The sequence below is a fragment of the Bactrocera dorsalis genome, chromosome 4 (assembly GCF_023373825.1).
Source record: "Bactrocera dorsalis isolate Fly_Bdor chromosome 4, ASM2337382v1, whole genome shotgun sequence".
Classification (NCBI taxonomy): Eukaryota; Metazoa; Arthropoda; class Insecta; order Diptera; family Tephritidae; genus Bactrocera; species Bactrocera dorsalis.
Genome location: NC_064306.1, coordinates 41051356 through 41192776, shown reverse-complemented (window position 1 = coordinate 41192776; position 141421 = coordinate 41051356). Strand labels below are relative to the sequence as shown.

Here is a 141421-nt window from a genome sequence, read left to right as displayed (position 1 = left end):
GATATATGTGTTATTCTACTGTTATTTGCATACAATTTTTATGCACACATATGTATGTATACATATATGTATTGTTATTTGTATATTTTTGCTATTGTCTGTTTGTTTTTGTTTTAATTCGTTTAAGTGCTGCTCGCTCCAAAAATATCTGAATTCACTTTGTGGTTGCTATTTTACTTGTATTTCCATATTCGTATACCCTTGCTAGCCACTCATATGGTTTACTTACGTGTACTCCTCTTCATCGGACATGGTTATGGTTTGGGATTAAGAAACCTGCAAAGCAAAGAGAATTTCAGTTAAAGTGTGTTTAGCACTGAGTGTAAGGATTAAATTGCATTAAATTGAGTTGAATGCAGCTTTATTAATATTTTAACAGTTTGCTTGCTTGAAAATAAATTTCGATATTTCATATTCAATAGAGATTTTGGTGTTTCAAGTTGCTTTTTAAGTGGCATTTTCAAGGAATTGTGGTTGTAGAATTAAAAAAAAAACTACAGAATAAAAAAAAATATTTTAAAGTATAAAAAATTTTTATAATAAACAAAAATTACAGGATCAAATAAAAAAAAATCGTTTGTGAATTTGCACAAAAATAAGTTTTTTATTTCTTTTAAAGAATCTATAAAAATGAAGTAAAATCCTTTAAAAAAAAAAAATTTTTGTCGTTTGCTTCATATTTCAGTTTTTTTACTTTCACAATTGGCTAGTTCAGCACTTATTTCGTATATATACAACAGAAAGCAGAATATTTAATACTAAGAACAAAGAAAGATAACTCTGCTTCAAACGTGCATACGCTCTGATTTCAAGCAATTCAACAGCTTTAAACAAAGATACACGCTTTAAAAATTGTCTAAATATAACTAGAACCTCAATTAGACAACACAAAAATAAGCCATATATACTTTTCCGACTACTGGGCTGGGTCAACAATGATAGTTCATTTAATGAATTATTTCAAATCATAATTCAAAACATAATAAACAATTTTCCGCAAACAAAATAGATTTACATAGCGAAAAACTCGTCGACAGCAGAAATAAAAACAGAAACAGAATCCAATATACTAACTACAGAAACCGCGTTTTAAAAAATCAGTTACCTTTTGTCATATACATTATCTTTTCTGTAATGTACATGTGACCATATTTCAGTTTTATATATCATGTCATCATATGAAATTCTAATTTTCTTCACAAATCTGTTTCTGTAGTTGAAAAACTGAATATATGTGTTTCAACTACAGAAACATAATTATGAAGCAAATTATTTTTTCATATGCAATTATGATACTAATTGCCTTTCGGAATCATATTTTTCCCCTCCCTGATTAGTGCCGAAATTTCGTGATTTTAGTTTGATAATCCCGAAACTGTTTGAAAGCAGAATAAATATGTGCATTTACTACAGAAACAGCATTATGCAGAAAAACTTTGTTTAAATGAAAATAAATTATTTCTGAAACATATTTTTGCTGACCTTCTGATTATTACCGAAATTTCGGGATTTGAATTCAACAATCCCGTAAATTTTCGGGATTATGAAGGAATAATTTTTGTTCTACATTTTTTTGACTAAACCTCAACTTTTCTAAAAAACCGAAAATTCGGGATTTGAATTTAACGATCCCGAAAATTTGCGGGACTTTGAGGGATTTATTGCTTGTACATATTTTGGACTAAACCTTTTAAAAAAACGAAAATTCGGGACTTTGGAGAATTATTTTTGCTTGTACATATTTTTGACTTAATAAGTGCTTATCAGTTATTTTTCAGATTTTATACTGATTTTAGCATTAATTTCTTTTCTTTTTCAGACATCATATTGAATTAAAATAATAAAAAAACATATGATAGTTAACCTTATAATGTCCAAAAGTTACTATGACAATCTTCACATGAAAAAAACTAAGAAATCGTAAAAAGCAATAACCTAAAAAACCGGATATAAAAAGGTATGTACATTCTATCTTCGAAACAAAAATTATAGTAATTTGGCTAAGAAAAACACTGGTGATTATTGCTGCAATATATTGTTGATAGAACAGTGACTTCCTCTTGGATTAGTTTGCTTTAAGGCGCACTTGCCATATAACTGCTATAATCAGTTTTCAATATACAGTTGAATTTCCATAACTTGAATTTCTCCATAACTCGAACTCTGGAGTTGACTATAGAAGTCAAATTTCATACAAATTTTCAGCTATAACTCGAAGTCTCTTTAAAGAAGTTCTTATGTGGATTTCGGTGATTCGAGTTAGGTAAGTTCAACTGCATATATCAATGGGGAAGAAGCAGAAATTTCCAATAATTCCCTTCTACCAGAAGTCTGAAAAATCCAATAGGAAACTTCCATTCCGTCTATTGAAGCACGAAACTCTCTAAAAATTATTTTCCATAATTTATATTGAGTCTTTTAAGCATAGCCATAATGACCTGTGGCACATAAAAGCAAATTCAGTTTTGTTAACCACCATTTTGCTTACCTAAAGTACACGCACACACCCACAAACATATATTTCTAGATTCTCATAAATGAAAGCAATCATATAAAGTGCATATTTCGCACATAAAAGTCAAGCCAAAAACGACCGAACGCTTGCTACCTGTTCGAGGCGAGAAATTCACATACTTTCAGTAGCAACTTGTATGCGTACACTCATACATACATATGTATGTGCATGCATGATACATATGAATATTTGCATATGCTCGCAGTTTGCTCAGCGAAATGGTTGGCGAAATTCGTTTGAATGCATTTTTAATTTGTTTTATTTACGCCGGCGGCAACAGACAAGCAAAGTAAACAAATTTCACAAATTTTCTAAAATATTTGCTATCAAAAGTTTTGTGCTAACGCGTCACATTTGAAAATAAACGGTAAACCAGGCATACCTGCGCACATACGCATACAAGCAAATACACATACAACTACAACTACAAAAAGGAAATCCAACCACGAAGCTACAACAGTGTTGTTTGTTCGTGTTGTTGCTGTTGTTGGCGCTGCTGCTGCTCATTATCAAATATTCCCCAGATCCACAAATGTGTTTGCATGCCAGCATTTATGCATATATGTGTGTGTTTGTGTGAGTGTCTGCATGTGTTGGCAGAAAATCACAGCACATGAATATTTACAAATACACACAAATATACATTTATAAATATTTTAAACATATTTTCACGTATTCTCTATAAAATTATATGAGTTCGTTTACGTATGCATGTATGTATGTGTGTGTCTCTGGATGGCTGCGTGTGCGTGCCTGTGCTCGTTTCAATCCCTTGAGTGTGTGCATAAATGAGATTTTATATATGATTTTGTATAACTTGTCGCTGTTTATTCGGCGCCAAAGCATAATACTTATGCAAATAACACAGCTACCAACCAAAACACATCCATATATGACATACACACACACGGAAACACAAGCAAATGCTTGAATATTCATTGCTGAGGAAAATATGTTTTTTTTTTTTATATATTTGGTGTATATTTAAAAATAGATCGTATTGAATTTCCACAAGTTGAAAAGCTTCACGAAAGAGCGCAAAAGTATGTGCATAAAATGAGAGAGGGAGGGCGAGTGGGTGAGTTGGAGGCGAGAGCCAGCAGCAGGAAGCACAGTGCTCAGTGTTATTGGGTAATAACAAATTAAATGCGCATAGCAAAGCACTCAGCGCTTGATAAGTTGATCTTTTCACAGGTGATATATCACGCATACCTGTTTATGTTCGTGTGCGTGTTTATGAGTGTGTCTGTGTGCGTGTGGGTGTATAAACTTTTGGGTTCTGTGTTAATTGGCGCAAATGTGTGCTGTGTGCTTACACTTTTGCCGGGTGATTCGACATTGAGCGGCGAAAATAACTCATTGCGTGGGTGTGAAAAATTCTTGTGGTGGGGTGTTTTCTGAAATGTTTTTTGGGTTTATTCGAAAAATAGCATATAAATGTGAACATATTTAATTACTGACCTCTTGTTTGTTAGAAAAATATATTTTCTGATTTTTGTTTTTTTAATGCTATTATTGCTTGAAGGCAGCGCTTATGAAAGATGATCTTATTTAAACAGTATTACTGGCATCAAGAGTGTTTGTTACATTATAGAGTACTATGCTTCGATAAAACAGAAGAAGAATTCAACATCTTATTTAAAGATACCCTAAATATGCTTTCAATATCAATAAGATACGTATGTTAACTGAAATATATATGTTAACTGAAATATATATAAAGCTAATTATTTGAATTTTTGTAGTAATAATCGTCAAGCAAAAATATGGAAATAATAGAGGACTTCATATTCGAGTCAATAGATTTATTGGTAACATATTTTCAGATTTTTTCAAAAAAAAATTAAAAAATCAAAAAAAGTTTTCCTGATTTTTAAAAAAAATCTAACAAACTTTTTACTTATTTTTGCAATTTTTCATAATTTTTTTTTGTTTTTCAAAAATAAATATTTAAAAGCGAAATAGTTTCTTTGATTTCTTTACTTTTTTTTTGTTAAAAAAAAATTATTTAGACACTTAATAAATTATTAAATTAATTATTAAAATTATTAATTTTTTTTTTTTGTAATTTTCAAACAAACCTATTTAGTTTTTAATAATATTTTCTTTGATTTTTTTACGAATTCTTTGTTGCATTTTTTTTCCACATATATTTAGGCCAAAAAAGTTATTTAGACAAAAAATAAATATTTTTTTCGTTAATTTTCAAAAAAAAAATTAATTTTAATTTTATTTAAATTTTAATTCTAAATTTTTTTGGTTATGTTTTAAACAAAAAAAGATAATTCATACACAGGAATTTCTATGATTTTTAACATTTTTTTTTAATTATCCAGACAAAAAAAATATTTTTTTTTGCTTAAAAGAAATAATAATTTCAGACGCAGGAATTTCTTCGATTTTTTTTACTCTTTGTTAAAAAAATATTTTTTTCATTTCATTTTCCACAAATATTTAGGCCAATGGAATTTCTTCGCCTCTTTAATATGTTTTACAATAACTCTTAGCTCTAAAAGCTCTACACATTGGAATTATACACATGTGTACATACTTATATTCATGTATAACATAAAATATATGCACGTATGCTTGTCTGTAGATGTGTGTCACTAAATTTAATAACACACAAGTATCAAATGGCAGAATTCCAAATTTAATAAAAATGACAACGGCAAATACCTGCTGTCTAAACGCGTTTGTATATGTGTATGTGTGTGAATTTGTGTAGTAAAACCCAATAACAAGAAATAATAATAAAAATAGCTGATTGCGTAGGCGAAACGCATTGATCGACACACATATGTATATATGTACATACGACATTCGCTAAATCCATCTGCAAGGGCTTGCGCTAGCATAATTTAGACCCGAACTAGCCCACGAAAAGCTGCAAGCACTTCGTGTGTTCAGTTTCATGCGCAAAAGAGCGAATATTTATGCGATCTCTAGCCTTCTATTTCCTATAACTAAATTTTTTTCTACTTTCTTTATCTTTGGATGTGTGTGTGTGCATGTGTGGGTGTTTCGTGACTGTTTTTATATACCAGATATATGTGTGTGTGTGTTACTCCAGTTTATGATTTCCAATTTTCAGTTTGTTTATCGCTTCGAAATTTCCGTATTTAGCGCGTCTTAACCGCTGCTCTCATTTTTTCGCTTTTTCTGTTTTTTTTTTGTGTGCACATACGCACATACAATATTTAACACTTATCCATGCAGCAATTTTGCTTTTTTCATTAGTTTTTATGGCTGCCTCGTAGTGCTTATTGTTTTTCTTATTTTTTTCGATTTTTTCCATATTTTTCTTTTATAGTTTTCTTGCTGTCCTTTCATCGCAATTCATTTTGCCAAGGTGGCAACTGCATATATCGTGCATACATATGTATATATACAATATATGCATGTGTTTGTGTGTATAACATGAAATTTATTTTTAAATTCACTCACACATATTTTTATTTTACGTTTTTTGTTGTTGCGCCATTGCGTGCTTTCGTACGCCGCATATGCATAAATACATATACATATGTATGGGTGTTTATCTCTATAGTGACAGCAGCAGCTGCAGCCAAAGCGCTCTGGTGATGTTACCTCACTTTTGAATATGGATATGTTTTTATGTATATGTGTATGTATGTGTGCTTATGTATACACATAATTTTGTTGTTGCTCGCCTTGGCTGTTGGCTCTCCTTGGCACTTAGTTTTTCTTCTACATTCAATTGAGTTTTCATTTCGCCGCTGATGTCGCTTTTGAATGTATTTTCGTTTAATTTTTGTTGTTGTTTTCTGTGGTTTCTCTTTCTGTTTCGTTTGGTGTGTACGCTATTGGTCCACTGATCGCCTCGGTATATCATGTAACATACTGAGCTGAGGCCCCGATGTCTATTTTTGGCCATATGTAGATCTCAGGCGCCTGACGTGCCACCAAATGTATGCGCAGCATCGCATACCGTTGCGATAGCGTTGTAGTGCGTGGCAGGAGCATAGAGCATACAGTGTTGCGGTGTATTATTTTTTATGAGGAGACTTTTCTAAGAAGTGGTTCATTGAATTTTTATTAGTATTTATAAATTATAGTAAAATTTATATTTTTCTTTTAATTCATGAAAAAATTGTTAAACTTTCTATCAAAAATTTATATTAATTAATTAACAACATTATACTTTTTATTCAATTAAAATAAATCAATTTAATATTTTTTTAAATTAATTTAATTATAAAAAAACTTTTAAAATTTTTTTTTATTAAGAAGAGTTGACAGAAATGTTCAAAAAATGCAGCAAAATTTCCAAATATTTTTAATTAATTATTTTAAAGTGAACATAAATAGAAAAAAACTATTAAAAATTATATTTCTTACTTTTTTACTAATTTTTTCTGCAATTGCAGTTTTTTTTGGAAATATTACGAATATTCTCAATAAAAAATATTTTATTTACCAAATTTACAAATATTTTGGCTTTCATTTCTTTCATATTTTATTATTTTTAATAGTTACCGTTAGCTTTAGAATTTTTTTTTGTCGCCACTACAATTTTTTCAAATTTTAATATTTTTACTTTCCAATATGTTATGATTTAAATGATGAAAAAATTATTATTTTATAGTTTTAATATTTTTATTTTAATTTTTTTTTATTTTTGACTTTTTTTTATAATATTTTGTTTTATTTTTATTTATTTTTTACTTTTTTATATAATTTACAATTCATAAAACTTCAATTTTATTTTAATTTTTTTATTTTTTTTACATAATTTAACAATCATAAAAGTTCAATTTTTTTGAATTTTCCAATTTTTTATGAGTTTTTATATAATATTTTTCAAGTAAATTTTTAATATTATTTTTTTCAATTATTATACATTTTTAATATAATTTTTTTAATTATTTTTTCTTCAATTTTATTTTCATCAGCTCCATATTTTCTTTTTTCTTTCGTTATCCTTTGCTGCTTCAATTTTTTCAGCTCAACAGCAGTTGTAAACTCCACAAATGCACACACACACGCACTTTCTTCGTAGGAAAAGTAAAATATTCACATAATTCAGTTTAATAGGTCACTAGTATGCGAAAACCGTGCGTTCAGAATATTTCTAAATTTACAAATTTCTTTGTCAAATCGAAAATTTCTAAGCACAAATTCAGCAAATACGCAGAAATGTCCAGTGTCGTTATATAATATTTTCAGTTCGTGTGCAAATCCTTTGCGCATTTATACAAAGTCCTCACTGCGAGCGCTTTGCACTCACTCTTACGCTCGTCCAATTCCACCACAAAGCCTTGAAATGCTCACAAGGATAATACAAATTTATTGGACATAATTTTTTTTTTACTTTTCAAAACTTCGTCTTCGAAAATTTTTACGCTATTTTTATATGCTTCGCAGCTAGTAGTACTTAGGATCTGTGTATATTATAGATTTTTGGTTTTATGAATTTTTGCCTCAAATTTAGCTAAGTACTGTAGACTTACTTAGGGAAAAGAAACAAAATTAAACTCTCTACGATAGTCCGAGCAGCTGGCGACGTTGGGAGCGAATGCTGCGGTTCGACTAAACAGACTGACGATCAAGCAAGAAACCAGTGCGTTATGTTGAGGAAATTTTTCGGAAAATTACATTTTACCCAACGCACACATATGCAATAAGTTGCGCAAAGCAACAACAACAGCGTCAGCTGCTGTCCGGCAGCTAGCCGTGCGATCGTGTGCAAGCATTTTTCGCGAGAGAGCGTATGTGAGCGAGCGGCAGAGCTGTATGTGACATAGTATGCGCCAAGCGTGTGGGTGAGTGGGACAACAGCAGCCCCCATTAGGCATGCAGGTGGGTAGCGGTGTGAGCTTTTGGTTGGTGCTAAGCAGGCGAACGCTGTGGTCAGGTGGGTGGTGGGCGGTTGATTGGTGCGATGATCGGTGACACGGGTAGAGAGCGCGGTTGTGTAAGTGTATGTGGGCGCTGTCTTGATAAAGAACATTGTTTTTGTTGTTGCAATTGTTGTTGCTGTGAGCTATCATAAACATATCTAATTTGAAATCTAAACTTTTTATTTGAGACATTCTTGTTTTTCACATGCATGCACCAATCCACATGCACACACTCGCATACAGCGCCAGCAGTCCACCTACGTGTTGCAGCAGCGATAGTCAAAAGTGGCAACAGGCCATAAAACAACAACGCACAACCACCAAGCAGGCGTTGCGTGCTTGTTTGTGTGTTATGTGCGTTTCAGTGCCGGTGGTTGATTTTTTTATTGTTGTTGTTTTTTCATTTTGTTTTTTCTTTCTGTTGTTGTACGGGTGGTGTTGCCAAAGCCGCTGGCGTTGACTGTGATTCATTTCGGCGTCGCCGGGTGCGGCCGCTATTTCGCGAGGTGCTGCTAGCCACCGAAGGCTATGCCACTGCCTCGCGTTGTTGTTGGCCTCTTGGTGTAGGCGAGCAGTTGTTGTTTGGTCAAAAAAAAAAAATGAAATAAGAAAAAATAACAAGTTATAAAAACAAAAATGTGTGTGCGGTCGCTTGATTTTTTGAAAATGCCTACATTGTATACATATGATATTGGTTGGTGGTATTTTTTCCGATTTCTTTTTATTTTTAAAGCGAATTTGTGCTTTTCAATTTCTCAAATATTTCGCGCATATTTTCACTCGCTTTATAGAATGTATGCGCCGGTGCACACAGTTCAGTTTCGGCGACGGTTGATTGCTTAATATGCGATATTGCGGCTGTTGGTGCGCACGGGGCGTATACGTAACCTGAGGGTGCTATATGAAAACTGAAGAATAATTGCCTGTAGAACGAAATACATGCAATAAATGCATAGCTGCCATTCATATACATACATATATACATATACATATATCAACATTGTACATATACATATATACACATATATACACACATGTAAATTTGGTATTCTATATATAATATTATATGTAAACAAACACACGTCAGCTCCAAATTGCACTTATGAGTTTCTATACCTCGTTATTTTAAGTTTGCCACGAAGTTTGTAACATGCAGCAGAAAACATCAGGCACCCTATAAAGCAGCGTTATGAGCTGAGTTAATTTAGCCATATCCGTCACTCTATCCATTTCGCTGTATAAACGCGAATTAGTGCCTGAGTGTTTGAGTTATCGTTCCTAAATTTTGCACACGTCCTTTTCTTCCTCAGAAGCTGCTTATTTGTCAGAACTGCTTATATCGGATCACTGTAACATATAGCTGCCATACAAACTGACTAATCAAAATCAAGTTCTTGTATGAAAAAGTTTCTTATTTGACGTGATATCTTCACACAATTTTGTGTAAATTATTGCCGAAGACACCACTATATTCTGTATAGAAGTTATGCAGATCGGATCACTGTAGCATATGGCTGCCATACAAACTAAGCGATCAAAATCAAATTCCTGTCTAAAAACTTTTTTATTTGTCAACTTAGCTTCACGAAATCTGTCATAAATAACTGTCCAAGACAGTGCTACATTCTCCTAAAAAAATTTTCAAATCGGATCACTATAGCATATAGGTGCCATACAACCTAACCTATCAAAATACAATACTTGTATGAAAAACTTTTTTATTTGGCAACTTATTTTCACGAAATCTGTCATAAATAATTGTCCAAGACAGTGCTACTTTCTTCTAAGAAATTGTCCAGATCGGAATACTATAACATATAGCTTCCATACAAACTGAACGATCAAAATCAAGTTCCTGTATGGAAAACTTTTTTATTTGGCAAATTATCTTCACTAAATTTATCATAAATGATTGTCCAAGCCATATCTATATTCTCCTAAGATTTTATGCAGATCGGAACTATATAGCATATAGCTGTCATACAAACTTACCGATTAAAATGAAGATGAAGATATTGTATACCCTTTTATCACATAAAAAAAAGTATCTGTGAAGGGTATTTTGGTTTCTGTGCGGCCGAAGTTACAATTTAGTTTGTTTCTTTCTGTAGTTGTCATAAATTTTTTGGCATGCAGCTCTGTCAAATGCTGCTTGCGCAAAATTTCGAACGCAAATGTCCCCAAAAGTGCACACTCCAACATATTTATATTGGCATTGCTGCTTGTAAGACACCGTGCATTTCTACAACCGCCTATGTATTTTTCCTGCTAACCTCCTAAATTTAAGTCGATCTTTGTGCGGCCATTCAGCAGTTTGACAATTTGTTTGCGTTAAAGATACACGTATACACACGCACATACAAATATATATAAATATATGTATATAAGTATGCATTGATTGTGCGGCCCATTGCATTTCCTTACAATTCCTGTTTGGCTGCGTTGCAAACCGACCGGCTACACACAGCTGTTGCTACTCTAACATTGTTGTTGTTGTTGCTTTTGCTGTTCTTATTATTGCTATAATGGGCAGTGGGCCAAGTGATGCTCAGTGCTCCTACTCAGCACTGCAGCAACGAACAGACACTAGTCAAAAGTGAATACCAAAAATAATAAAAAAATGCACACCAATGCATCGCCACAAAATAACAACAACAACAACCTGCATTCATGCTGTCAGCACTTATACACATGAATACTGTATATTTATATGTGTATGTATGCAAATATGCCTTCATGCATGCATACGACTGCACTGTTATGAGCATAAGCATTGAATACAATTTATTTCAAGTTAATAAATATGCTTATTTACATACATACGCTTGTGTATCGTACGTTGTGCATAGCTTAAATTTTGATTTCATATTAAATAGCAAATGTCCGCTGTCTGCCCGACTGGCCGGTCGGCGGGCTGGTATTCGTGAAATGCGCATTTGCCTGATTTTATCCCGACCACCGGGAATTGTGTTGAAATTTCACATATTTGGCAAGTGCTGTTGCCTTTGCATATATTGCATTAGCATGCACATACTCACATAATATTCAAATCATATATAATATAATGAGTGTTGAATTCTTGTTTTTATTAAAAGCTTAGTGGCGCTCGAAAATATTTATTTTTCAGCAATTACTTAATAATTATTGCCAAATATCACAATGAGTTCATAATTAAATTCCACAAACAGCATGTTGTTTGATAAATATCGATGAAATATTGAAGTATTCACATTTTTCAAATTTATTCACCGTAATTGGTAAGCGGGTTTGTATTTATGAAGTTAAATGACCTACTATATATAAACATTAATTATAGAATTTTTTGTGGAACTCTGTGGCTATTTGCATAAATATTTAACTCAAGGCCTCTGACTGAAAAATCATATACAAAAATTTAAAAATTTTTATAGTCTACTCTAGTCTTTGCTCTGTTCTTAAAAACAACTCTAATTAATAACTTAGATACTACCCATTCAGGGTTGATCAAAGACCTCGCTATACATAGCATCGAGTGCTTTTGTGATAAGACTGGTATGGGCGCCAGGCCAAAGCGGAATCGCAGGAAATTGTAAAGCTGATGAGCTAGCAAGGAGAGGCACCCTAGAACCGCCATCAGTAGAATGGGAGCAGGGACTACTATTCAGCTGGGCTTCACTAGAGCTTGGCCAGTGCTGTTGCAAAATCCTTTTGACCCAATATCGATCGCAAGAAATCTAGTGATCTCTTTGCCCTCTGTAAGGCTAGCCTCTCTCTACTTGTGGGGATTTTTACAGGCCATTGCCTTATTGGCGTCCATGTTATAAGACTGGGAATCTTATCAGTTGTTGTTTGCAGAAGCTTTATGGAAAAAGACGAGGTGGAAACAACTCAACACTTCCTTCTTGAGTGTTCCGCGTTTGGGCCACACATTTTTATTGGCTACTAAGCGTTTTGCTAATTTATAAGTTCGAACACAGGTGTTCATCTCTTCTATGGCTTCTCAAAGAACTAAGTATTTATAGCACGTCAAGTGCGATCTCTTTACATCAGCCATCTCAGCTAAACTAACCTAAGGGATATATCTGTTCGTATTAAACTGGGTTAAAATATTAAAATTGTCAATTTTTGAATACATAATATCTCAAGTATAGTGAGTGTTCAATTCATAGAAGTATGAAAAAATTCGGCATTCAGTTGTGTCTATGTACCTATGAAACTCTCGCAAGTTTTAAGTTTCTAAAATTAAAATTACAAGTCGATTTGAGCGAAATTGTCGGAAGTTATGAATATTATTATACCTGTCTTATAAGCGTTTCACATCAGATTTTCTAGGTTAGGTAGGTTAGGTAGGTTAACTGATAGGCTAATGAGCCACGTAAATACCAGCTACGTACTTCTTAAAAAGTATTCAACCGCCAGGGAGCCAGTGCTTTATGCTAATTTTAATAAGTACTGTGGTCTCAATATTGTCACCACTTCTATTGTCTCATACTGTGGTGCCCCAAATGCTTAAAGAGTTGCCCTCCTAATACAAGGACAAGTGCACAAAAGCTCCAAGTCCTTCATTGTTCCTTTAGTGTCTTGTTCTTGACATTTCCTGCACTTACATATCTCGATCTTTTAACTCCATTTTGCAGACATGTGCCGCTACCATATTCTGATCACTGCTTATTTCAAACATGTTGACAGTCCCTTCTATCCAAAGTGAGTAAGAACTTTATGTATTTCTGTACATGCTTTTTGTAGTATTGCATTCCGGTAGATCATACTACCACGCCTTTATACTTCTATCTAACGGGTGATTTTTTTGAGGTTAGGATTTTCATGCATTAGTATTTGACAGATCACGTGGGATTTCAGACATGGTGTCAAAGAGAAAGATGCTCAGTATGCTTTGACATTTCATCATGAATAGACTTACTAACGAGCAACGCTTGCAAATCATTGAATTTTATTACCAAAATCAGTGTTCGGTTCGGTTCGGTTTTTATCGACAAATTTTGTTCAGCGATGAGGCTCATTTCTGGTTGAATGGCTACGTAAATAAGCAAAATTGCCGCATTTGGGGTGAAGAGCAACCAGAAGCCGTTCAAGAACTGCCCATGCATCCCGAAAAATGCACTGTTTGGTGTGGTTTGTACGCTGGTGGAATCATTGGACCGTATTTTTTCAAAGATGCTGTTGGACGCAACGTTACGGTGAATGGCGATCGCTATCGTTCGATGCTAACAAACTTTTTGTTGCCAAAAATGGAAGAACTGAACTTGGTTGACATGTGGTTTCAACAAGATGGCGCTACATGCCACACAGCTCGCGATTCTATGGCCATTTTGAGGGAAAACTTCGGACAACAATTCATCTCAAGAAATGGACCCGTAAGTTGGCCACCAAGATCATGCGATTTAACGCCTTTAGACTATTTTTTGTGGGGCTACGTCAAGTCTAAAGTCTACAGAAATAAGCCAGCAACTATTCCAGCTTTGGAAGACAACATTTCCGAAGAAATTCGGGCTATTCCGGCCGAAATGCTCGAAAAAGTTTCCCAAAATTGGACTTTCCGAATGGACCACCTAAGACGCAGCCGCGGTCAACATTTAAATGAAATTATCTTCAAAAAGTAAATGTCATGAACCAATCTAACGTTTCAAATAAAGAACCGATGAGATTTTGCAAATTTTATGCGTTTTTTTTTTAAAAAGTTATCAAGCTCTTAAAAAATCACCCTTTAGATCATCATAAAGGCAATCCGTTTTTGGATGACAGTCGTATGTCTCAAGAGCTATTGAAGTTGCCTACTGACACATTGGAGGCTAGATCCGCGGCTTTCGCAATAGCAAAATTATCTGCTTGAAATATACTAAAATGATCCGAAATATCACAAGGCAGCTTTATGCCTAATTTCTAATTCAAAATATTAATGTTTTTTCACCGCAACTCACGTTTTCAAAGTCCACTCATAACTTCGATACTTTTGAAATTTGGAAAATTATTACGACATAACGTCCCAAATTTGTTAATTGACGATTTTCATTAAAAATTGCGTTTTGATTCACTACCAAGTCATGGGGTCACCGCAATTCTATTTTCTTCCAATTTGTTTACAGTGTGTTACGATTTTTACAACGGATAAAAATAATGAACAAAGAATTTGTCTTAAATTTTGTATTTCTAATCAAATTTCGTGTGCGGAATCGGTGAGAATGTTGGAAAAGTTTCAGTTTTATCAAAAATACAAGCTTATGGGTGGTAACATGGTTTAGCAATGTTTAGGGTATACAACAGAATCTTAATCTACATAAGACTTATTAGTAATGATCACACGTTGCGGCGCATTTTTAAAAAAGAACAAATATTTTTCCCAAAAAAATTTTTACGTGACTTATTATATACGCCTTAAGTTACTTGCTGGAGCAATAATTCTTTTCTGACCTAATCCCTTAAGTGTTGAACAACCAGAAGAATTGGACCTCAACCAACTGCAATAAGCTAATTTGGAATAATTTTTGTATAAAAATAATTAAACTCTCCATTGCTATTCGGTGTTTTAATGTTTTACGCTTTACTAACTGTTTAGCCTTATTTTAAAATTGTATAATTACGTATACGTCATGTAAACATTCTCACATATTGGATCTGAAACTGGTATTTTAAGTCTAACAAAGAAGTCATTTACATAATTTTTAAAGTCAGAGGGTCATTAAATAAAAAACGGGGTTCAATTTGCATCTGACCTAATGGGATATTCTAGTCTAGAATCCCGATTTTCGAGCGTTTTTTGGCAACTGATAAAAAAATCGTTTGCTTTTTTTCTATAAATGGCGGCTACTCTAAAGTAGCGAATAAATAGCATACCACATATTTGTGGAAAAAATATTTTAGCTCTAGAGAAATGTCTTCAAATAAGATCAACATGTTTTTTCGAAAACGGTCGACTGTGATCACCAGACATTAGCAATCCCACAAACTTCGTTCACCAAAACTTCTGAAATAATAAAATTTGAGTAAAATGAAAGCATTAACTGTGAGTGGGGAACAGTAGATGAACAAACGATATAGTGGAAAATGGATTATTATGTATGTATGTAAGTTTTTATTGTAGTTATTTCACTCTCCAGTAGTGGTGTTATATTGTGTGAATGACGATTTATATACATTGTGAAGTCCCGTGTTTTTTTTTTTACTTCGTCTCGTTTTTTCCCTTCATTCCGATGACTGTTGACTTGTTTGCGTGTCAGCTTTATCGGCATGAGTCGAGCAAGAATACCCAAAATATCCACCAAAGTCATTCGAACGAGCTCGCGATTTTCAAGCACCATATCCTTCACTTTTTTAATATTTTCCATCAATTGAAGAGGTCGACGGTTATCCAGAACGAGGCATGTCTTCAACGATTTATCGTAGGCTTGTATTTGACTTGACTTTGACTTGGCTTGATTTAATCACCGTAAGCCTTTTCTAACATTCGCAACGATTCCCCACACCAAATTTGATTAGAAATAGAAAATTTGAGGAAAATTTTTTGTACCATATTTTATCCATTGTAAAAATCACAACGCATTACCGAGGTATAGCAACTTAAGCAGCTGCTGTAAACAAACTGGTTGACAGATCGCGCTCATATTTGGCATCGTAATTAAGAAAGTATCATTTACCCAGGGAATTTAATTACAAATTTCCAATTGCTTTTTTGTCACAACGTATAATTACGTTTTTTGTTAGGTTTTAAATAATTACCTTCTCGAACAATTGATAAGATTGATCGCCAAATATTGATTTGTTGTTAAAAAAATTTTCAGGTTTCCGAAAATAGTTTGTTTATTAGCTTATGTTATGGCTAATTGTGATTGACTGCACTGACATAATTTGAACAAATTGCTTCCACGTAAGTTTTTCATAAATATACATACATATATATATATAGATTTTTATCTACCTATATCAACAAATGTAAACAGGTGGTCGTGACTACTTATATGTATTGAACGCAAATAGATATAAAACTTTTCCACACAGTTGTATATAAACGATATACAATACAAATATAGTTAGGAGATTGAGTATATGAAATATTCTAGAAATACTTATGAAATATGGGTAATTCGTTCAAAGCCAACTAAAAATGTGGCGAGCTTCCTTTATAGTTCATATAAGCAAGTAAACCGCAAATGGAAATATACAAATGTCATCTTCTGCCTCAATATATGAGCTTATTAAAATTGCGGCCAAAATGATTTTGTAATCCGTCTTATATAGGCCATATAATTTTTATTATATTTATATACTACATGTAACATACATATATATTGTGTATAGTTCACATATAAAATGGCAATTTTACAATTTCCCAATTATATTTATTTACACAAAAATATTTAATGTCTGCCTTTCGTGTCTCTTCACTAAGTGGTTATTTTTACCCACTAAGCAAACCAACACACACACATATAGTTTATTAATACGGTAGAAAAATATTTTTTTTTTTATTTTCTAAACGAGAAATTCTTGCTTTCGCTGAATAATCGAGAATAAATTTGTTTTCAAATCACTGCATAAAATGGTATTAAGTAATAAATATAATAATATACGGCGCTTACAGCTTTACTAAATGTTTGACCGATCGCCTCTTTAATTCAAATAAATATTAGCCAAATTATTAAGAAAAAAACTATATACTCAAGTATTTACTTATTGACAAATAAGCATCTATCACTTAAATCTTACTAGAGATACATACTTGTATACACTTGTACTAGAAAATAGGGACTACATAACATTCATATACTACATAATTAAGTATACATATAGTATATATAACAGTATATATATATATATACTCATATTTTTGACATTTAAAATTAGACAATTTACGTGTTGAGAATTACTTTTATGTTCTAAATGTTTTTTATATAACTATAGGGTGATTTTTTAAGAGCTTGATAACTTTTTTTTTTAAAAAAAAAACGCATAAAATTTGCAAAATCTCATCGGTTCTTTATTTGAAACGTTAGATTGGTTCATGACATTTACTTTTTGAAGATAATTTCATTTAAATGTTGACCGCGGCTGCGTCTTAGGTGGTCCATTCGGAAAGTCCAATTTTGGGCAACTTTTTCGAGCATTTCGGCCGGAATAGCCCGAATTTCTTCGGAAATGTTGTCTTCCAAAGCTGGAATAGTTGCTGGCTTATTTCTGTAGACTTTAGACTTGACGTAGCCCCACAAAAAATAGTCTAAAGGCGTTAAATCGCATGATCTTGGTGGCCAACTTACGGGTCCATTTCTTGAGATGAATTGTTGTCCGAAGTTTTCCCTCAAAATGGCCATAGAATCGCGAGCTGTGTGGCATGTAGCGCCATCTTGTTGAAACCACATGTCAACCAAGTTCAGTTCTTCCATTTTTGGCAACAAAAAGTTTGTTAGCATCGAACGATAGCGATCGCCATTCACCGTAACGTTGCGTCCAACAGCATCTTTGAAAAAATACGGTCCAATGATTCCACCAGCGTACAAACCACACCAAACAGTGCATTTTTCGGGATGCATGGGCAGTTCTTGAACGGCTTCTGGTTGCTCTTCACCCCAAATGCGGCAATTTTGCTTATTTACGTAGCCATTCAACCAGAAATGAGCCTCATCGCTGAACAAAACACGCGCGCGAAACACATTTCGAACCGAACACTGATTTTGGTAATAAAATTCAATGATTTGCAAGCGTTGCTCGTTAGTAAGTCTATTCATGATGAAATGTCAAAGCATACTGAGCATCTTTCTCTTTGACACCATGTCTGAAATCCCACGTGATCTGTCAAATACTAATGCATGAAAATCCTAACCTCAAAAAAATCACCCGTTACTTGCTGAGGACATTTCATTTATAGAAATACCTTAATGTTTACGTTTACTAAAACTACTACTACACAAGTCTCGATTTTTGTACTATTTATAAATATAATAAGTAAATATTTTCCTCTTCATTCAATAACAATTTTTGTCAAAATTTAAAAGTCACCTGCTTCTCAATATACGATCGAACATAGGGGCTCACTAAGTATAGTTGCACAGAGTAGAATAGCTATTATAATTAATAAGTAAATATAATTATAATGACACCGAAGCTAAATACCCTTCACAGGTGCATTTCTGTTAGTAACTATCTGTTCAGTTTGTATGGCAGCTATATGCTATAGTAATCCGCTCTGAACAATTTCTGCGGATATTACATTGTTGCTCTAGAAAATAATCTATACCAAATTTCGTGAATATATCTTGTCAAATGTGAAAGTTTTCCATACAAGAACTTGATTCCGATCGTTCAGTTTATATGTCGGCTATATGTTATAGTGGTCCGATATCGGCCGTTCCGACAAAAGAGCAGCTTCTTGAAGAGAAAAGACGTTTGCAAAATTTCAAAAGGATATCTTAAAAACTGAGGGACTAGTTCGTATATATACAGACAGACAGACGGACGGACGGACGGACAGACAGATGGACATGGCTAAATCGACTCAGCTCAACATACTGATCATTTATATATATACTTTATAGGGTCTCCGACGCTTCCTTCTGGGTGTTACAAACATCGTGACAAACTTAATATACCCTATTCAGGGTATAAAAATTATCTGTTCAGGTACCCAATGACTTTTTAAAAAAATATTCTTCACTTCAGCAATTCATTGCACAGTTTTTGCATTTTCTTTCCAAAAGAAAGAAATTTTAAATGTATTTTGAATCCAATAATGGCAAGCAAACAAATCTCTCGCTTAAATCAATGTGATTTCCAGTTCAAACTATGAAAAATATAGTATACAGGGCGTATACGTGATATTTTTTTTACTCCTGATTTCAAAAAACCCCAAAAAATTTTAACTTCAAATGAAAGAGTTTTCCATACAAGCATTTTATTTCGTTCAATCTGTATATATGGCAGTTGTATGCTATACATATGCAATATCTCAAAAACTAAGATACTTCAATTTTTTTATTGGCGTAGAAACCGCTTACGCCGCTTATAGCCGCCTTTCACTATTTGGTGCCAATTAGAGATTCCAAGTATAGCCAGGTGCTTCTCTACTTGATCTTTCCTACGGAATATCCTCATTCTCTGCTTCCCCGGGCAGATACTGTGTCGAATACTCTCAGAGCTCCTTTTCGTACTGTCAAAGGCAGCTTTGAAATCGACGAAGGGGTGGTGAGTGTCGATTCGCATTTCACGGGTCTTTTCCAATATTTGGCGCATGGTGAATATCTGGTCAGTTGTTGATTTTCCAGGCCGAAAGCCACACAATAAGGTCTTTAATCTTTCACACAGTACACTCGAAAAAAGTCATCTTTTGCTGCATCATAAGTCTTTTTCACTTCTCGAACTAGAAGAATGAAATTGAAATTGTTTATTTATTATGAAAGTATTCAATTCAGTATTTTATTTTTACAAATTGCATCAACCTTATGTGATTGTCGATCATTTTGGCACTGTTGCAACAAGCAGCGGAAATTATCGTTGACGTCTGGACAGGTGTTTTGTGTAATGTGCTGAATTTCCTCATTGATGAAAAATCGAAGAAAAAAATTATTAGAGATAGACCTGACTAGTCTTTGTCTCAAAATTTCATATTGAATGGCAACACTTTATTTAATTCATCCACGCTGTTGGAAAATTTACTTTTAATGTTTCCTTGAAGGAAAAATTCATTGACGGAAATTCTGGGCAAGGCTTTTTTTGGTATTAAACGCAACCACTGAAGGACTAAAGAACTACCCTATTCATGACCAAATGATCTCTTAATGCCAGAAAACGACTTTGCAGAGTAGGCCTTAATGCTAATACTTCTTTGTATTTACTTCGGAAGTACCTAATTCTATGGTTAACAGAAACTTGAAAGCTATAGTTTGTCAAAAGATTTTTAGAACTGAAGAGAAAGGAGAGTCAATTACCATTTTACTAACTGTAATACTATCTCTCGAATTGTTGCTAAGAACTACTATTATAACAAATATTGGGTAGTCGAAAAAGCCTTTTCGTATTTTTAATCAAACTTCAACAAATGTATTTATATTTATATGCCAAAAGAAAATTTTAAGAAGAAGATTATATGCGATAGAGAATTCTAATATTTCTTCACAAACATACTTAACTACTTTCAAGATCCATCCGCGTATCAATTAATATATTGTAAAGAATCTGAATAGCCTTCTAAAGCTTGGCCGAAAAATTATTGAATCACTGTTAAACGAAAGATGCTTTTTCTGTAACGGGTGTTTTTTTTTTGTCGTGTGGTTTTCAATTAGACAATACTTGTTTCGGAGTTGGTATTTTTTGATAGCTGTTACTTCATCTATACCCAGTTTTTGTACGGTTTTATAATAATCAGACTTACGTTTGAGAATCGCAGAAATTTATTGCTTAAATAATGGTTCGTCGGCATAATCGCCTAGCAGAGTCGGTAATTCGAGCAACCACAGATCGTGTTCGCATCACGATATTCTAGTCGATATTCCGCATCCTCAAAGAAGCCGTACTGGGCAAAACGCTATTGCTGCTCTGGAGCAGAATATCGAAAAAGATCTTAATGAGTTCATCCGCCAAAGGCGGGCCACAACTGTTGTTGTGCTCATCCACTTTAATAAAGATTTTTCAGAAAGATCTTGATTTTCGGGCTTACAAAATCCAACTCGAGGAAAGATTGAAGCCAAACAACCGTCAAGCGTTCGGGAATGTACCCAAAACGAGATGGCCACCGATTCCGATTCTCAAAAAAATTTTGTTCCCAATGAAGCTCACTTTTGATTAAATGTATATGTTAATAAACAAAATTGCCGCATTTATGTGGAGTTCACAAGCCATTATTGAGACGTCTCTATATTCTCAAAAAGTCTCTGTTTAGTGCACTCTGTGGGTAGAAGGACTCATAAGTCAATACTTTTTTACAAATGAAGCTGCCAATGTAACAGTCATTGGGAAAAAGAGCTATTTAACGTCTTTTTCGTACCTGAATTAGAGGAAGTTGATGTGGACGATCTTTAGTTCCAACAAGAATGTGCGATAGTGCGATTTAGCATCGCTAGACTATTTTTTGTAGGTTATGTGAAATGGTTTGCCTACGCAGATAATCTCGAGACGACTGTCGCCTTGGAAGAGAATATTCGGTGTATTGTTGCTGACATACAGCCCCTATTGCAGCAAAAGGTTGTCGAAAATTAACTCTCTTAGCTTGAATTTATTCGAACCAGCCGCGAAACTTGCCGGAAATTAAACCATAACAGCAAAACCTTATCTTTATATTAAAGCTATATTCGTGCCAATATAATTAAATTATAAGCATTTTATTTCTTCTTGTCTCCAAAAACTCACCCTTTTTATTTACAGTGCTCCATATAATAAACTAACTCCTTTCTAACCGCCAGCATTTTGTCACCTTTAAATTTTTTTCTACTGTAGGTCATTGTATGGACAATGTCTTCTGGTGGAGATTTTTTTTTTTTGGTTTTATTAAAGAAGAAGGTCGGATTCACTGACGCATTGGATAGCATTTTTTAAAAAGAACTGAGTTCGCGTGTTAGGTTAGGTTAGGTTAGATGGCTGATCGGAGATCACACGCTGAGTGCTATATGTAGTCCTTTGTGAGGCCAAAGAAAAGAAGACCTCCTGTGTTCAAACCTATAGATTAGCAAAAAACTTGGTAGAAATTTGCAGAGGCGTTTAATTTCCATTATTAAGTCAAAGTGAGTGAAGATCTCTGAGCCTCAGATATTTCGCTGTCTCTCATTCGCGGCAGCGGTGCCTCCGGGATATTGTAGCTTTTAGTGAATAAAACTATCTCGGTTTTATTTGGGTTGATGGAGGGACCGTTTACAACTGCCGGTTCACGTGTTACTGAAAAAATATTTAATTTTTTGCTTCAAAATGCTTTTCTATGTATATTAGAAGTACCCCTTTATTACTAAAAAAAAAAATCAAATTATCATTTTTAAATGTTTTACTAAAAAAAATTAAACTCTTTGTCAACTTCATTCATTTAAATATCTCAAATTGCTATTTTCGACATCAAATGCATTAAATCGATAATAATTTAATAAAGTTTCCCATTTAATTCATGTCACCGCTTTTGTTTTTATGAAACCTCAGCAGCCAGGAAGACATACAAAGGAAAGCTTGTTTTTGTGCGAAACTAATTTGATCAACTTTTCACCTTTCAACAAATGAAATCTCGACAAAATGACTAATAACCCACACACATAACGGTTAACACATGCATATAACGTTATTTGTTTTACTCGCCTGTCTTTTAAATATTTTCACACTGCAAGGAAAGGCACACACACATACATGGATATGAAAAATATAAAATGAATATATGTATTTAAAAGCTTACTTATATGTGAATGAGCTTGTATGTGTGTAAGCTTGCATGTGGCTATGTGCTTTTGAAGACAGTTTCAGTGGAAAAGTTTTTTCTAAAGCCACACATCAGTTTTGAAAATGACTATGCCGCAAAACAAGTCGGATGAAAGGTCAAAGCAGATGAGTTTCTCTCAAATTCATTCAACATATAAATTCTTACTTGATATGTTCGAGTGTGTGTGCATTTGTGGCACTGACTTCGACAGTAACTTCAAACAAAAGGGTTATGTGTGCAAACTGAGCCCGCCCTCAAGGCAAATGCACAAATTTTATTTACCTACAAAATTCGAGTGAACGCCTACACAAATAAAGCAGACAACAACAACAACAACAACAACAATGTACATGTGTTTAAGTTAACACGCATACAAAATTTCCACAATAATATTCACAAAATTTTCTTGCTCGGAATTCATTTCGAATTTTTCGAAAGCAACACAAGTCGAAATTTAATGAAACAACAAAAATAAAAATTTAAAATAAATAAAAGGCGTTTTACAAATGTATGTATGTATGTGTGTTTACGCGTTGCTATGAAAAAATAGCCAAGCTGCCAAAATACAAAATGTTTAACATAGAAAAACTATTTTTGGAAATGTTGTATGTATGTATGTATGTATGTAGGCAAGTAGCTGTTTTTGTGAATATTTATTTTCAAAAATAAAATGAAATGCTCTCGTTTAGACTTTCGGTTGGTTGCCTTTACAGTTAGTTGGCCATTGCTTTTAGCCAGCGTCCGCTGCTGCAGGCGGCGATTTTTCATGGCGCTTTACCGCTCCTTGCTTACAGTGGCATTCACTTCTCTGTGTGTGTGTGTGTACTTGCATGTGTGTGTGTAGGTGTTCAGTTTTCCGTGTGTTGGTGTATGCTTGTCTATGACCCGCAGGCGTTGTGTGAATTTTTAGTCATTTGCAAGTGTTCGTCAACACAAAGAAAAATCTACTCACACACATGCACTACCATAAGCGTATGTGTATTTAGTGCGGGCGTAGTTAGTAGCTGGAATTTGAATACATTTATCTGTTGGTATAAATATGTAAATGCACAGCTATTCACACAAACTCATATATATATAAATATGTATATATGCTCAGTGCCCTCATCTGGCATCTGTTCATTTTATATCAAGTCGAAAAATAGCCCTACTTCGAGTGGAAAATGTATACAAAAATTCATAAACAATATAAGTCGAACATGCAGCACGTATGTATATATTTAAATATATACATATGTATATATATGTACCTATTTGTGGTAATGTGCGAACATGCATTGGAGTCCATATACTATTCACTAAATAGCCACTGCCAGCTACATATAAATATTACTTTCCAAAAAACATTTTTAAAAGTACATTTTTAGATGTACATATGCAGTACATACATACATATGTATGTATATGTACTTGTGTACCACATACAGGGTTACAATTAATGCACCATTGAATTAACATTAAAATTAATTTTTGTTATATTTTGAAATACTGAAAATCTTAATTCAATATATTTTCTAAATTTGTAATCTCGAAAATCGGATTAAAAACATGTAAGGAAGGGCTAAGTTCGGGTGTAACCGAACGTTTTATACTCTTACAACTTGCAAGAATCATAGCCAGAGAAATAATATAAGGCGTAAAACCAATCATATGGAGTAAAGTCAGCCAGCTGTTCAAAAATCTTGGTAATAGTTATAGTGGGGCTAGGTCAAATTTTTGGGCCAATTGTATCTATTATAGGCACAAAAATACACTGTTATGAGAAAAACACGATCTCTCAGTTTCACTGAGGTAACTGACCTGGAAGTTAAAAATTTTTTGTATTAAGAATTTGAGGGCTCAGGGAACCGATTTAACGTATTTTTGGTACACAGAGTTACTATTTTAAGGAAAGGATAGTCTCTGAATTTTGTTTGTATATCCCCATAAATTGATCGATACTTTCGGCCAAAAGTCAGTATTAAGTACTAGGATCACATATTCGGTATGTAGGGGTTTGACAAAACCGATTTGCATAATTTGTCGAAGTAGGGTGGCATACTTCAGGGACACTATTCGGGAAAAGTTGTATTTCGTTATATTAACGACTTATTTATTTATATAATAAAAAGTGAAGGAATCAAATAGAATTTAAATTTGTGTTATATGGAAAGGAGGCCGATTTCACCCATATTCACACTGTAACATAAGAATATCAGAAGAATGTCACATACCGAATTTGGTTGAAATTGGTAGAGCAGGTCCTGAGATATGTATGTGATTTTACCTAAAGGTGGGCGGTACCACGCCCATCGTCCGATCTTGACACCGTCTCGTATAATCTTCTCGAGGGTAAATTTTAATGTATTGACAGCTCTCGGGTCTTTAGTTTCTGAATTACACGTATATCACTTCGCGTAAAGCAACTTTTGTTATTGTTAAAAAAATTGATAAAAAGAAATTTCGCGTGTTGATAAAATATTGCTTTTGGAGGGAAAAAATTACAATTGAAATAAAAACTTGGCTTAATGACGACTTTCCGCACGCTGTTCTAGGAAAATCAACCATCAAGAATTGGTATTCTAAGTTCAGGCGTGATAAAATGATGATCGAAGACGGCGAACGCAGTGGACGCCCAAAAGAGGCTGTTACCGACGAAAACATCAACAAAGTCCACAAAACAGTTTGGGAAAGCCATAAAGTGAAGTCGCTCAAGATAGCACGAACGCTAAAGATATCAACTGAACGTTTACATCATATCATTCAAGAATATTTGGGTGTTAGAAGTTCTGTGAAAAGTAGGTGCCGCGCGAGCTAGCTTTTCACCATACAAAATAACGAGTTGATGATTCAGACCAGTGTTTGGAGATGTTCAAGTATATTAAACCCGAGTTTTTACATTGTTATGTCACAATGGCTGAAAGATGGCTCCAACATTTCACTGCAATGTTCAATCGACAGTCATCTGAGTGGACTGCATACGATGAATCCGCTCCAAAGCGTCGGAAAACGCACAGTCCATTGTCAAGTTAATTTTATTGAACACCTTGAAAAAGGAAGGACGATCTACAGCGACTAATACATAGAGTTACCGGACCGTCTGAAGTGCGAAAGTGCTGTTTCACCAAGTCAGTGAAAACGACGGCAATATTTTATGAATTGGGCTTCGAATTGCTTGAATCCACCGTATTTTTTAGATCGAACCCCAGCAACTATTTCCTGTTCTCAGAACTCAAAAGAATGCTCGCTGGAATGAAACTTTCATCGAATGAAGAGGTGTTCGCCTAAGAATAGTAGTGGGGGTACGCCTGTAGGTAAATATTTAGAAAAAGTGGTCGTGGCCACGCCCTCTAATAGGTTCAATGTGCATATCGTCTAAACCACCAAAGCTGCAATAGTCAAATTCGTTTAAGACATTTCTTTTATGAAATCTTACCGACAGTGTGAATGTGGATGAAATCGGATGATAACCCCGCCCACTCCCTATATAAAAAATAACATTAAAAACTGCTAAATGCATGATGAATCAATAACAAAATACGGCATATAACGGGTGATTTTTTTGAGGTTAGGATTTTCATGCATTAGTATTTGACAGATCACGTGGGATTTCAGACATGGTGTCAAAGAGAAAGATGCTCAGTATGCTTTGACATTTCATCATGAATAGACTTACTAACGAGCAACGCTTGCAAATCATTGAATTTTATTACCAAAATCAGTGTTCGGTTCGAAATGTGAAAATCCGCTTTTTTATCGACAAATTTTGTTCAGCGATGAGGCTCATTTCTGGTTGAATGGCTACGTAAATAAGCAAAATTGCCGCATTTGGGGTGAAGAGCAACCAGAAGCCGTTCAAGAACTGCCCATGCATCCCGAAAAATGCACTGTTTGGTGTGGTTTGTACGCTGGTGGAATCATTGGACCGTATTTTTTCAAAGATGCTGTTGGACGCAACGTTACGGTGAATGGCGATCGCTATCGTTCGATGCTAACAAACTTTTTGTTGCCAAAAATGGAAGAACTGAACTTGGTTGACATGTGGTTTCAACAAGATGGCGCTACATGCCACACAGCTCGCGATTCTATGGCCATTTTGAGGGAAAACTTCGGACAACAATTCATCTCAAGAAATGGACCCGTAAGTTGGCCACCAAGATCATGCGATTTAACGCCTTTAGACTATTTTTTGTGGGGCTACGTCAAGTCTAAAGTCTACAGAAATAAGCCAGCAACTATTCCAGCTTTGGAAGACAACATTTCCGAAGAAATTCGGGCTATTCCGGCCGAAATGCTCGAAAAAGTTGCCCAAAATTGGACTTTCCGAATGGACCACCTAAGACGCAGCCGCGGTCAACATTTAAATGAAATTATCTTCAAAAAGTAAATGTCATGAACCAATCTAACGTTTCAAATAAAGAACCGATGAGATTTTGCAAATTTTATGCGTTTTTTTTAAAAAAAAAGTTATCAAGCTCTTAAAAAATCACCCTTTACAAGCATCGTTTGAAGGTTCTTCTTCTTCTTTACTGGCGTAGACACCGCTTACGCGATTATAGCCGAGTCAACAACAGCGCGCCAGTTCTCTTTTCTCTTCGCTACGTGACGCCAATTGGATATTCCAAAGGAAGCCAGGTCCTTCCCCACTTGGTCGTTCCAACGGAGTGGAGGTCTTCCTCTTCTTCTGCTTCCCCCGGCGGGTACTGCGTCGAATACTTTCAGAGCTGGAGTGTTTGAAGATTAGGGCTAAGTAAAAGCATATAGATTTAATTCTAGTAACATCATCCTTGTGTCAGGCCAGGGACTTTTCAATTGATCTATTATTCCAAAAAAATCATATTTCTTTTTGCTTCACTTTTCAAATTAAATATATTATATACATACATATGTACATATATTTATGATTAGTTTTAATCCAAGATTTATTAATTAGAAAATCGCAACCCTGTAAACATATGAATATATATGTATTTTTGTTTATATGTAGACATGTCGATATGTACACACATACATACATATGTCTATAAGTTGAGTATTCTGAGATCCATGACATCCATTGCAATGTGAATAAAATAAAAGAAAATTTGAGAACAATCGCAAAAATATATACGTGAATATACCGTTAGACACACATATATATGTACAATACGTACGGACTGAAATCTACTCACTTGTAAATATACATAGTTGTACATATCTACATAATACCACGAAACAAATACCTATTTATTTAAAAATTGACTTAAATTGTATAAAATGTTACGTATATACATACATATGATACTCTTTTGTGCATTCTTTCATATTTTCATTTCATTTAAAATTTTCTAAAATAATTTTTATTATTCTTCGCAACCAGTTTTTGACTCTGTGCGTCGGTATATTGTTAATAGCCCCACCTACACACTCGTTCTTAATTGCTAGAAATTTTAAAAATAAATAAATTGCATTTAAATTGTGAATCTACTGGGTGCAGACAGCCAAAGATACCCAAGAGTGTTACAATGACACACAAAGCTGGATTTTATTTAGGGAGTTCACAGCTCATATTTCTAAAATCCAAGTATAATCTTTTTCTATCATACTCAAACATTACCTTATTCTTTAACCAGTAGCGTAAAGTAGCTTGGAAAGTTTTTACTACCGACCTGTACACATCAACCTACCATTGAAATGGCTTTCATTAAGAGCACAGTAGCACCACAGGACTTAGTATTGTTAACACATTGATTCGATAGATTTGATAAATAAATGAGGATTACACCGTGACCTAAAGTCTATTGTGCCTTCTCTTACAACGACTTACTTAGCCCCAGCATATTGATAAATTCTAATATACTGCTAGATGCTATTGAGGCGATGTGATCCCTTTGGAAACATGGATCCAAGGGCCTTTATCCTGCGCTTACAGACTGCGGTGTAGTCAAGTAGCAGATGCTCTGGAGTTTCTGGATCTATGTCGCAGAAGTTACAAGTTGCACAAGAAGTTAGACCCTTCAGCTTGCAATGGCCAATGTAAAAGGCGACAAGTAGCCTGAGTTTTTCCCTTGGGTGGTTGATTACATATTTAAGCTTTTTAATGTTGTCACCACCCATTATCGAATTGGCATGGTGCATGCCTTGAATTTGTTGCCAATACCCCTCCCTGTTCACTCCTTCATCCTTGCGGAGCAGCCCCTTTATGGTAGGGAGACCAACCGCAATGAAAGGTTCGAGTTCTACCATGTTGGTGGATGCTTCGGAGTGGGGGCTCATCAGCCAGTTCATTCCCGGCTATAACTTTGTGACCAGGCACCTAGATCTATACACTCCTGCAGAGATCGCTTTTAGTGATGCTTGACTGTCGCTGAGTATAGCTATACGTTCATTGGGATAGTTGTGTCGGAAAACGTCCATAGGTAAGGATAGTTTAGTGCGTGGTCCTACGACTTCTACACCAATTCCCTCCGACGTTTTCGATCCGTTGGTATACCACTTCATTGTATTATCCCTAAGCAGTAGCTCGAGAGCGAAATCTCCTTTTTGACCGAGTCCTTTGTGACCGAGGCCGCTAGTCAACTAGATGTTTATATCGCCAGGTGCTAATATGGGGTTGTGCATCTTCCAGAAGCCACTTATATTGAAATATAATAAGTGATAAGCGATATCGGGCGTTAACACAGGCTGGTTATCCGTTGTCTCATGTTGTGGTAATGAGTACACTGTTCCATTTTACCACATACCTGGTATTTCAAGAGTATCCAACTTTGGGTTGTGTCAGGTTCGCTGAATTTGGAGGTTTCTGCTCTTCTCCGTAAGACTCCTTGAATACATTTGGTATGAAAGTAAGGATTATTCTTGTTGTAACATGCGGGCAAATTCATTGTCTGGGATGGGATTGGATAAGGTAATCCAAAGATTTTTCACAACCAAGAAAAGCTTGTAAGACTCGAAGTGCTATCCTATTTCGACTTCAGATCAACTAAGCTTAAAACGTTGTTGATGTTATTGTTGTTGTAGCAGCTATCTAGATAATTGTTATCGAAGTCACCTAACGGTAGGTCCAGGAAACGAACTGTTTCGATAGGTATTGATCTTAGGGATATTGGGGTGGTGAGTTAATTTTATCGGGCATGCAAAGAGGGGATTAGAGTCGTGGAAGAACTCAGTGCATGCAGTGTATAGGTTTCGTATATCGAGGTCGATTCTGGATACGTAGGAATTTGTCCTGCTACAGTATTCGGAACAAAATTGGGCCAGACATTATCTTGTTTCGGGAGCCAACTCAAACTCCTATGCTTTTACGGATGATCGAACTCCAATTAACTTGTGGAAGTATAGTCAAAGCTGTCGATAGCTTTGGTGCGCAGTGCTTCTCTGAACTCAGTTTCTTTTGCAGTCTGAACCCAAGGTGTACAGCGGGCCCAGTTAACTTTTTTAAAATTAGCAAAGGTACGGTTGTCCACAAAAATAATGACGGGGGTTTCTCAATCGGAATAATTATGGGAATTACAAAATTATACTTCTTAATAAACCACCAGTAGTAGCGTATATATCTGTCAAGCTGTCACAAATATTAAAAAAAACAGCTGATTGTCATATTTCAATTTTTAATGTTCTTTCAAATTAAACAAAAATCTGATGGTAAAATGTTAATTAGTCTTCGATCAACGGATTTTCTGATGGGAGATTTTTGGAGATATCAATTTATCCTTTGCGAATTCCCAATCATAGATACTGAGATAATCTTCATCCAGGAGTTTGTACGTAGCAAGTAAGGGCCCGCAATTACGACATTTCTAATTAATTTCCTACAAGAAACGTGTTTCGAGTCTCGAACATCGATTCTCGTTGATGTTTTCTTTCATTTTACTGTCATTTCGAATTGTTTTCGTTTCAATTTCTTTTCACTTCATTCGTAAATACCACCTACCTTAACCTCACAGTTCTCACCATAAACAGAAAAGTGCAGAAAACACAAGCGTTGGCAAAATATTGGTCGTTTAAATAAACCTTTTAGTTTCTATTATCAAATAAAATCACAATTTGTAGAACGTAAAATGAGGGAAACGCCACTTTCCACCATTGAGCGCAATTTTATTACGCAGGCAGTCAAACAAAATTTGGTGAGTGGCCATGTCAAAGCGGCAAACACGCGGTACAATATAATCGGTTTATAAAATCATAATTTTCCTCATTATGCTTTCTAGCGCCTGGATGGTCGCAAAAATGATGAATTTCGTAAGGTAACAATTAATTTTGGTGCAGATTGGGGCAGCGCACTCGTTGCGCTCGGCGAAACCAAGGTGCTGGCGCAAGTATCTTGTGAGCTGGGTGTCCCTAAGTCCACACGACCCAACGAAGGCATTATTTATATAAATGTCGAATTAGGGCAGATGGCAGCGCCGCATTTCGAGTCCGGACGTAACTCCGAGTTAAATGTGCAAATTAGTCGCACTTTAGAGCGTACATTTAAAGACTCACGTTGTGTAGACTTGGAATCGCTTTGTGTTACCTCAGAGGAGCGCGTGTGGCTGCTGCGTATAGACTTGAATGTATTAAATCATGAAGGCAACTTAATTGGTATGTAGATTTTTATATCCAAATAGCACACAATTTTTAAACATTATTTCTTTCAGATTGCTGTTCAATAGCAGCGCTAAGCGCGTTATTACACTTCAAACGGCCGGACGTTAGCATTATTGATAATGATGTGCATATACACTCCGCAGCTGAAAAGGAACCAATACCTATGGTGTTGCATCACTACCCAGTTTGTGTCAGCTATTGCCTGTTCGATGATGGACGTTTGGCTGTGGCCGATCCCAGCGCATCGGAGGAACGTACCGCAGATTCTGCGCTAGTTTTTGGCTTGAATTCATTCCGTGAATTGTGTTGTTTGAATTTAGGTGGCACAACACTTACAAGTTCCACACTCTTGTTGCAATGCGCCACTCGTGCAGCGCGACGTGCCAAGTTTGTAGTTGATTATGTGAAGGAAACACTGGAGTTCGATAAAAACGCAAGAGAGGATAATAAAAACACCGGTTTCACAGAGTGTGTGCGTCTCAATCAGATCACAGCTTTGGCGGAAAATCGTTTGTCGCTGCGTCTACGTAACTTTAAAATGCAAGAAACAAACGAGTCAAAGAAAGACAATGAAATGGAAACAAGTGGGAATGAAGATGAGAGTGAGGAAGAAGACTCAGATGCCCAAAAGAACGGTGACCATCAAACCACTTTTTGTGTTTAAAACATAACATGTAAATATGCTAATGATAATTTCAATATTCCGCAGTCGTTGCCATTGACTCCAAGTCGGCTCTGTTAGAATCCAATCAGTCTAACATCAAATGGGTACCGGATGATGATGACGCTGAGAGTAATGTTGAAAGCATGTGCTCGGAAAACGTCGCCGACGAAGGCGATGAAAGCGAACGCAGCCTCTCACAACAAGTGGAAAAACAAATGCGTAAATTTTCCAAAAAGGAGTCAAAACGTGAATTAAGTCGAAAACATTTGCAACGTAAGTTTTATATAAATTATGTGATCAATTTTATATTTACATATTTCTAACTCTAGATGATGCCAGTGATTCGGAGGAAGAAACAAAAGTTATTTTGTGAGGAAATTGAATTTTTCATACATCTCTTGTTAGAATATTAAGAACTGATTTTAATAAATATGCCTAGGCATGCAAAACAAAACACCAGCTTTATTAATTTCAGATGTTCAGTGTGAAAATTTCATATTATCACATCGCAACCTTTACCCCTTAACATATACGTTTTCTACTATTTAAATAGTATTGCAAAAATCGAACAATGACTTTATTCAACAGAGTTGTGTAGTTGGCTATTTTACATTTCTATAAACATACCTATACATAATATAACTGCACATTGTTTTTTTTTTTCTTTTTCAAATTAAAGTCAACATGAACACGATTACACCATATAAGCAATATTCACTTAGCACTAAATACATATACATAAGGAAGCTTAAGAAGCTTTGGGTCTTTTTGCTTCAGACATTGGCGCAATAAATATGTTGTAGGGTAATAGCAACCAATTAACAAGCTGAAGACTTATCAGCGCTTCAATCAGGTTGTATCATTGCCAATGCCATTCTTTTGATCCAGCTTATTTGAATTCGACTTAACCATGTACACGAAATATGTGATGGTTTCCTTCTCTTTGATCGGTATCGTTTTGAAATGCTTCATGATGGTCTGAAAATTAGAAAAAAAAATTATATTTTTGAAACTATAACTTTGAATTGTCGAAAATATTTGAATTAACACATATACAACAACTATACACTTACGTCTGCTAACTGTTGTCGCTTCATACCAGGTCTCGTCTGCACTTTATAGTGACGTTTGTATCGTCGCAATGTATTAACTTGCAGTTGATAGAGGTCCGGCATAACGACATCTGGTGTTTCATTGTCGGTTTCATTGCTATCCTCCTCAGATTCCTTACGTCGGCGTTTACTGCGTGCAGATTGTATTTGCGATTTGTGATATTCACAGATGTAAATGCGTTCCGCAGTGGGATCATTACGCAGTTTTAGACGTTTTTGTTGCACAGTTTTTTGTATACGTTTACTATATCTGGCATTTCCAGCAGGATTGCGGCAACGTTCGTCATCATCGATAAGGCAACATGTACTGTGGCCATCACGAGAGTCCTCGTCTGCCGAACTGAACCCACCGTTATTCATGTTAACAGCTACTTAACAATAACAAACTAGTTTTCTGTAAAGTTAAAATTTTCCTCACGAGTTTTGATATTTATTGAATTTTCAAGCTTTTACACAATGTAATTTTCATGTAAATCAATTCCACAATTACGTAGTAGCAAAACTTTCACACCTCACTCCTCGGATACGCAGCAACGCATTCAACGTTTTCTTCATGAAAGTCACGTAGACTTTTTTATATATTTTCTTTTCTTGCTGAACTGTCTTAACTATTCGTTTTTTCTTAGCTTAGTTTGCTTGCAGTTGAATCTGGACAAACAAACATTTTTTTTGTAGAATTAACTTTACACAGAGACATCACGAATGTAAAAGAATAAAAATTACAATTGGAAACAATAAAATAAAGAAAGAAGTGACAAAGCGTATACGAAAAATGTAGTGTTGAAAAACGCAACATTTTTTACAAACGTCAACTGTCGGCTTGTACGAAATGTTCACACCCTTTTCAGAAGCAAATTGCCAGAAAAATATGCAGTGTTGATATATTTAAAAATTAAAACTTTTATAGAATTGTAAGATTATTTTTAGAATTATACTAATTATATTATAATGATAATCATTAACCGTCGATTTTGAAAAAAATCTTACTATTTTTAAAGAGACAAGTAAACACTGAATTGAAGCCTCGAATCAACCCTGTATACTCAAAGTCTTGCTCAAAACGAAACTGAAAACTAAACGCCGATTACACTTTACATTCTTTCGCAAGTGTTGAAGCAGAGTAGTCAATTTCATTTTAGTTCGCAAAATCGAATTGGAAAGCAACGCTAGAGAATTATAAAATACTTGTCCCGCCCGCCCTATAGCATAATTAAGAAAAAAGAAATAACTACATTTACACGTTGCATTTGTTTTATTTGTGTTCTTTGAGTGAATTTAAAGTGATTGGGAATGTGCATTGCTGCGGCGTGTTTCAGCAGTAACTAAAAGTTGAGGAAAATTGCAACGAAAGCACAAATATAATATATTAAATCTGAAATAAGTGAAAGAAATCGCGAATTACAAAGCCAGAATCCGAAAGTCGCGAGTGTTGTCCGTGTAGTTGTAAAGTGGCTGAAGGAACACACACATACACCAAATAGCGGAAGAAAACGCCGCTGTTGCTGTTATTGTCGCAGTTGCCGTTGTCGTCGGCGAAGAAGTAGGAAAAAGTAAAAAAGCAGTTTAGCTCGTTGGTGCAAAGAATTCCACATTAAAATTGGTTCGCGAAAAAATTAATAAACAAATAACAAAAACACATAAAATGTCGGTTTTAAATAAATTCACAAAAACCTTGTCGGCGGATGAAAAGGCAGAAATTTTGGAGAAATTTACAGAAGTAAGTAAACAATACAAAAAAACATTGCTGCACCCCCCACACAGAATAGAATAGTTGATTGGTTATGTGTTTGTGGAATGCTAGCAGAATGTGAAGCGGTCGACGCTGACGTTGTCTGTACAGCGAAGTCGACGCGTTAGTGGCAGTCGCTACATTATTAATTGCACAAGTGGTGTTTTTTTTTACTTATTGTATGAGCAGAATAAAGTTACAAAATTATGTTTTAAAAAAATTTACGCCAAATTGGCATATCTCAAGTTGACGCACTTGATGAGTCATACTGCAGTCGCGTTGAGGTAGTGGTAAAACAGACGACTGATGCGCAAACTGAGGGCGAGGTCACCTAATGAGTGATGGGACGTAACGCCGCTGAACTGTGGAGCTTAGGTACAACGTGTATACAGGATAGAATATAAAGTCCTTCTGCGGGCATTACAATCAGACTGATTTAAAGGAGTGTCTTTATAGAAATAAAGTAGTGTAAATTTAGACAGAAATGATTTATAGTATATTCAAAGCGCAAAAGTGGATTATTAATAGTGCAGTTTTGCACCCCCATGATGGAACTAGATTCGCAACAAGGGTGGCTTTGATAAATGAATTCTTGCTAGCTTCTAGGTGTCCTACGTACTTATATATGTACATATATAAGCGGCGACATTTTGACGAATATTGGGGAAATATTTTTTTAAAGCAAATCTGACTAAACGTCGAATTGCCGGTTTTTTTTTGTATATTTCTACTGGATTATTTTCAAGTGCAATTTGTGTTGTAACAATGAAACACAAACGCAAAATTGTGGCATTAAAACCCTCAGTGCTCTTCTGTTACACGTTGCCGGCAACGCCTTTTACTGTATTCGAGAACCCCACATAGTGTGGCTCTTCCTCCGCAATTTGATGTTTCTTAAGCTGTGTTGGCTATCGAATGCGATGGATAACGTTGCTATGCATAACATTCATGCAATGCATGAACATACATATGTACGTATGTATGTCATATTATGTGCCTATGGTACTGCTGCAATCGGATCGCATGTGAGTTGTCAAGTTCAATGGCGTAGCTACATAGAAGATACATTTATATGTATGCAGATGCTTCATAGGAAACTACTACTATGTAGGTATATGCTATCAGTTCCATAACAAAATCAAATTAAAGTTATGTACTCGTAATATTTGAATCACTTGGAAGTTTTTGAAATATGATTTGTGGCAACTAATGCAGTAATATTCAAATCAGCGTATTCAATTAACTTCCACACAAAAAAAAAAAAAATACAAAAAAAAAAGACACATTTGCAATGATTTCCATTATTGACTGCATTTTCCATATTTACTGCACAGCTGCAAATTTTATTGCATCGCCAACGACGAACCTATAAAGGCGCGGGAGCAGTGTTGAAGGCACCGATTGTCATTCATTTGTTTACATACATATGTATGTATGTATATAGTATGTATGACCGTATGTACAATATACACAAATACACACAAGTATGCATACACATGTAACTACAGCATTAATGCCTTATTTTTACTTGAGCATGATTGTAACTCAATAATAGTGCACACTTGGCTTGCTCTTGGGTGCTACGAGGGGGTGCTTTGGCTGACAAAGTGCTTGAGAGCTCGCGTTGTTCATTCTCGGCGTTGCGGAGCAGTGAAAGCAATGTATGCATCCAAGTGCACCACTTCAAAGTGTTTTTATCCGGCTGCGTTGCATTCAAATGTATTGAATATTATTAAAGAATATATCAATGCACTTTTCTTATGGCGGCGCTTATGCCTTGAATAATAAATTTGCTTCCAACAGACATTTTTTTTGAAACTCAGCGTATTGTTACATACTTCTTTACTTATTGCTAGTATTCACTTGCATTCCAACAGCAAGCGTACTATAAATGCCTTATGATCCGATTAATTGACTTGAGTCGCCAAGTATTTGCGAGTGCCTCCTATCAAGTCGCCTGTTTGGATTCAATGCTTGTTCGTTCGTTTTTTTTTCTTAATTCCTTTGTTCATTTTATTGTGTGTTTATGCCTGCCATTAAAACGCATACGCGCAAAGTAATAAACTGTTAAGCAACCAGTCAAGGTCTTTCCCAAGTAATTTACAACAATCGCATTTCTTTATGATAAATTCCACGGAGTGTGGATACTGTACAAAGTATTGTTTAACTTGTAAAAGACATGTTTATACACATACATACATACATAAAAGTACACATGTACTTCTGGTTATATTTTCAAATTCGAACAGAACGCAAACAATGTGCCTACATTCATGCTCACATACAAGTATAAAGCTACATGTACAAAAGTTGTTGGGGACAGGGGAACAATGTCAGCTGCACCCATCCAACCGACAATCACGTTTTATAAGTATGCACCATCTTAAACACAAATGTTTGTTCATATACTAACGCATATGTATGTGTAATTGTTATCTAGCAACTGTGTGCGATATATGAATATCAGTTGCACTTTTATCGCCATTTGCAGCATGTGATATGTTATCCGCCCGTACGCCCTACCGTCAGGCTCGTGTCAATCAGATGGCCAACAGTCCATTTCACACCATACGCTAAACCTTTGCGCTTATATTTTCCTATCGCTGTTTTGTAAAACTAACTATTTTCACAAAGATCGCTGTCATTACTCAGCTAAAACACTTCAGCTGTCAGTTTTACGGCTTCAAACAATTGTTTTATGTGGATAAGCAAATAACCGTCGAGAAACGCTTATCACCTTTTGACGTTTATCTTCCGCTACACGACCAAAAATATGATTTAATGTACACCCTGTAGGAGCACTGTTTCATTGGCGTTTCTATACATTTATTTGAACATTAATTTAAATAATTTAAATATTTGTATGTATGTGTATAAAAAATAAGCATTTTATAATTACTTTTTATAAAACTAGTTACTGTTATAAAAAAATAACAAAAAATTTTCGTTGTGCCTATTTGGCAACATGTTGCTCTCTGGGTTGTTTCTTTTTTGCTTTGTGTAATTTGTGCATAAATAGAAGAATGTCGTTAAAATCATGTGCTTGATATGGGTCAGCCCAAAACACCTGACTGACTGTTTTGATTAGCCGTAAGAAAAGTACGTCTGCACTGATAAGTAGATTAGATAAATACCATGCAATATGGGATTTTTAATAGTTGAGTTCAAAATTCAGAATTACAGCTTTTAATTAGTTTTACCAATAATAATCCCATATTCCGAATAAGTATTAAAGGATATTAGTACAATTTATGTATGTATATTAATAAAAAGCAATATCACGACTTGCTTGATTAATACTTGAGTTACAGCAGTACGGTAATTTATACCGTTATTGCTTTGGTTATTTACTGCTATTAAACCTTTCGATGTAAGTTTATCGCTTACCATTTCCGCATATAATAAAGATTTACAATTGGTTTATCTGTTTCGGCTCATTTTTGAAGTGTCATTCACTAGATTGTTGGAAAGTCCAAAGTTCAAGTCATATTTATAAACCCAAGTCCAGTCCTTTGTGCCGGATAAAAATCCAGGCCTGTAGACCCGATTGTTGTGGGAACAGTCCGTGAAATCCTCAGGTATGTTGTCAGACATCTTTTTTGGACCTCTACTCCAGATCGTTTTTGCAAAAGACTTAGATCATTTGAAAATTGACACACTCCATACCCTAAACATTAACCAAAATGTGCTGAGTCGATCCATAAGAGATGTTAAGATCTTATAACAAGACTTAGCGATCTAAACGGGGTTAGAGCTCCGTAGTAACAGCCCTTGGCTGGATAAAATCCCGGTCAATTCCTGTGCGTATAACCGGCTGTGTTTCTGTTATCTCTCTGACATTTGTATCACTGGCCACATCTTTGCATGCTCTGCTAACCTTACCCAACTGACATCCTTTGGTCCGACCCCGTCGAAACAGAACGTTTTTTGGGCTTACTGTTCTATGACGTCGACAACTTATCTAACCCTTACCATCCTAACGAGTATTAGGTACCCGTTACAACAACAGATGTTTAGATCCTCTGTTCTTCTTCTGAAAGCTACACCCCGATTTTCAAGGAATGGTTCCATTGTTACTAATGAACCACTACAACAACAACGGCAGTCGGAATAATTCTCCTTATCTAAGTTTTATCTCTTATTATTACATTTATATATTTTACTGACTTTTTTCACTGAAATAATGATAATTTTGTTTTTTGGTTTTGCGAAAACCCCTTTTATGCTTAAGAAAGTTACTCAATGAACTATATTTATATATTTTGAGTCATTCAACTCCTATTAACGATTGTTATACGCGTGCAGAATGCAGTTACTGCAGTGTTGGGCCGCTGAATAATCAATACTTTTATACATTTTTAGTGTATTTCTGCGAAAATATTCATTATCGCTTCAATTGCACAAAAGTCCGACCGCAAGTAATTCGCATTTATAGACAGCAAGAGTGTTGACGTTGACTTTCGTGAAGAAATTATGATGTGGCACCACAAAACACCGAAAATGTTCATGATATGCGCATAAACGTACATACATACACCTATGGCTAGCGATTTGCAAAGTCTGTTTAAAGTTAAAAACTTGTACTTCGGTCGGTCGGTACTACACCTTGTATTGCGTGAATGTGCTGAATTTTGCTGGCATTATTTGGCATAAATGACTTCATGCGTGCAGCGTTGCGATGAGTTTGATGAACTCCAGCAAGCGGACGCGACACTTTTTCGAACGTCTACAAAATGCTAACTAACCAAATATTCATAAAAGTAAAAATAATAATAAATAATTATTAGCGCTGTGCTGGCATAGCTTAGCTCAGCTTGCCTTAATAGTTTCCTTTAGTTTGGCGCTGGTGACATTTTGTCTATAAGCCGCGTCGCCGCTTAGCCACTCATGTAGACGCTCGTCAATATGCCATTGTGGATGTAGGTGTGTGTAAACAATTTTTATTGTTGTGACGGTGACTACTTAAGTTTTAAGTATATACATACGTGCTTATGTATTTATTTGAATATATAATCATTTTATATATTGTACTTATATTTAAAAGTAGATAGATTTATTGTATTTTTTCCTTCAAACCGCAGCTACTGTGTGTTGTTCGCGGTATCTTTTTATTATTATTATTATTTTTTGTTTTTGCGTGACATGCGGTTAACCGCAAAAGAGAGCAACACTCTTGTGAGCGTCGGTGGGAGGTTGCTTCAATTGTGCAAATTGTTGGAAAATATCATTTTTATTTACTTGTATATGTTGCAAGCGAGCGTTTTAAGTGCGTAATGTTCGAATGTGTTGCTCGCGGAATTCAGGCCACTTAATGCGCGCTCGAGTAAAAGTGATTGGAGAAACTCGACAAGACAAAAAGTATTAGTTGACAACTATAAATCGCTGTTAATGTGTGCATACACACTCACAGACACATAGGAAATTGATTTTAAGTGAATGAGCAAGCTGAAATGGCTTTCCGGAAACTATGACTCACTTAAAGCCGAAATGTAACCACTCGCACTATTTATACATATAAAAAAGTATATTTTTATAAATGGTAGAAAGTAAAATTGATTCATAAAATTTTGGGTTTTATATAACGTCACATGAAATTTTAAGAAATTTAAAAAAAAGTGAGCATGGAAAGCCCATCTCACTTCCAATAGGTTTGAAGGGTTACATGGGTTTCCTCGGGTAAAAAGCAGCCTTTTTTCAAAGATTATAAAAAATTATATATTTTATTAGAATTTTTTATTGTCACAAACCTATACTTAACAAGGAAATTCTGAAATTTTTAGAAAAAAATATTTTAAACGATCATTGCGACGTTATTTCCGGTGAGCCTTTGGAACTCCTTACAGGATCATCTAAAGTGAAAAAGTACCGGTTTTAGTTAAAACCTTAAGTTAGAACTTGGATGAAGAAAAAAAGACTGAAAATTGGATTTTGGCTGGCATTTTTACAAAAAAAAAAAATTAAAATCTCAGGAATCGAAAAAATAATTTGTCCAAGTCTTTAAGAATTGTATCTCTAAGACCTGTATTAAATTTCATGAAGATTGGTTGTGTAGTTCTCGATAAGACTTGCCCACCGACTTAAAAAATACAGTTTCGATAACAACGCGTTTAAAGACGCGCTTAGCTTTTTTAGCCTCCAGCGCACAAGTTTTAAAGGCTGTATCTCCTAAACTATTACACGGATCATCTTGAAAACTTAGCACAATTTTCTGGAGGTGTTGAAGAAGTTAATAAGACAAGAAAAAAAAACTCGATTTTTTGAAACCCGTAAATGTAACCCCTTAAGTCCATGTCTCACAAACTACTCCAGCTACGAGTATATCAACCCAAGTTATACATACAAACATTTCTTTCCGGCCTTGTGAAAATCAGTGAAATTGGTTAATAACCACGCCCACTCTTCATGAAAAGATTCCTAAAAGTCCGAAAACTCTCAACCGGTAAAAGTGAGAAGCATTCAATTTAATCTAAAGATTGTACAGAAAGTTAATCCTTTAATAGAGGTTCAAATTGGGGTGTGGGCGTGGCATTGCCACTTTTAGGAATAATATCATACCTCAGTAATCAGTCGACATCTTTTATTTGGTACGTAATATTTCCCTAACATTCTTGTATGGCAGTTTGAAACTAAGCGAAATCGGACTACAACCCTACGCCTACTTTCCATGTATCACCATTTTAAATTAAATGAGTTACCATCATTTTGCAATTGATAATTGATAGAAATATGGCTCAAACCCCCTAGTATCGAATATGGTGACCCTAGTATCTACGGCAGACTTAATATCGAGAATATCCGTCGTGAGATAGCTTAAGAAGGGAGCCTGCTTTAGAACCTCCAAAAGAAAATACGTAATTTTTTCGGGGTGCAATAGGTGACTCATGGAGTAAGTGTGGATTGCTGCCTGACCAATAACGCATATTTTGCCTATTCAACGAAGCCATTTAGCCATAAACGAGTCTCATCGCTAAAGGTGATTTTTCGATGAAAATCCGGATCATTTTTAAGTTGTTCCTCAGCCCAATTCACAGACATACGACGATTCTGGTGGTCAAACGGCTTCAGTTCTTGCGTCAATTTGATCCTGAAAGGATGTAGGCCAAGTTTCACCACAACGACGTCACAGAGATACCCAGCGCTTGAGAACGACATGGAGAGACGGATTTTGGCGTTACTCAATTGATACGAAATGGCAGCAATATTTTCGACACCACGGGAATTTGGATTCAAATTTTTCCACTAGACGCTCCATTGTTGATCTGACAGGACGATTATGACGACCGTAAATTGGACGTAGCGCTCTTAAAGTTGAGGTTACTGACTCCGAATATCGGTAGTAAATTTTAATAATTTGGACTCGTTGTTGAATCGTATATCATTCCATGATGAAATGGCAAACCTGACTGTAGAGAAGTGTTAAAAGAGCAAGAAAAAATACGGAGTCGTTTGCTATCCTTATCGGTCTACTTTTGTAGTGTCCCTATTGAAATATCCATGATTTCCATCCTTTTGAACGCAAAAAATTTCCAAGCCCAAGTAATTTCAAGAGTGTAGCATTTGAAAGTTTCCGTGATTGACACAAACGACATGTTGAACTGCATAAGTAAATCATATTGCAGATTATTTTTTATTAGCGTGCAAAAATTGCCTTGCGAAGGATATGCAAATGCAAAACTATTTACTTCCTTCTTCAACTAATTTATGTCACTCGCTTTTTCCTGTCACGCCAACGTAATTGCGCGTTGTCGCTGTGTCATACTCCCTGGTTGCCAGTATGGCCATGTCGTCATGTTTGACCCCATTGTGTACTAGTCGTTGTTTAGCAAATTGCTCAACGCTGTAAACACAAAATACAAAACATTTTCGTTTAGTGCTCTTTTCACACTTTTTCCTCTGCCGCCTTGCGCGCAGTCGCGTTTCGCTTGTCGCGTGCTGGATTCTTAACGTGCTTTGCCACCACATATGTACGTATATGTGTACGGATGTGTTTACGTATATTTGTATGCCTAACAGTGCAGTTCTCTAGCTTTCGGTTGCTGCCTCATTCAAGCGCGACCATTTGGCTTTCAGCGCAATTACCGAACAACGCAACGCAACACAACACAATATGCCACATTATTGGCCCGCAAACGGTCGCTCGAAGAGGTGATAATGAGTACAAAAACAAAAACAACCCAACAACAATGCAATATAAAGTGAGTGAATAAAAACAGAGAACGCTTCATTCACGCCTAGTTCAACTTGTGGGAGCCCTTTGCTCGGGGACCTTCGCAACACGTGTAAATATGTACATATGCTTGCATGTGTGTGTTTGCGTGATGGTGTGACCAGCGCTTGTTAACATTTTATGCCAATTGTTATTTACTTGTTTTTTGTTTTTGTTGCCTACTGCCACATTCAGTTGAAGAATTTGTTACCTGCTGTCAATTGGATTTTTGTGTCACTGGAATTGGCACTAACATAAAGTTGTATACATATGAATTTGTTTTTGTTGTCGCTGTTGTCTCCGCTGAACTTGTGTAATCAGCCGCCGCGCGTCAAATGCAAATTGTTTGTGACCGCACTGCTGTGTCGTTACGCCTGCGCGCTGGGAACGTGATGCGCCTGTCAACTGCGTGCGCGCAAGTTCAGCGAGGAGTGGCATTTTAATTCGCTTGCCAGTAGATTTAATGTTTGTTAGTTTGTATGCGCGTATGTGTGCGCTGGGAATTGCAAACGTCGCAGTGCAAACTAGTTGGCTGCCAAAGCACGGCTGCTTCCCACCAACCTACCTAGTATTTCAGACTACATTGTAGTTTGCATATACATATGTATGTATGTGTGTACGTGCCTTACTCAACAGCTTTGTGGATGACTTATGTGATATTCACTTGCGTCGTCGCATTTTAAAATTTGCTCCATTTTCCCATTTGTCATTTGTCATTTCGACTTTCGGTTTCATTTCGAAGTTGTTTGTAAACATTCAAGTTTATTTCGAATTCACTTTTTTCTGTCAATTTGCCCTAGTTTTATGAGCTTTTTACATATTCCTTGTATTGTATTCGACACATATCGCTCGAATTACGTTAGAAGTTCTTGCTCGTTGTTTTAAGGCATTGAGTAACCTACCGTTTTTCAAGGTTAATTGTTTCACGCAACTTCTAACGCATTCAGAATCATATTTAATTACGTTTGTTTATTCATGCATGTGTTTCGATTGGCCCCAGTAATTTCGATTCCCATAATTTCAATAACAATTTATGATTTGTTCTTGTTGTTGTGTTTGTAATTAAATTTTGCTTTATCTTATCAGAAATGAGTTTTGGTTTCAAATCTATTAATTATGCAACACTACAATGCTATTGTTTTGTTTACTTTACACATCGACGTCTTTGGAGCGCCCATTGTGAGTAGCAACAGTTGCCAGTTATTGTTATAACGGTTATCTAGTCCCTGTTAGGATAGTAAGGCTCAGATAAGTTGTCTCATCCAACGGTGGGCCGAGGAAATGTGCTGTTTCGATGGAATTGGACCATAGGGGGAGGGGTGTCAGATGTGCAGGGTTAGCTGGGAAAGCAAAAAAAGTGGTTAGTGTCATGCGAGGACTTTTACCTGCTATACTACCCAGAAGGAAGCTGCACAAGGGTCACTCTCGATTATCGCGGCAACTCGAGCTCTTCGTCTGCAATGGGTAGTGGTTTGACTCCCAGTACGCCATTCAATGAGAGGGAGTCGATGAAGGTGTTTATGGCTTCAGTGTGAATGGCGGTTAGTGCATGTCTGAAGTTTGTTGCGTCTGAAGTCTGGTCGACGTATTGTTTTATGTCGCGGAATGACCTCTTGATGCTCCTAGGAGGCGATTCCGCTACAAGCAGGTGACTGCAGGGATGATTCAAAAGGCATACCGTAGTAGGCCGGAGTGGAGTGTTTTAACATGTGTAGCTTCCACGTCTACGTTTCACTGCCTCCAGGCGACCATAGTATTGGTGCGGCGTAGTTAAGGACCTTGTATGTTGTCAACAATGTTTCCTTGACTTTTCTCCATGTGCTGCCGGTTAGCGACTTAAGGATTGTGTTGCGGCTCTGTACTTTGGCAATAGCCGCTGTCGTGTGAGGAGTGAAGGAGCACAGGTCACCTAAAGCCTTAGGGTTATTGACAGTCGGAATTTTAACGCCACCGACTGGTCAAGTCTGCACTTCTTCATTCAGTTAGTGAAAATGGGAGAAAGCGAGAAAGGTGGGAGAGATAGCCAGTTTAAACTGTGCGGGTTGCACCGAAGACAACAATGAAAAGTGTTCTATACAAGCATTAGCTTTCGATCATTTAGTTTGATTGGCAGATGTATACTAAAGTGATCCGACCTCAACATTTTCTGCGGAGATTACACTACTTCTGGTGTGTTGGTTCTATTTCGGTTATAAATTCTATACGTAGTTCCGAATGTCATAGAAACGGCTCCTATGCAAAGACGTTCCGATAAATAGTAAAAAAAAAAAATGATATTTTGTCAGTACTTTCTTAATATAGTTTTTTAAGAACCTTTTAGCTCGGTACACTTGATCTAGCCTTCGACTTAGATTTTTCCCGGTCGAGTGACTTTTTGAATAAGTCGGGGACTAATATGTATTAGTATAACTTCTCATAGTTAGCGTCAAATCGTGCCTTAAATTGACATAATAGAGTCTTGTGAGTAGCCAATGTATGTAAATCACTTTGTGAGTTCCACAAAACATATTGGCCATCACTTTTCCTCTCGATAGAGCAGTATTGACCTTCCATTGAACAGGTATATCGGATGAAGTCCACAGTTTCGATTGTTCTTTGTATGTACCATTTAGTCCATGTTTCGTCAACGGTTACGAAATGATGCAGAAACTCTTTCGAATTCAGCTAACACAGCGTCAACATGTTGGTGTAAAGTAGTGTCACGATTGCGCTTGGTATCCGAATTACCGCGGCACCCTTCGAATTCGGTGGCCGAGCAAAAACTTGTCTTCAAAATCTACCGTACAACTTATTTTGTTTCGAAATAATTTGTGGAAGTACTTCAGCCTCTAAATAGCAAGGTATCGTAGAAGTACTAAAAACGTTTACTGAGTTGAGCTTAAACCAAAATCGTCGATATTAGTTTAAATTTTTACACGAGGAATTTATTTCAGAATTAATCGATTATAATATTTTTACTACCACAGATTTGAATGAAACAATTTTGAGAAGCGTAAAATATTCTTTTTCGAAAATCCTAAAGCTTGACTTCAAATAACAAGAAAACGAAGGCACCAGAAATATTCGAACGTTATTGAATATAAATAATTTAAGGGACGAAGGCATAAGCTGCCAGTTTCCATTTCTAGAATGTCTGTAAATATATTTACAGGTCATATTAAAATAAAAAAATAAATAAAATAAGTTAAAAATAAAAAACTTAAATAAAAAATAATCCAAAATTTGCGGTTATATATTTAAACACCACTTTTTTTCAATTAAAGTAAATTATTTTTGTCAGCGAATTCACCTTCCGCTGAAATCAAAAGCAAACAAAAACAAATTGCATGACTGGCGACAATCGAAAACGGTTTGACCTGATTTTTGTTTTCTTGTGCCAAAGCGCTTTCCAGCACTCACTCATTAATGTTATAGCAAACGCTCTTAAGCCCTTCACATTTACGAACGCATTACCAAAGAATTCCAGTCGTAATTCGGCATTCGTTCGACATGTAAAGTGGGCTGAATCATTAACAATAAACTCGAAAGGCACACAAAGCTAAAACAAAATCAAAAACACAAAAAAAATACAAATTAAAAAAGCACCGAGGTGGCAAATATCTTTAACGTATTGTAAACAAATTAGCGTTTTTCTTGCGCGCACACACTCGAACATACGCGCGAGGTGATACGACAGCAAATAAGTATGTATGCGCAAAGAAAAATGCGAAACTCGTTGGCAGCGCGGCAAAGACCGAGTCGGACTCAAGACAAAAGCTTACACACAAAACAGAATAGCGGCAAATTCTTAACGAGTTTGAAAATATTACAAAAAAGTTAACTTGCATATAGTTAACGCAGCGCAAAAGCAGTTAGAAGTGGAATGTACGAGTAGCTGGAGCATATGTATGTATGTAAGTATATGGGGAAAGTGATGTCACGCCTGTTGGCAAGCCCCGACTGGAGCAGCACCGTTCTTTCTTGCTTTCTTTTTTATTTCTGTCACTTTGATTGCACAAATCAGCGAAACTTGAACAAACGTAAACGTTGGGTTAATAAATCAAGGTAAACCGAGACATGACGCTGGTTACCAACAACAGCGCTGAGGTAAAACCGAGGTGATTGCATTGCAAGCTAAGCAAAAACGACAAAGACGAAGACAAAGGCGGCAGTAATGAAGTTGATAAGTCATTGCGACGTGCGCGCGAGTCATGCAGCGACGTTGCGAAAAAAGCATAAAGTTACAGAAAAATTAAACAAAAATCTATTATATAAGAAAAAAATTAAAGTAAAATTAAATAATGTATTAATTTAATTAAAAAGGCATAAAGTAATGCAAAAACATAAATTGAAATAAAGAAAAGGAAAAAACTCAAAAAAATAAAATAAAAAAAAATTGAAAAAAAACACAAAATATTTATAAAAAAAACTTGTTGGTTAACAAAATAAAATTTGCATAAAATTAAAAAATAACAAATTAAAACCAAAAAAATTAAATTTTATACAAAACTTTCAACGCAATAGAAAAATTAAGTAAAAATAAAAATTAAATTGAAATAAAATAAATAAAAAAAATATTAAAAAATTATATAAAATGCATTAAAAAATAAGTTTCATTCTATTTCAAATTATAGAACTTATAATAGTAATAAAAAAAATAATAAAATTAAATTAAAATAAAAAAGATATTATGTATATAAAAAAATTTACTGGGGAAAGAAAATAAAAATTAAAAAAAATAAAAACATAAAATAATATAACAAAAAAAAAACAATAAATAAAAATAAAAAAAATAGATTAATTTTTATAAGAAAGCAATATAAAAACTTAATTGAAAACAATACGATAAAACTGAAATCAACACACAAATTGCATAAAATAATATAAAATAAACATGTATTTTATTAAAAAAAAAAAAAATTAAAATAAAAAAAAGCTATAAGCAAAAAAAAGCAATAAATTATAATCAAATAATGAATTAATTAAAATAAATTAAAATAAAGAGGCAAAATAAAAACAAAAGAAACTGAGATTAAAAAATTACATATAATTAAAATAATTAAAATATTGTATATAAAATGCAATAGTAAATAGTATTAAAATAAAAAAAATTAATTTGAAATAACAAAAACACAAAGTTAAAAAAAAACAATAAATTAAAATGATTTTAACAGACAGCGTAAAACAGTAAAAAAAAACTAAATTGAAAGCAAAACGATAAAAAATGACAAAAAATTTAAATAAATTACAAATAATAATATATATTTTTATATTATGCAATTAAAAGCATAAAATATTTACAAAAACACTAATTTAAAAAAAATAAAAATAAAAAAAAAATAAATAAATAAATTAAATAATAAATAAATATTATTAATAAATTAAATGAAATCAAATAAAAATTAATTAAACATACATAATTATTATATAATATTAATTTAAAAACAAAAAATTGTAATAAAAAAATATAAAATGAAATAAAAGTTAATAATAAATCAGCCACACTTTAAAAATAAATGACGATAAAGGCTCATGAGATCATCTTGTAAACGTTGAGGGGTTTCACTATACAAAACATAAATACCAATGAATTCACTTTGCGTTTTTATCTGTATTATAATATATTTTATGCTTTCCTTATTTTTTGTACTTTTTCCCAATCGCCTGATAACAACGTATGACGCAGCATGAACGCGCGATATTTTTCTTGCGCTTGCGCGACATTTATCACTTGCAATTAGTGAGTGTCAGCGTAATATTTCTTTTGTACATTTGCTGTGATTAGCAGTGAGTACCATATCGGCAAGAATGTGCTTATACACACTAATACATACAGGGTAGGCCAGAAAGTTGACCCATTTGTTTCTAAAAAAAAGAACAAAAGAAAACAATGTTTTTTGTTCATTTCAAAAATAATTTATTTTGGTCCAAGGGGATTTGTTTCAGCTAATATTTAAAAATTAGATCGCGTAAATGGGCACCTTTAGCTTTGACAGCTAAATGCACTCTTTTTTCGACATTTTCCATGACTTTGGCCAATGTTTCGGATGATATGGCGGCTGTTTCACGTCGAATGTTGGCTTTCAGTTGAGCTAAGGTCTTTGGCTTATTAGCGTATACCTTGGATTTCAAATAACCTCACAAATAAAAGTCTGGTGGCGTCAAATCTGGTGATCTCGGTGGCCAGTCAACATCACCATTTTTCGTCAAGTTCGTTTTCAGCCATTTCGATGGCCCATTTGCCAAAATTAAGGCGTCGCGGATAATCAGCTGGGTTTAGTTTTTGTGCCATTTGAATTTTATATGGAAACATCTTCAAATCTTTATGAATTATGCGTCGGAGAGTGGTGCGAGAGATGTCTAATTCCTGAGAGCGGCGATAACTCGATGTCGATGGAGTCTCCTCAATACTGGCTCGTACAGCTTCGATATTTTCATCAGAACGTCTTGTGCGTTGTCTGGATGCATGACTGGCATTACTGAGATTACCGGTGTTCACAAATTTTGCGTATAAAGACTTAATTGTGTTCTTAACTGGAGCACTTTTCACTTTATTTTTTTTGCGAAACGCACGTTGAGTTAACACAATTGAAAAGTTATTTTGAATATAAAGCTGAACAATTTCAGCGCGTTCTTTTGGAGTGTACTGTTCCATGGTATAAATTGTCTTCGAATGACGCTTCTAACGCGGTATGACATTAGCCGATTTGTCAGCGCTGTTAAAAGTTACAGCGTTGCCAGATGGGTCAACTTTAAATGGCCTACCCTGTACATACAGAAATGCGGAACGGTAGTAAATGTTTAGTAGGAGCAAAGTGCACATAAATGATATAAAACATAAGTTTTCTCTGTTCATGAATAACTTTGTCATCTGACGGTGCGGCATTGCTGCTGTACAGTGGGCGAAACTTAAGCTCTGGTCTTACAATTTGTTTGAAAAACCTTAAAACAATCATATTATTACCTATTTGAAAGCGGAAGGTTAAGAACTGACTGGAGAAGGAGCACCAAAAGTAGGGTTCATTATTGGCATAAGAGAAACAATTGAGTTTCCTTGTCCATTAGTCTAGTCTTGTGTAATTGGACACTTCACGTAAGCTTAGTGCTGGATTTTCTGGTCCAATGTGGTCGTTTGATGGTTAAGGCTTCAGTAAAGCTTCTCCTTCTAATCTGGAGTAAGTCTTTGCAGGCCTAGAATTCTTCTTTTGCTCAGTAAATCACTTCCTACTATTTCTCTTTCTGATTCGTAGTAGGTTTTGTAGATCTAGTACTCTATAGATATCGGTGATTTCATATAATTTTTTATAGTAATAGTTCTTCTAACTAATCATCTTCTGTTTGATAAACATGTAACGACAAAATATTTTTCTCTATCCTATATATCTATATATATTTTGTAGATATTTGAGAAATGGTCTAAGCTCTACCATATTGACTTTCTCACTTTTATGAGCCTAGTGAGAATGCACATTCGTCACCCAGTTAAATTATCACGACGTTGTTTTTATGTATCTCATCTGATCAGAATTGACTAAGACTTGTACATTTAAATGCATATCCATTTTTATTTCCATTTTGCTTATTGTTTTGGTTATAAAGCATATCAATGTTGAATTTGTATCTCGTATTCGTATATGAATCTTTTGCAAAAAACGACGACGAGCAGAGTTCACAAAAGCTTGAAAACGTAGCTGAGGATATTCATCAAACACGTCATTACAGCTAACGAGACGTGAAATGAGAAAATGACCTCGATATTAGCCAACAATACAGAGAATAGCATTCCAAAAATGAGGCGAAACGTGAAACCCGTAATTTCCTGAAGGCCATCCCAGCCGACCTTATTACCACTGTCTTAGCAATCTGAAACTAAAATGATAGATTTTCTTAATTTAAAATAATGTCGCAATGTCTGAAAAAAAAATTAATTATTCACGAAATGGTGTTTCGAGACTTGGGGATATGGATGAGGAATCGTGGGTATCGTTTTGGAAAAGATAGTTTTCAGAAAAAAGTTTCAGTTTCGGTCGAAACAGATTGGATGACCCGGCAAAACACCTACACCAACACCAAATAAATTTGAAAAGCCTTCTTTTCCAGACTATTTAGAATACCCCCCAACTCTACCGCTTTAGTGATAGTTATGTATATTAAATAAGCTTCATCATCAATTTGACTTAACTACATAGTTTTGAAATGAGTCATCATAGTAGATTTGTGATGAGATCACGATGTTTATTTGATATACATCCATATGTACATACATACATATCACCTAAAATGCAAAATAATTAACATCACTTTTCATAAGTTTAAGGAAGGAAAATGTTGTAATAGAAACCACTCATATTGAAACAAAATTTGAGTTTTGGTTATAAAATGGTTATATTATAATAGTTAGTCGAAAAAGTCTTTTCGTATTTCTAATCAAACTTCAACTATATTTATACTAATAAATCAATAAAAAAAACAAAAACAAATAAATAATAAATATGTTTTGGTCGACTACTTTTTGTCCTTTTTCCGCTAGAGACTTTATTCCATCAGTGGAAATTGGAATGACGAATTTTCCAGAACGGAACCGAGCGAACCATTGTTGTGCTACAAGAACTGTTACAGCATCGTCTCCTTAAACTTCACAAATTTCATTGGTGGCTTCCCGTTTTTATACAAAAATTTCAAAATATAGCGAATTTTTTCATTATTTTCACTAATTTTTGAACAACTGTAACTTTTTTTCAACTTCCCCGACTACCAATATATAAAAAACACTAAATTTTAGAAAATTAATAAAAATCTATACGAATAAAAAGTTTAATTTTTCATTAGTCCGGCTACACTGTACGATGACGGAAAACGTCTTCTTCGCCATTAGCGACACATAAATTCTAATTAATTTTTTCTAGACTAACTGCGTTGTCGCACATGTCTGCTAGTAAACATTAGACTTGTATAAAGGTCTAATTCATATACTTGTATATAATAATAAACACAGGCTGTGTAATTCACACACCCATACAGACATATGTATGTATTTATATAGAATTGTACTACGGCAGCTAAGTAAACAAATTTCCATTTGTTGATATATAACTTTGCACGCTTATGCAAAATCACAATGACTCATATACCTCGCCACTATAATGCATATACATACATACATACAATATATTTGTATGTAAGTTTGTGCTGCCAGTTGTGATAAGTCAGACTTGTGCCTTGCCGGAACACAATGAATCAGTCGCTGCCGCTGCTGGCAAACTCAAGCTCACTTTCTGCCGCTTCTTAGAGCAAAAACAAAATAATAATATAAAAATGCACGCAAAAATCTGCATAACTGCATTAAAGCGTGCATTCACGCATTTCTGCGATAAATAACACAAAAAGGGTTACCATGCAAACGAAAAAACAAAGATCAAGAAAAGAAGCTGTCAGCTTGTGAAGCCGACAAGAAAGGGCGTGGTGGTGGTTTTTATGCGCACAGTTAATGCTAAAAAATTAAAGCCACTACATATACATACGTAGTGAAAAATTCATTTATCATGCTTACTCCTCACGCCGGAATTTAGAATGCGTGGCTATGCGTGGGATGGCCGATCTTTGCGTTTTTTCTCTCAACACACTTATTTTCGCGCAGATTTCTTTATTTACATTTTCTCTATATATTGAATTTCTTTTGGCTTACAGTTCTTGTTTCTGAAGATTCCATATTCAAGTACTTACGAGTTTGGTTCCAGCCACCCACGCAAGTTGCTTGGCTTTCTTAGCTTTTTATGCGTTGGTCGTTGGCTGAAGTTCTGATTTATTCAGGTGTTTGTAGTATGTTCATTGTGAGTTATTTTGCATTTTTTTTTTGTTAAATTATTTAATATTTTTAACTAAATAAAAAATTGGTTTCTTTGTTTAAAATGAATATTTCGATTGTTAGATCATAGTCATAACTCATTTGACAGTTGATTTATTATTCCTTCATATCTTGAACAATTTTAAAAATACATCTGTATTTTAAGGGCTTTTCCTAGTAAAAAACTATGTTTACATTTTTTTGAGGTATCCGATTCAAAGACTTTGTATTCATAACTAATTTAGACAGACTGTTAAGAGTTATCTTTCTAATGCCGGCGAATTTTGCTGATCACAAATAGTGCATAACTTATTCTTAGATTTCTTCATTCTCTCTAAGTGAACTTTATTATATTCTAAAGTGGAAATAGCGCACCAGAGAAATTGCGAACGGCTTCCCATGGGCTGAGTTTTTCCCTGTTTCAACCAAATTGATTTCATCTCTAGTTCTTTGATCTATTAGATATCAAAAGTAAGGTCCTCTCTTAACCAAAAATTTTCCATTTTTATCTCGAAAACTCTAAAAGTTAAAAAATTGAACGGTTGTGTTAGTAGAATTCCTTAGCTTTTCAAATAGTCAACTATTTAAGGGGTTATTTTCAGTTAGAAGGCCGAAAAAGCAATTTTTCATATATTTTTTCTGATAAAAAAATTATTTCACAATTTATGGTATATTTTAACTGTATTTTAAGACTTAGTATTAGTAAAATTATTTATTTAGAAAGAAACTATAGCTGATCTCCGGAAGCTCCCCTAAAAAAACGTTTTGCGGTGACCACTATATATCTGAACTGAATTCTCTGAGATTAAAAAAAAGAGAGATTTCATTAAAGTAATGTTTAATCTAGTAATTAATCGAAGGATTAAGCAAAATACATTTTTTGACAAAATGGAGGTTTCTCCAAAAAAAATTCGATTTTTGACCAAAATTTTGGTCTAAAATAGTTTATAAAAAATTTTTTTTTGGGGGGAGTAAATCTTCGTTCAATTACTAAAAATATATTTAAGAAGCTCTTTTTAAAATTTGAGACTAATCGATTTAGCCGTTTTTGAGTAATGTTGATCACCGACTTTGAGAAAAATGCGTTGAAAGTTTGGCCTTGTACTTCCAAGCACTCTGAAATTCTGCTTCGAATTTGCGTGTAACTTCGAAAACATTCACCGGAACGATGTGAAGTTATCTATGTACTTATGTGTATTCTTAAATATATGTACATTAAGAAAATAAAATAAAAAACTCAAATTATTGAAAACTCTTAACAGTTAATATAACCCCTTAATTCTGAAAGCCAAAATGTTTGTCAAAATTTAAATGATTTGTTTTTCAAACACCATAAATTGTAACGGTATCAAATTTGTTGACAGTTCATTGACGCTTGACGCGCTGGTTTAGGGATAACAGTTACATACGTGGTCATTAACCACACAAAATTGCTTAACAATTTGTATTTGAGTTTGATTAACCGATACTTAAATATGCATGTACATATGTAAGTATGTGTTTATATGAGCATGTGTGCACGTATTATACAATATTCATAAAAAAATTTATAATGTCGACTGCAATTGAATCAAGTCATAAAAAATGAGAACGCTTATCATGCATCGATATGCTTTTATGAAGAGAGTTTTAATCTTTTGCGTTATCATTTAACGATTTTATATAAACGTATACTTATAGACACACCCTAATGTCACTGTATCTCCACCGTTTATTGTCCATATAATGTTTATACGATAAGTATATTACTTAATTTTTGTTTTATTATTTTATTTATATTACTTGACGGTATTTGCGTTGCGTCTTTCAAACCAGAAAAACTTTTTTCTAAAAACAAATTTAACGAATAATATTGCAACACCATTAGTCCAATTTTTCAATATGAAAGTTGTCAATCGACATCGATAATGTCATTTGGCTAACTTTTTTATTGTTATCGACGGTCAACTTTCAGTCAAACAGTTCTTGTTTAAGGGGTTATATCCGTTTGCAAGTCAGGAAACTAGTCTTTTTATGATTTTTTTTTGAAGAGCAATTTTATTTGATAAATAAGCATAAATAATTGACATTCGCAGAATTTAATGTGTGTATTTTAATATTCGGCAACTCATTTTGAAAAGTTTTGGATTTCCTTGATCCCGTAGCAGATCCCTAGAAGCCCCTCCGAAAAATTATGTCTGACTTGAGAAAGATTTCTCTGCTTACGATTATCTCAAATTCAGAAACCAAAAAATTGTATTATCACAATAGATGAATATAGGTAATAAACGAAGGACTCGCCAAAATTTTGAGTTTTCACAACTTTTGAAGTATATTAGAAAAAAATTTCAATGAAAAATATTAATAAATGAGCCTGTGACGGTGAATCTCCAGAAGCGCCTTGAAAAAAACTCGTTATATATATGTATATAACTCGTTACCGGATCGTCTGAAACAAAAAAATTGATATGCGTTTTAAAGGTGATGTATTTCTCGAGGAAATCAGAAAAATTTTTTTTTTTCTATTTTTTGCAGCACTTGGAAGTAAAAAGCGCGCTTTTAGCTCACAAAATTGCGGTTAATTTGTTAATAAAAAATAGAAAAAATGGAAAAAAAGCTCCATCTGATTAGCTGTTGATTTATGTGAAGAAGTAATGTTCAAATTTTTAAAGGGATCGGTTCAGTAGATTTTGAGTTCTAATGTTCACGAACTTTGTTTTCGGGAAAATCGATTTGAAGTTTCAAAAGTTTCAAAGTCAGGTATCACGGCCGGTCGTTTAAAACGCGGTAACTCCGTTAGTTTGACTATAATTGACTCAAAATTTGTACACAATATTCTCGACATATTGGTCGTTTAGAAAAAAAAAAATAAAAAAAAAAATGTTTTAAACCTTAGACCACTCCCCCTCCCCTTAAGAAGTCGAGAATACTACCAAAAATCGTATTCCTTCGATTATTGTCTGATAAATATATCTAAGAAGAAAATTTCAAGTCGATCGGTCGACCTGAAATTAGCGTTTCTAAAAAGGTGTTCTTTGGGAGCCGAATACCCTTGGTAAAAAAAATTCCTACAAATACGCTAATATCTCTGAAACTATTTGCCGAATCAACTAAACATTTTCGGAGAATATTCTCAAATATGTATACAAATCGATTTTTGAAAATTCACAAGTACATTGTACCTCTTTCTTCGAAATTTCCTTTTTCAAATCGGGCCACGCTGCTACTCAGAGACTACTCCGACTACTTAAAGACTTGAACCTTTAGCTGGAGCTTCATATTTTACTTTATATCCGATAGCACGAGTTCCTAGAGCCTCCGTCGTCCATCGAGACCATCTTCAAAATGGTGATTCAGAAGATTATCTGCTTTTTTGTATCAAAATTCGAATATACGAAGTTTTTTGTACTCTCAAATATTTGTTCAATGAAGTATGAACGAGAGAAATTCGACTTCTCTCTCTTTACTCCTTCAAGTCGCAGATAACACATTACGTTACGAGTTTTTTCTTACCATTTTATTTCTGTTTTTTCTCCTCAAAAAGTATGTTTGGTAATATATAATTAATAGTAAGAATTGATTCGTGCTGGGTGCTGGGCTTCTCGACGATTACGTGCGGGTTTTCTGTGCCCCAAATGCGACAATTCTGCTTGTTAACGTAACCATCGAGGTGGAAATGAGCCTCGTCCGAAAAGATGATTTTTTGGTAAAATTGACCATCCTCGGTCAAACGATCTTCTGCCCAATCTGCGAACTGTGGAATAGTGAATAGCGACCCATTTCGTAAATTTTAGACTTTTTACTGAATATCTGTCATTTTTCGATTGGTATTTGACGTTTTCAATGTCGAAATATAGGTAATTAAAATTTAAAACGTTAGATGGCCCACCCTTTACATTGTAGTATACAGGGTTTGTCCGGAAAGTAATTGGACTGAGTCGATTTAAAAAAACTTATTGAACCAATCATTACAATTGTCGCGGCTGCAAACCCTGTATTCTTTTCATAAAACCGCATACAGAAACCGCATATATATGTGTGTCACCCAGCTGTTTTTCACAGCTGTTGTGTAAATTTTGCAATCTTCTAATTCTTTCTAATTTTTGCTATCCAGATTATTTTTATTTTATATATATTTTTTTTAATTTCGCCAAATCACTTTCTCCAAACACATGTGCACCTGCTCAAAGACCAGAAATGTTCGCAGAAATTTTTGTTGCGTTTAAAACACATTTTTTCCCATTTAATTTTTTATTTCGAAAAGAAAACAATTAGTAATAATGGACAAGATACCATATTGAGCAGACAATTTGCAAGTGAAATTGCTTTGTAACGCGGCGCCACAAGCGAACCGAGGCAAAGCGGAAACCAGTGTAGGCCATAGAGCATCGGCAATTATTTGCAGAAGAAACGATCGTACATTATGACTGACGCTGACAAATAGATCAAAGTAACAGCACAACAACAACTGGTAGCAGGAAAAATGCTACATTAATTGACCACTTTCGATTTAAGACCAACTGTTTGTTGTCGACAAAGCAACAATAACAAAGCGAACGGTCAGTTAACCACGCAACCGGTTGGTGGAAGCAACGCCGCAGCCTCAACCTCAGCCGGTCTAGACAGGTAAAAAACGATTTGCGTACATTTTCAACCACCCATACATAAGTAAGTACATACATATGTACATATGTATGTGTATGTGCGTTTTTGTTGGGAGTGAAAATATTGCATTCGTCAGCGTCACTTGCCAACCACTTCGCTTGTTGTTGCTGCCACTGCCGTAGATGCACTTTGTCACTTTTGTGTTGGCTTGACGCCGATAATGATGTTGCTGGCATTGGCGTTGACAAACAGCATGCCGTCCCGGCCGTAATTGTCGTTGTTGCGTCGCAATTATGTCACTTTTGAAGCAGCGAAATGCGCGCATCGCGAAGACACTTCACCAGCGAAAGAAAGGAAAATTTATCTGCTGTCCGCTGTGATGGCGGTGGCGGATTACATCAGCGCGCGAAAACGCCGACATCGAGTGGTTTCGAGTGCAATGCGAAAAAGAGTGCGGTGCGCGTTTCCATGTTTGGTGAAACTGGTTCAACAATTACGCGTCTTTATTTTACCTGTTTCACTGACGCATTGTAAAATAATTTGCCAATTTTATGCGCTAGCGGAATGCCATTTGGTAAATGATCCGCTATATTTGTTTAGCGTTAATCGATAAATGTTGTTGAACTTTTTTATACCCTTAACAGCGTATACTAGTCCGAACTAGTACCTCGGTTGTTGAAATAACGTTCTGAAATTTGCCCACCTTGGTTTTTACGCAAGAAGTTGCTTATTTGTCGGAGTCGCCGATATCGGAATGCTATATCTTATAGCCCTCATACAGACTGACTGATCGTAATCAAGTTCTTGTATGGAAAATTTTTTTATTTAAGGAGATCTCTTCACGAAATTTGGCATAAATTGTCATCCAAGGAAACGCAACATCCTCCAAAGAAATTGTTCGGATTGGACCACAAAAGCTTAAAGTTGTTATCCAAATTGACCGAACAAAATCAGAATAAATATCTTTTCGTACCTTTTTATTGCTAAAGGTTAATCCATTTCGACTTTCCCTACTTTTTTAAAGCAAAACCACTGAAACTTCAAATTTAATGAGGAATGTTTATTATCATCCGAAAGAACATCCTTTGGTATTGATTTTTTGGATTACCTCTTTCTAATGTTGGTCTGGTCGTAGCTACGTCTCAGATGATCGAGGCCTGAATCGAAGCGGGATTGTTCACATAGACCTTAGACTTTATATCTCCACACAGGAAAAAGTCTAACGACGTGATACGAGGGCTGCTGTATATATTTCTGGCCTAATAATGAAAATAGGAATATTTATCAACGAAAATGGTTTTATTGTTTTTCAAAATATTCTCCATCAAGATTTATACACTTTTGCATGCGCTCAAACTAATTTTCGAAGCACTTTTTCCACTCCGATTGAGACACCTCCAAAACATGGTTTTTGAATGCTTCAACAGCATCTTCTGGCGACGAAAATCGTTGATCACGCATTATTTTCTTGATGTGTGGGAATAAAAAGAAGTCATTGGGTGCCAAGTCAGGGCTGTACGGCGGATGACCCATCAATTCGACGTTTTGGCCGGTCAAAAAGGCGCTGGTTTGAGCCGATGTGTGAGAGCTCGCATTGTCATGGTGCACAATGATTCGTCTTCTCTTGTTCGTTTTTCGAATTTCTCCGAAGGCTTCAGGCAAACAAATGGTGGTGTACCACTCAGAATTGACCGTCCTACGTTGCTCAAGCGGAACAGTCGCCACATGACCAGTTTTGCCGAAGAAACAGGCGACCATTTGCTTCGAAGTGCTTCTTCCACGAACAACTTTCGTTGTATTTGGCTCGTCTTGGAAGACCCACACGGTCGATTGCTGTTTTGTTTCGGGCTCATACGCATAGATCCATGATTCGTCACCTGTGACGATCTTATAAACGTCTTTTGAAGCACCGCGATCGTATTTTTTCAGCATTTCTTTACACCAATCCACACGAGCCTTTTTTGAGCGATTGTCAAATTGTGCGGGATCCAACGAGAACAAACCTTTTTTACGGCCAGGTGTTCATGCAATATCGAATGTATGCTGGTGGGAGAAATGCATAGGCATGCCTCTATCTGAAGGTATGTTACATGACGGTCTTGCATTATCAGTTCACGTACGGCATTGATGTTTTCTGGCACAACGGCTGTTTTTGGACGACCTTCACGGAATTCGTCTTTGAGCGAGTGTCGGCCACGATTGAATTTGTTGTAACAGTTTTCACAGTGCTATAGGATGGTGCTTCATAGCCATACAAAGATTTTAGTTCATCGATGCACTCTTGTCGTGATAATCCACGTCGAAAGTTGTGAAAAATGATCGTACGAAAATGTTCACGAGTTAATTCCATTTTTTGGCCGAGATGAATTTTTTAATTCCCTGTAAATAAAACAATTCACGATTAAATGACAAAACGTTCTGAGTGATGTTATGCTAAAAAATGTCAAACTTTCCAATGGAAATGTCAGATTGCACCTGGCAACACTTAGTATTGCCTAGGCCAGAAATATATATAGCAGCCCTCGTAAAGTTGAACGATTTTGAACATGACAGCTAACCACGACTCACACGTCACATACGTCACACGTCATCAATTCCCACAACTGCCGGTTCTACGTACCGGAATTGACTCGGATTTTATCCGACCAAGGGCAGTTTTTTCGGCGATCTAACAAAACAAAAACTCACACGTCATCTTTCAAAAAATTTTAATATACTTGGATCACTAGGTAAAGGTATCGATATGAAAAAGCTGCCAAAACTTTTTACTGGCCTCACTATTCGCCTAAGAGTCATAAATAGATTTTATATTTATAGTCAGTTAATTGTCTTTAAATATTTAGTCCACGGACATTTCTTCTCCATTACGCTCATTGTTTTAGTCACTATCCAAACATTTGAAAATTTACTCATGCCTAACATTGACTTTTGTTTTTTACTTTAAAAGAGCTCGAAATAATGTTTTCATGAGCGTCACTGCTCACAGTGTTTACAATTAATGTCAATACTTCCAACTGCTTTGTGTTTTCGCTTTTGTTTGTAAGCTGAAGTGAGTGAGAGTATCGATTAAAAACAACACAAAAACGTTTGGATTTGTCTTTTTTTATTTAATGTGTTATATTCATTGTTCTCAAAAGCTATTAAGAAAAGAAGTCGTATTTTTGTAATAAGAAAATAGCTTTGACTTTCATAGTTTATACACTTTTTATAATTAAAGCTTTCAAATAATGAAATTAATATTTTATCGATTCCTGCTTTTATTAATAACACCATATTGAAGACTATTTTAATTTATTTTATTTAGTATGAAAGTGGCGTTTTTAACAGAATGGACCAGATTTGTATGCTACAAGTTACAAGTATGAAATAAAAAAAAAATGGTTTTTATTTTCTTATTTCATAAATTATTCCTTTAAAGATTATGTACTACAATTTTAAAATATTTTTTTTTGTTTTCTTAAATATTTTTTTTTTTGTTTTTTTAAATATATTTTTTTTTTCTTTTTTTTTAATTTGTGTTTGTGTTTTTAGTTGTTTAAATTTTGTTTAAAGTTAATTCCATTTTTGCATTTTTTGTATTTGCTCTTATTATTCAGATCCAATAATTATTCACTGCGTGTTCTGTATATACATATGTACATATGTATGTATGCAGTCCTCCTTAGAAATATCTATCAGTATCTTCACAACTTCAAAAATCGATTCAATATTCGAAATCAATTTCTATTTATAAAATTTCACTTAAAATTCGCAGAAATTTGCATTGTTTATCTTTCATATCTATTTACTTTTGTATTTCAATGAGTCATGCCAAATTTTTTGGAAATTCCGCAGTAAATCATACGCCGTGTAAACACTCATGCGAACACCTCGAAGGCCAATCGTTATGTTGGTTATCAGAAAAAATTTTGATGAGTGTTTGCTTACCAGCCAAAATGTCGCTGAGATAGCAGTTTAGCCCAATTTTGAACAAGATAGTTAGCCCAAATACTAACAAGTCTAACAAGATGATACAATGCTTATTTAAAATCAATTACAAGTCATACTTAAAACTAGCAAAGTGGCCGGAGAGTGAAGCAGGCACTTAAACGATGGAAAATCGAAACAGGCATTAAGTAATCTAAACATACTCAATGATATGAAGAATAAATACTACAAATTAGAACATACCGTCGACGTGTGCATACAGTGGTTACCATATTTAGTGGTACAAGCTTCTCGACTTTTCGTGTTTTTGTATTAAAAAAAGTTTGTGAACTTTTAGTGACGGAAAGTAAATTAATTGAGTAAAACTATAATTCAAAACTCTCTTTCAAGAAAATTAATATTATTAATTTTTTATGCCCTGAACATGGTATATTAAGTTTGCCACGAAGTTTGTAATACGCAGAAATACACGCCGGAAAATATAAAGTACTAGGGGATCCGGCCACGGGTTGATGTGAAATACATTTTTTTGTCGGCATAAGAATCTAAGGGATTGTATTTGAGGTTTAATTTTGAATACTTTCTTAAAAAAAATTTTCATTGGAAAAAATATCGAATTAAAGGCTGCTTTCTCAGTGTCTGGTTACCAGCGTTTCTGTCCGGTTAATAGAGATGTCCGCTTAATAGATTGTACTTAATAAACATCAAGCGCATAGTCTTCCTTCTCGCTTTTTCCCAATTGGAAATTCCAAGTTTAGCCAGGTCCTTCTCCCCCTAATCTTTCCAAGGGAGTAAAGGTATTCCCTGATTTGGTGCATGGTGAATATCTCGTCGGATTTCCCAGGCCTAAAGCCACACTGATAAGGTACAGTTAGTTTGGTGACGGTGGGCTTTAATCTTTCACACAGTATACTCAATAGAACCTTATATGCGATGATCAGGAGGCTTATCGCACGGTAGTTGGCGCAGATTATGGGGTCTCGCTTTTTGTGGATTGAGTAGAGCATACTTAAATTCCAATCGCCGATCATGCTTTTGTCCGACCATATTCTACAAAGAAGCTAACGCATGCTCCTTATCAGTTCTTCGCCGCCGTATTTGAGTACCTCGGCCGGCAATACATCGGCCCCCGCTGCGTTTTTGTTCTTCAGACGGGTAATTGTTATTCGAACTTCTTCATGGTCGGGCAATGGTCTGCTCCATCGTCATCGATTGGGGACTCGGGTTGAACATCTCCAGGTGTTATGCTTTCACTACCATTTATCAGGCTGGATAAGTGTTATCCATCCATTATTTCAGTGTGCTATGGGCATCCGTCGCTAGATCACCTCTGAGGGTTCTACAAGAGTATGGTCCGGTCTTGAAACCTTCTGTTAGTTGCCGTATCTTTTCATAGAATTTTCGTACATTACCCTGTTCGGCTGTCTGTTATGACGTCGAATCTTACTTGATCTGGGGTTTTTGCCACACAGAAGTGTCTTTATAATCCCCAAAAGTATTGTACTAATTAAATTTGTTCTTTAATTAAAAATTTGCAGAAAGTAGTGTAATGACGTAAGCATAATCTTCTCTTTATCGGTACATACAATACATATAGAGAAATAGTGGTATCGAATCCCACAAAATACTGATAAATTATGATTTGGAAAATGTTTTCCCCCTACATACTATCTGTATATATGTGTATATTCCTGAATATGCTTTTAATTTTACCAAAAAAACACATTTTCATATCTATATCTGTACAAAATGACCAAGCCGAATTCCATAACCCAAATACTCACTAAGGTAAGTGTAAGCATGATGACGAACACAGCGCGTAAACACTTACTAAGTTAAAACACTTGAGTATGCGTTCAAGAACAGAAAACTACTATAAATTAATTGAAATATTTACAAAAAAAAATCGAAATTTTTGTGAGGTGCCATTTTACCTGGTCTGCCGCCGTACACTTAACACCTCACCACCCACCCACCCCTCTTTCTATTGGTGCTATTAAAGCAAGCAAGTGTACACCTGCGGTTGTTAAATTCATACATATGTGTGTATGTGTGTGTGGCTGTGTGTGTACATTTAGTTCCCCACTCTGCTGCTGCTCGAATACTTTATCATATCGTTTCATAAAAACACATTTGTTCTGTGTTAGTTATCAGCAGCAGCGCGCTTAAAGACTCGTACTTCGGTTCACGTATCGAACACTTTTCATGCACTTCAACACCCTAGTTGCTAAAATCAATCAGTTAGTTGCTTCAGTATTTGGTCTGCCGTTGAATTCGCAAAAGCATTTTCTACTTTTCGACCCGTGACCACCATTAATCGACGGTATTAGCGTTTGCAATAATTCCTTTCAGTTAGTACAGGCGGTCGGTCAAGCAATCCTAACAAGCAATTTATCCAATTACTATTAGTGTTGTTGCGTTTTATGTTAATTTGTTGGTGATTGTGTGTTTTTGTGCCTTACAACCTTTTGGTATATTAAACTGGTGCATACCTATTGGTGGCAGTGTGGTGACGTCAGCGTAATTTGAATTTATTGTCAGAGTAAAAATCGATAACTTGTGAAAAGTGAAAATATAATATGGCGGATATTTTGGACGTGGAACATCATCAAGTGCTGGAGGAATATCAGCAGACATTGGAGGAATTGTTGCCCAATGTAAGTGTTGGAAAGATTTGTAAGGCAAACCTACTACTGCTAGGGATATGTGTGATACTAAGTGGTGTATGTGGCTGAAAGCAGAGAATTTGAAAATCAAAATATCGATAAATTCGAAATTTTGACAGAAAAGTTTCCTGATTTCTTGGTTGGTTGAATAAAAATCTGAGTGCGTTGCGATGGCGTAAACCCGACTGTGGTGAAAACGGCCGAGAGTGACTGCTTTTGTTGTTGGATTTTTTTGTTTTGTAAATACAATTTATTGTGATCTAGTGTATACTTACATTTTTTTTTTTAAGAATTTTTTTTAATAATTTTTTTTATATTTTTTTTAATTTTTTTTTTAATTTTTTTTTTATTTTAAAAAAATTTATTTTTTTTTTTAATTTTTTTCTTAATTTTTTTTTTTATTTTATTTTTCTAAAATTTTTTTCTCTAAAAATTTTTTGTTTCTAAAAGTTATTTTTTTCTACAATTTTTTTTAGAAAAGAAGTTTTTCGTCTAATGTTCGGTTCAATTAAGTTTTATGTTGGGTTACTTCTTTTAAAAGAAGATTTATGAATATCGCAATAAATATTTTATTGTTAATGTCGCTAATTTATATTCTTCGTACGCAGCGCCATAAAACAGTTCACATTTGATGATACCTTTTTCAATGGAAATTATAAAATAATATGAAGGCTTTATTTGCACATAAAAAAGTTTTCAGAGAATTTTCACTTTTTCCATAAGTATAATGGATGTTATAAAGCCTGGAAAATATATAATATAAATTATTTATGTTCTATGAGTCATTTTTAGCCCACGACTTCCTCAGTGCCGTTGCTTACCTGTCATATATTAGAAGTTATAAATAACGACGGTATTTTTATTACCCTTTTGGGTAATTTCGTAATGGCATTAATGTCAAAAATTACAGCTTTGTGCTTAGAAATGGAAGAATTTAGCTATTTTTCTCATATTTTTTTATGTTTTTTATAGAAATCATGAAATTATTATTTTGAAAATTTTTTAGACACCTCAAAATTTTTATTTTATAAGTCGAATTTTATCTAAAATCAAGCTTAAACATCGAAAACTAATTTTTTTTACAATAATTAAAATTTTTTTTAATGTTCGTTTCTAATATTGCGCACAGCACTGTACATTTGCTACCGCACGTAATTTATCGCTGATAGCGTTTGTTATCACTTCCTTCGCAACATCCATTATCGATTATGTTATTCAATGTTATATGTGACACTGTGTTTGTGTATGTGTATGTGTGTTGCACGATTTGGTAATATACATACAATATATACAGAGGCCGGTTATTGATTAGAAGTCATACTGCATCGATAAATCGGAAATTTTGTGCCATTTTCTGTATACTTCTGCATATACTCGTATTGTAGAGCAATGACTCACTTTTTTTACCGCTAAACTATTTTTGTATTCACCTGAGCTGTCAACTATTTCAAATGAGTATTTTCTAAAACATGTACATACATAATTAAAAATATTTTCATATATACAAAACTTTACCTGCTGGATTTCTACATTTTCTTCACCTTCATTTGTAGGCACATACACACATTCGTATAGCAGCTATTTCCCGAACTATTTTCAATTTCATTTAAATTTCTTTATCTTATCGTTCAACATGAAATATTCATAATTATCATGAATGCCAATGTGAGAACTGGTACGTAAATTCCCTGCTTTGCAAAATATTCTATAAATACCCATGACAGTGTTGAGGTTCGATTATGCCGTGCAACGAGGTGATCAATATTATTGTATATATACTTTTTCCCCTCATTAATTATCAATTATGTAGCAATATTTTTTTTACTTGCTCATTGCCTCAACGCAGTAAAAAAGTGCAAAATATGTCCTCCTTACTTTAGCTAATATTCATTCGATTATTTTTGCCAGTTATCGATAACCAAATTTTTGTTATTTCTTTGCAATTTATTTAAATTTTATTTTATTTTTTTTTTATTTTTTAATACCATTTTTATTTTACTCCCATCAGATTATAAAGTTTTTTTTTTGTATACGTAGATCCTCGTTAATAGAACTTTAAAGGTATTCGACCATTTTTTCTTTTAATTTCTAAATAAATTAATCTTCAATTTCGATAGATCAATTTTTTCTTCGATCTGGCCCTACAAAAACACAGAAATGTTTTAGTTTCAAGAGACCTTAATGTATATTGTTCTACCAATTTCTTATTTTGGAAATTATCTCGCACATTCTGTTTTATGTTTTCTAAGACTTCGACCATATCTCCCCCAAACGAAACTTAATGCATATAATCTACATATATACAAGTACATACATATGTATGTATGTATATAAAGCAAACTAACTTTTTGCTGATAATCGACACACAGTAGTATATTCAAAGGTGTGCCTGCCCCCAAATAACAAAGAAGAGCATTTTTCTGCAATTTTTTAATCAAATGGCAAATACGTTTGCAGATTATTATTTTCCTGAATGTTTTTTTACTTAATTTTATTCTTTATTTGCACTGGATTGCCCAATCGCCTAGGTACATGCATATAGTACATATCTATCTTCATTTAGATAGATAAATAAGTAATAATTGTATGGCATTTGCCGATCTACTGGATGGTCGAATTTCGCATACTATTTGGATAGTTGTTGTTCAACTCTTAGAGAGTTTGCACTTTGCTGAAAGTTACTACTTGTTAGAAACCAATTTTAACCAACCCATTAATTTAAATTTTTTCTTAACCAGAACTTAGACTTTTTGGTTCCATATGAGTGGTCAAGTGCTAAAGATCGATAACAGGATGCTGTCACAGGCACAAAATCAATTAAACCTTTCGATGTACGAATCATATCTAGATATAGTCGGGCAAATTGATCAGCTAAGTCATCTGATTTCTGCTAATACACAGCTACGAACAGTTCGAATCCAATATTCGGCATAATGTTGGCGAGTAGCAGGCTCTTTTGGAAAAAATTAATAATTAAAGCAACATAATGCTCTACATCTGTGTTTGGTCATGTGGCTGATATGTTGTTCTAGTATCAAAAATAACAAAAATAGGTGAAGTCCGCACATACATACCTTCCTAGCCTCGCCTTTAACCAAAGGGTTAATTTTATATTATATTGGGGTACTCACAATCTATCATAAAGCATCGTAAAATCATAAATTTTTATACTAGTTAAAAAAATTTGTTGTTGGATTGCATATTAAAATAAGTTTACGCAAATACAACTCCGAACGCTATGTTTTCGGATCGCTATAACTTAAAACTTTATGAGACTATGTGAAACCCTTAATTGTATTATTTATTTTAAGTGTAATTACTGATCAGATGTGACCTGGGCTGAAAAAAATCACTTATTTTAAGTGGTTACATGGGTTTCCTTGAGTAAAAAACAGCCTCTTTTCAACAATTTTTTTTTTATATAAAAATTAAATATTTTATATTAAATCTTACACTATTAACAAACAATTCTGAAATTTTTGGAAAAAATATTTTAAACTCGACCATTGCGGCGCCGCTTCCGGTGACCCCTCGAAAAAATAATGCGACCGCGTAGGCAGGATAACTCCTTACAGGATCATGTAAAGTTAAAAAATACGTGTTTTAGTTAAAACTTTAATTTAGAACTTGGACGAAGGAAAAAAACTCTAAATTGGACCATTGGCAGACATTTTTACAAGAAATGTAAACTTTTAGTGAAAATTTCGCAACATTTTTTTTCTCAAACAGTTCTAATCGAAAAAAAAAAAATCCTTTATTCAAGTCTTTAGCAATTGTATCTCAAAGGCCTAAGTAAATTTTCAAGAAGATCGGTTGAGTAGATCTTGAGAAATCTTGCCCACCGACTTCAAAAACACGGTTTTGAGAAAAATACGTTTAAAGATGGCGTACTTAGCCAGCAGCTAGCTTCGAGCGCCGCACTAGTTCTCAAGGCTATATTTCCGAAACTATTACTCGCATCAACTTAAAAATTTAGAATAATATTTTAGAAGTGTTGTAGAATTTATTAAGATAATGAAAAATCGATTTTTTGAAACTTTGAAACGTAAACCCATGTATAACTCCTTAAAACATTGTTTTCCTACTGAATTCGTCAAAATCTTTTTGCTCTATGAAATATCGAATATAATCATATTTTTACGGTATTAGAACCTTGGTTACTCAAATATACATACATATGTATATGACACATGAAAAATTTTCAGATTTCATTCAAAACCATCGCGAAATTATTCAATTATTTTGAATTCGCCCAAATTGCTGCTTCTCGCACGCTTATTTACTTTAGTCGTCACAGATGTATGTATATGTATGTATGTACATACATGCAATGTGTACATTTGCAAATAAAATATACATTCATACATACATAAACACTCGGTCTTTGGATGTGGTGCGGTGAATATTGTGATTCATTTGATTATGATAATTATTAGCAGCAACCTTCGATGTGTGAGCAACGGCAAATGGCGAATGAAATCAATGGCCACCTTTGTTTACAGTTGCAAACTGTAAATTCCAGTTGGAATTCCGTCCAGGTCGTCAATCACAAATTCACTGGGAGTGTAGCACCACCACATTCCTGTCATTGCCCTTATTTAGTGTTGGCAGGCTTCCTTAAAAAAAGAGTAAACAAATCATATAACTTAAGTGAATAAGTGAGTAAATGGTGGCGTGGTGGCGCACTGGTCTGGTATGCCGGGAAAGCAATTAAACACGCAAATTGCGGACGTACATTTGCATGTGTGAGCATGTGTCTGTTAACGCATAAGCAGCAAACGTTATTGCGCATCCGCGCAGTAAGCTTCGCCGCCGCAGTCGCTGTGAACACTAGCGCAGTTGTAAAACGCTGACGTCAGCGTCACCGCTACTGCTGGGTGATTGTCATTATCAGCCATGCCGGCTAGCGGCGGTGCTTTGCGGCAGTGTTGTGTGTGGGTTGTGGTTGTTTCTTGCCGACTAGCTCAAAGGCCAGCAAACAGGTTTTACGCGCCTCAAATACGAGTCATAGCCGAGCTAAAGTCGGTGTCAACTTCCACTGCCGCAGCCACAGCTGCGTCGAATTTGGTGTTTATTGTATTTAAATTTTATTATATTTGCTTGGCAATGTTGTTGCTGTTTATGTACATGTCGAATGGGTGATTTACGTGCTGCCGAAGCTGACCTATGCGCATAAATACACGAAAACATATACATACTTACATATACGAATGCTTAAAATCGATTGCGCGCTGAAATCACCCGCAACCGGAGGTGATCGCACGACAGCGCTGATGTTGGCCGCGACGCCGATTCGTCACGAGCATGTAAATTAAATATTTCGAGGGCTAAACTGTATGAGTCATGTCATTTAATGCTTTGATTCATGTTTTGGATAGCCCATTCCGCTGAACGCGTTTCCTTGCTGTCAAATTATTACTTCAGTATTCACTTATGCATTTTTTATGTACTATACGTATGCATATTTGTATGTATTCCTGAAATTAATTTTATTTTTTTTTTACTTCTCATTAATAGATCGATGCCAACAAAGATGGCTTCATCGATTTGAGCGAGTTGAAGGACGCTTTGGATCAGGTCGGTTTCAAATTGCCTGGCTACCAGGTGCGCGAGATGATCGATGAATTTCAGAATAAGCAACGCACATCACATCAGGGCAAACTTAATATCGAGGAATTCGAAAATCTCTGCCTCGATCTCAAATCCAAAGATGTGGCAAGCACCTTCAAAACCGTCGTCTCGAAAAAGGAGAACCTCGAAACGTTGGGTGGCATGTCGAGCATATCGTCCGAAGGCACCACGCACTCAGTGCGTCTTGAAGAGCAACTTGCCTTCTCCGATTGGATCAATTCGAATTTAGGTTATGATCAAGATCTGAAGCATTTGCTACCCATCGATGCCGAGGGCAAACATCTGTACCAAGCAATTAAGGATGGTATCTTACTGTGCAAGATTATCAATCATTCCTGCCCGGATACGATCGATGAGCGTGCCATCAACAAGAAGAATTTAACTGTTTATCGCGAATTTGAAAACTTGACGCTGGCGCTAGTTTCATCGCAAGCGATTGGTTGCAACATAGTCAATATCGACGCACACGATTTGGCCAAAGGCAAGCCACATTTGGTTTTGGGCTTGTTGTGGCAAATTATTCGTATTGGTCTCTTCAGTCACATCACGCTCGACAGCTGTCCCGGCTTGGCGGGTCTGCTCTTTGACAACGAACGTTTGGAAGATTTGATGAAGCTATCACCGGAAGCCATACTATTGCGTTGGGTCAACCATCATTTGGAACGTGCTGGCATTTCACGTCGCTGCACCAATTTCCAATCCGACATTGTAGACTCAGAAATCTATTCACATTTGCTGAAGCAGATTGCCGGTAACGATGTCGATGTCAATTTGGAGGCATTACGCGAGTCGGATCTGACATCACGCGCGGAGATTATGTTGCAGCAGGCGGCCAAATTAAACTGTCGCAGCTTCTTGACACCGCAGGACGTTGTCAATGGGGTCTACAAGTTGAATTTGGCCTTCGTTGCGAACCTGTTCAACAATCATCCAGGACTCGATAGGCCGGAACAAATCGATGGCTTAGAGTCGATCGAGGAAACACGTGAAGAGAAAAGTAAGTATTGTTCGAATTGGAGTTGTTATCGACATTAACTTTTTATAAAGTTAAAAATAAGTTTTGTAAAATGATTAACGACTAATCTTACTATTATTAAATAGCTTACAGAAACTGGATGAATTCAATGGGCGTTGCACCACATGTCAACTGGTTGTATTCGGATCTTGCTGACGGCTTGGTCATCTTTCAGCTGTTCGACATCATCAAGCCAGGTATTGTGCATTGGCAGCGTGTGCACAAACGCTTCACGCCCCTACGCAAGTTCATGGAAAAATTGGAAAATTGCAATTATGCTGTGGACTTAGGCAAGCAGCTTAAATTTTCGCTTGTCGGTATTGCCGGCCAAGATTTGAACGATGGAAATGCTACACTAACTTTAGGTGTGTAAAACTTGGAGCCGTTAGCAAAAAAAAATTATAAATTATTTTAATTAAATCATTTATTTTTCCCTCAATGTATAGCGCTAATTTGGCAACTGATGCGTGCCTACACTTTGTCCATTTTGTCGCGTTTAGCCAACACCGGCAGTCCCATAATCGAGAAGGAGATCGTGCAGTGGGTCAACAGCAAACTGTCTGCCGCCGGCAAAACATCTAGCTTGAAGAACTTCAACGACTCAGCCATTGCCGATGGTAAAATTGTAATCGATTTGATTGATTCCATTAAGGAGGGTAGCATAAACTACGACTTGGTGCGAACTGGCGGTACCGAAGAGGTTTGTGCGAATGCAAATCAAAACTTTTATTTCTTATTACAATGTAAATTTATTCTTTTGTCTTTAGGATAACTTGGCCAATGCTAAATATGCTATTTCGATGGCTCGTAAAATTGGTGCACGCGTTTACGCTCTGCCCGAAGATATAACGGAAGTGAAACCCAAAATGGTGATGACCGTCTTCGCCTGCATGATGGCGTTGGACTACATACCCAATATGGATAGTGTGCCAAATCAGAATCAAGAACCAATCGCCATTGTGAATGATGTTACCATCAACAACACAAACAGCCACAACAACACCAACAGTAACAACATTAATAATACAAACAGTAACTAATGATCAATTAATGGCGGCCACAATTTCTATATACAAACATATATTATATAAGCAGAAAATTGTAAACAAAAATAAATATATATATGTATTTATATATATATAAATAATTTTATATAAAGTAAGCATCGATAAGCACTAACCAATAATGCTGAAACGAACAGATGCATTAAGAGAATTATTAAGTAAATGCAACTATCATTCAGTTCAGCAATAATAACAATAATATAGAACGGCTGGAATTATAAATACATGAAAAAAATGTATGGCATTAAGCAATATACATTCTTACCTAAATACAAAACTAAAATTATTAATTTCGTCTTATAACACAAAACTTAAATAACTTACATACTATATACGCTATGTATTGTAATTTAATAATTTATTTAACTTTGACAAAAAATGCAAACATATTTTTTTTTAGAAAGTGTGCAAATGGGCATAGTTTGCAACATGTCGCTATCAGCCAATTTGCCCTATGCAGAGTATGATTATGAAGAGGAAAGACATTATTATTGTATTATGATATAATGATAACCTTATTTTATAAATAAAGGTTTATTTTTACATATTTCGAAGTTTTACATTAAAAGGCATTACTAACAAGCGTAAGTGGAAAATTATTTTGGAACACAAACAAAATCTTAAGTGATTTTTAATTGTTATCTATCAGGATTTCAATTAAATTTACATATGTACAAACATGAACTCTAATTAGATTAAGTAATACTTTGAAAACATATTGAAAGGTTTCCCGTACAATAAGGTTATCGCCAAGTAATTGCTGCAGAGGTCCGCGATTCACCTTTTTATAACCTAAACAGGGAATATTAAGCTCGCCACGAAGAGCACCCAGAAGGAAACATCTAAGAAATATAACAATAATTTCTTAGCATGACCTGCTGAGTTTATTTAGCCATGTTCTTCCGTCTGTCCCTCCGTTTGACCGTCTGTCTGTATATATGTACGTCCGTTTCTAAGCCAGAAAGTACATCTGTATTGCCTACAGTCAATCAAGTATCTTGTATATGTATTATAAATTCGGTGCAACCAAAGATAACGTTTCTTCTTGTTTCGTAAATTGAATTAAAACCATTATACGTTAGCAATTTGAACTTCCCTCAGCCTTTCTTAAACGGCGTTTTTATGTCGTTAACCAGAGATGTTATACACTAGTTGTGCATAAGCTCTTGCTACAAACGCAAAGCTGTTAAAATAATTGTGTGCAGAAGATTTGAAATGAGTTCTTAGTCAAGGATATTTATACATGCATATACATATAAACATTCCGACGGTAGCAACAAAGCATTGAAGAAATGCGAACTACATTAAGAAAAATTAAAAGTCTTATTTGCATATAAATTTAAAAAATGGCATGCATGCACATACATACAGTTGCAAATGTTCACACGTACATATGTATAAGGATATTTTGCGTATGTATATGCGTTCTGCATTCAACCCTGTCAACGGGTTTCATTTACCCACCATTTGCATTTGACATTTAGTGAACAGTTAGTTTTCGCGGCGTCAGTTTTATTCGCTAAATATATGAATAATAATTTTCGCACAATAAATAAATTAAATATTATCGTTCGTGAATAAAAATAAGTTAATGTGTTACAGTGATATGTATGTGTTTATAGTGTTTATAGTGTAAATAGTGATATGTGCTTATAGTGTATAAAGTGTTGTGTTATTTCGTTCTGCAAGTAATTCGGTTTTGTAATGAAGTGAAGTTATTTCGCCAATACGCAAAAGAAGTGCTGTGTCCTTTTACAGAAAAAGTGTATGTAATATTACAAAATAAAATATATGATAATAGTTTGCACAAGCGCACACCTACATACATATATAATATACACCGCAGATACACTTTGAATACGGAAAGGAAGTTGGGACATTATTCCGCTATGGTTTCATTTTGCTTTATCACCTTGATGAATATCTTCTCTTTCAAATGTGGTGTACTAATTGTGGAAGTTGTGTTTTCCAACTGCGACGCTTCAATTGGTGTTACATTTTCCATAGTGCCATTGGTACCCTTCTCAAAAGAATATGAAATTGTTCGTTTGTAAATACGCTGCTGAGCTTTCTGCACTTTGTGCTCGTTACCTTTGGCCGGACGCTGCCTATTATTGCTGTCGGTGCTCGTTTTCGCGGGCACATAACATTTGGTGGATGTGCCGTCACCATCCACGCACTGATAACAAATCTTTCCCCGTTTCACCAATTGTATGCAAGTGCTACTATCTTTTGGCGGCTTCTCGATGTCGCGTTTGCCCGCAAAATCTCTATTGTCAACTTTTTCGACAATTGTATCTGCTTCCGCTACTTCTGCTTCCTCGGAAGATGTTTGTTCTTCGCTTTGCGAGGAGGGCTCTTCAGCATCACGTTGTTTTTTGTAGCTGGTTTCTTTTTGGAAAGCATATCGCTGCGGTTCACTTGCACGCGAAAAGGAGCATGTTTCAGATTTTTCGCCAGTGCGCGCATTTTCGCAAACCATACAATTTTGTTTGTGCTTTTTGACGTGCCGACATTTTTCTTTTGTCCTACGTTGTGTGCGTTTTTTCGTTTCCCCTGTCAAAAGTTCCGTTTCCGCTGAAGAATTGTGTTCCGTTTCCAAATGTTCCACTTCTTCACTTTCCTCCCCATCAAGTGCTTCTTCTTCATTCTTCTCATTTGAATCGCTGTCTTCTGCTAGTTTATCGCCAAAATATTCGCGTACAAAATCTTCATAAGCTTGGTCATAATTGAACTCGGCGCTTGATGGTGCATTTACTTGATCTTCCGCAGTGTATGTATTATCGGTTGATGTTGCTGGTGATGTGTTGGAACGCTTGTATATTTCCCTCGGTGTTGAATAAATAGTATTTTCCGGTGTTGCTGCATTCTCATCTGAACGGCGTTGTGCTATTGCGTTATATTTAATCGGTATTGTGTAAGTGGAGTGTTCCAAAAAGCGTAAAAGTTCGCCCGGTGCAAATGTTTCCCATATAGTTTGTTGTGTATGTGGCTGCAATGCTTGACCCGCACATAAAGGTAGCGCTAACGTGGAAAACCGTAGAATCATCAACAAAGGTAAGTGTAACTGTAATATTTGACAATTTATATTATTCTGCCACTGTGTATCTGTAAATACCACCTACCATTGCTATCTGTTATCCAAAAGTGAATGCAGAAATTTTATCAACACTTTCTGCTTTTATAAAGGCAGCATACTGTCGAAAATTGCAAAGGTTTCGTAGACTGAGTCTGTAGTTGCACTACCGGCTATTTTTGTCGTCATTTTATTTATTGCGTTCAAACCGCAGGCCGCCACACTTCAGTTCACACCAAACTCAGGAAATCGTTTTGAGACAGGCAGTTGTACATGCAAACAGCCAAGACAAATGTATGGGTGACAACATTTCGCATTTCCGAAATCAGTTGTACGAAAAATTATTTGCATATACGTTTACCACAAACCTGTCTGGAATAGGTCCCTTCCATTTCTTAGGATTTCGGAGTCAGTTTATAAAAAGCTATTACTATATATTAATACAATTGAAAATATTGTTAATTTCCCCCGACATTCAGTTTTTCTCGGCAACATAATCCAAATCAAAACCGCTCCTACAACAGAAACAACTCAAATACTTTTATTTTTTTAACTCAAAATACTTTTATTCGCTTAAATATATTAAAATTTTTATTTAGCCTAAATTTTAAGTTATAAACATTTACAACACATGATACTAGTTTTGGAAAATTAGTTTGTACAACAAACTATAATAACATTTAACACTTTAGAATTATGTTTATCTATGACTTATTCATATAAAATCATAAACACCTTCACGTTCAATGTTTAGAATATTCGCATGCCTTCCAATCTGTCTTTAGTGCAATTATTTTTCAAAATTAAACCAAAATCGCACTGTATTTAGGAATGTAATTGAATTAATTTTAAATGCTTTACATTTCAATTCCCTATGCATAAATTTACTAAAACAAAGCAGTCATAAAATCATAATCAAACATGCACTTTTAAATTGTTTTTAGTATTGCGTGTGTTTGTGTCTGCCAATAGCGTATTTACAACGGCATATTTACCAAACCAATTAAAAAATAAAACATTCACTCAAAATTGCACTCAAATTCCTTAAGTCAGTATATGCATTGTATCGTAGTGATCCCGTGATGACCACCTATACTATGTGCGACTATGCTGGGCGCCACGTCCCATTTGTGAAGTTTCAATTCCGGCAGTTTTTGAGTTTTTCTGTTGACGTTGTTGACGCATTTGTCGGCGATTTTCACGTATTAGTTGCTTAGTTTGCTCCGTGTCTAGTTCATCCCAGCCGCCATCGACTGAATCGTCTACCCAGTCCTCAAGATCAGCCTGAAAATGGTAAGAATCTCATTTCAATAGATTTCTAACAAAGTGTTTGCTTGTAATTATTACATTCATTGTAATTGGCACGTCTGTTTTAGCTTCTAATCTTGAAAAATTTGCTTTATCAGTGTTATCGTCACCGAGGTAGTATTTTGGTTGAGGTTTTATTACGGGTGTTAATTCCTGCAAATCAATTAAAGCATTAATGTAGAAGAACCTACATATATACACGTATATTTTTATTACTGTGAAGAAATCGGGTTCTTGCTCTGCTGGCGGTGGCGTTGGCGGTTTAGCTAATCTCTGTCGATACTGTTCAATGTGCTCTGTGACCGTACGCGGGCTATCATCCCAAGTATTCCAGTCTCTTTCCATCTGCTCGAAAAATTGTGTATGTTTTTAACCATCTATACAATAGATATGTGTTTATGTATATATTTACGTGTTGTGTTTGCGATAGCCGTGTAGAATTCGGCGACTGCGCTCCCACCGGTAATGTTGCTTGTCCCCCATCAACAACAATTTTTATTTCCATTGGCTCTGAAAAACTTGGTTTACGTCGCCGCCCAAATGAGAAACAACACATCATTCTTTTTAATAACTTTATAATGCTTAATAGCACTGTTTTTACTTGTTGTATCACCATTTTAACAATTCCCTTGTGTGAAAGAATTTGTAAAATTCTTGTAATTATTCTAAAAATGTAAAACTTTAGCAGCTGTGTTGGCGACTGACCCAGTTGACAGCTCAATGAAAACATTGCGCAGTGTTGCTTGGCAAGCAGTATTCACTACGAAAACAAGTGACCCAGTGAGCGAAAAAACGTGAAGAGGTATTACGTAACGTATTGCAACGGTAATATTTACGTGGTGGGCAGATGTGTATATTAGAAATTTAGTAAAGGCAATTTTGTGAACATGAAGCAATGATTTCATTGCGCTAATGTTTTAAATAATTTATGTCAGTTGAATGCGTTAAGAGGTTATATCCATTATGAATTGGTAAAAATCTATATATCGAATTTACGAAAATTTAAGAATATTCACCGACAATTTGGAATTGATCCGGTAAATTGTTTCCGAAATCTAGGCATATTTGTAAGAAGTTTTTAACTTTCAGAGTTCAGAGTTTTCAGCGTCTGTGAGAAAATTTCTCTGAAACGGTTGGACCAAAGAACTTAAAGTTTTCTCACGACCTTCTTAGATATATTTGTTAGATATTCGAAGGAATGAGATTTTTGATAACAATTTCGATTTTTTAAGCTTCTTTGAAGTTCAAATTTGGTCATTTTCCTTGGACCTGCATTTTTCTATTGCAATATCACATTTATTTTTTATTTATTTATTTTTTAATCACAGAGATAATTTTAAGCAGGGAAATATTTACAACCGCATTACTTTTTGAAAGAAAATCTTGTCACAATCTCATATTGTTGTTTGGCCACGTTGTTGTTGTTGTTGTAACAGTTATCTAGTCCCCATTATGGTGGTAAGATTCAAATAACTTGTCGTCAAGGTCTTTCAACGGTAGACCCAGAAAACGCGCTGCTTCTACGGCGTCGGACCATAGGGAGTGGGATGTCAGATTTGTGTATGGCGGGGTCGTTTCTGCATAAGTAGATCCAGATCCAGAACGAAGCTGCGCAAGGGTTTTTTCGGCGATCTAACCCCGTTTCAATTGGTGACTTTTAGATTTTGTTCTCGTAGTAGTGGTCGGTTTTTTTCAAGTCGTTCTACTTCCAAACTTCGATGGTTATTATTGCATGGAAATAAATTTTTAAATAACCCGCTTGCCGTTCGAAATCGTTTTTAAAATTGTTAGGACCTGTTTTTGTCGGATTATATTATAGCTTTCCTTCGATTTGGCATTTCTTCTGCTCAATAAAATTACAAGAAAAAGTTAGAAACATAGTTATCGCGTTGAATTCGTACGAGAGTAAGCGGAGGCATCCATTTAAAGTGGTATAATCGTTTAAAAATATTTTTATTTTTTCTTATAAATAGACTCAGATAATACTTACCTAAAAAAATTCCAAAAATAATGCTATACAAATATTTTAAACTTATTATATAAATATATATATATATATTTTTTTTGAATTTGCGTATTATTTACAGTGTACATATTTATTTACAATATATCATTCGGAATTTTTAAATTAAAATTTACAGCTTTAATTTTTCATTTTATATAAGTACTGGCAAATAATTATTTTTAATTGAAAATAAAAATATGTTATTCCGTTATTAAGTCTGTTCTACTTGAGTTATGCCAACAGTTTGTTCTAAGTTGGAAGGGTTTAAGTACCGTTACACATTTTTTTCACTTAATTAAAAATTATGAAAGTACAAATATGCAATTTTGTACTATAAAAATATTTAACTAGTTGGTAATGTGAAAAAAGAAAAATAATTCAGAAAAAATAAACAAAGTAAAAAATTTATTTAAACAAGAAATAGCAAAATTTATATATTTTAATGCAAGTATATATTGAAAGCAGAAATTATATACTCTTAAAGCAAAAAAAAAGGAAAGTATTTTTTTTTAACAACAGAAAACTAAATTAATTATACTAATTGCTAATAATGCCTATTTACATAATCCACTAGATTTCATAATTAACTAAGTGTATCGAAAGTTGCTTAAGAAGTCATACATAAACGTATAATTACGAAAATAATTAGTAAAATGAAATTAGTTTTGCTTAGTTATTAATTTTGCACACACATAAGTAATACTTCCGATTTTTGTTATTCCTTCCTCTTTCCTCCTTTTTTCTTTAAACTCTTTTGCCGTTTCAAATTCAATTCAATACGATAATGTTTCACGGTATTTTTTTGTTGTTTTAACTTTGACCACTTTGTTATGTGTCATTTGGCTCTATGGTTTCATGTGTTCGCTAGAAAATTGTATAAAATAGAGTATAGTTACAGTGTAACACCGTTAAACGCACGCGTCGTATCTCTAGCCTTACGATCTATAAGCATAATTTGAACTATCACATTGGAAATCGCACATTTCTCGTATGCACACGGGTCTGTCAATACATACTTCATTTATCATTTATTTACCAGCTGTATGCGGTGTTTTTGTTTTTGTTCTAATTTATAATTAAACACTAACTCACATACATGCAGTTATGTAAGTATTTAACTAATATATATATATGTATATATATACATTGCTACATAAAGTATATATATATAAAGAAATTTCTCTCACTGCATAAGTACATACATATATTTCAACAATATACATACATACATACATATATGTATGTAAATAATATTATATGTATATAGCTAACTACTTAAATGTATAAGTATGCGTGTGTGTGTGTATATCATAGTGTAAGTTTCACGAAAATTTTCTTATAAAAATATCCTCTTCTCACGAAATTCAGCACGTGTTAGTGTTTGATGTTGGTCTCGGGTCCGATTGTGGCATTGATGCCCCCGCTCGATTTTTTCTCTTTCAAATATGTGATCAAATACTCAATCGTCCAGGCGATTACACAAAGGAATATGCAAACTGTTTGTGCGTGTATGCAGATGGGATAACTGGTGGTGACGTCACGAATCAGACCTGCCGTAAGCACGAAAAATAAAATTTTTTAAATAAACCTGTTCTTACAAGAAACCAATTATGAATGCAAAGCAAGCATACTCACCGATCAGCGGTCCCAGACAGATGACAAATACGGCTTTACCAACCAAATGCCAACCGAAGGCAGAGGGTAATTTCTCCAGCGAACAATATTCTGAAACGGTGAGTGTGAAGTTCGCCAATGCAGAGCCACGGAAGAAACCGCAAATCGATAGCCAAACCATTAGTGAAGTCCACTCGGTTTGTTCAGCCATTACTGAAACGGAAAGGAAATAAAGAAGATGAAAATTTAAATAGAAAGCAGTGGGAAATTATAAGTAAATGTGCGCTGTTTAATAAAGCAACCTCAAGGTATATTCAAAATTCAGTTATAAGGTAGATTCGATTTTCTGATTTTTTGACGTTAACACCATTGGTTTGGTTACAATTCATTTTAGACAGATCGAAAAGTCATGGCGACTGGCTAAAATCGAAATATAGGGTATGGTAGGCCGCTCTTAAACTGTTGTTGTAGCGTCAGAAAACATAAGTGATATAATTTGAAGGAATTATGCCTTGTTGACGGTCCTTGGATGATTAAAACTCCGAAAAGTTTCCGGTTACGTAGACCTGACTGTCTTGGAAGCCTAATCTAGAGCACCTCGTTTGAGTAGAGTTCATAGATTGTAAATCAGCTGCAAAATATAATGGATTACCTCCACGGGACCGTGTAAAATAAACCTATGAATGCCTTTATGCTCTTTACAAGGAGGTACAAAATCCGGTCATAGAAAACACCGAAGTTCAACGGAGACACTGTTGGGAGTAATTTTGGACAACTTAATCATTTGGTAACTCAGTGTGGATCAGAGGGTGAAAAAGGTCAGTGGTGCTCTCTACGTATGTAAGAAGTAGCTAGGGTCAGCATGGGTCCTATCACCTGCCCTTAATGAGTACAAGGGCTCGCTGCTCTCTGCATAGCGGGAGCAATAAGAAACATTCCAACGTTGCATTCGAAAGTGGGCACCGGATTTATTGGACAGAGGATTGGATCTCAGGTGCCCTTCAAACTGCCGGAATACTGCAGTATCTTCCAGACAGAAGTCGTTACGGTCAGGAAAACTGCTGAGATATCTAACAACGCTAGAAATGACATAAGAAATATCAATATGTACCTCGATAGCCAAGTGACAATTAAAGCAATAATCTCACATCGCATTGTCTCAGAGAATGTTTTTACAGGCAGGAATACTGTAGATATAGTGACTGTCGGAAAGCGGCAGCATATATACTGAGTTCCAGGTCACAAGGATGTTTCGGGAAACGAAATAGTTGATTAGATTGCCAAAGGTGGAACTCAAAGAAATTTTCGAAAGAACAGGAAGACGGATGAAGGTGAGCTGGAATGCCTTCGGGGCATGCAGAATCACCAAAATGATGTGTAAGGATCGGAAGGAAAACACGCATACTTTCTACTCACACGGTCTCGAAAGACTGCAGGACGGTTATCGGCATGACCAACAGGTCACAACTTACTGGCATTACATGTGAACAGTATGGGCATTATTAACTATGACACAGAAAGTGCAAGAAAGTAGCTATGGAAGAAATCCTGGAACACTTGCTCTGTTAGATTCCGATCTTATCTTGGCTTATATTGTATATCTAGGAGCTTCAGTTCAAGAGACTGGATGATGTGTCAGAATTAGATGTCAAGTCTCTATTAAACCTTGCAAAATTTTCGTAGATTTTTTCGACAACCAGAATATATAACCTTCATCTAGAATAGTTTTCTCTAAACAACACATCAAGTTTCTTAGGAAAAGTTTTTACTTACTCGAACGCGTTATGCCTACAAAGATGATGGATACTAGGAACACCGTGCGCTTCTTGATGGTTGTACGATCGAAGATAGGCGGGAGTATTATACGGGCTGCAATATCTGTGATTGCTGTTATCGACAAACAGAAGGCTACATCTGTCTTATTGTAGCCCAGATTGGCGAAAAAGAACGGCGTGACCATTTTGAAATTCATTTCGCCCACATAGAAAATCGACAGACCGAAAAGTATATTTAAAAATTGCTTATCACGTAATAAGTCCACATCCATGAGATCTGCGAAACGACGCCAGAAACCTGGTTTCTTCTCCGCCTCCTTCGCTGCTAATTCTTCATTCTTTTCAGTCTCTGTTGGCCGCATTTTTATAAAAGAGTCACGATGCGCATTCGCCATGCCACTCGCCGCTGTGTTGACACGCTTCAGCTCACGATCATTACGTTCGAACTCTTCATCGCCCACATTCATATGCACTTGCAATATGGAACCGGTGAAGTCCATGTAGGAAAGATTTGACGTGACTGAATGTTTGCGGTTACGCAATGTCGCATTCACATCGCCATGTGACTGACTATTATTAACCGCCGATTGCACACCAGCTAGTGACATAATGCGCGGGAAGGTGGGACGCTTAGGCATACCCACACGGGTACCGTTCATCGTATTCATCGCCATTTCTGAGTAATTCTTACGCATATATTGCTGTTTGGGAAAGAGTAGAGTATTCAATTCGGGCAGCGAATCTTCTTCCGCGGCATCCTCACGTATGACCTTCACATCCGGCGTAGGCGGTGACACTGGCACTGTCATCAGTTCCTCATCAATCACCTCATCGATCATATGCCATTTGGCGGGTTGTAAGAGCACAGCACCAACTGTCGAATTCAATGCGATGCCGGCCAACATCAGCACAGCGCCACGAAAACCAAAAGCTTCGAGTAACATGCGTACCAACTGCGGCATGATCAGCATACCTAACGCAGTGCCGGCCATAGAGAGACCCACAGCTTGGCCACGTTTATACTTGAAGTAGTGATTGAGCGCGACAAAAGCGGCTGACGTAGATAGACCGACACCAATACCATTAATCACACTGTACGTACTGAGTATGTGCGCCATGCTGGCTGCGGGTGAGGTGGCCGCCAAACCAATGCCACAGAGCAGTGAGCCGGCGATAGCCACTTTGCGGTAGGAGAACTCCTTCAAGAGTGGACCGACGAAGAGACCTGAGAAATTCATGCACACATCGAGTGTACTCATTATAATGGCAGCGCCGGTGGTGCCGACATCGAGATCGCGTAGTAAATCGCCGAAGAGCAGACCGAAAGAGGGCTCGATCGAGCGGGTGGCCAACTGTAAAGAGATAAATAAATGGACATAATTAAAGTTTATGGAGTTAACGGTTTTTTTTTTGTTTAAGAAAAATGGTTGTACGAGTATGTATGGGTGCACGTGGCGTAGAGTGATAATGACCATGGTGACGATTGTTCACTTCCCTGCGCGTGTATTATATAAATACAAATATTTGCTTAGTTCATTTGCTTAAGCAGATTATTTTTTTAATACACAAGTAAATTGTTAACAAATTAAATTAATAAATATATGACATTAGTATTAGAGTATATATATCGCTCGATCAATCATAACAATTGCACTTCGAAATTTGTCACACAGATTTCTAAATATACTTCTCAAAGTGTTGGATTATTTTAATTTATAATTAATTAGCCATAAATTGATCGATGTAGTTTTGAAAATCAGGCTTTCGTTCAGTAATGGCTAATTACCATTCATGATTGATATTTGGTTAAAAATATTGGTGTAGGGCTATCGAATTTCGCACATCAACATTTTGTTTAGATCCGTAGGCGTTGAGTGATATTATTCAACAAAGAAGTTCCATTAAATTTTGTGTGTGGAATAAAATTTCTGTTGCCGAAACGTTAAGAATGTTGGAAAAGGCCTTAGGTGATAATTGTTTGTCGCGAGCAGGTGTTTTTGATGGTTACAAATTATTCAATGAGGGTCGCGAATTCGTTGACGACAAACTACGTCCAGGATGGCCATAACTTCAACGGAGGATCAATACATCAATAAAATAAATAAATTGGTGCTTGAAATCTGAGAATAACAGTCAGAGCATCGTTGAAATATCGGAAGGATCAATGAGTACCATTTTCAATGATCACTTAGGTCTAAAGAAAATGAAAAATCTATTGGTTCCGAAATCACTAAACTCTTTCGAGAAAAAATGTCGCGTTAACGTCTAGAAACAAAGCTTTACGACTACAACAACACCATGAAACGTATTATTACAGAAATTCTTAAATGGCCGAATATCGCCCCATAATTCGAGTTCTTGCTTTCCACAAAAGCTTATTTTATGTGTGAGGTATTTCCAAAGACTTTATCGAGGACATTATGCCATAAGTAATATAATAATATAATATATAATGTAATATAAGACCGAACGGTCTGTAAGATACAATAATACTTCGTAGTCCATGATTCGAAACATATTTTGGTATGCCGTTATTTCGGCGATATTTACAAAATATAGTTTAACTACATATGTCTCGATCTTGGATTGAAAACACCAAAGCCTCGTAGATTCACATACATTCTGATAAAAAAGTAACCGAAAATTGTAAATAAAACCAAAATATTTAATTATTCATCAATATTAATTTTGTCGTCTTCAAAATCCCCACCAGATGTAATACACTTATGACCACGTTTTTTCCAGTCTTCAGTTTTCATAATGACTTTTTGGGAAGGCCTGTTTTACCTCTTCAATCAACTGAAAACGGGTTTAATTCCGATGATTGTTGACTTGTTTGCATTTCAAACTCATAAACCCATGTCTCTTTGGCAGCTATTATGCTCTCCATGAATGTGGGACGGAATTCGCACAATCAAGCATGTCTAAAGTGACCTGTTTACGGTACTCTTTTTAAAAAAAATCAGCTTCATCGGGACGAGTCGAACAATAACGCGTTTCATACCCAAAATATCCACCAAAGTCATTCGAACGGACTCGCGAGAGATGTCGGACTCTCTGGCCATCTCTCTAACACTTGTCTGACGATTTTCTAGCACCATATCCATCAGTTTTTAATATATTCATCAGATGAAGAGTTCGAAGGTCGTCCAGAACGAGGCATGTCTTCAACGATATCTCGATCGTCTTTGAATGCTTTGTACCACTTATGTTTTTGATAAAACCCTTTTCCAACATTCACAACGATTCCGCACACGAAATTTGGCTTGAAACACAAAATTTGAGACAAATTATTGGTTTGATATTTTTATCCATTGTAAAAATCGTAACGAAATCGAATTAAGCAACTGCTGTAGACAAACTGGTTAAAAGATCGCGCTCATATTTGGCATAGTAATTAAAGACTCTTCCAACTTAGCGAAATACATTTTTTTGAAATATCATTTATCCGTGGAATTTAATTACAGTTTCCCGGTAATTTTTGACACAATGTTTTTCGCCTTCATTAAATTACTAAATTTAGAATATTCGAGAAAAAGCTTGAACATTGGCTCTAACTACTTTTCCTGTAAAGATAATCATATTTTGACTCCAAGTTTAGTAAAAATGAAAGCCTCAGCTGTATTTTTACCATGTTAAATATGGGACTGGCTTAAAACCTCCGATGTTTTTTATTTCTATGACCAAACAAAAAATCCCCGCAATAAAAAAATCCCAAAAATAAAATCCCCACACTCAAAAAGGTGTTCTAAGCGAAAGAGCTGAGGACAGGTGTTGAGTTGGCCGGGGTTATTTTTTTAAAGCGAAGCTGAAGGCTGAAGGAGTTAAAGGAAAGTTAAACTTTATAAAGACTAATTTCTAAGGAACAGCAACTACGAATATATTATTCGGATTCAACTGCTAAAGCATACACAAGATAAAGATCTTTTATACCCCTTTATGCAGTAAGAAATGCACCTGTGAAGGGTCAAAAAGGAACATTTAAAAGAGTAACAGTTGAAAGAAAACATTTTTGAAGCACCCTAATAAATTTACAAAGTACCGATATACTCGTACAAATCATTCTATACATTTGTTAAACACGATAAATAATAACAACCTTGTTGTTGTTATTGTGCATTGCTCAATCGCATGATTAGAATATTTGAAAATAATTTAGCGGCTCGTTTATGATGCGTGTTAGCGCGTTTATTATTATCCGATGGGAGGTTAAGACCGTCAATGTGAATTCTCACCGTCAGTCTGTGTGTGAGTCCGTTTAGACGTGTGTGCACCTACTTAGAGCTCGTTGCACAAATAAATAAGGCACAATAAATGTTAATCGCTTCAATAATAAATTAACTTATTCTAATTTTAAACACACACACAAATGTTTGTATGTATGAACATGCAAATCGTTTAAGGCATATTTACTCCACTTATTGTGCGCGCAAATCGCACTTTAGGCAAAATCACTTACCGCGCGTGTTTTGTGCCATATTTTCTACACTTAAATAAATACCGCTTTATTATTGCTGTTATTATTAGCTTGGATTATTGTGATTTTGATCATGCGAAGCGTGCGTTTGCCATAATATTTGCATTTAAGCGCGAATAATCGCTGTTGGCTGCGATTTGCGCGCAAACATGACAAAATCAAGCTATAAATATATCCATCTGCTGTTGCCAGTGGCCACTCCATATTGACAAATTTCATTAGCCAACATTTGTGGCAGTTGAATAATCACTAAGAACAACAAATCAATCACAATAACAGGCATATAAACGCATTTTATGACTATATTTGCACTGATTGATGTATGTAATTGACAAATAAACGCAAATAAACGGCTTATCAATTTACATAATACACCTAGCGGTGTACAAATATATAGACATGTGCAAACTTCACTCAATTTTACACCTTAAACTCATTTAACGGACATTTATATTGGATAGAACTACTCGTACACCTTCATACATAATGACTTAAGTCATTAAACGATATAAATACAACAACAAACTATAGATACAACAACAAACCATAGATACAACAAAAACATATATAGCGGTAATTGCTGTAATAGCCACTCACCTTGCTCACGTGAAGATTTGGCTATTCAATTACTCGAATGGTAATTGATTTATTGTTGACGAGTAATTGTATTGGATATGCACAGTCTGCGCAAAAATTCCGTAAATAATTTGGTAAATTTCCTTTTTCGCACAGCAACTGTGTAAACTTTCCCATATGCATATCGTACATACATGTATGTATGTGTGTATGTACCGTATGTATATATTTATTGTTGTTTATTAAGCAATTAATGGCGTTAAAGAGGTTTTCTAGCGATTTGCTAAATCGTTTCTTATCACAAACAAATTGCGTGCAGCAAAGCATACTTGTTATTTGTGCCGTTTTAACAAATACATAGTACATATAGATATGTATATATGTATGTATGCACGAATTTATGAACTAATTGGTAACAAATTTGTTTATTTGCAAGATATTTTGTCGCGAATTGATAAAGTGTATGGTAACCATGAATAATAAACAAAGTCATTCAGCATAATGTATGGGCATATATGCAAATGTATGCGTGTACGTAAAAAATTTATCAGAAATTTCTATAGTTTCACACATATAGTGTCACAGTTTTGGTTAAATTAAAAAAAAAAATATTTTATAAAGACTTTTTAATATACCAAAGACAGATATTTTACAAAGATTTTGTGAAATTTTAAGAGAAAATATTCAAAACTCGTCCATTACAATCTCATTTCCGGCAGTCCCTTAGAAAAAAGTGCCTCCATGTTAACAGCAAGAAAATTGCGATGTACTAAATTTAGTCGAAATCGGTAGAGCTGGTCCTGAGAAAGTGGACGGTGCCACGCCCCTAATCAATTTTCACACCGACTCCCATAAAGCCCTCTGATACCAACGCAAAAAGGAGTACTGTGCGAAAGTGCTTCTGTTACCCCAGGTATTGGTTCAATCAGGGTTATTTTTTTAGAGCGCGGCCGACAGGTTTTAAGAGTATAAAGAATGATAATTGAAAATTTTTAAATTTTGTTGAACATTTCTGGGCTTTTTTCTTGAAAAAGTTTTAAATAAGAAATAAAAATCCTTCGTCCAAGTCCTTGTAAACTTTAACTGGAAGATCTGCAAAAATTTCATTAAGACCGGTTGCGTAGTTTGCGAGAAATCTTGTCAACTAACTTTGAAAACAGACAAAAAAAACTCTTTAATATTAGAGAGACCATACGGCTGACCACGAATACCTAACTTGTCAAGGCTGTATCTTTAAAACTTCTAATCGGATCAACTTGGGAATCTAAAAATGTTATAGAATTAAATAAAAGTTTTTGAAAAACTCATATAACCCTGTAAGGGGTATTATCCACTTGTCTCTTTTGTTAAGATCTATTCACAAAATTTTGCTCTTTGTGACAATAAAAGACCAAGTTTTTCAGCGGCTGTCAGAAGGAAATTTTTTTGATTTTTTCAGAATGGTTTTTTCAATATATGCTTACAGAAATGAATGTAGTAATGTCATAATCAGTAAAAATTTGTTTATCCCCTTGATCGGGTAGCCTCTTGAAGGAGGACCTTGAAAAGATTGGTTGTCATGAAGATTTTTCTGTAAATACTTAACTCAACTCCAAAACTCGAAAAAATGTGTTATTACTTTATTTGAAAACAGATACCGATCAAAGCGCTCGTAAAAATTTAGATTTTTGTCAAAAATGTTTCCATAAAATGAAAACACTTACACTTAAAACTAGCTTGAATAAAATAAATTATTATCAAAAATTGTATTCATTTGATTAATTTCACAAAAATATATTTAAAAAGGTCGTGTGAAAATATCAAGTCGATCGGTTCAGTCGTTCGGAGAAAATTTTCTCACCGACTCTGACGTTTCCAGAAAAACGTGTTTACAGTTTGTTAAAAAATTCTTACAAATTTCTCCGAAACTATTTGGCGGATCAACATACAATTTCTAGAGAATATTTTCAAATATATGTATATACATTCGATAAGCGTACATACATATTTATCTACAAAAAATCGATTTTTGGAAATTCGCAAGTGAATATATGAGTTTTTGTTCCCAGCCGGTTAAACGACATCCATCATTGACTTCACATATTGATTGTAGCCGGTGTGCTCAAAATACGAGTTCAAAGAAATATTATTATTTTTAATGTTGTTGTGGTGTAAGCCTTCACATTTAAATTTATTAGAGTATACTGCAAAGAAAAGTGAAATCTAAGTAGTTCATTTGCCAGCTAGGAAATTGTATGCCTTCTAAAAAAACTTACTTCAAACATTTTTTCCTTCTCGTCAATTTGCTATATGTACTTGATGTATGTATGACTATTGTGCCAATAATATAAACGCAGATACTATTTCATAGCTATTTATGTTGATGTATTGGGTATAAAAGTCCCATTTCAAACCTTAAATCTTATTGTTTACTATTATTTGCAAAACCCAAAAGTATTATCTAGTAGCATGCCAGAGAGTCATAAAAACTTTGTACACCTAAGGGCATTGTAAAGATTTCAATTATCAATATTGATTTGAATTTAATTGCTGCTACAAAATTTATAGTAAAACAGGCGCAAGCAGACACTCAATTCACTTACAGTGGTGGTCAGCGAAAAAGTACACCCAAAAATTTAAAAAATTAATGTACGAAATTCGTTTGTAAGGAAATGAGAGAACGGTATTTAATTAAATTCCACTTGTGAATTAAAAAGTGAGAAATTTTTTCAATAAAAATAAAAAAGTTTCTGAGAATAATAATTTTGAGTTTAAATTTTTTGGGTATGATTTATTTAGCCGCTACTGTACAACTCTCTATCCATTAATTTATATGATAGATAATTGACTTTTGGAAAGTATTCCATTGTATGCTACAAATTTACAAGCTCGTATGACTGCGATCAGCGCAAATTTACGAAGAAATAGTAAACCCCTTGGGGGTCATAAACGTCACGTCAATAAATTGTTATTGGTTAAATCATGACCGCAGGTGCTAAAATGTGTGAAGCTATAAATTCGCAATTAAACACTTAAATATTTTTATTTATTATTTTTTTTTTTTGGAAACGGGTTTTAAATCGTTTGAGTTTGACTTTTATTTGCATTTCTTTTTCATTTGGATTTTAACTTGTATAGGTCATGATCTAAATACCTTTAACTACCTTTCTCTAACAATTTAGGGCATGCATGCGGTAGAAAGGGTTTAAATACCGAGTTAATGTGCCGGCTCATGCCATTGACATTTCATTGACGCATTAAAGAATTTAACTTAACGCAACTTAATGACATTTAATGAGATGGTGTCGTTCTGCTTGCAGTAAAAAAAGGCGTCAACAAACACACTTTGCTGTCAACTCGACTCGATTTCATTAATTTTTCATTGACTTTCGGCGAAATTTACGCTTTAAAAAAAACGCTTACTTTTTTTTGACGGATTAAATATTTGCAAATTCATTTCCTGAATATCCGCATACATTTCCATTAACTTTTATTATTATTTGTTTCCGGTGTAATTTATTTATGACGTTGTTAAAATTTTCAGTACTTGTACGCTCTGTACATATATTTAAGCCATTTTTTTGAACTAAATTACTTAAGCGATGTTAAATCACCTACATATGTATTCTATCACACAAATGTTGTGGGCAACCGCAACTAATTGTAGCCGCTTTGAATGGCTATTAGCGGCGATTGTTACTGGCTATTATGTGTTAGCAAGCGAGACGTAAGCTAATACATGCATTTAAATTTCAAGTGACATAATGTTCATATAATAAATTAATTAATTGGATATTTTTATACAAACCAAAAAGAGAGTTTTTTTATTTTTAATTTTTTTGGTATTGAAAAATATTTATAAAAGTTAAAATAAAAATGAAATTAAAAAAAAAGAAAAAATATTAATAAATGTTAAAAAAATAAATTAAAATTAAACAAAATTAAAATTAAAAATAATGAAAATTAAAAAAAAAAATATAATTCAAAAATATTAAAATAAAATTAAAAAAAAATTGAAATAAAAAAAATTAAAATAAAAAAATTAAAAAAAATTAAAATTAAAAAAAAATTAATAAAATTAAGTTAAAAAAAAAAATTAAAATTAAAATAAAAAAAATTATTAAAATTAAGATTAAAAAAATTAAAATTAAATTAAAAAATAAAATAAAAAATAATTAAATAAAAGAAAAATAAAATAAATGTGTTCTAAAAAATACTAAGAATTTTTATGTGGTTTTTTATTTAAAATATTTTTTTTTAATAATTTTTTATCCACCCTTTTTTAATTATTTTTTAATGTTTTTATTTGTAAATATTAATTCATAAACAGTGGCGGTTCCAGAATTTCTTTTTGGGGGGTTTTTACTGCCGATATATATATATAGGTGTAAAAATCCTTCCTCCATGTGCTTCTATTTGGATTTTCTTCAATATTAAATAGAATTTTTCTTATATTTCTTATGAAAAATTTAACAGCTTGAACCAATATTTGCGGCTCTTGTGTTGTCTAAACCTCACCTAGTTCTGACTAATCTTTTCTAAGCGCTAAATGATCCATGATCTCAGCAGTTAATATAAAATAGTTTTTAAACATACCGATATGACAATCCAAAAAGATATGCATAACTACCGTTTCGCGATAACTTTTAGGTATATTTAAACCTATATTTTAGAATTTATTATTATTTCTCCTATACCGAATATGGATCGAAATCATAGTTGTCACGTAAAGTCACTTTCAATGCTAAATGCAAATTTTTTTCTTTGCGTCTAAAAATAATAACTGTTGAAGTCGATAAAACTATAGATTTTGATATTCAACTAAAGTCGTTCATAAGTTTTTTCGTTGCTTTTTCGAGTGCTTAATAGCTAAGTTATCGAAAACTGAATCATACAACGAAAAATAAAAAAAATTGAATCAAAATTTTGCACCAGAATTGGAACATTAAGCAGTAACTTCATTATTTCGCCAAATAGACTTAGCTTGTTTTCCATGTTTGGCTTAGATTTTTTTATATATACTATATATTCATTTCTGCCATAAACATTTAATAACGTTTACGCTCATTTATATTTTATTTTACAGCAGTTCTGTGGAAAATTTCTATTTATACTGTTCATCAAATATATTTCACTAACTGCACAAGTTATGTCACGAATATTTTATGATTTAATGAATGTCTTTTCATAGTAGATGAGAGTTGATAGTTCTTGATAGCAAATATAGTACTAGGATGAAATCCACTATAAAAGAAAGATAAAATAACAAAAAATGGAAGGGAAAAATAATTTTCGACTTTTCTGGGGTCATGAAGAGACAGCGGAGGAAAGTGGTTGTATTTTTAAGGCTTAAAAACGGGTTATCCCACTTTAATGTAATAAGAATATCGACAATTTTCGTGGAAGATTGTTTTCACATAACCTCAAAATGTATGTGAAAAATTCAAATAACCCAGTTTTTGGTTATTTATTTTTAACTTTCACAAAAAAAAAATTAAACTTTTTCGCCTTTTTCGCAACTGCTATTACGAAATAACGTATAGAAGAGAAAAAAATTAATATTTTAGATTTATAATTAATCGTTCAAATTGTATATTGTATGACACACAGTGCGTATGAGTAATATTTTGTGGTTGCTGAGGGAGAGTGATGTAGCAGCACATACAACACTACAATCAACTGTTAAAGTAAAATTTTTATGCAATTTTGTAATCAAAATTGTTAAAATAAAGCTTTATTGCAACAAACTTGATCTCAAGAATGGTTGTGGACTGCGAGTTTGGCACGAAGCATCGAATACTCAATTGTAAGGTTTGAAAATTTCTTCTTACTAACTAAATAGAATAGACATTGCTTCTATTTTAATTTGAATTTCGGTTTCCTTTCGCTGTCTCTTTGTCTCCGTAACCGAATATATGCGTAGACTTTGCCTAAAAAATCATAACTTTGTGATTCAAATCAATGTTTTTTGCTGATCAGCTATGTATTTGCTGACGAGTTGGAAAGCAAAAATTTGTTCAAACGTTAACTGGCAAAAAATCTGCGAACTATTAATAATAAAAGCAATTGTTATTAGTTTGTTTAATTTTTTTGTGTTTTTGTTTTTTGCTTTTCAAATAAAAGTTTTCTGTCTCCAAAAAGCACGCTTTATTTATGTACTACGTATAAACGAAAAATTACAGAAAATAATTTAATAACACACAAAATATAATTTTTAACTAATTTTTGTACATTATTTTTAATCAGCTATATTTAATTATTATTCTAAAGCTAACCTTCAACAAAATATTTCAATAAAAACATTTCAAGTTCTTCGCAATAAGTGTTTCCCATAAAACTTTTTTAAATGAAAACTCTTAAGTTCTGCTCGTATAGATATCTTCTTGTCTTTTGACAGCTGCAAGATAAGTGTTTACGTTTCTTTTACGTCATCAGGCTTAAATCTTTTTCTTGTTAGATATTACTCTTTTGTATTGACAGTTATTTGTTGAGTACGGCATTGTAAAGTGCAGATAATGCTTTCTAGATATATTTTTCAATCAAAATTTCAAGGACAGACACGTATATGCCCGCTCAAGCGAACTGAACATGTGCGATTGCTCCCATCTACCCAGCCAGTCAGCCAAATATCGCATTTCACTCAAAATATTTGCAGATTGATTTGACAGTTTATGCCTCAGCGCTTGTGTGTATTTGCAGTTGATATCAATGCCACGCTTCCATTGACTCTTTCTTCCTTCAAACGGCTTTTGCATTGATAAACGCCGTCAGTATGCATACATATATACATGTGTATGTCGATATATTTAATATTAATAGTAAATATTCGTACAGAGTATTAAGTTTGATATCAAAATTCTAGACACAAATACCTTAGTATTTGTATGTATACACGTACATATATATATCAATCGCACACTTTATCGATTGTGATAATTTATGGCTATTAGGCGTACACATTGACCCACAAAATGACATTTAAATCGAGGTGACTAGCATACGTGTGAATTGATTTAGTAAACGAGTCAGCAAATGTTGTCTGGTATTTAAGTTAAGAATCCGTTAACATATTTCTAAAAACGAAATATTTAGTATAAACGAATATTATCTGCGGTAGACAGTCTAAAAATATAATTGCGATTTTTAATATTAACTTTTGGTGGATTTGCTCGAGGGACGTTAGGTGCGTTCCAAAGAAAGTAAGGTTTACAAGTTTCAAAAATTACTTCGAAAGTGGAGAAAAAAGTTTTAGTCACCAAAAATTTTATTATTGTAAATTTTTCTGAAGACGTGCTTTTTGCAATTAAAATTAAAGAAAAAAATTCTGAAAGTTGTCATACATTCTTGGTGACAGTTGCAGCTCCACTTCATATATTTTAAGTTGTTTTCGAAATTTCGTATTTTCTCACGTTTCTCTATCATCATCTATTCCGCTAAAATTTTAATCAACTCCTCTGAGCTTTGAAAAATAACCAACCTATTACTCATTTTTTACACGACATGTTCAACGAAATGCGCTCTACGGAACCGAAACGGATATGTATTTACTTTTTACTGTCAATAGCTGTTTGTTCGGCTTCATTCCCCAAATAATTTCGGAAAAGTTTTCTGCTATAAGAACTATAATAAAATGCTTTATATCGTCACCTAAAATGCAAAATATTGTAACATCATTTTTCACAAGTTGACAGGCTGGCAAAAACGATATAATAGAAACCAGTCATATTGAAACAAAATTTCAGTTTTGGTTATAAAATGGTTATTTATTGATTACATATTAGTTATATTTGACAGCGTTAACTGAAAATTTAATGCTACATATACATAATATGACGGAGTGAATCGTAAAACAATAAAAAATCAATTTCGATTTTTTGATGTTATGTTGTTTTGCATTTTATGTGACTATACCAGGAGCATTCCAAAGTAAACAGAACTTAAAAAAAAAAAAAACAGAACAAATGGCAAAATCAATTTCTTTTATTCAAAATAGTCCTCTTCTGCTTCAATAAAGCTTTTTGCACGGTTCAAAAGCAAGTAGAACGAGTGTTTTAGTTCGTTGGCCGGTATGGCCGCCAGTATGCCGGTGCAAGCCTTTTGAATGGCCTCTACGTCTGCATAACGCTTTTCTTTCATGGGCAAATGCAGTTTTCCGAAAAGAAAAAAGGAAAAAAAAGTTCGCACGGTGCCATATCAGGGAATACGGGGAGTGGTTAATGGTTATTAAAAGAATGATTTTTGCTCAAATAATCGGTCTACAAGCGTCGAAATGTTGGGTTCTGAGCAATTTTTGGTCGTCAGTCAATTTGTGCGAAAACAAATCCTTTCGTAAAGCCAAATGTTCGGTCAAAATGCGATAAGTCGATGTTTTTGGAGATGTTCAATTCCATTTCCATTATTTCAATCATGATTCAGCCCGATTTTTGATGAATTCAGGCACAGTTTGATCATCATTTATGTCCTCACGACCACTTTGAAAAAGTTGAAAGCAACTCGTGCACTCGATGATACGGGATAGGCAATCATCGCCATAAACTTGTTTCATCAATTGTGGAACGTTTCGGTAAAAGTTTTGTGTTGTTTTTTTTTTTTTTTTTTTTACCAAAATTGTAAACAAAAATTTAATTTGCCCCTTCGTTTTAAAAGTTCATTTCCGCACCGATAACACAAACATACTGACACTTGAAAACGCAATACAACTTCAACTTCCAATCTATGCAAATGTCATGAAATTCTCAATGCGGGGGATAATCGATAAAGATAGCAGATTCTAACGGGGGGCACCAGTCGACATATAGATGGCGCCACCAAGGGGAGCTGGATCAAAAAGTCCAGTTTACTTTGGTATACCCATCTTGTAGATATGTTCGCTTTACATGAGATATTCAGTAGCATGCCTGCTCAATTGGCTAATGTTTTGTCGTAATTAACGGGTGATTATTTTTGAGGTAGGATTTTCATGCATTAGTAGTAACAATTTGACAGATCACGTGGGGATTTTCAGACATGGTGTCAAGAGAAAGATGCTCAGTATGCTTTGACATTTCATATCATGAATAGACTTACTAACGAGCAACGCTTTTTGCAAATCATGAATTTTATTACCAAAAATCAGTTTTCGGTTCGAAATGTGTTTATCGACAAATTTTGTTCAGCGATGCGGCTCACTTTCTGGTTGAATGGGCTACGTAATAAGCAAAATTGCCGCCATTGGGGGTGAAGATCAACCAGAAGCAGTTCAAGAACTGCCCATGCATCCCGAAAAATGCACTGTTTGGTGTGGTTTGTACGCTGGTGGAATCATTGGACCGTATTTTTTCAAAGATGCTGTTGGACGCAACGTTACGGTGAAATGGCGAGTGCGATCGCTATCGTTCGATGTAACAACTTTTTCTTTTTTGTTGCCAAAAATGGAAGAACTGAACTTGGTTGGACATGTGGTTTCAACAAGATGGCGCTACATGCCACACAGCTCGCGATTCTATGGCCATTTTGAGGGAAAACTTCGGACAACAATTTCCATCTCAAGAAATGGAGACCCGTAAGTTGGCCACCAGATCATGCGATTTTAAACGCTATGTTTTTCCTTTAGACTATTTTTGTGGGGCTACGTCAAGGTCTAAAGTCTACAGAAAATAAGCCAGCAACTATTCCAGCTTTGGAAGGACACATTTCCGAAGAAATTCGGGCTATTCCGGCCGAAATGCTCGAAAAGTTGCCCAAAATTGGAACTTTCCGAATGGACCACCTAAGACGCAGCCGCGGTCACATTTAAAATGAAATTATCTTTTTCAAAAAGTAAATGTCATGAACCAATCTAACGTTTCAAATAAAGAACGATGAGATGTTGCAAATTTTTATGCGTTTTTTTTGAGTGTAAAAAAAGTTATCAAGCTCTTAAAAAATCACCCTTTTATAATTGTGAATATACTTTTCTTCATTGAGATACATATTTGGAGGTACTCTGTTATTGATTTAGACGATTGTATTATGTATATTAGTATGATTCGTTTTCCTACTGTTCCACCTACTTTAAGCGAGCCGGATTCGAGTGCATCCGTTGCAGCTGCTTCAAAAGTTGCTCCGGGATAGGCAAATTTAACTTTATCTAATAAATTCTTACAGTTAAAAATTCAAAATGTGTAGATTTTGAAAATTCAGCCATCGATCTTAACAACATCTGGGGCTTTTTAAACACACTTGGCATTTGTAATATTTTTTAGTTGCTTCAATATAGTAGTAGATTTCCTTAAATTTCTCTTATTGTTGAGTAATACATAATAGACTCTCTTAATATCCATAATCTTCGCTTAGGAAATGCTCAAACAATTAATTAGGTCGAGTTGAGAAACTCGGTTTTGCTTTCAGTAGTCTGATGCTTGAAACCAGATTATTCACTTTCTATATTAATTTTTATGATAAAAAAAATATTTAGGTAAGATTTTGCTTTATAATTGTGTTCCAAATATACTCTGGAATACTAGTCAAACCATTAAATACATTTTTGCTTTAATATGCACTGAAAAACATTCTAGCGAATTTATTACCATCTGAAAATATCTAAAAATAAAAATTCTGTCAAAATTACAAATTATTCATACAACATGTATTGCTTACACAATTTATAATGAGCTGAGAACAGCTGTGCAAGTAGGCACCCAATACATTTGGTCAAAAATTCTTTCCCTCCCCATTCACTTTGTGGATATTTTCTGCTCAAAGCTCAAACGTTTCGCTGCCTTAATTTTAATACTCCACGTCAATAACATGTTTTTGTGCGATTAATGAATTTTGATTGGATCGTACAAAAACAAACAATAAACAGCAATGAAAAAACAACACAAATAATAATAAATAAATGCATAAAACAGGGAGCTGAGGGCAAATGTTGAGAAATGCAATTTAAATAATTAAAACAATTACAGGCTTTCAGCTGTTTGGTGACAAGCATTTCAATTGACTGCAGTCGCCTCGTTGAACAGCCGCCCGCGTTATGCCAAACCATACCGAATCGCCGATCCAAATGGAGAGCATAGCAGTATGTTCGGCGCCTGACGGCGGCATGATCGTCATGTGATTTATCCGCCAACGCCGCATGACACTTGGAGAAATGAACGCATACATACACACAAACTAGATTATATACCAGTTATATGTATTTATGCGTGTGTGTGCGTGTGTCTGCAATCATCAATTGAATATTTCTTTTTCTTCCAACTTATCAGTGCAATGCGTTCGTTTATAAACAACATGCCGAATTAGTTCTGCTGTTCAGGAAATTTGTATTGATTAATTGTCTACAAATCACTGACTTATGTCACCTGACATTTGTACATACATATGTACATACATATTTTCGTAATGAAAAATTAAAAATATGTTCTGCAACTAAAATTAATTGCCTTAAAACAAAAACATATATGATATTATATATTATAAGTTGCTGGAAAATAAATATACATATAGCGTGATCCAAGTAAAGGCACTTTCTTTAACGCTATTTTTGTTCAGTATTGTTTGACATTTCATCGTGAAAAGATTTACGTCTGAACTATGTTTACAAATCGTTCAACTTTATAGATCACCCTTTAGTATACCAGGTATTCCGGTATGAAATGAGCATTTTTTGTAAAAATTTTGATTGGAGAAAAAAATATTCAAAGTATTGACCTTTTTTTTACACATTTTGACCACCTTATGGCAGTTTTTTTTTTGTTTTGAAGCAAACCAATCAGACACTCAATTTTCGACTTCTGACCTGAGCATGACTTTCTTACCCAATCGAGTTTGTTTTTGCAGTCGATGTTGATAGTTGTCCTCACCATAATTTTCTCGGCTTAGAATTCTAAAAATTAATCCATTTAAATTTCAAAGTTTTTTTTCGTTTTTTCATTTGTCTTTCACTAAATTCATGTGGCAACCGTTTTTCCACACTTTTGGATCTTTTCCATAGTTTTCAAACGGTCTGAAATTGTTTGTTGTGCAGCAATTAACATACTAGTCAAATGCTTTAGACTCGATAGTATCATCTTCATCCAACATTGCTTGCAGTTCGGTGTCCACAAACTTTTTTGGTGGTCCGCCTCCTTCTGCATTTATTACAGCAAAATCACTACTGAACCGTTGAAACCATTTTTTGCATATTGCTTCTGAGAGAGCGTGATCATTCGTTGTGGCTTTTCTTCAAATGGAAACAAAAAGTTATTGCTTTCCGCAAATCATCACTTTTCGATACAAAATTTGATATTTTCAATACAATGAAAAAATATTATGCTGTTTTTTTAATGACTGTAAAATTATTGAATATGTTTGATAGTTGTCATGCCAACCTAACAGAAAAAAAATTAAATCTCGTTCACAACAAATGTTCCCTGCCAACAAATTTTGTATCTTGACACTCACTTCATGCCGGTACACCAAAAATAAAATACTTTATGCACACGATGACCAGTTACATATGTACATATTCTCTCATTTCCGAAAATCTATACATACTCGTACATGTGTAACTACATATACTATATTTCGGATGACCAGTGCCAATTTATTCGGAAGCTCATTTACATTAAGTAAACAGACTATCGACTTCATTGTGAAACGTGCAGTGAAATCTAAACAAATGACTTTTCTGCGAATTTATATTGTATATTTTGTATAAAAATAGTATACATGCATATGTCAAACCATCGAAATAGTGATAGATTGCAATATCAATATATATTGGCGTATAAGTACCTCAAACTAGTTGCGTAAAAATTCTAATTAAAGAAGCTTTGTATATATCCATAACAAGATTTTCCGTAAAGAAGTTTAAAATCTAAATGTGTTTTCAAAGTTTTCTGTTAAAAAATTATTCTCTGTCAGTTCTCAAATCTCATGAAGAAAGTGGTCTCTCATCGCTCGAGACAAATTATCATTTCCTTTTAAATTATAAAACAGCGCAATGAATGTGAGACAAAAGATGATTTTGTCTACCTAGATAACCAATTCGCTAACTATATTGAGCAGAAAATATTACTTTCTGTTTAATCTTATATATTTTAGACCCACTGCAGTTAAAAAATTAATTTAGGTTCAGATTTTCCTTATATAGATTAAATGGTAACTTGAAATTTTTTTCAGAAAAAAATATCTATTTAAGCTATTAAGACTTTGTTTATGAAAAAAAGAAAGAAATTTATTTGTGGTTTCTTCGCGCAGAAAGAAGAGATTTCAGTAATCTCAAGGCCGGAAATTTTGGCTTGGGAGTTTTTGATACGTCATTAGGATATTAGGCTAATATATAAAAAAATAAATGTATTGTACCCCTTTCCTCAGGTAAAAAAGATCGGTTAAGTATATAGTTGCCAACCGACTTCAAAAACACAGTTTCGAGAAAAACGCGTCTAAAGACGGCGCATTTAGCCTAGCTAACCCCAAGCGCACAAGTTCTCAAGACAATATCTCCGAAACTATTACGCAGATCGATTTGAAAATTTAGGGCAATATTTTAGAGGTGTTGTAGAATTTAAAAGACAATAAAAAAAACGATTTTTTGAAACCCGTAATCTCATGTAACCTTTTAAATTAAAAAGTAGGTAAGATATTCAATTTTGAAAATAATTTGTACAAAATTAAAATAAAAAACTTAAAAATCTGGGGGTTTTCACATAAGTTTTGAGGTTATATGAAAAAGTCGGTATTAGTAAAAAAAAGTTATAGATCTTTTTATTACCTACAACATTGTCATATATTTTTTTCGATAGGGTTTGTCGTTTTGCCAGAAATCGAGTTAAACCGTTTTTAACCCTTCCTTTTCCTAGCCTCAGATCACCCGTAAACTATTTTACCCTTAATTATTGTTATTTATCTTTTGTTCTTGATCCCACTATGATTTCCTTGTTTTAAAAAATTATCTGTATTACGAAATAGCGATAGGAAGTTAGAGCGCCTCGGAAATGATAAAAATGCTCTAAGGAATTTTAAAATATGTATACTCAAAATAAAATATATGATCAAATTTAATTCGGATGAACAAAATACTAAATTTTAATGTATTTTAATACAACTCTTAATATAGCTTACCAAGTAGGCCCCTGATCAATATAAATAATTCAACATTTATTCCAAGCTTGTAAGTCTATGTACATTGTTGTTATGGTTAGAAGAGAATCTAAGCCTCACAGGTTATTAAACAGCCTTCATACCGTTATTAAGCAACCCCTTAGCGGTGCAAATTAACTTTTCCGACGCTGCGTATGAGCGATTCTCTTACACACCCATTTATTTATAATTTATAAATAAACATATAAATTCCATTTTAATCACACAAATGTGTATGTAATTTTAAACACCACTCCCTATTTGGCTTAACTGTATTTATTTGTTTAATTCAAGCAGCCACCAATTATTGTGCCGCTACTGTATTAAGTGTGTTATCATCGCAAATAATCAATTAATTTCAAGAATGAAGGACAGAAAGAAGCGCTATCTTAAGTAAACAACTTAAACTAAAAACGAAAACATGATTATACACAAATATCTACATATATAAATATGCGTATACTCGTATATATGTATGTATATTTGGCAACTGTCAACTGAAGTGCGATCTGCGATTCGCTGGCGAAAAGGTGGGGCAGCAACAGGTTGCCGTTCTAGTCGTATTTATACACACGTACATATGTAATTTAAGTATAACAGGTCGCATTTATTTTGTATAAATATTTATATTGACATACATTTGTATATACCTACATGTTTACACGCATTTTCGTTTGTTTTTATTTCGTATTCTTTGGCAAAGGTATATGACCTATTTATACAAATTTTTGTATTTTTATATGCATATGTATAACATACACAAGTGTGCTTGCGACCAGCACGGCCTGTTTGCCAATTTTTATTGCTTCTTTACTTTATACATACATGTATGTATGTACGAATGTAGCTGTATTGCCGAAAATGTGTTTATTTGGCCATAAATTTCGCAAATTTGGCGAAATCAGTAAAAACAATGAACGTTACAAAGAAATGGCAAAACAATAACAAATATTATAGTGATTACGCTGGCCACAGTTGAAGTGCGTATCTGTCGCGTCGCGCCAGCATTCAACAAGTTGCTGCTTACTGTGTAGCTGTGCGCGAGGCGACAATGTGCTGCTTTCCCACCATGCACAGTGGGCAATTTTGTGGCGGCAATTGGTGGGGTATTTTTAAATTTTGCTTGGAGATAAAGTCGTGTATATTATACGAGGATTTTTTATGTCAGCTCTAAGGGTTTGAGAATAATAAATATAATTGCCCAATTTACGAAAAATTAAATAAATAATAGCAATAAAGAAATATTGTTATAAAGAGGTTACCTCTTTATTTTATTAAAGTTCGTAAATATTAAGGGAAGTATAGACCACCCATTTCTGGGACACAGGCATGCCATCATCACAATATTTTCCCCATATTTCAATACTAGACCAGAAATAATAGATTGGCGGATGCATTAGGTAAAAGTAGGCCAAATGTATTCTGCTTCTTTATTGGCGTAGACACCGCTTACGTGGTCACTGTTGATTTTACAATAGCTCGCCAGTTTTTTCCTCTTTGCTGTTCGGCGCCAATTGGAGATTTCATCGTTCCATCGACTGCGGTACTCGCCGTTGCCAATCCGCCAAGGACCATAAATCTTCCGCAGAACCTTTCTCTCGAAAGCTCGTAACGCCCACACATCAGATGTTGTTATCATCCATGCCTCCGCACAATATATGTAGAACTTTACTTCATAATTACCACCTAGTCCAAAGAAGCACCTTTTGACAAGAGTTATTCTGCATTGGATGAATACTGGTTCCAAGGTAGACGAAATTACCTTCGACTTCAAAGTTGTGACTGTCAACAGTGACGTCGGAGCCTAGTCACGAGTGTGACGACTGTTTTTTTGATGACAAAAGATATTTCGTCTTGCCCTCATTCACCACCAGACCCATTTGCTTCGCTCCCTTATCCATGCTGGAGAAAGCAGAGCTAACGGTGCGGATGTTAAGGCTAATTATATTAATATCATCTGTGTACGTCAGCAACTGAACACTTTTCTAGAAGATTGTACCTCCTTTTTTTTAGCTCTGCAGATGAAATTATTTTCTCTAGCAGTAGATTGAAGATGTCGCACAATAGGGGGTCGCATTGTCTGAAACCTCGTTTGGTATCGAACGGCTCGGAGAAGTCTTTCCCGATCTTGTCGAACCTATGCTCAACGTCAGCCAAATAGACTGGTGTCTACGAGATACGAGATGGTGTCTCGTAGATATTTGGTGCATGGGTCCTAGAAAATTTTTTGAGTGTAAGATGAAATATTTTGAGGAACCATTTAGGGGCGACAATACACCCACTTTAAAAGAAATGTTGTCAAGAAGTATTGCATCATATTATATGTAAAGACTATTGAATATTTGGAAAACACAACATTACTCAAAAACGTTTCCGTAAGAGTTGCCACTTTTATTAATTTAACTTAAAATTGAAGTATTTTTTAAAATATTTAATTTTTTTTATTATTTTTTTTTTTTTTTATTAATTTTTTTTTATTATAATTTTACTTTTCTTCTAATTTTTTTTATTTTTATTTTTAATTTTATTTGTTTTTTCTTAAATTTTTTTTTATTTTTTTAAATTTTTTTTTATGTTTTTAAATTTTTTTTATTTTTATATTTTTTTTTAATTATTATATTTTCTTATTTTTTATTACATTTTTTAAATGCATTTTTTATTTATTTGTCTGTGCACTATTATTGCAACTATAAAATATATGTATTATCATTATTGCCACCAATTAGCCATAAAACTCACCCACTGTGCAATTGTGCCCACAAACAATTGTGCTTAATAATTTTTTTTAATTATTTTGCGGCATTTGTTTTTGTAACGCCAATTGCTTTGCATTCACATTAAAATTATTATACACAAGTGTGCATGTAAAAAGCAAATTGTCGCGTTGGTTTGAATAAATGACGCGCTTAATGGATATGAAATGAAAGCGATAGCTAAAAAGCGGTGTCGGCTGCCGGCGACAAGGCCTCATACAAACGGTAATATATTTACATATTTATGCATGTAAAAACGTGTGCAAATGCAACGAACCAGATAGGCTATGCATATAAATATTTATATTTACGAGATTGTGTCATTCATATTAAGTAATTTACTGCACTCGTAATGCTTTTAGAATTGCACCCTTTTCTATTATATGCTTACACAACGCTTGCAACTGTCGTTTATGGTGATTTCTTTTAGTCACCGCTAGACGCCTAAGATACCGATAAATGCCCACTGACAGCGGCCCTAACTCCAGAATGGTGTGTGTACCAAAGTCCAACAAGTTGGCGTCGCTTGCTGTGCACGCTTCAGTCGCATGCTCCAGCGACGCGCGTCCGTCTAGCCACTCATACAATCTCATATGCATATGTGTGTGTGTGTGTATCTGTGTGTTCATAAATATGCATATGTATGCTTTTTTGATTATTATTATTATTTAAGTTTCGTTTCTTTATGGTTTTATACGCCCGATTCTTTCCCATTGGCGGCAGCTCAAATGCGGCGGCTATCGGCGCCCCAGCTTGGAGACTATTCCAGGCGCTGGCTTTCAAAAAATAAATAAACATAAAAACATAACAGAAGTGACGCATGTTGACGAGAGGGAGTTGGGGGAGTGCCAAGCAAACTTATGTGCTATATATATGTGCATACATATCATATGTATATGTATGTGTGTGTTCAATTTGCTTGTTAGAACATTAAATGACATCATAGCCTCAACAGAGTGTGTACTTTGACTTTCAAGGCACATCATTCGATACATATGTACAAGCGCTTTGAGTGACGCGGAATTGAAAAAAATGTAAAATGTAGACTTACATGTGTATTATGTATACAGTATATATATAAATATATATAGCAATACTTATATAGACATGTGTACATAGATAGTTGTCTACACAAACGTGCTTAATTAGTGTAGACAAGCAACAGTCTAATGTGTAGTTATTTAAATGCGTACACAAATACCCAAATATATATACATATGTACATACATACATGCACAAATGTACCATATGTTATACATATACGTGCTTCTAATGCCTTTTGATTTTTTATTAATTTATAATTGCTTGATAGCTCCAGTGAACCTATTTTGTCGCGATTTGTTTCGTATCGCTTGTAGCCATTCACAGTTGTTGTTGTTTTTTGCTCAAATAAGCGCTTACATATGTATGAAGACTATATATGTATTGTATGTACGATTACGTATAAGGAATTTTGAAAATTTATTTTCAAATATAATTGGCGTCAACATAATAGAAGTCACGCTTTGCTCACGGGCACGCCATTTGTGACGCTTTTAAGTGCGAGCGATGAGCACAAGCTGTGGTGTGATAAGCGCGTGCATGGAATTCAAGCATAATATGTGCATGCCAAAAAACATACATATTTACAAAAATACAATATACATATGTATGTACATATGTATTTACATACTTAGCTATGTATAAAATTGCTTAACTTCGGCTACAATAATGCTGAAATATCCTTCACAAATAAGAAAAAAATTCCATACAAGAATTTGATTTTGGTACGGAAGCTATTCGATTTAGTAATCTGATCTGCATAATTTCTTCAAAGATTGTAGTGTTATCTTTAGTTATAATCCTCGTCAAATTTCGTGCAGATATCTCAACAAATAAAAGAGTTTTTCATACAAGAACTTGAGTTTTACCCATGAGTTTGTATGATAGCTACATATGTATGTATGTATATGATGTAGTAAACCTGTCTGTACAATTTCTTTGGAGATTAAACTGTTGTTTTTGAAATTGCATCCTAAAATTTGTAGAGATATCTTACTAAAAAAAGGTTCGCATACAAGAACTTAATTCTGATCGTTCAGCTTGTATGCAGCTTTATGCTATAGTGGTCTGCTATCGGCGATTTCAACAAATGAGCGGCTTCTTGGGGTGAAAGGGATGTGTGCAAAGTTTAAAATGGTATTTTCCGGCGTCGTAAGCATAGATCTGAGACTCATTCCCAGTAACAATACGTTTCATGGCATCCTGGTAATCGGAAAGCATTTCCTCACAGACGGTATCACGACGCTCATTTTCGAAAAAATTTAGTGATTTTGGAAGCAATCGTGCTTTAACTTTTCTTAGACTCAAATGAACTTTCAAAATGATTTTCATTGATCATTTCGGTGTTTCAACGATGCCAGTAAGATCTCCTTTGTTAGTCATTGATTCTCAACAACAGAAATTATTTGCGAAGGGTATTATAGCTTCGGTGCAACCAAGATAAGGCTTTCTAAAAAAGTTACTAATTGTGTTTAAACATTTTTGCCAAGGTTTTAAATGGTCTAAAAAAAGGGTAATTGATATTGATTACTGTTTTCTTTCAAATAAAGTGATTAAATGAAATTTAATGTATGTTTTTTAATCGAATCCTTTCAGAACCAAATACCGTGTCAATTTTTTTTAAGAAATACGTTTATACATATATTTTAATAATATTTTTATATTTTTCGTCTAATATATATACTATAAACATACTTACATATGTATATTATACGAAAAATTGCATTGATAACTAATTTGAGAACATTTCGATTTTATTATCACAGGAAATGAAATCCACGCGCTTCCCAGTTAACTGACCTGAGCTGTTAGTGCATTGACTAGCAACGGTGTTTTTAAGTTAACGGCAGTTTAATTGCCTCTCATTATTTGCGCCGCAAAATATTTAACTGATATCGTTTTTGTATGCGCAATGTATTTAGTAAATATGTGCTTTGCATGAAAAACCAATGAATTCGCAAATAAACATTCCACACTCGCACTCCCCCAATGAAAAGTTCAGACTGCAGCCCAAAGGTCACAATTTGCTTAAGCAAAACCGTTTGATAAAATAAAAATATGCAAATAAATTAAAGTGTTAGTGCGCGCATACGCACACATTTACATAAAAATATAATAAATATATATGTATTAAAATATTTGCAATGCAAAAAGTTCGATGACCACTTGCACACGCAATGCTAAGTCATAAGAAGAAGAAGACGAAGCGGTCAAAAGTAATGCATACCAAAAAATATGCTTTGAATGAATGATAAGAAATGATTATAAGAGATGAAAAAATTAAAAAAAAACAAAATGCACAAGGCAAAAATAAAACTAAAACCAACTAAAAGCAAAAATATTTTACAAAAAAAATAATTGAATTATATTTATTTATATTATCATTTTCTACAAGAATGCATTCAATTTACCTCGCTTGCACGACAATAGTAAAAATAAAAAAAATATAAAAAAATTAAAGAGCATGAAATCTCATTTTAGAATTTTGCCACTTCACCCCCCCATACAAAAACATTCTGTATTTCCTTTGCTTTTGCTCCTCTGTCTCCGTAGCGTAGGAATTGTTGGCTACAATTGCAAAAATACGAATATTCACGAAAAGCAATAAAAAGCACCGCAAATGCTGGCGCGCAACAAGTCGTTGCCGCAAAGCGAGCACTTAACGCTGCCAAATGACCGCCACCCAAGCGCACCGCAGCGAGAAGTGTTTTGGCGCTCGCAATTGTGCAGCGTCGTTTTATTTTTAAATTGCTTGCAATATTTTTGCAAGTGCTCGTAAGCGTGTGTACACCATTTTTATATTTAGCTGGAGACAAGACCAAAGTCACGCATGCATTTTATTGCACAAATGCGCTCCAACACACTCAAACACACACACATTTACGCGCGTGTGCGTATTAACTGCCAGCGGCTGTTTTTCATACATGTTAGTATGTATATAAATACTGTGCTATTTTTATGCTCTGCTCTTGCACGCCTATTTGTAGGCCAACGAAATCGTCATGGTTTCGGTTTTCAATAGTTTTTGTTGCTTAAAAGATTTTTAAAATATTTTTTTTTGCAAGTATAATTTATAATTCATATTTTTATTGAAATTATTGCTTTTAATGAAATTTTAGGTTTGTCAATTTTGTTTGATTGTTCGGTTGTGTGGTAGGAGGTCGGTAATGCCTCCTGTGGTATTAAAATAATCTTCATTCAACAACTTTTCGAATTTATCATGAATTTTTGGATATTTTTCACCTTAGTAGCATAACCTCTTTCAGACCGGAGCATTCAATATTTGCCTATGTCGACTGAAAGCCAATGCTCTGGTTTTTGAAAATGAAATCCCGGAAAGATATGACTCTACTAATACACTGAGTTCTCCTTTACCATAAAGTTATTGCTTTTTTGTCGGTTCCCGATCCAAAATGAGTTGTTTCTACACTCTGAAATATTTGTTGTTTAAGGATTAAGGCTATTCTCTAGTATTGATTTTTTCATTATTGATTGAATTAATAGATCACACGACTCTAAAAAAAAAAATTCGTTCTTTGTCCTAAAGTTTATTTTATGATTACCTGAATGATTATGAACAAAAACGATAAGAAAACACCTTTTTTTCGTATAAAGTTTGCTTTTGTAAAAGTTATAGTAATAATACTATATAATAATTATATATAATTATACTATCGTTAAAGCGGTTTCCTAAATAAAAAAGCAAACTTTTTCATGGCATATATTTTTTTTTTCTTCTAATTACGACCTAAAACATGGAAATTTACTGCTTTAAAGTTAAGGTCAAATTTTGTGTTGACCCGTGTAATAGATAGCTTAGAGAAACCAAATCATCTACTATAACCATGATCTGAATCTGAAATACAGAGTTATAATTCAATAAGTCAGTGAGTTGAGAGTGGACACATATCATATCCGTCATTACTACTGGGCATTATACACACAGATTCTATTTGATCGTTACTATAGATGTTTGCGGTTTCCGCTCATTCTTCTACGCCGTAGAGTTGCTTTCATCTGTCAGAAAGTCAGACGTTACATTGTTAATTTATAATTAATCGAAGCTATATAATCCTTCGCAAACAAAAGGTTCCTTATAAAAACTTAATTCTGTCCGTTCAGTTTGTACGACAGGTTTATGCAAAGTAGTCCGAAAAAGACGCGCGCAAAATTTCAGATCGATATCTCAAAAAAATGTGTAGCAAAATCGAATCAGCTCGTCATACCGATCATTTGTATACATATGTATGCATATATTTTATAAGTTCTCCGACGTTCAGAGTATAAAAATGTATTGAAATATAAATACTGTTCAGCGTATACAAATTTACCGTATATTTAATATATTTACATAGTAGATATGTACATGTAAATAGTTTTACAACAATTTACTTATGTACTTACATACTGGAAATGTGTAAAGTTTAAGGAATATCTACATAACATGTATCTACTTACATATAGCGTCTGACAAAACTGAATGAAAAATGGCCTAATTCCGTTAATGACGCGCCATATCCACACTTCTGACTCAACAGATACATACTGACGGATATAGGCTTTCTATGCTTTTACTCAATATATAGATACACAGAAAAGCACTCATACATAGACAGATATACACATCGGTAAATTTTCAACCATATATCAAATAACTATACATCACACACATACACATATATGTATACGTGCAAGAGTATATGGTTTTTCCTCATCAAACTTTTCTCGTAAATACTTTTACATCGTCAGCGTCAACAGCATTAAAGTCGCAACACCGACAACAACAAAAATGACAATCGACTGCCGGTAAAAGGCACACGAGCATTCACTCGTAGAATTGCGTCCATTGTGTGCACACGCTTAATCTAGATGGCAGATATGCGCAAAAATTCTCTGTCAGCTGGCATATTGTGCAACATTCTTCTTCTTACTCTTTACATATTTGCCGGTTGCGTTGACCTTGGCCGTTTTTTGACTTTTTTTTTGTTTTGTTTTTTATTTGGTTTAATATAATATCATTTGTTATTGCATTTAGCAAACACGGTTATATAGGCAGGCTCGCACATAAGCTGCCGTTGCACTAAAATCGATGACACACTTTGGAGCACATAGCTGGAGTAGTACATACTTATATATTTTCGCTGCAGCGCATACATACGTATGTATGTATATATAAATATACAAACTCACATGTCTTTTTGTGCGCCATTTGTTACCTTAAATATTGGAAAGTGGCAGCTTTATCGCACACAATGCCAGACACTTGTTGTTGACAGCAACAACAAAATAAATAAAATAAAATAGTAACTCACTTGATATTGAATATTTTCTGGGCCCAACTTAAGTGTGAATCTATATGTAACGTATATGTACATATGTGCCTATATTTATTTGATTTTCAAGTGTTTATTACCTCAGAACTCAGAAGATACCAGTTTTCTGAGTGCCTTTTTAATCTTCTTAAAGTATTTGGTAGAGCGCTTTCACTTACATATTTATGATAGTTTTTAGCTGTTGACAGGTGTTCGAAATTTTTTATCAGCTTCCGAATGGCTTATGGCTTTTTAGAGTAAATTATATATTATATTTTACTATGGTATGGTTTTGAACCAATGGGCGGACAGTCAATCACCTAAATTCTCAATTTTTTGTTATTCGAGAATCAATACTTTTTTTGGAGTTGGCCTTTTTGACAGCTGCTACTTGAGCCTCTTTCAGAGTAGTAACCTTATTAACCGTGCGTTCAGGGTTGGTCGAAAAGTGCGTAGCCTCGCTATCAATAGCATCGAGTGTATTTGTAAAGGCGGGTATGGGGGCCAGGCTATAGCAGAACCGCTGGTACCCGGGTACCCACCGGCGTGTATTTTGTTGAATAATATTTTTTCTAAAAAGGATAGGCTAAAATCCTCTTGGATCCCCATGGTTTAACCGATTATCTAGCGAATTGTGCATTATACATAGCTCAAATTTTTTTCTAACTTCAGAAATGTTACATTTGAAAATAGAAACACGTTTCAGCCACCCGGGTACCCGGGTACCCCGACAGAAATTCGGCGCAGTTCGTGTAATACATTATGATTATAATTTTATTTTATATCTAAAAGGAGTAAATAAGTATCTGTATGATGACTATAACAAATTATATTCATTTTTAAACATTTATTGATAAAATATACTGTATATAATAATAATAATAATTTTATTTTGCGACATGAAGCTACAAAAAAATTAATGATTTTTTGCTTTTCGCACAGTGAAATATAAGTAAATTTGAATAACTAAATTTTAAGAATTAATTAAAAAATTAAGAAAAATTCAAAATTACTCATTGCAATGTAAACATTTAGAAATGTTCACCGAATGCTATCGCACTCAACGTAGGATTTCCGTGTTTTTCGTCGGTTGCGAATAGGCAGCTCCTTACAAATATAAAAAGATCCAACAACAGCTCTTCTCGCAGTGGCAGAAATTGGCCTTTCAAAGAAGCTTTCGACTGCGATTTTGGTAGAGTGGTTTCGCATTATTTGCTGGTTCGGGGCTCGCTCTTCGATCATCGGCATTGTAATTCTTCTGACAATTGTCGAAGGAAAAGTCTGTTTGTTTGTTGCGAAGCATGCTCTTATTCTCACAGTAGATTGCATAAGCAGCTACACCTGCAATGTCAAGGATGCTGAAAAAGAAAGCCAGCGGACATATACACGTTCGCTGTTGGGTGAAGTACCTCGAACACATTTGACCTATGGTGTCAACGCCATCTTTTGTTTGATTATAAAACAAAATCATTTTTGGTTTTTTGTGAGCTGCATCAGAGATTTCATAATCATAGTGCATCGTACTAAGAAGTATTAGAGCTTTGTTTTTCTTTGGAATATATAAAAGTATATGTTAGAGTATACGAAAATATGTTTTACATTACTATATATACCCCATACTCATCGGAAAAAATATTTTTTTTTTATTTTTCGCATTCAATTTTCGATAAAATTAAAAACCTATCGTGGTAAATTAATCGTGTATTTATTGTATACGTATATAAGTTACTTCAAAAACTGTGCTTTCGATAACTCCTCCATCCCTTTATTTATCTGAGGTATGTAAATAAAATACAATTATCTTTACTCATCACTTCACAAACTTTTTTCAATAATATTGCAATAAATATCGATATGTAATGCACACACGCTAACGAACTATCCAAACTGACTGGAGTGACTGCAGCGATACGCCTGGCTTCTTCGAGTCAACGACGGAAACTGAACTATTTATTTATTTATTTATTTTTTATTATATTCGTTTCACGGGATTCTCGAACGTTCCTGAAGTACAAAGCAATTCAGAGAGCGACCTGTTTCTCTAGCACTCGAATTCCACGCATTTGCCTTTCGAGAAACGAGAAATTTACGTTAGACAGACCGCGTTTTATTCCTGATTTAGGACTATGAAGGTGTCTGTACATAATTTATATGGTAAATTCAAGTAGGTATACCTTTCTAAGATGTGTATACATAGATCCTGATAGAATGCACTCAATTATTTTTACGTATAACGCACTTATACGCACGAATTTGCGTACGGGTACCCGGGTACCCTGGGCGGCTGACAGTGTGATTTTTTTTGGGTGGCAACACAAGGGTTAACAGTGCGTTCAGGGTTGGTCAAGGAGTGCCTCTTTCAATAGCATCGAGTCTCCCTCTGATAAGCTGGCAAGGAAATGCACCCTAGAACTGCTATCGGTAGAATGGGAGTAGGTCGGTGCTCCCATATCCTTTTGTGTTCTACTACTAGATAGCTGGGATTCACGGAAGCTTGGTCAGCGCTGGACCACGATCGGTACATGCGCCGTCGCAAAAGCCTTTTGGCCCAAGATCGATTGAAAGGGGTCTAGTGACATTTTTGTCCTCAGTAAGGCTAAGAATTCTTTTTTTTTTTGGCTTCATAAAGGACTACAGATAGCAGTCCACATGTGACCTTTGATCAGCTATCTAACTTAACCTACTCTAGTGGATAATATGCATGTTTGTGAGTAAATATCTTAGTTTGCGTGCTTACAAAATCCAACTCGTGAAGTAATTCAGGCCCGACGATCATCAAGCGGTTTGCATGTCCATAAAAGAAAATTTTTTTAATCGATGAAGCTCATTTTCCACATTTCTTGAAAACTTAAGCCGATCGTAATGTTACTGGCAATAGGAATAGAATCCTGGTTAATGAATTTTTTGTGTCTGAATTAGAGGGAGTTGATGTAGACGATGCTTGAAAAGTGATTCTCGCCTGGAAATTATTCGGGCCAGCCGCGGTGGTCACTGGCGCGAAGTCTTTAGAAATTAAACGTTATCTTATTATATGCTTATATCTAAATTATATGGGTGTTATTTCTTCTTGAAAACCTCTTGTCCAAAAAAAAACACCTGCTATATATAAATTAAAGTGTTAATCATGCATTAGATCTTTTATTGACTATTCAATTAACTGTTTTGCACAAATAAACTCCTCTTGGTACTTCAAAAAAGTGAGCTCTAATTTTTCACAGATGCAAGTAAGTGCGAATTAATTTCTTTTTATTTATTTTATGAAACCTTTTCGCCGCTGTTTATTAAGTGTTTGAGCAAATGTTTTCAATTGCCAGATTTTCAATTTAAAAATAATATTTATTATACTTTTTTTTATTTTGAGGGAACTTGCGAAAAGTTCTGGTTAAGACAAAGCGCTAAATAATAAGGCAAATACAAACATTTTTTGCTTCATATCCTTACTGCTTAGAAAAATAATTAACAGAAGTAAACAAGTTGGACGTGTGCCTTGTTATAATATAAATATATGATTTATATAAGCGTCTATTTTATAATATGGCAATATTTTCATTCGCATATCATAAAACACCAATCAGTTGTTTATTGTGGAGCGTAATAAAACATTTGCATCAATTTTGCAATCTCTTCCAATATGTGTTCTGGAAGTTATATCTTGTGTTGCCATGTGTTTTTCAAATTAATGAAGAAATATACATACATACTGTTAAGAATTTATCAGCAATGTCAATTGGGTTCATAAAATGATTAAAACGACGCAGAAAAAGTTAATTGTTGAAAATTTACTTAAAAGCTGTTTAAACTTGCCACCTAGATAAAGTGTAAACAAGAAAAGACATTAACTTCGATTGCAACGAAACTTCACAGGTGTGTTTTCGTACCCTGCCAAGGGTTTGCATCCAACAAAGAATGTGCTAAAAGCTCTTTCTAGACTAGACATGTTGTTTAATAAAAATAATAACTTCCGGTATACAAGGTGTGTTCCAAGGAAACAGGACTTAAAAAACCGAACAAATGGTTTGTTCGGCAAAATCAATTTATATATTTTATTTAAAATAGTCTCCTTCTGCTTCAATATAGTTTTCTGCACGGTCTAAAAGCATGTCGAACGAGTGTTTTAGCTCGTTGGCTGGTATGGCCGCCAGTATACCGGTGCAAGCCTCTACGTCTGCATGACGTTTTCCTTTCATGGGCAAATGCAATTTTTCGGAAAGGAAGAAGTCGCACGGTGCCTCATCAGGTGAATACGGGGAGTGGAATGGTTAAAATGTGATTTTTGGTCAAATAATTGTCTTTCGAATGTTGGATTCTGCGCAATTTTTGGTCGTCAGTCAATTTGTGCGGAACAACCCGTTCACACACCGACATATAGATGGCGCCACTTTAGAAACCACTTTGCACTATATGCGCTAAAGTAGTCTGATAGCAGCGTTTCCAATAAATTACCAGCTTCTTGGAGAGAAAAACAGGGCGTGTGCAAAATCTCAGATCGATTTCTGAAAGTTTGAGAGAATAATTCGCTTATACCTGTACAGACTACGAGTAATAAAGAAAAATGTACTCAGCTCATCACGCTGATTATTTTTGCAGGTACATACATACATATATGTACTTTAAGGGGTGTACGACATTTCCTTCTGGCTAAATTCAATATAACCTATTCAAGGTATAAAAATTAATATTTGTCTGAAATTCATACGATGCGAAGATCATTTTTTGGGAATGTACCTTATAACAAAGTTTAAAAAAATATCTAACTAGATATATGTCAAACTCTCTATTAGAGATTCTCAAAATTTCCTAGTATTATTAAGCAACCCTTAATAGCATAAACTTCACTAAAAAATTTCTGTCAATCCGTTTCCCAGAGAACTAGGTCCATGTAAGTGGAATAGATTAGCATTTATATCCAAAATATTTCTATTACATCGTCCGTCTTCTTCAAGAAGAAAACACTTCAGAAAGAACAGCAGCTCAATCAATCAACAATTTTACTAAAAGTTAGGCTTATTGTGTTTTAAAAAGCGCATGTTTTTATATAAGTTTTACGAAAATGGAGAACTAATTGTCATTTCAGCACATCCCAGCACGCAATATTTGCTGAAAGTATGTACAGTATATTACTTTTATTTCCCACAAAACCAAAATATTTTTTCGCATATATTTTGAACCTGATGAAAAACTATGATCACCTATTTCTATGCTAAAACAACTGTAGAAATATTTACCAAACATTAACGCAACATTTAGCAAGTAAGCAAATAAACATACATATGTATGTATGTATGCGTGACGCGTTTTTATTCTACAGAATACTAATCGGCTTTTTTGACACTCAAAAACAAAAAATATTTGAATTTGCGAAAATATGTTAACCCTCAAAAGGTGAAATGTGTATCATTGGGTTGCCAAAAACACTATCCGATCTAACCAGAAGTTTGTGCTACCAAAAACGAAGTTTTGTTTTGTTATTTAACTAAAACTTTGGATCATAAAACTTAATGTTATTAAGTTACGCATACGTTAAATAACTGTTTTTGAACTGTTAAGGTGTGAAGTTCATCATGAACATAGATAATTGAAAAAAATTCCATTACAAGCAATTATTTCAATCACTTTACTTTACATTACAGTTCACATTCGATTTTTCAGTTGATTCCAGTTATGAGTAAGCATATCAATTATATTGACTGAGATATTACTGCGGTGCTTTGCATAGAATATTACAATATCGTTTGTCAATCATTATCATGTTGACATATCTATCACTGATCAGCTGACTGTTAGTATAAAATATGTTGCTGCTGGCAAAAAGCTTTACTGAAGTGGCCACGCGTAAGAGCTTATGACTAAATTTCACTGAAATCGGAGATTAGAAGGTATTTTGATGAAAATATGCTCCACTCGTGGCAATCTGTTAGATCTCTCGCTGATCAGCTGACTGTTGTGACGTCATACTCCACTTATAGGAAGTGCAATCAAAGCCTTGGTCGCCACGCGTGAAAAAATAATTACTTATTTAAACAAGCAATGGAAGATACCATTGATTAGATAAATTAGTTGCACAAGAAATTTATAAAACATGTGTAGTCAAGCGGGTTTTTTGGAATAACAAAATTAGATTTGATATGATGAATTAATTGTTATACATATATGTATGTATGTGGAATACCCGGTTATATATTTATTTAGGGACTTAAGGAATAAAAACATTTTAAAAATATATTAGACAAAATTATATCGATTATCCAGCTTGAAATAGTTGTATAAAATTGCTCTCAGTGCTACTACAAAATTACTGGAAACTGAGCAGGTAACGTCGGAGACTTTATAAGTACACTCGGATACACAATATACAATAAATTTGTATGTAGTGTGACAAGCTTAGTCGATTTAGCCTTGTCTGTCAAGTCTATCCCGCGAACTAGTTCCTTAGTTTTGGAGATATCGGTCTTAAACTTTTCACACGTCCTTCTCTCTCGAAGAAGCTGCTCATTTCTGAAAACCGCCATTATCTTAAAACTATAGAGTAAACCTGCCTTACAAACAGACTGCTCAAAATCAAGTTCTTGTATGGAAAACTTTTATATTTGCGAAGAATATTCTAGATTCAGTGTTGCCGAAGTTAAAGTATTTTCCTGTTTTAATATTCAGCAGCGAATATAAAAATATTTTTTATTATTCGTATCCTATTAAAACTATGTATATGATTCCCACAAGTATAGCTATATCAAAAAAATATGGTACTTAATTGTTAGCATTGCCAGACGATATCAGTTTACTCATAAAAATTACTTTCTTCTTTCAACATCAAATAGAAAATATATGCAATTGTTTTGAAAAATATATATATTATATAAAAAAGAGTAGTTTTTTCAGCAGACATATGTACATACATACTACATTTATCCTACATATTGTATATAAAACTATGTATATGATCATTTTAATTTAAAATTTTTTTCTTTTATTTTTCCAGCCACATGATCTAACACAAGATCGCTCAAATGCTTCGATCCATATCTGGACAGGAATTTACTGTTACCGAGTACGTCTGTGACATTATTTTCTCTTATTGCTGTCGTCATAATTGCTCTAATGCCATTTTTGTAACAATAATGAAACACTTTTGTTCAGAGGCAAAAGTTGTGTGATTTTATTTGCGATATTTGCGCTGTTTATGCGGCGATTTCAAGTATGCCGTTATATATTATGGTTGTTTTTATAATTATCATTGCGCTTGTGTTGGTAGAATATCATAGATGTTGTTGTATTTTTTATTAATATATGCGTTCATTGATACTTTTGAGTGCTCACTCGATAATGCGCGTAGCCATGGGTCTGAGGGGCGTATGAGTGCTCAAGTTTGTTTTTGTTATTAGTTTTTATTTCATTTATTTTATTTTATTTTTGGGTCCTTTGTAGCGGTGAGTGGGTAGGCAGGCGTGTTAAGGTTGGCTTAGCTGTCTACCAAAAGGTTTATCAAGTGGACAGTGTAGTATAAAGCGGCAAAAAATGGGTTGATACGTACAGTCGCAGGACGGTAAATGGGTTAAAGGTTGAGAAGATTGATAAGAACGTGCAGCATTGGAGTGCTTGTTTTTGTGCATACAGGGTGGATATTTATGTGCATATATAATATATATTTTATAATACACTGGAGGAGATCTCGATAGTGAGGCCGCATAGTCTGTTAAAATTCGACTACTCCTCTTGGAACTAGCAACTGAACTACATATGGTATTGCAAAGGACCAAAACTGGTCTATGGCCTACCAGATAAACCTAAACTAATATAAATAAATAAAAAAATTTAAAAAATTATTTTAAAAAAATTTTTACAGTTATTTTTTTTTCTTAACCCTTTTAGTTCACCCTGTAAAAGCTGAAAGCCAGGCATATACTCCAGCAAGACATTCCATATGCATATTTACGACTGTTATCAACATCTGCTCTTTATTTACTTTACATTTGTTTCCGAAACCTTCTGTTACTGCGTTTACAAGCAATGCTTGATAAGCTGGTGACTAAGTAATATTCACAAGAGCGGTGAGCTCATCGTCCGACACAGCTGAACGGCGATTTGACATGTGCACCCATTCGATTAAGCAGATAATTAGTTCTTGATGCGCTCCAATGTGCATTGCGCACATTGTTGTTGCACTTTCTTATCACTTAGCTTACTTATAGATTGACTATGAGTCGACAAAGGTTGTGTTCGTTGCAGGAAATAGTAAACGAGTTGTTGGCTTAATGACACCATTTTCGTTTATCATTTATTAATGTGGATGCACGTGTGCCTCAAATCAAATGCATATCAATTTAATGCCCATAAGTCAAATAACTCTGTTTTGATTAAACATATACGTACATACATTTTAGGGAGACATATTCAATACAATGTGTTTTTACGTGGATCTCTCTTTATTTGCCACTGCATTTATTTTACACATTGTACCTTCATATTTATCAATTATCAAAAGCTTCATTGAGCTCACGGATTGATGTCTGACAATCAGTTATTGATAAGAATATTCTAATATTGATGTTTACAAAAACCCAGGTTTGTTTTCCAGACGGAAGTTGCAATCATCCGATTTATTTGTGTTTTGCAAAGCTCATGAGCGTCAACTTATAAGATTGCGAGTATGTCATTTGTTACAATCGTTATCTATAACACTTTTGTCACATTGTAGTTGTTTTTTGTGAACCTAAATTCTGCTAACATCGGTTCGTTAACGAGCAGCGAATCGAGCAAGTAACTGGCATAAACTCAATAGCCATTAATAATTCCTTTAAAGTATGTCACCTTATGACCAAAGGTTGGCCAAATCCAACTAAAACTGTTCTAAGTAAGGAATATGTGAACCGCAGTATCTATACTTGACTTGATCTACTATACTTATATCGGTTAATGTATGGGTTATTCAATTGGAATTCAGCGAAAATCCTTTCCTGATAATAGTAATTCAGTATATCAAAAATGGGTTGAATCAAGTCAATTCTTCTCGGAGCCTCCATATACCTAATTCAAAGATTTTAGAACTTTCGCGTGACTTTATACGGCATATATCGGCCAATATTTGATTTTCAGAATTTTTAAGCGAACGGCTGATTATACTCCGTATGATTAGTGATTGTATGTGAGGTACCTTAAAGGGTTACATAATGGGTTTCAAAAACTCGAATTTTTTCGGGTAATAGTTTCGGAGATACAGCCTTGAGAACTTGTGCGCTCGAAGCTGGCTAGGCAAAGTGCGCCGTTTTTCTCGAAACTGTGTTTTTCAAGGCGGTTGGGAAGATTTCTCGAGAACCACTCAACCCATTTTCATAAAATTGTATATAGGCCTTTCAGATAAAATTCTTAAAGACTTGGAAGAATATTTTTTTCTAAAAAAATGTATATACTATATCTAAAATTACTCGGATTCCAATCCTCTGGTTGACGTTTTACAACTTAAGGTATTTTCTGGCTTTGATTCCTGTAAGTTGCGAGGGTATAAAATATTCTGTTGCACGCGAACTCAGCCCTTCCTTACTTTCTTATTTTATTAAAAATGCCTTTGAAACACCCGGTAGCTTCTTTGTTATTTTGCATGTGTACATATGTATTTACGCAAGCAAGGCTGATTGCAAAACATAACTACTTACAAGCTCATGCGCTTATCACGGACACGTGAGCAAAACGTTATTATTTTTATATGCATACATAGGTCAAATATATATATAAATATATATACATAGATATATATATACATACATATGTCTATTCACACACCGCACACATGTATTTATTATGCAATCGATTTATCAACGGAAAATTACTAATCTAAAATAAATATCAGCGCTATGCATTTTCAAGTATGAATATTTACAAACTTACACTTTTCCAATAGACATGCATTCAATATTATTCATTTATTCTGCTCGGCCAAACAAATATTTCCTATCTCTCTATATTTACTATTTTGAAGTGGATTTCTACATTCTTCGAGCATTGCTCTGGCATTGATAAGCTTTCGAAATGAATATATTGCCTTGTGATGGGTGAAACGCTATTTGAAGCTAGAAACTTACTGAGGGTCAGTTCGGAAAACTTACTTAATAAATATAAATAAAATTAGCATTTTCGCAAGAAATTGATATGTACGGCAAATGAGGCAGATATTATTTAATTGGCGTGTTCAACAATATTTGAAATTTCAGTTAATGGACTCTTTTTGGTTGCATTGAAGCTAGGATACCCTTTACAAATAAAAAAGGCTTTCATACAAGGATACAAGTCAATCGATATCGGCGGTTAGGGTACAATGTAGAACTTTATAGAGAACTTTATACAAATGTATGTAGGGTAATAGTCAATTAAAAACCCATCATTTTGCTAATCAATTAAAGGCTACCCAAATATAATTTTATTATCGTTATTGGTCCAATAAATCCATTATTGGGTTATAAAGATAAATTTTGGTAAAATTAACGGTAGATTGAAAGAAGTGTGCCATTACAGCTTATAATGGCGTAATTTTTGCTTTATAACCAAAAATTAAAATTTCATAATTTTTAACAGTAGAAAGTATAATTTTTATATAATTTTTTATTAATTTTTTTTTAATTTTATTTAACAATATTTTTGTATTTTTCATTATTTTATTTGTTTTAGAGTAATTTTTTTAATTTTTTTTTAATTTAAAATTAAAAAAAAATTATTTATATTTTTTAGTAAATTTTTTTTTACAATTTTTATTTATTTTGCGTTTTGTTCATTAAATTTTTTTTATATAAAAAGGTGAAATTTTTAAATTGTAAATCTTTTAAGTAATTTATTTTTTTAATTTTTTTAATTAAAGAAATTAAAATTTTCATTTTTATTTGTTTTTTGTTTTTTATTTTTTAATTTTTCTTTTTATAATTTATATACATATATATTTATATTTCATTATTTTTCTTTATTTTTTACTTTATACATATACATATATACATATATACTTATATTTCATATTTATAAATTTTTGATTCAATTTTATTTAAATTATATTTTTATTTATACATAAATGTTTTTTTTTTTATTTAAAATCTCTTAAATATTTTTTTTTATTTTATTTTTAAATTTTTTATTCCATTTTATTTTAATAAATTTTGTTTGTATTTAAAAAAAGTGAAATTTTTTTAATTAGAATTTAATTTCTTTTTATTTTTTAAATTTTATTTTAATTATATTTTTTTATTTATAAAAAAGTGTATTTGTTTAATTTAAAATTTTTTTTAATAATAGTATTTTTGAATTTGGATTTACTATTTATAAATATAATTTTATATTTCGTATTTTTCAATTTTTTAATTAATTTTATTTTTATTTATAACAAAGTCTAATTTTTTAAATTTAAGTTCAAAACAAATGTTTTTATTATTTATGTAATTTTTTATTTATTTTTTCTATATTATTTTTTCTAGTTTTTTGGTTAATTAAAAAAAAAACAAGAGAATTTTAGTTTCATGAAAATACGCCGCCAGATGCGTTGTAAAAATATACTTAGTAATTTTATAATCAGTACCGAAGTAGCCATTTACATACGCTAATTTACACAAAGTGTTAGCACACATGTAAGCTCATGAATATTTCCATAAGTACTCAACAGCAAAAGCTTAAGATCATAAAAATGTAAAACGAACGACAAAGAAATAAAATTACAAATACACACATGTATCTACATTCAAATGTTGGTAGAATGTTACCAGCTCCTAACGCACTTATGCCTCATAAAATATTAATCACGAAACACTGTGCACAAAAAGTAAACGATCAGCTGAGAGTTTTTCAGTAATCACGTGTTGAGCGCATGGCACACGTTTGTTGCTTGTTTGTTCATTTTATTGCCATTGGAAAAATACAATGCAAACGGCTTGTATGACGCTCACACACACACACACACACACAGCTGAATTTGTTCATGCATTTGCTTCACTATAAAAAATTAGAGGTGCAGGATGGCCTCAGCTGTTCGGTTGACTGTTCCATTGTCTGGACGGATGGATGCACATCAGCGACGAAAACTAAACAAACCGATGCGATAGTAGAAAAAGTAGTAAAAAGTAATAATAGACTGAGTTTTGTGTCTCTTCTGGATATGCTTGAGGGACAGCAAACAACTAAACCAAAATGCAATGAAAAACTGGACTGTTTGTTGCGGCTTGCACACCTGCCTTGATTTGTGTATTGTTGGACAGGTAACAAAGGAGTATTTTTTTCTGCAAAGATGCTGCTTCAGATATATGGAGCTGTAATCGAATTAATTTTTGTATTTCTCAAATGCAGCTTTAAAAGTAAATAGTTTTAAGCAGACATTTGGAGGGTTATATGTACGTGTTTTAAGCTCCTTTCTAGTAAAAGGGAAGATAAAGTAGATTAAGATAAATTATGGAAAGAAACAGAAGAAAGAACAGAAAAACATTCCCATGCATAATATCAGTTTTGATACTCGTATAATGGCCTAGCACCTAATCATTCACTCTTGATACCGTCTTGATGCATACACTGGGTTCACCTGAACAAAAAAGTCTTACAGAGTATCTGGCGATGGGAGTACCATTTGTCCATAGAAAAAAGGACTTTTAGATTTTTTAATTTTCAAAGCAGATTTTTTTTTTTTAAATATAAATTATTAAAAATTATATTGTGAGGAATTTACATTTTTCGTCCTTTTACCAATAATGTTTAGTAAAGTTAAGGTAACTTGGCCAAAAATTTTAGGAGCTTTCAGAATTATTTTTATGATTATGTGCTGAGTTTCGAAATAGCTCAAAAATTAGCTAGAGAAGCATATTAATTAATTTGTGCTTCTCGAAATCAAAATTTCGACAGTTAGATTTGCCAATGAACTTACTTGGTAGCATGAATAAAAAATAAATTTTCAAGACGTGTGGTTTCCAATGAGATAATACTAATTCGGAGTAGATCTTTGAGAGCTGTTGCTAAATGTATACTCAGTTTGCTTTGCCATTTCATAATGAACAGACTTGCTGTAGAACAACTCGTAAAAATTTGTTAACAAAATAATGGGTACAAAAATATATTTGGTTTACATAATCCTATCAAAGTTGGTAATTCAAGCAACCATGGATCTCCGACTGAGCCCCTTCGCCATCGCGCGCAGCCATTGAAGCTGTGACCAAACACTTTATGGGAGATTCTGCAGAAGGAGCTTGGTTTGGTGGTTAAAAGCTCGAATTGCATGTCCACAAGCGCGTGTTCGGTAAATGGGGCCAAAAGAGCAACGATCACGATTTTTACAAAACTATTTTGGTCAGCGTTGAAACTGACTTTCAATTCACAAATTTGTCATATTTGAAGTTGTGATAAGCCATAAAACATTGTTGAGAAGATACAAATATCCTCAAAATGTCGCTGTTTGGTGTGCTCTAGGAACAGAGGCAATCATTGGTTCATATGTATGTTACAATAGATGGAAAACGCTATATATAGAGTCATGTTTAATGACTTTTTCGGGCCCGAATTAGAGGCTGTTGATGTGGAAGATCTTTGGTTTCAACAAGACGGCGCTACATGTCATACAGCCAAGGAAACAAGCGATTTATTAAGTAAACTTTTGGTGAGCGCATTATCTCGCATAGTCAGCCAGTGGTTTGGTCTGCAAGGTCATGCGATTTAACACCGCTGTACTCTTTTTTTGTAGAGGTATAAGCCTGACACGATTGACGACTTGGAAGAAAATATTCGGCGCGTTTTTGCTGACATACGAGCTCTATGTTGTTTGTTGAAGAAAGTAGTAAAAAATTTGGCTTCTCGCCTGTAATTAATTCGAGTCAGCCGCAATAGCCACTTGACCGAAAGAATATTCAAAACATAATGGGAAAGCCTTATTTTTTGAGAAAGCTAATTTCTGGATCACAACATTAAATTATATGCATTTTATTTCTTCTTGAAAACCGTTTGTCAAAAAAAGAACCCATTTAGTATAATAGAAAAATATAGGTAAAGTGAGGTTAAATAAATATTAAATTACACAAAATGGAAGTTTTCAGTTCGAATTAAAAAAAATTTTACTCGGGATAAGAAATTATATAATTTCTATTCTATAATGCCGGTAAATAGTTGGTTGGTTTCAATATATCCATAGTTATTGATACCAGAGTAATAATACAATTGTGAAATAGGTTTCTAGAGCACAGCCGAATTTTACACTAATTAATACTGAGTCATAAAAATATCGAAAATCGATTTGTAGTAATCATAATAATATTAAATCTATTTTAGTAAAGCCATTACGTCTCGCCAAATGACGCACTCAGCGAACCATTGTCCTTTTTTATACCTTAACTACATGTCAGATCTTACATATGAATATATGTACCTATGTATGTATGTATATGCATACACCTATATTTACCTAATATATAAACAATAATTTATACATACATATATATAACCACTTGAGTATCCTTCTAATGAGTAATATTAAATATGCATAAAAAATTGATTGAAAAGCGAAATGAATGAATTTAGTCACGCCCACATCTAACTAAGTGGAACTATATATATATATATATATATATGTATGCTTAGCTATGTGCACCTGTACGTACATATACCTGAGCAAATATGGTCGTAAAGAGATAAATATCGAAAGTAAAAGCGTGTCTACTCACATTAACTAAGCTGACGCCGAAGCAGGCCACCCAGCCCCAACCGCCATCGGGAGCAACCTTACGTGTTTGCTTCATATTTAACGCTGGAACTGTGTTGTGTTGTTATTGTTTGGCTTGAAATATGGTATATAAATATATATTGATATATATATGTATTAAATTTTTCTTTTTTTATCACTATTTGTTTTTGGTATTGTATTGTTTGGTTGTTTGTTCGATTGGGGGGTGGATATGTTGCTGTTGCTGCTTTGTTCCTGCTGCCGCTGTTGAACTTTTGATATTTCAATTGTTGTTGTTTTTTGTTTTGTTTTATTTTAAATGCGCTTTTATCTGCTTTTTGTTGTATTTTTTTTTTTTTTTGTTTTGTTGGCACTGTTTGACTGCTTTGCTTTATCGGTGGGTTACTCTTTTTCACACTGCTTGTTTTGCTTCCTGCTTTCGCTTTTATCCGCGCATACTATTATTTTCGTGTCGTTGTGACTTTTGTTCAGCGCGCGCTGTTCTTTTGAAACTCAATATTCTGCTGATATTCTGCTGTTGCTGATATTTCTTATTGACGCAGCAAATCGTTTGGCGATTGGAATATTTTTGCGTTGTCGGGATTTTTGTTTTGGGCACTTTTGTTCTTGGTGGGTTTACTTAAGTTAGGTTAGGTTGTTGTTGTTGGCGGCACTAGGTGGCATAGTCTTATGATTAACATATTTGTCGGTGTATGTAAATGCCTACATACGCGTCTATATGCGTCAGAGTGGATATTCTGGTTGTATTTTTCTTGCTGTTGACATTTTCTCTTTGGACTTCGGGCAAATATGTTGTACGTATACGTTTGTTTGTATGTTTTGTATTTATACTAAGTGCTTGGTATAGGCGCTTATCTCATTAATTAACTGCAAAATAAACGAAAAATAAAAGTACAATAAGTAAAATTCTTCAAAACTAAAAAGAAAATGTTAATAATGATTTGTTTATGCATTTTTTGATTTTTATTAGTTTGTACACTTTATTGTCGGTAATTTTCCATTCATAAGTTAGTGCTAACTCACTGTAATGCTGTAATTACTAAGAGTTCTGACGTTTTCACGTGTTCGACAGGCGTGAATTGATTTTGCTTTTCAACTTTGTTGCCAATATTCATTTCCGGTGCGGCAAACACAGATTGCATTTGGCGTAGCGTTTTCCGCCAACTTTTTCAAATGTTTACTTTTAATAAATGTTAATGTGTTGCTTACAGTTCAGCAGATCGAGTGTATCAATCATCATTTTGTTGTTTTTTATTTATATTTTTTTTGGTTTTTAAGTGTTTTTGTTTTAAATTTATATCCGATCGTATTTTAATGAGCAAACTCATGAATGTTGCAAGTATTGCTTTTTAACTACATATGTAAATATATGTGTGCTTAAGTGGATATACATATGTATATACATATAGTATACTAATAAATAGAGAGGTGTTTTGATTTCGAGTAGAGATTCTTTCTGAATTTCATTCAGATTTCTTATTATTGACCGATAAATGTGCTTTGAAGCCAACCGGAAGTTCGAAAATACTAGGTATGTATGTATATGTATATATACTAGATATGTATATGGGGACTAATGTGTCAATACTTCCCACCTTGTGTTATCAAAATATATTTTCCCCACCTTTAACACTAGACCTCACAGATTGACCGATATGTTCGGTAAAAATTAGGCATGTGCACTGTAGTCCACATAATTAGGATCTGCGGCTCTGAAAACTATGTATAACGTCCGATTTACAGAATTTTTGGGCGTAAGATGAAAAAGACTGAGGGCACTATTTCTGATAACTTTATTGATGTTTTTGTATACTGTAAAATGAATTGAAATGGAGTCTAAGAGTTTGTTATAGGGGAAATAGGCGTGGTTATCATTGAATTTCGCCCACTTTTACAGTGTATGAAAGCTGCTTTATATTCTTTTGGGATGCAATCACCCGATGAATCTCGCATGTGCATTTGCCGGACGGCGAGCAGAATACAGATCGCATTTTCTAGCAAACAATTCATTGATGTTCATATTTGTTAATAACTTATCTTCTAGTTAAACTAAGAAAATTCCAAAAATAGTGTACAATTCAAAAATTTCTTAAAAATCGAAAAAAAGTGTTTTTTTGCCAAAAAAATTTTACTTTATGTTGTTCAAAAATATATTTAAACTTGACTTTTCTTATAGTTTTTTTTTAGTTTAAATAGAAGAATTTAATGCCAAAGATAATAAACTTTGCCCCAATTCCATACGACATTTAGTTTTTTCCTGCCCACCAATTAAGAAAAATCGTCTGCCCAGCGCTCCTATACCTGGTAGACGCTCGGCCACTATTTCCCCTCTAACTTCGACATACATATTTTGAATCCCCATCTTTAACTTTGGGAACATATTCTTAGATGATTTTTCAAAGTGATTTAAGCCAAAAACAATCGATTTTTGAAGCTTCTAAAGCAGGTTCCTCCCCTCTTAGTTTTTTTTTCCTATAAAGCTCTTTCCAATCATCTCAATTGTGAAATTTAATGCTCGTGGCGCTGTTATTTAGTGAGTTATCGGACTTTTCGTTGCCTTTTACACAACCGTTATATGGGGAATGGGCGTGGTTTTTATCTGATTTTACCGATTTTAATGTAGATTAGATATACCTATGTATAGATCGAAATTAATAATTTTTTTAAATATTTCTTCCATTAATTTTTTTGATTTTCTTGTTTTATTTTCCCAACTGATTGAATTTTGATACAACAATTTTATGTTATAATTTTTTAAATAAATTTTTTTTTTGGTATTTTGATTAACTTATTTATTGTATCTATTATTATTTTCTTATTTTTTATTTTACGTGTTTTTGAATTGAATACATTTTATGATAATGGATTTTATATCATTTAATTTAATTTTTTTTTGTTTATATTTTATGTAATTTTTTTTTATAATTTAACTTTATTTATTTTTATATATTTTTTTATTTCATTTTATTTTAATTTATTTAATTTTATTATTTTATTTTATTTTATTTTATTCTGTTTGGTTTTTTATTTTTACATATATTTGCAGCATATTCCTAGAATTGTATTTCCCCCTTCAAAAATAGAATAAATCATTTCACTTTGTGCTACTTTGATTTTATTTAAAGACTTAATCAGCAATTCATTGATGACGTCAGCAGCCCACATTAGCACCTACACTCACATATGCATGTCCACACACTATTACATGCCCACACTTACACCTACAATACGGCAATATTTTTTTATGCATTTTTGCTTTTGCACTTTTAGCTGGTTTTGCCGGAGAATTTCCATTCCGCACACTGCGTGCATAAAGAAAAAATGCAATAAGAACCAAGAAAAGAAGAAGACTAGGTAGGTAGGTAGTAGCCAAGCAACAGCAAAAACGCTGTGGATAAAATAAATGTGCAACGCAAGGCAACAATTTTGTAAAATACTGGAATCGACGAGAAATGAAAAACAAAGGCTCCTACACAGGGCGCTACGGGTTTCAACTCAGCGTTGTTGCTTGTTGGGCATTTGTAAATTACAATTTTGAATATTCAATGAGCTCGCGACTCAAATTACAATAAACATTCATAGTGGATTAGAAATGTTTGTTGGCCTTGATTTTATGGTTTTGATTTTAAGTGTTGATGTCAATATTTTTTGACGTTTATGTAAAGCGAGAATTCGTATTTATGTATGTATGTGGTTATAATTTTACAAGGCCCACTGCCTAAAGCAATGTATCATTCCCCAAAGAAATTGTTCGGATAGACTCGCTATATCATATAGCTGCCATACAAACTGAACAATTGAGAGCATGTTCTTATATGGAAAACTTTTTTGTTTGACAAGATGTCTTCATGAAATTTGATATAGGTTACTATCCGAAATAACCCTACAAGCTTCGGAGAAATTGTTCAGATCGGTTCACTATATCACATAGCTGCCATACAAACCGCTCGATCAAAATCAAGTACTTGTATGGAAAACTTTTTTGTTTGACAAGATATCTTCATGAAATTTGGCACGAATTATCGCACATGGCAACGCTACAAGCTCCGAAGAAATTCTTCAGATCGGTTCACTATATCATATAGCTGTCATACAAACTCAAGAATCAAAGTCAAGATAAATAAGTTTTTATATTATTTTATATTCTAAGAAAAGCCTCGCCGTGACCGATGTTAATACTTTTTCTTGTTTTATATACACTTTTATTGCTGAGCTGTCTGCTTGAGCTGCTTGTTTCACTTTACAAAATTTCTTTGTGTCTGCAATTGATTGAATCTTCTGCTGGCTTGCTCAACTTCTTGCTACAAGTACTTGCATATTTTTATGTCATCGTACATAAATGAGTATGTATTTGTTGAGATTATTGTTGTAGCATTTAGTTTTCTTTATATTTTTCAATTTATACGCTTAACTTTCAAAAGCTATTAAGAGCTATTAAACAATTGTTTTGCTCTCGCAGTAGCATTTTATTATTTGTAGAGTTAGAATTTTATGTTTCTTTTATTTATTAATTAGATTTTGCCTTTCGCAAATAGTAAATAAAAACACCAACTATGCGCACAAAGCACATTTTTTACCGCACCATTTTAGCGTTCCAAACGATTGCCTGTTTTTCGTTGCACACATAGTATACATCAGTATGAGTATGTCTGTGTGTTTGCTTGCTCAGCTGACTGTAAGCCCAGTTCTGCTCATTGCTCCACATACATACATATAGTTATGTATCGATAAGTATATAATGCACTGCACAGGCGTTCTTGCATTCACCTAACACTCTTGTTGTTGCTTTGTGTACCGTAGCGTTTGATTTGCCAAACAAGACTAAAACCATACACTATCGCTGCAGCTACTGTTACTATCGCTGCTAAACTGCTGTACACGCACACGCATGCATATACTATACATACGTGTATGGACATGTTAGTATATGTGCTTGCAGTAGTGGGGCTAATGTTGTTGGTACATAGATATTGATAGTTGTGGTAATGGTGATCTTTGGATCGTCAATGTGCGCGGCAAGAGTTGAAGATGGGCTAACGGGAACGGCACGCTTGACTTAATAGCCGGCAACAAAGCAAGCACACAAAACTTGTAGTGAAATAAACAAAACTGTCAGAGAGAGCGCTCAAGTGTTGGAGAGTGAGTGTGCAGGTGCAGTGTTGGCAGACTCTCCACATGCGTAGAGTAAGCGCAACGCACACATACATATACACACATAATGCACTGCTGCAATATAGCATACATATGTATATCTATTTATGCTTGGCCTTTGTTGCCATCGTCAAGGTGGCCGCAGGTTGGGGGGCAGGCGTGAGTGCGCTTGTCAGCAGCTTGTAGTTGGAGAGCGCTTATGTTGCAGCGCTCATGGCTCACAGCTGATGAGCCGCCGTCATCACCAATCGTTCACGTTTACGGCACGTTTGTTTTTGCTTTTGCTTTTGTTGTTGTTGTTGTGTTTTTCTTGTTGTCTATTACTTTATGCGGCGGCGTTCAAAGTGCGCCGTCATGGTTGCATGCTTTGTTGTTATTTATGCTTTTTCCGGTATTACTGCCGTGCGGCGCTGCCACAATGAATTTCTCGATAAAAAATTGTGGTAAAAATGCTACTGCAACTACTAATTGGTGCTAGACAAAGTCACGTGCTGCTGGTTAAGCGCCGAAAGACATGTGTACGAGCATAGCTATACATAACAACATACATACATACATATATAAATTTGCTTCTAAGAAATACCAAACATAGTCGCTAGCGGGCAAGCGCTCTTGCAGTCGCTGACTTTTGCTTTGATTTTATTGTTTTTTTTTATTGTTTGGTACATGAAAATAAGGAAATGTCTATTAAATAAAAGTAAACAAGCAGAAATTACGACAATTTCGCATGCACAAAAATACACACTTATGTATGTATTTGTGTATGTGTGCATGTTGGTAAAGTAAACAAGTGCAAAACTTGGAAGCACCGCGTAACGAGGCTAGCCGCTTGCCTGTTTCGCAATTTTCCTTTCACATTGCGCTGATTTCGTAGCCCATTTTTGAATGCGCTCGTCGCTAGTTGGTTTTTCATTTTCACACGATTTTTCGTTGACATTGTGAAATTTTGCATTGTATTCTTGAAATTACTCAGACATTTGCGTACTTGCAGATTTTTTTTGAATTTTTTATGTTTTTTTTTTATTTTTGGTTTTCTGAAAATAATTTTTTGTTTTTTTACGTGTTTCGTTTTATATAATTTGGTTACAAATAGGTTTTGAAATCCTTGTTTTTTTATATTTGATATTTATGAGCAAAATATATTGTATTTAAATTTTTATTTTACTGTTTTTGTATATTAAATTGTTTTATTAAAATTTTATATATATTTTTTTTAAGTAATTGTAAAGCGATAGAAAGAGAAGTTCGTAAAAACACAGCATTTTTATAAAAAATATTTCTCTTCTTCAAAAAAGTCAAAAAATTAAATAAAATTTTGTATGTATTTTTGTTTATTTAATATTTTTATTTCTTGTTTTTTTGCATTTTTTTTTATCTTTTTTGCCATCCGAAAGCTAGTTGTGGCCTATAAAATTATTAGGCATTTACAGCAATTTTTTTTTGTCAAAAAAGTCCAAAAAGGAAATAAAAATTTGTATGCATACTTTTGATTTATTTAAATTTTTATTTGTTGTTTATTTGTTATTTTTTCAATTTTTTTAATGTATTGTTGATAAATTTTATTTTTTGTGTTCTAAAAATTTTTTATTAATTAATTTTTGTTATTTTATTTTTGTATAATTTTTTTTTAAATTTTTTATATACATTTTTAATAAAAAACAAATTTTTTCAGAAGTGTTCGAATTAGAAATTATTTTTTTTTTATAAATTCTTTAATTAATTAATTATTTGTTATATTATTTTTTATATAATTTTTAAATTTCTTTATATAAATTTTTCATAAAAATGTATTTTTTCAGAAGTGCTCAAATAAAAAACGAAGATTTTTATAATTTTTTTTAATTAATTAAATATTTGAATTTTATTTTTTTTCAAATTTTATTGTATAAAGTTTTCATAAAAAATAGTCTTTTTTGAAATCTCCTAAGAAATTACATTTTTTATATATATTTTTATATTATTTAATTATTTTAATTTTATTTTTTATACATATTATAATTTTTTCTTACATAATTTTTCAAAAAAATATTTTTTTCAGAAGTGTTCAAATGGGAAATACAAACTTTTTTTTGAATATTTTTATTAATGTATTATATTTATTAAGATTTTTGAGTTTTATGTATTTTTAATACAATATCTATCTTTTTATTGGTTTTTTTTTATAAATTTTTGTATTGTAATTTAAGTAGTGTGGCATAGTATTAAGTAGATTTAAAAATTGTAGTTAGTTTTTATTCACATAAATTTTCGTATTATTTTTTTGCGCTAAATTAAAAAAAATTCTCACATACAGATAGGGAGCCTCCCGGAAAAATGAAGACAGTTTTTATATGCACTTAACATTGCATAAGTTTAAAAAATATTTTTTTTTATTTAATTATTGTGTATATATATTTAAAGCATGTAACTAATTTTGGCTGGAGAAAATAATTTTTTTTATCAAATAGACTTTAAAATTATTTTTTATTATTTTGATATAAAATATTATTAATGTATTTTTACTACTTTTGCGTGTTAATTAAAATATATTAAATTTTTTTACAGCATTTTTTTTTAATTTTAGTAAAATTTCCTTTGGTTTTCGATTTTTAATCTATTTTAGTTATTTTCTTGACAATTAGTTGACCTTTAGTAAATTATAATGGGCACTCACACTCGTAAATAAGTGTTTTTGCTATATTCTTTGTCAGTAAATCAATTTATTTTTTTATCTGTGAAGATTTTTTTTCATTAATTATTAAGAACTTTCATTTTCATCAAATTTCAAGTTTTTATAATTGAAAAATAATGGCCATTAATTTTTAATATCCCTCAACCTTCCTAAAATTTTGACGCTGCCTTTTCTTTGTCTGCGAATTTTCGTAATTAAATACTTTTAGTTAAAGAAAATCACCTTCAAATGAACACCTTCTTAAATCTTTCAAAACTTTATCGGCACTTTACATTTATCAGCACTAATATTGAGTAATTTTTACCTATTTAATAGTGATTATTTTCCCCAAGTTTTTACTTTTTACTTTTCTAAGAATTTATAGTTTTTTTTGGTCGCGTTTTTGCGTTGGAGCCACGAGAACGACGCGAAGTTACGGCGACGTTTAAAGTCGAACTGAACTGAACTCAAGCGAACGAAAATGGAAATTAACATTGAAACTCACGAAATTCACTCGCTGTTACCTCCGATTGTTAACTGCGCTGCGCTGAGCAATACTGAGCTCCGCTGACAGTTTCATTGTCGTTGGCGTCATGCTCAGCTGTCTGCTCTGATGTGCGTGTGTGTGTCTGTATATCTGTAAGAGTGTTTGTATGCCTGTGTTACTGCAGCTCCTCTACCAAATATGTAACAGAAGTGAGTTGTTAACCCTAACATGACGGTTTTATATTTATGGGAACCATTTGCCGAGAGAGAAATAATGCGGAAAATTTAATATTTTATTGAAGTGAAGTTTTGAAAGATATAGTTCTTTTTCCGATCGCTATTATTTTTTTATTTTATTTTTTGATAATTAGTTAATTGTTCTTTTTTAACATACTTCTTCTGACAATTCTTTCTGCATTTTTTTATTATAATATAGGGTGCCATTTTAGTAGTGCATTTTTTAGAGAGATGATTGTCAAACCTGTCAAAGTGAACTCTTTAGTTAAAATAATAATTCTAAGCATATTTTGACAAAATATTTCGAAAAAATTTACAACAGAAAAATGTTAAAAAATCATAAAATTTATTTCCAAAACTCGTTTACTGTACGAAAAGTGTAACTTTTCTGTCTAAACCGATATGTAAATAAGAAATATTGCCTTATTACGTTTGGATCAAGAATACTTTCTCTCCCAGAAAAAGTTATTACCTTGTGAGGTTTCCAAGACGACATGATTATTAGTCTATACTTTTTTAAAATTGAAGATTTTGTTATTGTTTCCAATTATTGGATAGTTCTTGCAGCAAGTTTTTCGGGTTCCCAAATCAAAATCAGGAAACAACAAGCAGTTGGGAACTTTGGAGAACCGAATTATGTATATCAAGAATTCAGAATTTTAATTCGCCAATTTAATTCAAATTCGTAATTAACCGACTATATTTGCCAATAAGTCAGATGAGAAACGGAATTCGGAGTGTTTCTGACGAATTAAGGCTAATTGTTATAACCCAGTTATATACTAGTTATATGTATACCTTTAAAAACCACAAACCACAGCTTAAAGCCATCCACAAGATTTTTCTGATATTAAAAAATATATATATATCTATATACTACATCTATATACTACACATTCTTTCATCAAATCAATTCCATTATAATTCTGTTTTCTACAAAAAGTCGATTATTTACCGGTGCCATCACCCAAACAAGACCGCAAGCATTTAGCCAGACAACAAAGAGAGCAACACACAAGTGTGGCTGAGAGCGCGTCGCGCTTTGTATACCATATGTCTGTGCACCGAATGCACATAAACAGATCAAAATTTGATTTATGACATTGAAAATAGCAAATAGACGTCCGCAGCGATAACACAAGTAGCGGAGGAGGCGCAGAGTTAACGCAATTACAGTTTGCAGGTAATATTCACTTGTACTTTCTTTCTGCAAAAGCAACAAATTCCGTCGCCGCATAGCAAATACCACACACACAACCACAAACATATTTACCTGCTTAATACACATGCAAACATGCGTTGTGTATTTTGACTTAGTCGGCGCTCACCTAACAGCACATGGCGTCAGGCAGAGCACAGCTGGTGGTGAAACCAGTTTTTAATCCCATGAAACCAGTGCTAAATAAACAAATACTGCAGAGAGTACGTGTTGAGAGCGTGGTTGAGTGCCTGAGAGAGAGAACAACGCAACGAACTTGTTGAAAATATTTGCATTTATTTGCCTTTTGTTTTTGTATTTGCTGCGCTGTTAACAAACGTTGGTGTCTTATCAATATTATATTACTTACGGCTGGTCAAGCCTGTTGTCCGCTGTTCCGACAGCTGTTTGGCTGCAGCTGAGTGCTTGATATCGATTTTTATCCTCCCACAATATGAGTATTGTTGTAGCTGTGAGTCAGCACAACCGGTGTGTGTGTGGCTGATTAACTGTAACATTTTTTGTACACCTTTATTATACATATCTACGTTCACAACAGCTGTTGTTGCTTGTGTGTACATAATATTTGTAGTTAACATGAGTCTGTTAAGTCCATAAAACTGTTAACAGCGAATTTTTAATAGACAAATGTCAGAGGAAGAAGCATTGGGTTTGTTATGCTGTAAGTGGCGGTTTTTACTTTGCTTATGTTTGTAGTGGTAGTGCATATGTATGTGTGTGAGCATATTTCCGCTGCAACAGTTGTAAAATTCCATGCCGCCGAAAAGCATGCAATGAATTTGTGTCATTTTATAGTAAAATAAATAATTGGAGCTATGCTGTGGCAACTCCGTTATTCTCACACAAATAAATACTTATGTACATATGTATGCATGTACTACTGTGAGAAAAAAATAGTAAGACTTTTTAATATAAATTTCGCGCGAAAACTCACTCGTCGGAATATATTTTTTTAGGTTGGTATGACTGTTCGTGATATCAGTGCCAAATGTCATTTAAAAATAATCATTAGTCCTTAGAACAACAAAACAGTTCTATTAACTTTTAAGCGCGGAATCAAATTTCAGGTGCTGAAACGTTCGTCTTCTTCTTTATTGGAAGATACACACTCACGCGGTTTTAGTTGAACAGCGCGCCAGTCCTTTCTTCTTGTCGCAAGTTGGCGCCAATTAGAGACTTCAAGCGAATCCAGGTCCTTCTTCACCTGGTCCTTCCAACGGAGTGGAGGTCTTTCTCTTCCTCTGTTTCCCCCGGCGGGTACTGCGTCGAATCGCTGAACCTTTCTCTCGAAAACTCATAACGTCGACTCATCAGATGTTGTCATCGTCCATGCCTCTACACATATAGCAGGACGGGAATAATGAGTGACTTATATGTAGAGTTTCGTCTTGGTTCTCAAGAGGGGACTTTACTTCTCAGTTGCTTACTCAGTCCAAAGCTGGTGGTAAAAGTGTTTATACGTTGTATTTCGAAGTTGACATTGTTGTGGGTGCTAATACTGGTTCCAATATTGATGAAATTAACTACGACTTCGAAGTTATGACTGTCAACAGTGACGTGGCATCCAAGTCACGAGTGTGACGTCTGTTTGTTTGATGACATTCCTTAATTATAGTGTGAAAATTGGTCAAATAGAACTATAACAAAATTCCATATGGTTTAATATTGGGATATACATACATACATATATGTATATTATCAGGATAAAGCTTTGCAAAAATTATGCTTAGTGCCATACCTTCCATCTGAAATCCAAAAATTGTCAAAATCAAAATGTAACTGTGCATGGCCTCATAAATCGAAAATGTGGACCTTAATGCCTATGGGTGATTTTTTACTGAACGAAAATCGGTCAATGCGTTAGATATATTAGTCGTACAGAGAGAATCTTCTTTGAAAATAGTATGTCTGCCTGTCAAAAATATATAAAATCGTGTCAATACTTCCTCATATACCTAATATAAAGCTGTGAGATATTAATGAAATAAAATTCACAAAAATTCGTAAAATAGATAAAATCGAGTCAAGAATGCTCCTAACTCGTACAAATCCGTTATAAGAATTTCTAACTTGCGAGAGCATAAAACTGTCGTTTACACACGAACATAGTCCTCGTTTTTTTCTAATTTTTTTAAATATCAATTAGACTGGAACTTTGACAATGATTTGAAGATAAAATGCAAAAAATGACACAAAAGCAAATCCCCAAAGATATATTGTACATAAAGTCAAACACATGTGCTTCCGTTGGCAACGGGTCTGACAGCGATCTCCCTGTAAAATTCTTTCTACCAATGATTTGATGCTTTCGTAGAACTCATCTAACTTTATTAAACTTTATTACAAAACTTTGAAGGAAATAAATTTAAATTTAATTTTAAATTTCTTACAGATCAATTGCCACTGGAAAGGATCAATCAATGTGTGGGCATGGTTGGTAAGTCAAGCTTAATTAATTACCTATTAAATTTTCTTAGACTTGCCATATACTATTGTATAAGAAAATTAATAAAATTGTTTATAAGATATACATATGTTTACATGACTTTGCAAAGTATATATTTCTTATATAAATTATGTTATGTTATTGAAGCCTTTAATCAATATCGAAAGTGGAAAATCAGAAATGTTTCAATTGTGACGAAAGTCCTCATACTAGTATGTAAGTATGTGCATCAGAGCGGGTCGATTTACAGCGAGCCAAAAAACGAAAAATCGCGTATAGTGAAAATGTTCTACGGATCACCCTGAACAGCTTTGCTTAAAAGACTGACTATCAGTCTAAAACCGCTATCGAGTCATCGATTTGTAAGGCGAAACTTAGGGATTATAAAATTTTTATCATCAGTTTTTGAGATATCCCAATGAAAGTTATGATGTAAGTGCGTTTTTGTATTCTACTGATCATTTGTTGACCAAAACTCTATCTTCCAACTCCCACACAACCGGTCAGATCTTCTAAACTTTGCCTTAAAAATCCCTGTCTCGAAAGCGATTTTAGACCTATAGTATTTTAGGCAAAAGTCTTCAGAGTGATCCGTAGAGTATACGCGACCCGCTCTAATGTGCATAAGTATGTATATGTTTGCAATTAAAAAGCCTCTCCGTTGTTGTCCGTGACAATTAAATTGATACTTAACCTAATCTTTAAGTGGCAATAAAAGAAATTAAATGTCAGAATTGAAATTAAATAAATAATTATAATCATAACACATGCATACACATCTGTATACTTGTTCATATCTATATCTTATAAATATATACGTATGTATGTGGGTGTTGGTTTAATATGAATACGACCAGGCGATCGTTTGCCAGTTTTGAGCAATTTTTTCGGCTACTCTTAGGTGGTATTTGTTGTTATTATATTTTTTATTAAACATATGTGCTAAGTTTATTTTATCGCCAAATTTCTATTTTACTCTTTAAACAAGCGGTTCAAAACACGACACACCCACTTTGGACTTTGCTGAGTTGCTATGTTGACACAAATATACCATATATAAATTCCTTTAGTATACATATATTTTTATACAGTTGTGTTTAGAAAAGTAGCAGTAAACGCAAAAATTATAAAAAAAACAAGTAAGGAAGGTCTAAGTTCGGTTCATTTTATACTCTTGCCACATACTAAATATATATGTATGTTCGAAAATCCTGATATTTTTTATTTAGGGGCTAGATCAAGTTTTCGCTCAAATTTATTTATTTTATCTACTACACTGCTATGAGTAAAACACGCTCCCTCGTTTCATTAAGATAACTCACATATTGGCGGATATATGCGGTAAAAAGTCACCCGAAAGTTCGAAAATCTTTGTATTAGGTATATGGGCCCGATTCAACCCATTTTTGACTTACAGACATACCATTTGCAGAGAAGGACTATTCCTGAATTAATATATAATCCATTATATATCTCTTCACATCCGGTACCTAGGGGCTTCAACAGTTTTGGTTTAGTTCTGAGATAGAAGGTTGTCAGCGACTGGATTCGGTAGAGGGCGTCCCTTGCTAACGAACGAGCGGCGGGTCAGTTGTCTCCGAGTACATGGAGGGTCAATGCCAAGTTTTACGTGGAAGACCTAATAGACTCAAACGAAAGGCCAATCGGTTCCGACAAGACATCGCAGCCGGTTGGAAGTTGCACCACTACAACGCCCCAGCTCATACCGTCTTTTTTGTTAAAGCAACCTAACCAAGACCGGCATCCCAATGCTTCCGCAGCCGCCCATCAGCACAGATGTGGTCCCCGGACTTCTTTTGTTTTCTTGGCGATGAAAGGCAAGCATTTCGAGACGACAGAGTCTTCCGTGCGCCTTCAATGCTTAAAAATCCCGCTGGCAGTGATGCATCCACGAAAAAGGTTGAAAAAGTTTTTAAGGAATTATAACGATTGGTTCAATAAATTTTTTTAACTCGACTCAGTTCTTTTACTTTCCGACAAACCGGAATACACAATTCTGTATTTTTCGCTTAGGAAAAATCGATTTCGAATTCTGTTGTTTTTGTATCTAGTGTAATATGCCGTCGTGCTTAGACGTTTTCGATTCGACACTTTTCTACTCATTTGTTGCATGTCTGTTCTCTTGTCTGTTACACTCGAAAGTAATGCTATAGATTTGATATTCTAACGCTGGTTGACCCACATCTCACGAATGGCAGCCATATGAAGAATTTGGTATCATCAAGAGCTTTCCATTACTGCACGTTGTTATGCCATTTTTATGAACAGCACTGTGTATGTAAAATCGTATGTTTTGATCGTTTTATAATCCTTCATTGGTGGCCGATAAATTTTAGCTGTGCTAAGTATAAAGTCATTGCCGACCAAGGAAATAAAACCCGTCATAACTAATAACTGTTTAATTGCTTACAGATATTTGTTTATCACAACGGAAAATGTACAGTAAAAACCAGTTAATCTTTATGATAATTACTGCCTTATAAAAAACTTTGAAATTCCTATCTTTTATTTGATTAACAAGTGACAAAGCGCAATGCAAGCGCTTTCGATCCGGCCTTTGCAATTGTCGATCGCGCATTTAGCAGGGATCAAAGTATCTCTGGGTGGCGATGGGGGCAAAGTGCTATTGTGTTTAAAGAGGGAATATCTCAATTTACTGATAGCCAGTGCGATAAAGGGCAAAGTGCCAAGTTGTTTATTGAATTAGTGATATTGTTTATTGAATAATTAAAATTTTCATTCAAATTGAAAACAAAGTTGTATAGTATAGCGATATTTGGTGTAGTATAGAAATTAAGTACTATAATGCTAGGTTAATTTATCTCTACATTGGCATGTGGATTGTTAATCTCCATTGAATTGTTGGTTCCGGAGTTGTAAAAGTAAGTTTCCAATAAAAAGCAAAAATATTTGTATACATACATATGTATCTATATCAAATATAACTTTCGAAAACTAATATTTACAAACTTTTTCGTTGACCCGTTGGGAATTAACTGTTCATATACTTTATATTTTTTTTTGCCCCAAAGTCTTCTGCTCAAAGCACATTATTTTCTTATAATGTATATTTATTTATAAACAATAATCTTAAATACGTGACATGACGCTCATACAGTCGGTGCCATAAAAATTCGTACATGTTTCGGCGATCAACTGATAGAGTACATACAGCCTGATTGCCAAAGGCACCTGGTTATTTTTATGTCCCACCACTATAATCAGTACGTATTATAAATTTTAGTATTTGATTCAACTTTTTTATACAAAAATTTGATATTTTTTTTGTAATCAAACCAGAAATGCTTAACTTTTTTATAACGATCAAACTTTCTTTGACTACATATATTATTTTCGTTTATCCAGTCTAAACGACTCGTGTAACTCAAATTCTAAATTCATCTTCCTTTATCTTGTCTATAAATCAATAAATATTTTAAGAAAGGATTTTTATCCTTATAATTTTATTAAATACACACTCTTAATTTCAATTTTTTGAAACATTTTTCTATTTAAAAAAAGCAATATTTCATAAACCCGAATTTGTCGATGGATCTCGATTGTTGATGGTTGCCGGCGAACGCGTGTCAAAGGTCTTGACAAGGGGCGATTTCAACCAAATTATGCGAATCGTTCTACAGAATTTCTGCAAAACTCTCGTGTCTTCTGCTCTCTAAAAGAGTCGAGATTGAGAACATATATTTGCTGATGATAATGAAATTATGTTTTTTTCATAGTAAGTTGATCGTGACTGATGCAACAACGTATCCCCAGATGCCTTGCGAATACATAAATCTATCAGTTTTGAATTGCAATTATTGAAATTTTGGGTAGTATTTTTTTAAAGCATATTATCTAAAGAAGCTTTATTTGTGATTATAAATTTTCGATATTGAATTTAATATGAAAATATTTTTGGTAAAAAGCCAGAAAAAAAAACGTTAAGCTCGTTAGCACTGAAGCTATAATATCCTTCAGAAATATGAAATATTCCATATAAGAATCATTGCTTTAAAAATCCGAATTGCGTGAAAATTGCTAGTAAAACAAAAAATTTGTCCATGCAAGGCCCCTAATCCGATCGTTCAGTTTGTGTAGAGCTATATGATATAGTGGTCTGATATCTACAGTTTTGACAAATGTGCAGCTGCTTTGGGAGAAAAGGAAATGTACAAAATTTCTGTTCTATATCTCAAAAATTAAAGGAAAAGTTCTTGATATACAGACAAACGAACGGACAGGCAGACGAACATAATTAATTTAACTCAGTTTGTCATGCTGATCATGTATGTATGTTTATAAAAGGTCTGTCGCAAAAGAAACAGAACTTTTTAAATATAACTGTTTCTGGTGGCGCCACCTATTGGTGGGTAAATGAATTAAAAAGATTGAGAGTTAAACACTCATTTGAAATGCTAATTGACCGGGCTAAACGCTTTATCGAAGCACAAGGAAACTACTTTGAATAAAAAATTTAACTTTTTAAAAATATTAATTTTTTGTAGTTTTTTTTTTAACAGTCCTGTATAAGAGGTTTGTATAAAAATCATCGCGATTTTTGTATCTCTTAAGTAATCTTGGCATAAACTTCGCGGCGACTTGGGTCATACTCAAATTATTGGTTAAAAATTGTCGTTCACATTTTCTTGACCCCCTGAGAACATTTTGAACCATCGATAAACGTCGATTTTGTGTCTAAATTCGAAATGCATTTGCGACCTTAATTTTGTTTTTCACACACAATTTTATACAAATTTTTTTAAGCCATTTTTTGGAATAGGCAAAAATTGAAGACGAACCAAAACGCGTCCA

At 34.0% G+C, this 141421-nt stretch overlaps 7 protein-coding genes across 22 annotated transcripts in view; 2 read left to right on the top strand and 5 right to left on the bottom strand.

Moving 5' to 3' along the window:
• LOC105222396 (troponin T, skeletal muscle) overlaps positions 1–8134 on the bottom strand; it is a 20580-nt gene extending 12446 nt beyond the window's left edge. For 3 of the 13 annotated variants that reach the window (XM_049455520.1, XM_049455524.1, XM_049455529.1), the window contains exons 1-2: positions 7990–8134; positions 230–276 (exon numbers count right to left, since the gene is read on the bottom strand). In XM_049455520.1, the coding sequence (XP_049311477.1) occupies positions 230–252 (23 nt within the window). In that variant the 5' untranslated portion in view covers positions 253–276; positions 7990–8134. The other 10 variants (XM_049455518.1, XM_049455523.1, XM_049455528.1 and 7 more) reach the window with 5 other exon arrangements.
• A 22531-nt stretch (positions 8135–30665) lies between these two features.
• On the top strand, positions 30666–32418 carry LOC105222397 (exosome complex component RRP45). Its single transcript, XM_011199717.4, has 5 exons — positions 30666–30837; positions 30922–31294; positions 31351–31935; positions 32010–32237; positions 32294–32418. The coding sequence occupies exons 1-5, from the start codon at positions 30772–30774 to the stop codon at positions 32335–32337; spliced, it is 1296 nt and encodes a 431-aa protein (XP_011198019.2). The 5' UTR covers positions 30666–30771; the 3' UTR covers positions 32338–32418.
• Positions 32419–32514: 96 nt separating this feature from the next.
• On the bottom strand, positions 32515–33804 carry LOC105222399 (histone deacetylase complex subunit SAP30 homolog). Its single transcript, XM_011199718.4, has 2 exons — positions 33038–33804; positions 32515–32942 (listed from the first exon to the last, which is right to left on the bottom strand). The coding sequence occupies exons 1-2, from the start codon at positions 33434–33436 to the stop codon at positions 32814–32816; spliced, it is 528 nt and encodes a 175-aa protein (XP_011198020.1). The 5' UTR covers positions 33437–33804; the 3' UTR covers positions 32515–32813.
• A 367-nt stretch (positions 33805–34171) lies between these two features.
• Positions 34172–72268, top strand: LOC105222400 (plastin-3). 2 transcript variants are annotated; one of them, XM_011199720.4, is made up of 5 exons: positions 34172–34793; positions 69529–70639; positions 70744–71022; positions 71104–71357; positions 71425–72268. In XM_011199720.4, the coding sequence occupies exons 1-5, from the start codon at positions 34719–34721 to the stop codon at positions 71695–71697; spliced, it is 1992 nt and encodes a 663-aa protein (XP_011198022.1). In that variant the 5' UTR covers positions 34172–34718; the 3' UTR covers positions 71698–72268. The 2 variants fall into 2 exon arrangements, with proteins under 2 accessions (XP_011198022.1, XP_011198021.1); XM_011199719.2 differs by lacking the exon at positions 34172–34793 and adding an exon at positions 63583–64002.
• Positions 72269–72765: 497 nt separating this feature from the next.
• On the bottom strand, positions 72766–75046 carry LOC105222401 (uncharacterized). Its single transcript, XM_049455530.1, has one exon. The coding sequence runs from the start codon at positions 74768–74770 to the stop codon at positions 73601–73603; it is 1170 nt and encodes a 389-aa protein (XP_049311487.1). The 5' UTR covers positions 74771–75046; the 3' UTR covers positions 72766–73600.
• Positions 75047–75613: 567 nt separating this feature from the next.
• On the bottom strand, positions 75614–76827 carry LOC105222402 (receptor-binding cancer antigen expressed on SiSo cells). The gene is made up of 4 exons (XM_011199723.4): positions 76518–76827; positions 76322–76450; positions 76145–76258; positions 75614–76081 (listed from the first exon to the last, which is right to left on the bottom strand). Exons 1-4 carry the CDS (start codon positions 76719–76721, stop codon positions 75893–75895), a joined length of 636 nt encoding a protein of 211 aa, XP_011198025.2. The 5' UTR covers positions 76722–76827; the 3' UTR covers positions 75614–75892.
• A 1598-nt stretch (positions 76828–78425) lies between these two features.
• On the bottom strand, positions 78426–132692 carry Mt12b (Monocarboxylate transporter 12-B). 3 transcript variants are annotated; one of them, XM_049455501.1, is made up of 5 exons: positions 132444–132692; positions 124380–125266; positions 81498–82851; positions 79746–79937; positions 78426–79660 (listed from the first exon to the last, which is right to left on the bottom strand). In XM_049455501.1, the coding sequence occupies exons 2-5, from the start codon at positions 124452–124454 to the stop codon at positions 79485–79487; spliced, it is 1797 nt and encodes a 598-aa protein (XP_049311458.1). In that variant the 5' UTR covers positions 124455–125266; positions 132444–132692; the 3' UTR covers positions 78426–79484. The 3 variants fall into 3 exon arrangements, with proteins under 3 accessions (XP_049311458.1, XP_049311457.1, XP_049311459.1); XM_049455500.1 differs by having other exon boundaries at positions 132526–132692; XM_049455502.1 differs by lacking the exon at positions 132444–132692 and adding an exon at positions 128982–129297.
• Between the last annotated feature and the right edge of the window lie 8729 nt (positions 132693–141421).

Bases quoted from the DNA above. Each gene is read 5' to 3' on its own strand.
- LOC105222397 (XM_011199717.4), top strand. From the start codon at position 30,772: ATGAGGGAAACGCCACTTTCCACCATTGAGCGCAATTTTATTACGCAG. The intron at 30,838-30,921 runs GTGAGTGGCCAT...TATGCTTTCTAG, and splicing joins AGGCAGTCAAACAAAATTTG to CGCCTGGATGGTCGCAAAAA. The intron at 31,936-32,009 runs GTGACCATCAAA...AATATTCCGCAG, and splicing joins CTCAGATGCCCAAAAGAACG to TCGTTGCCATTGACTCCAAG.
- LOC105222399 (XM_011199718.4), bottom strand. From the start codon at position 33,436: ATGAATAACGGTGGGTTCAGTTCGGCAGACGAGGACTCTCGTGATGGC. The intron at 32,943-33,037 runs GTAAGTGTATAG...TCTAATTTTCAG, and splicing joins AGCGACAACAGTTAGCAGAC to ACCATCATGAAGCATTTCAA.
- LOC105222400 (XM_011199719.2), top strand. From the start codon at position 63,925: ATGGCGGATATTTTGGACGTGGAACATCATCAAGTGCTGGAGGAATAT. The intron at 70,640-70,743 runs GTAAGTATTGTT...ATTATTAAATAG, and splicing joins GGAAACACGTGAAGAGAAAA to CTTACAGAAACTGGATGAAT. The intron at 71,023-71,103 runs GTGTGTAAAACT...CTCAATGTATAG, and splicing joins AAATGCTACACTAACTTTAG to CGCTAATTTGGCAACTGATG.
- LOC105222401 (XM_049455530.1), bottom strand. From the start codon at position 74,770: ATGATTCTACGGTTTTCCACGTTAGCGCTACCTTTATGTGCGGGTCAA.
- LOC105222402 (XM_011199723.4), bottom strand. From the start codon at position 76,721: ATGGTGATACAACAAGTAAAAACAGTGCTATTAAGCATTATAAAGTTA. The intron at 76,451-76,517 runs GTAAATATATAC...TTTTTCGAGCAG, and splicing joins GGCTATCGCAAACACAACAC to ATGGAAAGAGACTGGAATAC. The intron at 76,259-76,321 runs GTAATAAAAATA...ATTGATTTGCAG, and splicing joins AAGAACCCGATTTCTTCACA to GAATTAACACCCGTAATAAA.
- Mt12b (XM_049455501.1), bottom strand. From the start codon at position 124,454: ATGAAGCAAACACGTAAGGTTGCTCCCGATGGCGGTTGGGGCTGGGTG. The intron at 82,852-124,379 runs GTGAGTAGACAC...ATCTCTTTACAG, and splicing joins TCGGCGTCAGCTTAGTTAAT to TTGGCCACCCGCTCGATCGA. The intron at 79,661-79,745 runs GTGAGTATGCTT...TGCTTACGGCAG, and splicing joins CTGTCTGGGACCGCTGATCG to GTCTGATTCGTGACGTCACC.